Below are 144179 nucleotides of genomic sequence, written 5' to 3'. Positions count from 1 at the left end.
AGCCTAAACTTTTCTGTACAGAATTTCAAATGTCAACACATTATATTGTGATTCCTCTTAATTTCTCACAAAGAAAATGCAAAATGAATTCATTATGCTGGAGTAAGTGGAAAAATGATGAGTTTCTCCAGAGAGTATGCAACAGGGAGAGATTGGGCACGATGATTATATTGAGATATTTGAATAGCTGGCCATTAGCGAGAGCTTCTCCATTACTCTGCTGATAATTATGTCTCTTCTGCTATGACTTCCCAGTGGACTAATAGAATGTTCCCAGTGCAAGAGATAATGAAAAATACCATTCAGGTGGTACGTTCTTGCTAGCAGTAGAATGCAGTATTTCTTTCTTTCCTGGCTTTTGCTTCACCTCAGCCCCATCAGCTCAGACTACCTGTACTGTGCCACTGTGAGCACCTACAGCTACCTAGTACATGTTAAACTGTTTTTGTCTGCTCTGCACTGTGTACAGGGAGAAAAAAACACGCATCTTGAAAATGGAGAAGTCAATGGAATATTGTTCTTCCAAGACAATTATCTTCTGTGTTTAAAAAGCCTGGTGTTTCACCAACCACATTTTTGTTAGCTATTGTGGAAATGATTTTCAAAACCCACTTTAGCTCACCGTGAAGGCAGTGGATGGGATCTTGTAAAAATAAAAATCTTGTTTTTTTTTATTGCAAAAAAGAAAAAAAAGGAATGTATTATTTTCTAATCTTTCAATTCACAGATACATTTCACAGTAGAAATTAAGTGAAATTACGTAAACAATAAGGGAGAGAAAAGGGGTCCCATTTATCCTAATGTATCTCTCCACTTCCCATCAAATATCTCTCTCTCTCTCTGTCCCTCTTTCTCTCTGGTTTAGACCATTTATGAAATCTCTTTTATGCTACTGCCACCTAATCATACTGTGACATTTTTACTTAGGTTTGATTTTCAGTTTGGGGAAATCTTACCAAATTCTATTTGTGTTTGAAAATATATTAAATTTACAGAAAACTCACTTTAAACCTCCATCCTTGACTGTATCAAGGTGTTTCAAGTCCTTTATCCATGTTCGTGATGTGCATTTAAAATTGTAATCAAAAAGGAAAATCCCCCCAAAGAGCTCACATCTGCATCCTTTGGAGGGTGTTGGTATGCTGTCATGGCATACCCTCTGTTAGGTGTTAAACTGGAGTCTGATCACTGGAGATAAAAACAAAATAACAGCTAGCTCCATGACCTAGGACACCAAGTATTCTTATTAAAATTGTAGTTACAGCTAGAGTCAGAGATATATGCATCACAATATCAATATGTTCAGATTAACATACTTCCTAAGAATGTGTGAAGTTACAACATGTATTTACAAGTGTCTATGACTTAGACTGTGGAGAGTGGGTGTGAATGTTGACTGAGACAGTGAGTCTCCCTTACATTCAGTTAATGACTCCACAGTCAAAGGCCTGGCTCATACAGTCAGTGGCAATGCTAACCACTAAGAAAATTAACCACTGCCACTGTGGAAGTTTTAATTGATAATTACCTTCTTTAAAAGGTATTCACATGCAAAGACTAAGATCAATTTTACTTAGTAAGTAGCCTGTTTAACCAATAAAGAACAATAGTCTAATGTAATGTAAACATTGTCTTTTTTAAATTATTGATTGCTTATAAGGACATATTACTCTTAAACATAATTTAATACATATTAATTTGTAATTTAAAGGTCATTAAAGTAACTAACCTACATTACAATTTAGCATAAGAAAAGGCCACACAGTGTATATTTTAAGTGGTTTGTAAAGACTCCTTACTTTATGGTACAAATAAAATATTTTTATACTCAGTTCATGCTAAAATGGCTTGTTCTGTCTGACTGTTCTCTAAGTCTATGACCATCTACTTGCCATGATGTTTATTTGGACACAATTCTGGTGCTAATAATGCCTTGTTACTCAGCTTTATCTAGAACTGACTCCTCTACTGCCCACCATTCTATATTCTTCTTTTTCCTAATCTCTTTTCATTAAATTTCAAAGCATATTTCATTATTTATTGATGGAGATTCTTTAGGACATTTCTTTATGCATTTTTACTTTCCTTATCTATTTTGCATTCTATTCTATTTCATTTTATCTGTATTATTTTAGTAGATATCATTCCATTTTTCACACTATGTCTCTCTAGAATCTTATGAGCATAGTCTCCTGATTCTTTTCCACAGTGTTCCTGGTTCTGGCTGGTTTCCCTGTTGGCCCAGGTGAAGACTCCACTTCTGCAGTTCTCACTTCTGCCCAAAGAGAGGGCTTACATCATCATTCTAACCTCAATTGTTATACAGATCCTAAATTTATTAGTCTGTCAATAATAGCTTTTACTCCCATACACATTTATGCATTTACATATGCATATACACATACACACATATATGTGCACATACATACACATGGGTATTTATTTGCACAGATACTTTTCCAATAATTGGGGTAAAATTTTCATGTTAATTTCAACATTAACTGCCTTATTAGAGTTCTGGATTGATTTCTGATATCAGCCCTAATTGGACCAGTTCAGGCTTTTCTATTGTGGTTTTAGAATCAGGGTCTTACAGACAGATGACCTTGCACTGCCAATGTTCCTCACTCTGCCTCCCATTTGCAGTGTGACTCCATGCCCTGTTTGTGTAGTATTAGAGATTGAATTCAAGCTTTTTAAGTGCTGGGCAACACTCTAGCAAATGAGTCCCACTTCCAGAATTGGATCTGTTCTAAATATTGAGGTTCAGATTGCTGTTCCACATTGGTTTCTCTGTGGTATTGACACCCACGTAGTTTGTGCACTGACTAAAAACAAAAATATAAAGGTGCATTGAAAGAATAGCTCTGTCCATACTGTATCCAAAAGCTCTAAGTTACAATATATAACTTGGAGGAGTCAGTGGGGTGGTGCATTATGCATAAGAGACCTGGGTCCTCTTTTTTTCTGCTCCACATCACCAAAAGAAAACACTTGAAGGAGCTTGCCCCATTCCCCTGCCATCCTCCCTTCTTCTTACTCCCCAAGTCACCTTATAAATGGCCCTTTGACACAGCATCTTCAATTCAAATTCTTTTTACTAGGGAGAATAACCTATGACATTCTCCATACAGTGAATATGGAACAGCACTTGGTAGCAATATGTAACAGGGGAGTGTATATACACAACTCTAAGAGATAGCTGAATTTCAGTGAAGTCTCTCTTTCTAGGTAGGTTGTTAGAAATGGCATAGCATCGGAAATGATTCTCTTGTCAACTCTTCCCACCTACTAGTAGATTCAATAGTTGTTATAAAATATTCTAAAATTATGGGTTATAGCAATACTCCTTTTACATAGACATTCAGTTGAAAATATAAAAGTAACTTTTAGAATAACAAAGCCTTTAAAAAGAGTAATGCATGCTTCAAACTTAAAGGAAACAGCTGCCCAATGTCAACAAAGACAATTTAGTCTTTTGTTCTGCCTTAAAACACAGTTCAGTACTTGTCTAATAAGTCCTTCCATAAACACATTATTTATTAGCATAATTTCAGTGACATAAAAGTATTAGTGGAATTATTCAACACTATGTTTAGTATAGAAATATTCAGGACAAATAGTCTCTTTTGGAGAGGTATTATTCATAGAGAGAGCCATTTAAGTGGTATACCTATTAAAAAATAAATAAATAAGAGAGGAACAGTTGTATCTTTAGTTATGGTATCTGTGACATCAATTCAGGCCAATTTTTCTACAATCTTGATATTAATGTTTGAAAGTCATAAATAAAATAGAGAAAACTTGAATGTTCCTTAAGTCATAAAAAAAAGAACTCCTAACCGATTGCATTCATAAATACACACACACACCAAAACAAAGCAAACAAACACAAAAATCAGTGTATTTTATGACTTGTCTGTTGAATTTTAAGCTATATATGTGGAGGAAATATTATTTTTAAACAAGTTATTTCAGGAAAAAAGGAGGAAATAGTCACCCCATGCTTTTTTCTGATGCTAATTCACTCTTGTGTCTACCACCAGACAATTACATTACAAGAAAAACACAGAGCCTATATCAAAATGTTTTTTCATAAATATGACAGTATTTAGCAACATATGTGAATAATCAGCACTATTTAGTTATTGTCATAGGGATGCAGAGTTGGTTTAACAACTCGAACACTGAAGAATGTAGTAAAACATGTACACCAAATAACTATAAGAGCTTCACCATGCCAATATATGCAGAAGTGTTTTGTGGCCAAGTTTACCACACTTTTTTTGTTGAGAAGTTTCTGAACAAAGTAGGAATAGAAAGTCGCTCAAGAATCTGACAAAGACTTTCAAACAACTCATATTTCACATCATAATTAATGTTCAAAACACATTTTTCTTCAAATTTGGAAAGCAAAATGTTAGCCCTTATCGTACCTCTATTTATAATTGTAGCAGGGGCCAAAAGGAATAAGATGAGGAAGGCCTAAGTACATGTATGACGGATAAAATAGTCTTTTAACTAAAGCAAAATGTTATTTACATTGAACAGTGTAAGGGTTTTAGCACTCTAGTGTCGTATCATAAGGGAGTATTGAAGATCAATTACTTTGCTATACATTAACAGAAAATACTTAGAAATAGTTTTAAATCTACCTAATCAAGAGGACAGTTGTTTTAATAGATCTGACTGATATAATCAGAACTCCCAAATCCCTGGCATAACTTTAGTGAAAATGAACTAAGGAAACCTAAAGCAATGTAGGGAAATGTAAATAAACTGCAAGGGATGAGAATTAGCAGAAGAAAGACCAAACAGGAGGGAATTACATAACCAATGTAAAGATTTCTTACAAAATGACATTACAAACAACAAAAATGTTCTTAAACCATAGGATGGAGACACAAATCTTTGTGAAATTACATGATGGAAACCTACTTTTGTACACAGTCTAAAACGGAGGAATAGCATGTACCTAAAATAGTAGAGGAATCTCATTATTAGTCAGAAGAGGGGCAAGAAAAATGTTACAGCAGAGAGACCAGGCCAACTGCATCAGACAACAATGGGAACTCAGCTAGCATGCACTCCTTAATACAATGATGGTTTAGAGCATGTTCTAAGTCTATAATTTAGACTAATAGTGGGAAACTCATAAAAGTTATGTCTCAATTGAAACATGCTTTAAAAGATATCTATATAGTAATCTTCACAACCAGCAAGGTCATCAAAAGGAAGAAAATACAATCACAAGTAAGTGCAAACTAAGCAGGCTAGAGACATCATGACTCCATGTAGCATGGTATCTTGGATGTAGACACAGCACATCTAAAGGATGTTCAATGCGTACTAAGGCATCTAAATTCACCCTTATCGTTTCTACCTGAACATGTTTCATGCTGATGGAGGTATTGGTGATAAGGGAATATGTAAGGTATACATTTTCTATAAATTAAGGATAAATAGAAACCATAGTGATTAAAAAACCCATAAACATAACTATACATTATAAAAAGTAGCTTTATATTAAGTTCCAAAGCAGCTAACACTAATTTATTTTTATTGAAAGTATATTTTTTTATAATATATTCTGATTATGGTTTTCCGTTCCATAACCCAAATGCACACCTTTTATTATTAATTTATAATGAAAGTAAAAATCCAGTTAGCAATTGCCTCTTGAGAAGAGTTTAGCTTGACCCCAAGCAGGAGATTCCTGGAATGAGAACAATGTTCTCTGTCCTGATAGTGAAAGGGTACGGGAATGAGATCATTTTAACAAAGCTCATTGAACTGTGCACCTCGGTTCTTTGAATTTAAATAGTATGTAAAGAAAAGTTACAGAGATGAAATAATGAAGTATTCAGAAGCCTACCTCTATTCTGCCTCCGTTTTTTTCTGATTTAGTTGTCCTCCCTCCACAATGAGAACAGGCATTCTTTGCAGCTCTTTGCCTTGCAAGATCTTTGAACAAAAGCCATTCGGGAAGTACAAAGGCTCATTGTGCCTGTGCCAGTGACTCACACCAATTGAACTTTTAAATAGGGAACTGCTCTACAAAATCTCACCTGCCTTTGTTTCTTGATCTGAATACATGCAGACATTCTTCCTCTTCTATTTTAAATTGCAGAGAAAGGACATAGCTCTTGTAGTCAAGATGAAAAGTTCCCCTTTTCTCTCATTCCAAAACTTGTGTCATCCCCCAAGTTGTAATCTTTGTCCATCCTTCCATCATTGTTTATGTTTTGATATGCTCTACTTGCTACTGAAATATTCTCAGAGTTCACATTTTTGTTCATAAAAGACTCCTTTTGTCCTCTACTCCCAGCCTCTTTCTATTTCATGTGATGAATGAATAGCTATATTGTTTTTATTTCTTTCTTATGTACAGCTAAACCTCTGTGTGCTTATTTAGATATATTTAAAAGATAAGGAACTAGAGAAGAAAGAAATGTGGGAACTCTGAGGGAAAACAAGGAATGAAGAGTTAGCAAGACATTTTTGGAAGATCAAGAGAGCAGGATGTGGATCACAGGAAAAGTAGATTAGATCATTAGTTCTGTAGGTATATCACTGTCATTATTAACCATCCTTTTACTTTTGCTGAACTGCACTATATTTGGAGACATTAATGACATATCCATATGGGTTTGGTGTAGGAGAATAGAGAGGGGCATCCTGGTAGAATTTTAGTGAACCCCACTGTTCCTTTCATCCATCTGTCTTTTTACCTTCCTTGTTTTCTAAATACATTTTTTTAAGGCAGGTTAAAGAATTCTGACACACACAACACCCTGTAGCATCTTTACTTGTAAGCTTCAGATGTATGCTATGAGTACAGGAATATGGGGAGTTTGTTCACAGTGCACGCCAGTTTTATCCTGTTCATATTAAGAATGTCTTTTCATGTAATACCTAAGTGGTGCATCTTCTCACTGAGGATCAGTATATAATAACAGTAAAATCAAGTATCCTAAAAATATTGCTTCCCTTTACTGATTTCAAATACATACATAAAATCTCAATAACAAGGCATCACCAAGGCCTTTATACATAATTTCCTGGACAGAGCAAAAGGCCATTTAATAAATATGTTTAGTTAATGCAATGCCAAGCAAGTGAGAAACTGCTCTATTCGTATTCTCACAAAGACCTAATGATTATACAAAGTATTTACTGTTCTGTGCTAAATGATATTGGTTCCAAGAAAGTACCAGAATCTTTAACACTCTGGTGATGACCACTCAGAGGCAAGAATGGTGGAAAAGACAAAGAACATAAAGAATCTGGAGCAGGTGTCAGGAGCCAGAAGAACCTTGATAAGAGAGAAGTCACTCAACACTGAAAAAGGGAAATGAATAAGCCAGAAATACATATAAGGTTGTATTAAATAAATCAAAGTAGAAAAAACTCTCAGTGATAGTGAGTTTGGGAGCTCCAAGCAGCATTTTTTGTACCAGTTATATTGTGGATTGCTCACCAAGTGTCTCCAATCCATGATGTGAAAGTAATGGAGACATTAGGCCAACATACAGATGGGGTTAGAACAGAAAGGGTCCAAGTGTTGAAGAAACACAGGAGAATGGTGTAAGTCAAAAGCAATGCCCAAGATATTCAGGGCAAAGAAAGGTGGGCTTCTGATACTTTAACTAAATGCAGATACAAACAAGAACATCACATTCTAAGCATATTTCTGTGATCACTGAAAACTTCATATAGCCCAGTGGAGCAAATATAGCCAAAGATAAATAAATACAAATTAGAAGTGTGGAGTGGAGGCAGCTCAAAAATTACAGCACATATTGCTCTTGTCTAGGGTGGCTTTTGATCCCAGCCCCCATGTGATAGCAGTCATCTCTAACTACATTTCAAGAGGACCCCAAGCCCTCCTCTGGACTCCACAAGCATGAGCAATGCACAAGGAATACGTATACACATGTAAACAGACACAAATATACAGAAAGTAAAAAATAAAAGAATCTTAAAAATATTAGGCATTTTGTTTTAGATAAATATCTACAAATATGCACTGTAGCACATAAACAAAATATTGGATATTTAGTTAAAAGAAGATATAGTTATAGGATAAGGAGGAAACAGGGTAAGAGACAGACTCAGAGTCAGAGAGAGTAAAAAAGACAGAGAAAGATTAAAATATATGAATATGAGGAAATGTTAAAAGGAACAATACAAAAGGGAACAGAGGCTTAATTTCAGACCTGAGCCTGGAAGACAAGAAAATGTCTCACTAATCTTTAGTAAATGAATTTTTATTTAACAGGAAAGGTAATGAAGTAAACAACAATATCCCAACCCATTTTACAACTAGAGAGACTAAGTCAAAAAAGTAACAGCACTGTGGTGATTTAGAAAGTCAATATTCAAGTTCTGAAGTGACCCAAACTTTTGTTGTGGGTTTAGAGAATCAGAGGTTAAGAGCACTACTGCACTTTCATTAAACCTAAATTATCAATTCTCAACACCCATGTTGGAAAATTCACAACTGTCTGTAACTCCAGCTTCAAGAGTATACAATGTCTCTGGCTCCCTTGTAAACTGTACTCATGTACCCACACACAGAATGTGAATACACATAATTAAAAACAATGTTAAGTTCTTTATCTCATTTTAGAGTTTATAATTTAGTTATATAATTTCTTAATTTCTTTCTTCTCTTTCTTCTCACAACCGCTCCCTCCACCCCCATGGCCCTCCTTGTTTTTATTTGTTTGGTTTTGCTGTTTTTTGTTTTTTTTCAAGTGCATGGTCTCTTTCTTCCATTAATACTACATGCACATATGCGTACTTGTTAGTTTTATGTTAACTTGCCACAGCCCATTATCATCTAAAAAGTGTGAACTTGAATAAATGCTCCCAAGATAATCAGTCTCTAAGCAGAGAAGCCTGTAGGGCATGTTCTTAATTAGTGAATGATAGCAAGGGCCTAGACCAGTATGCTTGGGTCCATCACTGGGCTGGTGGTCCTGGGTGCTATCAGAAAGCAGACTGAGTAAGCCATGGGGGGCAAGCTAGTAGGGGCACCCCTTTACAGCCTCTGAATCATCTCCTTCCTCCAGTTCCTGCCCTGATTGAGTTCCTACCCTGATTTCCTTCAACAATAGACTACAATGTGGAAATGTAAGCCAAATAAACCCTTGCTTTCCAAACTTGCCATGAACATGATGCTTACTAATGATGTTGACACCCTGGTTAAGAATGAAACATATATATGTTTTAAATGTTTAAATGTTTAAATATCTAAAACATAGATATTCTTAAATATAACCTTCTTGGTCTGTATAATCTTACCCATACATATGCTATATAGGTTTTCAGGACTTTCCATTTTGTATTGGATAGTTTGTGTGCTTGTTGTTGAGGAAGACTACTGCTCCCACCATCAGTATTCCTTAGCTGTTTATTATTCTTTTTTATAAGGCTGAACCCCACCCCCACTACTTTCCACTTTGATATATATTTCTTTTTTGAGACAGGGTTTATTTGTGTGTAGCCTTTTCTGTCCCGGAACTAGCTCTGTAGACCAGGCTGGCCTGGAACTCACAGTGATCCACCTCCTTCTGCATCCTGAATACCAGAATTAAAGATGTGTGCCACCACTGCCACCACCACCACCCTGCCTATTAGTATCACTTTTGTCCAGTTCATCTTAAAGTTTTTAAATTAATTATAAAATTTTATTTTATTTTTAATATTGCATATCCATTTACATGTATGGGGACCCTCCATGGAGGCTAGATGTAAAGGATTCCTCCTGGAATTGGAATCATCATTAGACTGGGAGCTAAACCTGGGTGCTATGTAAGAATAGTACATGCTCTTAACTGCTGAGCCATATCTCCAGGCCTCCTCCTCAAAATATTTATTTTTATTGTTTGTAGTAGTTGTTGTTGTTTTTGACACAGGCTTTCTCTGTAGCCCTGGATGTTCTGCAGTTTACTTTGTAGACCAGATTGGCCTTGAACAAAATCATTTCTTATCCACTGGAACTACATCAGAGCTTTATTTTAGTATTTGGAGTGTCAAGTGCACAGTCTAACCCTAAATAATCTTATATAGTGATAAGGAAATATGGCATAAATTACTTTTGAGCAAAAGCATGCATATTCTTTCTGCAAAGAGCTTCTCTTACAGTTAGCAGTCTGTATATTGTGACATGATGCTCTGACAAGAATGGACCCAGCCATTTAAGATGAACCACATTTAGCCTATCTCTTAGCCATTATCAAGTCATGCTCCTGGGGACAAGAATAGCTAATAGATAATAATACCAAATGTTCAGCCCTGAAAGCATATGCACATACATACATACATACATACATACATATATATATATATTCAGAATGAGCAAAGTGTATTTATGATCAAAACAAATGCAAACATACATATACATATAATATACATACACACATAAATGCACATATATATGTATATAGATACATACGTATATATATAGACACGCTCACTCACATATATGTGCATATATATACACACATACATGTATATATACATACATATATATGTATATATATATATATATATATATATATCACTGAAGAGAAAAAGATAATTAATTTGAAAAACAGTCAAATGTACATGGCAAGGTTTTGTTGGAGTAAAAGGAAAGAGGCGATGATGTAGTTGTACAGCAATCTCAAGGTGATCTCTCTCTCTCTCTCTCTCTCTCTCTATATATATATATATATATATATATATATATATATATATATACCGTTAATCCTAGCATTCAATACTCAAGAGGCAGAAAGTAGTAAACCACTGAGTTCAAAGTCATCATGTCCACACAGAGAGCTCCAGTCAAGCCAGGGTCACATAGTGAGACTCTGTCTCAAGAAATATAACAAGAACAAACAAATTAACTAAAAAAACAAAAGAATGACCAGTGTGGATCTGTCTTTCAAATAATCTCACTTTACAGATTAGCGGGGAAGTTCAAAATGAAGAAAGAAATAAAATTACATTACTATAGTCACATAGACTTCCCTGCAATAACTGTGGCATAAATACCCATAAAAACCTCTCATTCTCCCCAAAGATTATATCATATGATTTGTCAACCAGGGAAGTCACACACAGGAGGAGTTGTCAGATCAACTCCAGCTGCCAGAGAGCATTTAAGTGTGATTTTTCCTTAGCCTCTACTGGGGTATTTAACTTGTTTTGGGAAAATGTCACTCTTGCTTATTTCTTCAGTCTTTCTTGCCAAAGAGCATTCAGATAATGCCCCAGTAGGGACTGTGCCATGAGCCCCATTTTTCAAGGGCTTTCTAACTCAGTCATAGAAATTGGATCTGGGCACAAGCTTGTCCCAATTGTGGTGCACTTTTTAGCTTGTTTGTTATAACCAGATGTATTTAAATTTTGTTCGGCTGCTTTTGAAGGTGGAAGGAAAATGACATTTCCTGCTTCTCAGATGAATTTTGGCAATAGTAGGAATCTAAAGGGAATTTGATTTTAAAATTAAACATGAACTTTTAGATTCTGTTAGGTCATACTTTTGATCTCAGGCCACTGCCAATGGGCATTCCTATTAACAAGCAAACAGAAAATAAAGCCCAGTGGAAATCAATCTGTTAGAAAAGAAATGATAATTCACTTCCATCCAGAGCCTTATGCTAATAGCCAGCCCAGTGTATAAACCTTGGAGAGAGGCACAGTCTCACTCTGTGAAATGTTGGGCTGGGAATTTGGGCCCTGACACAATTTTGGTAAGAAATTGAGAGACAGGTACACTAAACACGTACTCTTATTGACCACAAAATATAAGTTTATACATGGGAAAATGCATCAAGTTACATCTAACCAACCTATATTTAAGAACTTCCAGATAAAATGCATCTGCAGAGAGTGGGCATGAATAATATAAAAATCACACAGCTGTGTAAACACCAAAGGTGTGCCAAGAATGCATTGGCCTAAAACAGATTAGCATAAACAATCAAAATTAAAATAAAAACAAAACAAAACAAAAAAGCATTAGGCATTCCATACTGAAAGAACCTGTAGATAGGCAAAAGAGCAATAACAAAATGAAACAATGCAATACAAAACACATCTAATCCCATTGATCTCTCCCACTTGATGAATTTCCTGTGTAATTTCCAAGCTTTTGGCCATGTGTACTCTGCCTTTTATCTCTTCAGATAATTTATAGGAAAGAAAAACACATGCTTGTAAATAGTTGCTTTAACACATTGATACATTGATATCATAGCCACAGGAGGTTAAATTTACTGATATTTAGATATTATATAATCTACCTAAGTATCATATATATATGCCACATGTATACCTAAATGGCTTGCTGAACCCTTACAAATTCATGAAAGGAATGTTTTATAACAGAGACAAAAAAAAAATTAGAAAGTTATGCTAAAGAACATGGCATTAAATAGCTGGCAATTCTGGTACACACCTTTCATTCTAGCTTTTGGGAGGCAAAAGCAGGTGGATGTTTGGCTTCCAGGCCAGCCTGTCTACAGAGCAAGTTCCAGGGCACCCAGGGATACAAAGAGAAATCCTGTCTTGTAAAACAAACAAACAAAAACAAAAGACATTATAGATTTGGGAATGGCTTGTGATTCTGGCACTCTTAAATACTAACAAAAAAGAAAAATAAATCTTTCATCTGCTGATCAGAGCTTCAAGGGTCACAAAGGTTATCTGTGGTGGACACTTCTGAACATTTCCACTTCCATTGGTGGGAGCACAATGTACCATCTCTTGACTGTAAAATCTGGAGATTCTTTCAGGACAAAACAAAAATATGTGCACGCTGACTTAGCAATTCACACACAAATTAGTCGCAGAGCTGAGATTGTAGAGATGTCCAAGGATGTATATTTAATGTTTGCTTTCATTGGTTAAGAATATGACTGTAAATATTTCTACTGAGTTTGCTACATTCATGAGCCATATATAAATGCAAGTGCTTCATTTAAGTTATTAAATGCTATGTGTGAGTTTCCACATTGGATAGCAAAATCCATAATACATATTAAGTATTGTGAATATGTGCAGTGTTAATAGGAATATCTCATTTCATATATATGCTTTTTAATATACAAAAAGTTACATTGGTGTGTGTTCTCAGTTTTCTTAAAGAGAAAGGCCATTTCAGAAGAAGAACATTAATATTATCTTTGATGCTAGCGTATTCTACCAACTTTTTATTAGGTCATTTGCAAAGTAATACTTAGTACACAAGCTAGGGTTGTGGCCTGAAGATATGTCCTGGTAATAGAAGATGACCCATGGAGAAGATTAACCATGGTTACACTGAAGAATCCTCATCTAGTTCATGAGAGAGTTGGACACTGCTAGCTCTTGTTTGAGCTGATCAACTCGGGCTGTTTGACACTGTGCATCTTCTACAGTCCAAGCATTAGCTTGATTATTTTTCATTAAATCCATCCCTCTATTTTGTAAAATTAGTATTTGATTTAAAGGGATTCTATAGTAGTGATTCTAAAAGACCTATTAGCTATATTAATTTGATTCAGATTTGCTTGTGCCCAGATGTAGCCTCTTGCTCTTAACTGATGTACCAAAGTAAATGAGGAGGAGCAGAGATATATTTCCTTTTTTCCTTCAGTGGCATTGTGCCTCTGTTACTATATTGCTAATGTTTTGATATTTCACTACATTGCCTTGTCTCTTCTTGCCATGCCCTAGATTCCTTTATCTTAGTTCAAGATATCTATCTTTGAAGATAACTTTATATTTCAGTATTGGAATCTTCTCCAGGTTAAAGAGTTCAAGACAATGTCAAATATCTACAGTGAAGAATAACCTTGAAAATGACTGACATTTTAATTTTGCTCAGATGAAGTCTAAAATGCCAAAAGGCACAAATATGGTCTAGAAGTTTCGCAGAACTATGATAATAATTTTGCTGTTTTTTCCATCTAGATATATAATCCATGAAATTACAGAACATATGTAGTAGGCCTTAATAGATTATAAAAGAAGAAACTTTTAGAGAAAGACAGGCTTGGTTGGAGAGTTAAATACTTTTATTAACTACTTTTACCATCTTCAACAATTTGCATGGATTTAGTGAACATTAGTTCACCTATAAAAGGGATAGAATAGTACATACTCATGAAAAGTTTACATAGAATTTGGTTAATCTTATTGATGAATTTTTAAGCACTTATTTTGTTGTAAATGCTTGTGTCTACATGTGCTTATTTTTAAGTCAATTAATGTTATTTTAGGTTTAATCACTTCTTATCTGATAATCAGAATTCTCATGTCTTCTTCTGGAGTCTAGCCTGGTGAATACCCCTGACTGTACTATCATCATTTTCCTGAAATCTGCCAGATTTAGCCTGAGCCCCACATCTGGTATTCATTTTGTCTGACCCTTCCCTACTCTTCATGTGGGAGTAAAGATCTAGGTCTTTACTATCTGCTGTGGGTAATTACACACAGGTACCCTTTAGACCACCTTCACCACTCTAATAGTACCCAGTGTCCTCCACTAAGGTCTAGCCTCATGAGGATCCTTGATCTCCTCATCATTCCTTTTCTACACACCAAATTTAGTGTGAATCTCCCAATCAGTGTATTAGCCTAGGTTGGTCCTCCCTACTTTCAATGCAAATGAACTCTAAGCCTAGGGCCCTACCTATCACACATACCACAGGACTCTTCCATCTCATATCTGATCCACACACCTAGACATATCTACCTACAGACTCCAGGCTTAGAACAGAAAATACATCCTATATATCAACTCAGTCCCCTAATTCTACTCAAGCTATTTCCAACATTTAAACCAGAGGAACCCCAAAATCTTCTCTTCATCCCCAGCCTTTTCTGTCCACAGCAAATCCAGAAGTAACAGGGGAATTCCACATGCCCATATATCATGGCAATAATAAAAAACATATTAAAGATCAAGCTATTACCTCTCTCCAATCTATACAAAAAGAAATAGTTCAATGGCATACAGGAGAAAGAACTTGAGAGTAGTTATCTGAATGATGCCCAAGAAAACACAAGCAAAAACTCATATAAATGACCAAGACAATCCAAGGCTTTAATACAGAATTCAGTCTATAGATAGAAAAAAAAAATGAAGAGGGCTCAAGCTGAAAAACCCAGTAGCCTAACAAATATCGGAAAGGAAGGCCTTACAAGAGGAATGAATCAAGAAGACATAATAACAAGACTAGAAAGTAAAGGGTTGGCTCTAGAGCAGAGAAATAGTTAGGGGGATGTTTGGGGGGAGATAAATACAGATGAAAGTAGGAGATTATCATGAATCAAACTATTCAATAGGGGAAAAGGAAAAATAGGTGATGTATTTCAGATGATGGTGTAAACAAAGAAAGAATAGGATGAGATATAAACAATACGAATGCCTGAAAAAGCCACAATTAATCACATTACTATTTGCATAAAATTTTCCACAATACACTTTATTTTGTGTATATACATAAAAATAAAATCTGAATGACTTGTACCATGTAGGGAGATAGTAGTCTGCAATGGAAGAGTCATTGTACACTGTAAACATGGGTTGCTCTTATTGTTAATAAGAAGCTGATTTGCCAATAACTAGAGAGGATTTTGGGGGCAGAAATAATGCTGGGAAAAAGAAGAGTAGAGTCTAAGAGTCTTGAGCCAGATGCAGAGGAAGCAGGATATGTAGAAAATGATGTAGCCACCCATGCCCCAGGTGGTAGAACTGAGATAAGAAATATGGGTTAATTTAAGTTGTAAGAGCTGTCTAATATTCTAATAGCCTAGGTTACCAGCAGAGCATTTATAATTAATAAAAGTCTCTGTGTGGTTAATTGGGGAAGAATGAGTGAGTCAGAAGTATGCCTATAGTACTCCCTCTGAAAGTCAAAGACCACTTTGAAAATACCCCAAAATGAGACATGAGAAGCTCTCATGAAATTCTGGGCAGGGTTTTCCAAAAGAATATAAAAATGTAAGTCTATTGCTTTCATGTTTGGTTACCTCTCAGACATGGAACATAAGTTCCTATTGCTGAAGGCATCATGTATTTTAGGCACATGGTCCAGATGCCCCTGGGCTGTAATAGACATCAATGTCCCTCCCCAACGATTCCTTTTATAATACAGGAAGGCACTATGCTACCTTCCAAAGGAGGGACATAAAAGACAGCTGTACATGGTTATGTTAATGAACCGCATCATAGACCAGAATGACACAATAACCCTATGTGTGTAGTAGTGGCACTCATACCTGAGTTGTAAACAACAGCCTTCTAATTGGAGACAAGATCCCCTTAACAAGAGGAAAAACTATGCTTGGTACTATAAACCAGACAAAAACTCAATGTTAGTAAAGCCATGGTTATTGAATTATAACCTAAAACCACTAATTTACTAAAAGAGCATAATCCATAACAACAATCTAAACCTATTTATCATTATACCCACAGATAATTGTAGTTTTTGCCACTTATCAAGAAAACTATTCTTTGCAAGAAATAGAAACCATTATACAAAGGAACAACCAATCAAACTAGAGACATGTGTAGCCCAATTCCAATGGATGTTATGAGTAAGGTTTTTCCCTTCAGCTTGTCCCTCTGCCATGCTAGCCCCAAATAACACACAGAGATGCTGTATTAGATATAATTCTGTTGGCCTGCTACCAGTTTCTTATCAGCTAGCTTTGTCTTAAATATTAACCCATTTCTATTAATATAAGTACTTCCACGTGGTCTTATCTTACCAAGAAAGGGGCTGGCGTTCTCCCCATCCTCCATCTTGGATCTCCCTACTACTTCCTCTCTCTTCCTAGTTTCCTAGTCCCGCCTGACTTGCTTATTCATTGGCCAACATTAACCAATAAGAGAAACATATTTACAGAATGACATCTCCCATCATCTCCTCTTTTCTGTCTAAAATAAAAAGGAGGGCTTTATCATTAGCAGAGCAAAATATATCACACAACAGTTATCAAATAAGAACCACAGTCAACAATGTTTATCCATTAACATTTAGCAAGATTTAAAGAAAATATTCCATCATCTGTTATATCTTTGTAAGTCTAAAGTATTATATGTATATGTATATATCTTTAATCTTTACTAAAAAAAAACTATAACCATAACTATCTGTCTTCAACTCCATCAAAGACCAAAGAAGGATAATATATAAACTCTAGAAATGACAGAGACATTTTGCTACCTGATCAGTCAACTGAAATTCTTCTGTAATGTTCCATCTTCAGCCCATAGGCCATAGTGTGTCTGGCAGACTCCTCAGCAAAGCAGGAAACTTTAAACTGTCCACCTGTATTGGCAGTCTGTCAGTCACTTTTCTCTGTGTCCTGCAGACTGTCTGGCAGACTCTTTCATGAAGGGGGAATCCTGTAGCAATGTCCACCTTGCATCGCAGTTATTTTCCTGTGGGTCCTGCATGTTCAGTTTATATCACATAAAGTCAAACAGTCCAGACAAGAGTAGTATCTTTCCCAAATGGCTAGTCTTGCCATATTGAAAGCAAACTCCATAATGCATTTCTTCAAGGTCCATCTTCCTTTCTGACGCATGTGGTGTTACCAGGTACAGTTATGTCTCAATGCTAAGAAAAACCCTAAACCACTTTAAATGCCATATTCTGTAGGTCTTTGAAAGGTTTGAAGAATATTTATCCATCTCAAATATATCTCTGTATATCTTGAAAACATAACAACTCTAAGATTTGACTATCATAGGTAACTATAATTTATACATATATATAAATTATATATTACATTTTAATGAGTTATATAAACACAATAACTAAATAAGAGTAGAAATATAGTTATCACAAAATTGACCTTAAATTGTATCAATAAATGAAAATCCATTTCAAAGCAAAGGATTCCTATCTTTACCCTAATCCCTTTTTACCTTTAAAGAGATTGGTTGTGGTCATTAGTTATGGTCATAGTTTTCCTTAGTTATAATTAAAGATAAATTACATATAATACTTTAGACTTACAAAGATATAACAGATGTTAATGGACTAAAACATTGTTGACTGTGGTTTTTATTTGATAAGTGTTGTGTGATATATTTTGCTATGCTAAAGTTAAAACCCTCCTTTTTATTTTAGACAGAAAAGAGGAGATGATGGGAGATGTCATTCTGTAAATATGTTTCTCTTATTGGTTAATGAATAAAGCACTGTTGGCCAATACGAAAGCAAGATAGTCAAGACTAGGAACTACGAGGAATGAAGAATTAGTAGGGAGATCCAAGATGGAGGATAGGGAGAAGAACACCAGCCCCTTTCTCTGGTAAGATAAGACCAGGAGGACATACTTAGATTAATAGAAATGGATTAATAATTAAGACAGAGCTAGCTGATAAGAAACTGGTAGCAGGCCAACAGAATTATATCTAATATAGCATCTCTGTGTGTTATTTGCTGCTGGCGCAGTGGTGGCTCCAGGCTGCCAAAAAAACCTACTCATAACAAAAGATGGATACATCTCAAAACACTCTAAAACCTAATTATCAGAGGATATTGCAATAGAAAGAACAGAGGATTTGAAGAACAAAAGGATCAGGGAGTTTGCTGGGAGACTGTGTCTCTTAGTAATGGCAGAAGCTACACTCCCAATGTCTAACTAACATGAATGTCTAAAAGTAAGCTGAGCAAGGATGATTCCATTAGATGCTTCAAAGTGGATAGGGAAAAGCACATGAGGTTCCAGCCCTATACAAAGAACTACTCACTACTGAGAAATGCTCAGAGAGAAAAGATTGTCCTGCCCAGGGAATAACATACCATTTTGTTGTCCCTGGAAACATACATGGAGGTAACATCATACAGGTTATATTTAGGAATGTATATTTATATCATATATGTATGCAGTAAGAGTTCATGTAGAAAAAGCCATGAATTTGAAAGAAACCATGAATGGGTATATGGGTACATATGGAGGGAGTAAATAGAAGCCAGAATGTTGTATATATTTTAATCTAAAAAATTAAACCTGCCAAAATAAAATGTGGTACAATAAAAAATTCTAAACTCTACACTTTAATTAATTAATTACAAACCTAAAAGGCAGAGTTAGGCAAGAGTTCTACATCAATAAAATAGAAACAGTTATAAGAAACTCTCAAAAGAACTGAAGGAAATTTTGATTATTTTTAAGCCTCTATAAATTTGTCAGAAAAATGCTGATAATTAGTACCGTGGCCAAGATGATAAGTTCTGAGTGATAAATTATTTATTAGATATATCTGATTCTGAGGACCTTGCCTCACTTGTTATGAAAACCTTGCTCAGGTACAGATGGGCATTTGGAAGAGCAAACAGAGTCCATAAAACATTCAAGCTCTTCGTGTCAGATCTAAAGGCAAGAATAAAATTAACATATAATTTGCATGTCAGTAGTAAAACAGTGTTGATCTGAAGTAAATCAAAGGAATAATACCAGTATTATCATAAAAGTTGGTCTGGGCAAACATGTAAGTAGGTGCATTCTTGGTTTGATAAAATTGATAATACATTAAAGTTGTCTCATAAATGAAACTTAGGCATATGCCAGTGATTGGGCACTTTCTAAGGGGAAAAAAAAGAACTTGCATGGGTGTAGCAGGTGTAGAGGCACAGAGGCACGGAGAATGATATTCCCTGTATTAACAGTCAGGTGTGTGAGACAGTGGCAAATCAGTCAGAAGTTTATAAGTGTTGCATAGGCAGCTAATAAATATAATTCTCAGTTTATGCAAATAAGAGCAATAGTGTATTGTCCAAAGGCAAAGTTTAGCTACTTTTAAAAATAATCACAATTCTTTGTCTATTTCTGAATTTGAATTGCTTCTCAGTCCTAAATTAAAACTGGTGGAGAGGCCTCATTTTAAGAACCCTGGGTATGTGTCAATGATTTTATCTCTTTCTATAATAGTTGGTCTATGGAAGTTTATGCCAGCATACATTTGCTGAAGTGAATATCCCAAACACTTTCAAGATCAGTGATCTGAAGATAGATTTCATCTTTAATAGTCCCATACACAAAGCCTTATCATAGCATATTGTTAATAAGTAGTGACAAAATACTAGATGCTTTTATTCCTTGTAGGTTTCCAAGTTCCAAGACCTGCTCAGATGCTATTACTTGTCCTCAGATGCATGTTTGAAATGCACATGATTTCTGGAAGATTGCCCTTAGTGACCCCTTAGCTTGTTGTGTAAAGGGTGTTATAACAGTTAACATCTCCAATGTTGTACCTCCCTAGGTAAGTAAAATATGTCAAATATCAATGGAAAGGGTTGGTGTCACTCTTAAGGATTTAAGAAAGCAAGGCTACAGTCCCTACTTGTCAATTAACTATACAGATGGCCTCCTGTATAGACCAGAGAGATCTCATAAGACAATGGTTGACAACACTACACTGAGTAAATTCCAATTCTACTGTGATACTGTGATGGAGTGGTAACCCCCACCCCACACAAACACACATTGACATTAACTACTGTGTTCCTGTCAAGGAGGCACATACACATCCCACACTCTTATCCTTCAGAGAATAAAATGGCTCATTTCTGCCTCCAAATTCTGTTAATAGTTCTATAAAAACCAAAAAAAAAAAAAAGTGTGTGATGCTAGACAATTCCATAGCCTAATTTGTGTTTCACTGAGTGAAGATGGGGTGGACAGCCGATGTCTGAATCACTATGATCTTGTTTTAACCAATTAAGATCTTAGAAAATTCTAAAAATGGTAAAAAGAAATTAGACCACTCTTGGTTGGTGAATAGTGCTTAGGAAGAAATCTTCTGGCATGAAAATTTGCATGTAGAACTTATTTTTCATGAACTTTTATTTTCTAACAAACATATGTGAGATAGAAAGTCAGGATAGAAACTGGATAATACTTACAAATGCTTTTCAGTTTGAGGAGTTCCCATTTATTAATTGTCGATCTCAGTGTTTGTGCTACTAGTGTTATGTTCACAAAGCAATGTCCTACACCAATTTGTTCAAGGGTATCTCCCACTTTCTCTTTTAAAAGTTCAGTATGGCTGGATATATGTTGAGGTCTTTGATCCATTTGGACTAAAGTTTTGTGCATGGCAATAGACTTGGATCTGTCTGCAGTCTTCTACACACCAGCATCCAGTTATGACAGCACCATTTGTTGAAGATGATTTTCACTTTCCATTGTAAAATTTTAGCTGTTTTTTGTCAAAAATGAGGTGTTTATTGGTGTGTGGTTTACTATCACTTTTTAAAATTCAATTCTATTGGTCTTCCTGTCTACTTTTGTGCCAATACCAACCTGTTTTCAGGACTAAAGTTCTATACTAGAGCTTGAAATAAGGGATAGTGATGCCTCCTGAAGTTCCTTTATTGTACAGGGTTCTTTTGGCTATCCTTAGTCTTTTGTTTTTCCATGTAAAGTTGAGGATTCCATATAAAGTTGTCTTTTCAAGGTCAGTGAAGAATTGTGCTGGGATTTTGATGGGGATTGTATTAAATCTGTAGATTGCTTTTGGGAAGACTGCCATTTTTTTTTGTATGTTGACCCTACCTATCCAAGATCTTGGGAGAGCTTTCCATTTTCTGGTTTCTTCTTTAATTTCTTTCTTTAAAGATGTGAAGTTCTTGCTATACAGATCTTTTCATTCTTTGGTTGGTGTTACCCTAAGATATTTTATGTTATCTATAGCTATTAGAAAGGGTGATGTTTCTCTGATTTCTTTCTCAGCCCCTTTATCATCTGTATATAGTAGGGCTACTGAATTTTTTGAGTTAATCTTGTATCCTGCCACTTTGTACCACTTTGTACCACATCCGATAGAGGGATGATCTCGAAAATATACAAAGAACTCAAGAAACTAGTCACCAAACTACCAAATAATCCAATTCAAACATGGGGAAAAGAACTGAATAGAGAATGTTCAATACAGAAATCCAAAATGGCCGAAAGACACTTAAGAAAATGCTCAACATCCTTATTCATCAGGGAAATGCAAATCAAGGTAACTCTGAGATACCATCTTACTCCTGTCAGAGTGGCTAAAATAAAAAACACAATGACAGTTTATGCTGGAGAGGCTGTGGAGAGAGAGGAACACTCCTCCACTGCTAGTGGGAGTGCAAACTTATACAGCCATTTTGGAGATCAGTATGGCAGTTCCTCATGAAAATAGGAATCAGTCTATTACATGACCCAGCAATTCCACTCCTAGGCATATACCCAAAAGTTGCACATCCATGCAACAAATACATCTGTTCAACTATGTTCATAGCAGCATTATTTGTAATAGCTAGAAACTGGAAACAATCCAAATGCCCCACAACTGAAGAATGGGATACTACTCAGTGGGAAAAAAAAAAAAAAAAAAAAAAAAAAACAATGGAATCATGAAATTCACAGACAAAAGGAAAGGATGGAACTAGTAGCCATCTTGAGTGAGGTAACTCAGTAACAAAAAGATGAACATGGTATGTACTCACTCATATATGGGTTTTAGATATGGAGCAAATATATGGGTTTTAGATATGGAGCAAAGGATCACTAGCCTATAGCTCACACTGCCAAATATGCTAGGATACAAGGAGAACCCTGAGAGAAACATACAAGGGCCCTCACAGAATGGGAAATGGACAAGATCTCCTGAACATATTGGGAGGGGGAAAGAGAGTCAGGAAAAAGAGAAGGAGAGAAGAGGAGGGGAGAGGAGAACATGAGGGACCAGGCATATTTGGTCGGGGGAGGAATGGAGAAGATCTAGAAAAAAGATACTATAATAGAGGAAGCAATTATAGGTTTGAAGAGTAAACTGGCACTAGGGAAATGTCCAGACACCTACAAGAATGGCCCCAACTAACAGCCTGAATAGTAGTAGAGAGGATACCTAAATGCCCTTCCCTAATAATGAGATTGATATCTATCTTATATGCCATCCTAGTTGAGTACAGAAATGACAGACTTTTATATCAATTAAAGATGAACCCTTCATATAAAAAGTTTTAAAGTAAACAAACAAACAAACAAAAGAATCGTCCAAATGTTCTTCTCACAGACACATACATAGACATGTATATACACAGAGAAGAGGGGACATAAACATTAATCTGTGAAAATATCCCTAGTGATAGAATAGTGATTTTTTTTCAATAACTAGACTTCAGTTATTAACAATTCAGGATTACTCCATCCAGTTGTGAGTAGGGAAAGGTGGCATGCCAATTTAATTCCAGCAGTCAGGGAGACAGGGGAAATTGGATATCTGGGAGTTCAAGGCCAGCCGAGTCCATGGAGTGAATTCCATGACATCCAGAGCTACAGAGAGAAGCCTGTCTCAAAACACACACACACACACACACACACACATACACACACACACACACAAAAAAAAAAAAAAAAAAAGAGTACACATAAATTAAACAGGAAACCTGATCTTAACTTCAGCCAATTAATCAAATGTGTTTTCTGTCCCAGAAACTAGGTAGTAACAGTAACTTATAAACCTTAGAGTAAATTTTCAATCAAGTATGCATAAGAGGAGTGAAAGATCTAAATAATTGTTTATAGATTGAGTAGGGTTACTCATTGGAAATCTTCCAAACCACTGCAATATACTTAATGGCTTATTGGTAAATTTAAAGGTATATTCCCCAGTGCTAATTTGATTTTAATACAAAGGACACTGCAAAAGGTTAAATCAACAGGAAAGATAAGGGTAAAATGAAAATCATACAGCAATCACCTAAGACTTTCGTTAGTTAACTTTATGTTGCCTACAAGGATATACCTCATGGCAAGAGGCAGTTTCAAAGTGTCAGGCACACATGGGCTCTGGCCTCTGTTGTATGTGCCCTGCTATGGAGAAATTCTGACTTCCACTACATTTAAACTTCTCCAGTCTTGTGAGTCCGCATGCATTTCAATGACTCTCGGTCCATGAATCAGAAGAATAACCAGAGGCCAGCTTCCTGGGGCTTTCAATTTTCAGCCTAAAAATTTGAGAATGTGAACTGAGAAGTAATTTAAACATTTTTTAGATTACAACAAATATCAACATATTATGGAATAAAATGCAAGATATGCATGAATTTCTGGGATAAAATAGAAGACTTCAAAGAAATTTCACACTTGCTATGGGCAAATTCAGCCTGGACCACAGAGCCCTGGGCACACACTGATTTTTTCCTCTGAACTGTTGGGTGCGTTGAGGGGAGTCACTAAAAACATTGAAATTTGTTTGGTATATTTTCTTGGACCATTTACATTTGGATGGAAGAAAACTAAACCCCACCATTGAGAGGAATGATTTAATTATATGAGTAATAAAGTCCGGCTGAGGTGGTACTGAAGACCAGTAACAGGTGTCACGTTGCAGTATCTTATTTATGGTGCAATGTCCTCACATTGCTGGGAGCTAAAATAACACAAGAAATCAATTGTCCAAACCTATACACACCCTGCTCTAACAGCTCCTGCTGTAGGGTGAGAGAAATCCCAGCTTTGGGGTGACCAATTCAGGGCAACATTCGCAAAATACTGCCTGGAGATGGCTTGTGATTTTATTAGTTTCCAAGTCAGACTATATATCCACTCAATCTCTCTGCTTATATCAATTTCTGTTTCTCCTCTCTCCCTTCCTCCACTTTGCCTCTGTCTCTGTCTCCCCCCTCCCCCACTGCAACACAAAAATATGTCATATATCCTTTCAACTAGTAACACTTCTGCCTGAATCTAATATCGACACAATCAACATTCAGACTATATGTAGCCCAATGTTCATTTTGGCAGGACCCACCCACAGCTTCAGAACATTTAACATCATTAAATAGCTGAAAACTATAACAACGATGTTACATATTAATGTCTAAAATTAATGAAATTCCAAGTGAATGTTTAGTTTCTATTAAACACAGGCATGTGTGTTTGTTTACCTATTGTGAATGCCATTATACCTCAGAAGAGGTGATTCATCAGTTTTAGACTACTCTTTTGTTCTTCACAGAAAGATTTGTCACTTTTGGCTCATGGAAATTGTGGACTTTGCAGAATCCCAGCCACAATCCATTTCCTTTTGAGGTAGAACTTATTCTTAGTGCCCCATACGACAATGTCTGTGGTCAAAGAAAATGATTAAAAATTGAGGGTTTTCTATATTTTTCTGTGACTACACCAGTAGAAATGAACATTCTTGGAATAGAAGAGCTAAAGGAAAGGGTTTTTATGTTCTTGTTTGTTTTACTCATTTGGCTTTTTGAGGAGCCCACCACCTAGCTCTCAAATAAATTAGTTATAAACACCTGGTCTTAGTTTGGCTTGCTCCTTGCCCAGTTTTCTTAATTTAAATTATCCAGGCTACCTTTTGCCTCTGGACCTTTTCCTTTCCTTACTTCTGTATGTCATAATTTCACTCTTACTCCATGGTTAGCTGGTGGCTGGATGGCTGGCACCTGACATCCTCCACCCCTTGTTTTCTTCTTGTTCCTTCTCCTTTTCTCCCAGATTTCTCCTCACATTTATCCTCTATGCCTTCCAGCCCTGTCTATTCTTCTCTCCTGCCTCTCTGTGGTCTTTTAGCTCTTTATTAGACCATCAGATGTTTCAGACAGGCACAGTAACACAGCTTCACAGAGTTAATCAAATGCAACATAAACAATAGTAACACACCTTAAAATAATATTCCCCAACATTTATATACACTGAGATTATGTTCCTGAGGCAGAGATCCATATATGCTTCTGGATATGCACTCTCATGGCTTTGTGGGTGAAGGTGAACAAATGTATTGGTGGAGTGTTTGTGAAGTGTTGAAGTAGTGGAACCCAAATAGGACCACAATTCCCTGAGGAGTCTTCAGATTCACAGTAAAGCCTCCTGCTAGTTAGGATTCTTATATTTTCCCCAATTTCACCGGGATTTTTAGATGAATGTGGTACCATATGGTGTAGGTGTTTTAGATGCACACCTATTCATATTCACTCTTAAGTTGGGTACTGTGACCAACATTATAGGAATTGGTTTGTTTAATTCTTATAATGCAGTGCCAGGCAAACTGGGAATTTTACTGTTGGAGAAAATAAGAGCGTCTCAGTAAGAAAAAAAATTTTTTTTATCATGACCACATCATGTGAAAAATGACACTTTCTCCCTTTGCTATTGTTCAGTTTATTGCCAACCTTTTTGTCTTTACCCACACACATCACTTCAAAACCAAGACATCTGATATACATACATGTTTTTCACCTTTCATTCAACTTGCTCAAAGTCTTGAACCTTAATATTTCTCTAGGATCAAATATATTTTTGTCTCCCAGTATAAGATCAAATCACCAGTGGAAAATTCTTGTCTGCTTTAATGTGTGTGCTTCAATTAAATGTATAGGATTTTGTTCATCTTCTAGGTTATAAGCAGGGAACATGTCTTATAAATTGATATGCACATAAACACACATAGTGATCTCTATATAAAGCATTTCCATATGTGTTTACATACAAATCCATAAAATGTGATAATTTGTGTGCACAGACCACAAAATGGAAAGTTTTTATATAAAGAAACTAAGCAACAGAGATTTGCAGATCATTGGTGAATTACAAACAAGATATTCATGAAATATGTATATGTTTTCAAACATGAGTTTCTTTTGTTTATAATGACAACCTACAAGGAGATAAAATAAGAAACAAAATTAATGAATGGTTTTTCATTATGACACACTATATGATTTATATATTTTTTATGGTTTTTCTATGATACCTATTAAGCATGTGGCCTTTTCTCACCAGTTCACCACTTACCCAGAATCAAAAACATTAATAAACTTGTGACTGGGAAGCCTTTCTTTCTTCATCCTTAGACTAAAAGCCGAGAAGGCCTTATTGTCCACTGAACACTTATATTTCTGTTTAGGGAGAGTGAGCCAGTTTTCATCAGTGTTCTGATCCCCTAGAGGACACAGCTCTTTTGGCACATGGTCCCACACAAGGAGTACACAGATAATGCTCGGTGGACTCAGTGGGTTTAAGAGAAAGCAAGATCATATGAAGTTGGGAGGAAAAAGTGGGGTAGGGTGGGGTGAGGTGGGAAGGCATTGGGGAAGAGAAAACAGGATGGGTAGATTTTATCAAAACTATTTATTCATGTCTGAGATAACATAATTTATGAGCTTTTAGACTTATTTAAAATTATCTTTAAAAAGAGATATGTGATGCCTTTCATACCTGAAGAAAGAGCCTTGTGCTGTTGAACATGTGGTTGCTCTTTGCCATGTAGGAACCTTCAGGGAATGTACCAGTGAGTGTTTACTCACTATGAAGAAAGCTCTAGACCAATTGTTTCTGAACTCCATGGACTTCATAAAAAATTATGATATTATGAAATGTTGGGGGAACTACTAGTAAGAAGGAGAATTAAATTGAATTATTAATTATACTAGTTATAAATATTCTTCTAGATAAGACATACACACAACATACAACCATGAAATAGATGCACTATATTTTGGTTTCCTAATGAAGCGATTGCGAAGATTGATTAAATAACACAAATATATAAGTGTCTAGTATTCTGAAGTCTTCAGTAAATATTAGGAAAGGTATAACAATTATTAGCTATATTGAAATATTCACTACATTTTGGCCAATAGCTTTTCATCAAATATTAATGACCTTCAACATAAAACAATGGCATTAAAATGTTAATTGGTCCACTGTGTGCTGATGAACATAGAAATAATACCAATACTCAGATGTCAAAGTCATGCCACCCCTTGGAGCCTTCATGGGACACCTACCCTGAGGGCACATGGTTGATTTGAATGTCCTTCTTTACCAGTGGGAGTCCCTTTTATAGGACAAAGTGGCCTGTCACCACTTTTAGAGCAGATACAACAGGAAGCCTGACTGGGGCTCAACAAGTTGAGTATAGGGATTTTCACAGGAGAAGTCACTAATGCTATGAGTGCATGCTGAGACCAGACATTCTTCCAAGGATCTTCACCATGATGGTCTTGTTTATTTATCTTTTTGTGCAGTAGATGGAGAGGGAGCATAAGTGTGGACAGCAACATCAAAAAGCACTGAATAGATGTGCAGATGGGGTTGAAGAGAGGGCTCCCCTTTATGTATAGTAGGTATGATTAATACAAATTTACATATTTATTTCATAAAGCATGCTAAAACATTAAAAGGTCACATTGATCCCATGATACATATTCATGGTAGTTAATACCATCTCTCTTATCTTTTATATTACTTTAATTGTCGGTAATTGCATTGTTCCAGACCATCACTTTACCAGACCATCACTTTATGACAAAGTATTTATGATACACACATATTTAAATGTAAATGTATTTATTATAAAAGCATTTTTTTTCTGATCAAGCCTTACTTGTATGTTTTGATTTCTTTTTGTTTCTTGATTAAATTAACAAACTTCTTTCTATTTAATATTTATTTCTAAATGGCTGTAGGATTTTGATTTAGCCTCAGCTCCATTTCTATTTCTCTATTGTCTCATTTCTATTCTAATGTGTATATGTGTGATGTGGTTTGTGTCTTTGTATTTGCAATGTAGTTTATACATAGATGTGTGTGTGTTTGTGTTGTAGTGCTATGTGTGTTGAATAGTTTTAGTTTATGTCTGTGGATTTGTGATGTGGTTGTGTGGTATATGAATGTATGTGTGGTGTATGGTTAGTGTTGTATGTGTGTACAGTAAGTATGGTGTCTGTGTTTTGTGGGGGATGTGTTTGTATATGTGTCTGTTGTGTGTATGTGTGAAGTAGTTTGTGTTTATGATTTTTGAGTTGTGTATGTGGTGTGTGTGTTTTGTGTGTGCATGTGTGTATTTGCATGTGAGTGTGTATGTGTGATGTAGTATATGTATTACATGTTCATTATGTATATGGTATGTATTAGTGTGTGTATGTGTGCATTCCATTTGTTCTGCTAGTTTTCTGAGCTGGGAAAATTTAATATACCCTTCATTCTGAAGCTTACTAATAAAGTACTCAATGCTGGGTACTTTCTCATGATTTTAGTATGTGTCACAACATACAGCCTCTGCTACTCTCATTGGTATTTTCAGGAAAATTTGCTGTTTGATATTATACCCCTCCCTTGGTTACAAGATTAATAGAAAACTCTAATTTACACACCATGACTTGTTTTGCTTTGCTCTTCATGCTTGAAAGTTTTCGATTTTGTGAATTTTGATCACAGTGGCTTTTGTATTTCTGTTGGAAATCACCATTTATTTTTATAACCCAGATTATGGACAGTTTTGGGGATGATGGCATAGATAGAAGAAATACCTGTCTAATTATCGTTGCCAGTATATAAAGTTGAGTACCAATCTGTATACAAATTTCTTATTTTCATCTTTTGGTATGGTGTTGTGGTTTCAGGTAGTTTAGGCTGGCCTTCACTTCTCTGTGTAGTCATGACTGACTTTAAACTTCTGATCCTCCTGCATCTACCTCTAAGTGCTGGGATTAGAGACATCCACCATCATACCCGCTTTATGCTATGCTGGTGATCAAAGCCAAAGTCTAGTTCTCTACTAAGTGTACCACATCCATATTGGTATGTTTTAATCTTCTACTTTTAGGCACATATTTTTCGCTGCTGCCTCTTATTCTTTCTGTTTGCAGCATTCTGTGATGGGGATCTTCGTGAGTCCTGAGTTCCTTGGTTTCTGAAGGTGGCCATTGTGTTATTCATCAATGAGTTTTCTTATTTATTTTATTTTATTATTTTGTTTATTTATTTATTTTATATAACCAAGTCCATTTAAATGAAAACAAACATTTATAGACAATATTTGGGAATTTGGGCGTCGTTCTTTCCAAACTATTTCCTGCTGGTAAGGGGCTCTGTTATGGGGGATTCTAAGAAGATGCAAAAATCCTGGCTGTAGTCTGCAAGGCTGCTTTTTCCAGCTGTTTTGAATGTAGGATCAGCTGGTACTCTGTTTCAGGCAGTCTGGCTTGAACAAACCACATTAGTCTGGAAGGAATCCACAGCTTTTCATTTTCTTTGGAAACAAAATTAGAAATCCTTTCCCCCAGTAACTTGTCCTTGAACTTAAATTTTGGAGTCAAAGCAATTTTTTTAAATTTAATTTATTATTTTACATGTCAATCCCAGTTCCCTCTCCCTCCCTTCCTCCCTCCCTTTTACCATCTCTGCCCTCTCACATGCATTCTAACCATCCTCCCCTCCCATCCTCCCACCCCAATTCCATACTTGGGGAATGCCATCTAGTTGGGGTCATGTAGATCTGACAGGTCATGTGAAGTAGGGACTAGGGCTTCTCTCCTGTCTCTAGGTTAAGGCAGTTATCCCTCCATGGGGGATGTGTTCGCAAGGTCCTTTTGTGCACCAGGGATACATCCTGGTTCCACTGTCTGAGGTCCCTTAGACTGCTCAGTCCTTCTGGCTGAGACCCATATTCAGGGGAGGCTGAGTCAGTCCCATGCTGGCTTCCCAGCTATCAGTCTGGTGGCCCGTTAGCTCCTCCTTGTTCAGGTAAGCTGTCTGTATGTGTTTCTGCCTCCTGGTCTTGTCCTCTCCATCTGCATCTGGGTTCCACTTCGACTCAGTGTTTATATATGGGTGTTTGCTCCTGTTTCCAACAGGTATTAGATGAGGGCTCCATGGATAAGTTAGTTGTTGATCTCACTATCTGGGAAGGGCATTTATGGTAGCCTTTCCATGGATGCTCAAATTGTTAGTTGGTGTCAGTCTTGTAGTTCTCTAGACCTTTCTTTGTGTTCAATTTTATCTTCAAACCAATATTGGCTCCCTCTTTTATGTTCTCTCTCTCTCTCTCTCTCTCTCTCTCTCTTTCTCTTTCTCTCTCCTGTCTTCTATTCTTAACTGGGCTCAATCTTCCTGGTCGCACGTGTTTGCCTTTCCTCCCCCTCTTTTTCTCCTATTTCTCTCTCCATTCACTGCCCCCTACTTCCCCTGAGCTCTGGGGGTCTTGTCCCTTCCCAGTTCTGTGAGGGACTTTATATGAATCTCTTAGAATACACCCTGTGTCCTCGTTCCTCTGGTGGTGTGAATTATAGGTTGGTGATCCTTTGCTCTATGTCTAAAATCCTTATATGAGTGAGTACATACTATGCTCCTCATTTTGTGACTGGGTTACCTCATTCAAGATGGTTTCTTCAAGTGCTATCCACTTGCCTGTTAATTTCAAGATTCCCTTATTTTTTCTTGCAGAGTAGTATTCCATTGTGTACTTGTGCCACATCTTCATTATCCATTCTTCAATTGAGGGGCATCTAGGTTGCTTCCAGGTTCTTGCCATTACAAATAGTGCTACTATAAACATAGTTAAACAGATGTCTTTGTTGCATGGATGTGGATCATTTGGGTATATGCCTAAGAGGGGGATTGCTGGGTCCTGTGGTAAACTAATTCCCATTTTCCTGAGGAACCACAATACTGATCTCCAAAATGGCTGTACGAGACATCAATGAGTTTTCATGGGCAGCTTAATTATTGTGAATTGTTGTTTACAGTTTTATTCATTGAGTGTGTAATAGAACTGAGTTTGGATGCCTCCTTGTCAAGTACCAACATTGCTTGTTTTCCTACCCCACTGCACGTCTCTGTCTTACTATCTTTCTTAATTTCTTTCCATATCTTTTATTGTAACATAAACAGGTATGTGTTCTGTAAGGAAATTTGTGCTTTGATATTTTATTATAAGTTTAAATCTACTCAGATTTGCTGATAGAAACAACTGATCATTCATTAGATTAGATCAATTATGACATTATATCTCGTCATTATACTGTTTTCACATTGTATATGCTTCTTTTTTACAGATTATATTATCCTGAAGGCCAAGAAGTCATCTGTGCTTGTTCTTATTCATATATTGAGAAAGGGTTTCTCTATGTTTTTCTAGCTGTCCTGGAGCTCACTCAACAGACCAGACTAGTCTCAAATTCAGTGACCTACCTGCGTCTGCCTCTAAAGTGCTGGGATTCGAGGTGTGTACCACCAATATCTAGAATGTTTTGAGTTCATCATGTTGGTCAGAAAGCAATGGTTTTAAATTTAAGATCTTATATGGTATTTAGAAACAGTTACATTTTAAATTTTTATTCATGATATATATGGATATCAGAGGGCAACTTGCATAGGTCAGCTCTCTCTTTCTGGAATGTGGGGACTAAGGATCAAATTTAGGTTGTCAGACAAGTAGTTGCCAATCACTCTTTCCCACAGAGCCATCTCACCAGTCCTGTTTCTACTTTTGCTCTAGTGTTAACTATTTCTATTCATGTCTTTATCAAGAGTGCTTTTTACAACTTTTAAAGTCTGGCTTATCTATTTTTCCCTTACTATTCTCTTGTGTGTTTACCTATTGTTTGCACAGTAGTGAAGTGTATCTTTTTTTCCCTTCTTTTCCTATTATTTCAATTTTTTTTTCATTTGTGTTTTGGACAATATTCCACAGCATTTCATAATACATAACAAGTTCATTTTCAAGCATCATGTTTATGTGTTTGAATGTTTGTTCTACATTCCTTGCCCTTTACCTCTTTTTCTGTGGCAGGATGTCTCACTGGCACCAGGGGCTTGCTGACTTCACAATGCAGGCCTGTGAACCCTGCCCTAGGATTTCAGAGCATCACTATCTGGCCCAGTTTTTTTAAAAATTGAGTGTCTGTGATCTAATGCACATCTTCAATCTTTCTCAGGAAGCATGCTACTGGCTAGGCTAGCTCCTTGGTCTTTACTTCTCATTATCATTTTAAGTCCTGGAATGCATTTGGGTATTGTAAATAGTCCCTTGTCTTTCTTTTGGAGTTTTTCTATCCTTTTTTTTGTTGATGACTTTTTTTCATCAGAAAACTGTATGCAGGGCTCACAGGTGCAGTTCCTTGGTTCTTAGTTAGTTAAACCTGCTTTGCTGTTCTAATTTTTCTTACACAGGGAATGTAATAGTTATAAATATTAGTCTATAGTTTACTTTTTAATGCAATATTCTCTTCGTTGGATGTTCTAATTTTTTACTAGACTTTATTATATTTTTATTTGATTAAGTTTTTAATATATATACCTTATTCCTTATTTCCATTTTGTTTTATTTATCTAGTGAGTTTAAATATTCTTTCATTTCTACATGTTGTTTGTTCATTTTTACTTAATGTCTTGATTTTTTTTTTTTTTAACACAAATGGGTTTTCCGTCTCCTGTGGTCTTTTTCGAGAGACATCATTTTCCTTTCCATGACTTCTTATCTCCTCCTCTTCTCTGGATGTTTTGTTGGATAAGAACCATATTAAATTTACATATATCCCTTGAATTTCTGTGGTTTGTATGTTTCAAATTTGGGATGGTTCACAACAAAGTGACAAAGCATACTGTTAATGAGTTGTTGATTTTTCTTTGATCTTGCTTCCTCTTTAGGTTTTGTGCATTTATATGTTTGGATGCTCTACCCTGCTCCCTTGTTTCATCCAATTACTCTTGACCAAGGAGGTCTCAAAGACATAAGGCAGAGAGGGATGACAAGACACTCAAAGTCAACCTCTGGCCTCCATATTAATGTGAACACATCAGTATATCCTCACTTACATGTGTATCCACACCCAAACAAAAAAACATTCAGAAAATTTTTGGGAGTCTAGAATTGTCATTGCTCCTCATTGACAAATGTGTCTTATTTACATTTTTATTAATGCCTATTTATATACTTTAAATTAGATGATATTTCAAATGATTAGAATTTTGTCTTTCAATCACATTTTCTTTCCCATTTTAAACTTCTTGTAAAGTTCTATATTTGCAGACTTACTCTTCCTGCCTTGACCTGTGACTTGGGGTCATATCTGCTCTTGCCACAGTTTAATCTATATATAGCACCTGCCAATGTCTCTGCTGGAGAGTCCTGACTCTTTGGTTAATTCTGATTAGAAGTCACATTTTCACAAGTTCAAATAAGAAATTTTTTCTTGAGTTCTTGCATGCTGAAAACTGCTTGTCAGTTGATATAATAATTGATTGACTCCTGATCTAGAGATAAAGCACATAGGTCATTTTCTATCCTCAAGTAATTTGTAGGTGTTGCCCAGCTGTTCTTGCTTTTGAATGTTGCCATGGTGATGATGCAGTTGGCCTTGTGTTTTGCTTATTTCTCCCTCCTTTTTTGTAAGTGAACTTCCTTATGGTTATCTCAGGAATAATTTTTTTAAAAAAAAATTTAAGTACAGTACCTTTATAATGAATCATTTTAGGCTTTTTCATCCTGTGTCTTATAGGGTATAGGTTAATGGTGAAAACTAATTTCTTCTAGAAAGCTTAAATGAGTGTTTTTGAATTACCTTTTTAAATGCTTGATTTCTATGATTTACTTTTTCTTTTATAGAATTTAATTTCATACAGAATAAACATTAGTTTCCATACACTTTAATCCTTTTAAAGATTTTCCTTTATTTCAATTTTATATTGTATTTTCATTTTATATCCTATTTACTTGACTGAATATTATTCATAATCCCTATGTCCCCTTCGTTTCTGTGGTTATTTTTTACTCTGTTTGATTCCTGAATGAATTTTTTCACATAATGATCATCCTGTCATTTTTATTATGCCATAAGGATCTTTTATGAGTTTATGCTTGCAGCATAGCCTCATAGCATAGTTGGGCATAGTATTTTTTTTTCAATGATCACAAAGTATTTGTCCTCCATGTTCATTTTTTTTTTTTTTTTTTTTTTTTTTTTTTTGTCTTCTTCTGAATCTTGTCTTTCCTCTTTATAGTACTTTTGTGGAAAGGGGAAGAGGTGAGGCAATCCTGTGTTTCATTTGACTTTCATGCTAAGGAGTACACAGCCTTTTACACACACACACACACACACACACACACACACACACACACACAAAACCTGAGGGTTTTCTGCATGAATTCCTATAGAGACAATTGTCCCAGCAGTGAGTGCAGACCTGGTAAATAGTGTGTATATTATCCTAAAGCCAAACTCACATATGACTGAAGTCAGACAATACCAGTAAATATGTAACAGAATAGCTCACTAAGGAGTCATTATTCTTTTTTATTCTTTGTTTTTATTTTTTGTACTTTTTCTTTGTTCTTGATACACAAAAGATTTCATTTTTCTCTACTATGTCTTATACTAATTTCCTCCTAGAAGATTAACTAATTTTACATCCTGGTATACATGTCCTACTAATTCCTTCAGACATACAGACAAAATATCCACAACCAACATAGAAAAAACACACACTTTTATTTCCCTTCAACACTAACAGTATTTTTCAGTGCAGTTTCTTCAAGGAGCATGAGGGAGGAGGGTTCCCTACACACAGTCTTGCTGAGGCAGGCTCCACACCAGTGCTGTAAGGATGTATAAATTCCTTTACAACATCTGATGCCCCATGGACACTTCCTAGAACATTCTTCTCAGCTTTGGAATTTCAAATTCCCATATGATGCTTCTCTGTATACTCTTTAATCCCTTAAAATTACCATATAATGGGATATTGTCTTTCAAAAGTTATAATTTTCTCAGTCCTGGTAGATTCTGAAATTTCATATGTGAATAGGCCACTTTGGCTTCTATATGCTAATGACCACATTATATACATCATTATTCTGTATCTACCTAAAATGCTTGATAAGATATTTTATGTGTTTTTCTTTTATATTCTAAGGAGGGTACAATCGACTCAACCCCACTGTCATTTTAAGTTCAATTTTTCTTCTTTAAGCATGTGAAAACTCTGCTATATAATGTTTCCATTGTCAGTTGGAGAAATTATGAGTATGAAATTAAATCTTTTTAAATGATCAGGATGTCCTCTGTCACTCTCAGGGGAAGTGTGTAATATTGACTTAAATACTTCACTGCTTTATTTTCTGTGTCTGTGAGTTCAGTGTTCTATTTGCCAAGCTTCCCACCTCCCCTTCATGGTGTGACTCTCTCGAGATATTTGGATATGCTTGGCTGTGTGTTTGTCTTTGTATTTGAGAGCCTCTGTTACCTTTCTGGCAATGTTATATCTGTTTGCACAGACTCTATGGGCTATGGGCCAGGTCATACCACAACAGTTTGTACTGATGTCTGGGTAGAGCTACCATGAAGTCGAGGAGGAATTTCAGCTTCCCAAATTGTTATTATCTATTGAATCCCTCCTTACTTTTAACAACTGTTTATGTCATTCCTTTGCTTTTCCCTGAAAATGCTTGCATCACTTATGCTTGCACTCTGGGCAGGTGGTCTGTATTTCGGGTGCCATCTGCCTTCTTGATTTTGCATAGTAGAAAATGAGCACTCTGCAGGCTGCTGTTGAGTGATTTTTGATACTTTATTTTCAATATCACTTTTAAATGTAATGATTCCATATATTTACTAGTTGAGCAAGCCTGTCAGCCCATGCAATCCTGTTGCTGCTTGCCTCTATCATGACAACTGTTGGCCTTCCCACATTACTGTTGTTACTGTTGGAAGCACTTGGAGCCTTGTTCAGCTCTCACCATCAGCAGCATGCTTCCCTCTCATTTTAACTCCTCAGTGACTGATCCACATCTTCTTTAGAGTCTCATCCTATGGGGAACATTTCTCTCTTACTGATTCTTGTTTCCCCTTGAACAAAATAACTCATCCATTGCCCATACTGGTTCTCATGACTCAGTGAAAATGTCTCCTGAAGAAGGCAACCCATTAAACTTGATGTTTGCTGCATATTAGATTGCAATATAATTGTGGGTTTTGCTGCTTACAGGATTTTATTGTGAATATTTTCCCAGTTGCATTTAGTATGGTGAACACAGGACATACCTTCAAACCTAGCAACAGGAGTACTGGGCATATTCATTGTCCATTCTCCTTCCTCATATCTGAGCTACTCATATTTTACCTAAGCTGTTCCTTGAGCCTTGAGAACAAATTATCTTCAGTGTAGTTCTTATAACTATAACCCTTGCTTATTGTGTGACCCATATTTCTTCCTTAATTCCAGGCCATTATTCCCAGTCTTGCCATCCTATAGTACTGTATAATTTCCACTATTCATTGATAGTTCTGTCATCATGATATTTATAATTCCTTATCATATTCTGCTCAGCTTTCAATTCTACATCATCATTTCCCACAAATTCCCCTCTTCTGTGGATATTTGGTTACATTATAGATGGGTAGGTGGGTGAATAGATGATAGACAGATGGATAGATAGCTAGATGTTAGATAGATATTTCTCACTTCTGAATAAAACCAGATAGCCCAAGAGCTGTGCAGGCAGAGGGGGTGCATATGACTACTATCCCTCCTCACTGCATGAGGCCTCCTTATAGTACAGCCTCAGAACTTACAATGGTTCCACACATTAAAATAAGCATAATCCCACTCAACTAGCCCTGTTCATAAATCAAAGCAGCCCGCCATTCACCGGCTGCTTCCACTGCTCCCAGGGTGTCTGCAGTATAATAGGGCATAATTCACTCCTCACAAACACTTAATACCACATTTCCACCATTTACAATCTGATAATATTCAAATACTATTGCCGTATTATGCAGCTCTCAATCGCAGATGCGATTCCATAACAGCCTCACACTTTGGCATGCATTATGTAAGTTGCTATAAAATTGCCCGTCTTAAAACTCTTCTTCAATTGCAACCAATATCATCGCTTCACACACAGAGCTTCCGGAACATTAAAAATTTAGCTTCTTTGCTATTTAGCAGGTTTAGCAAAAGGGAGCAAAACAGACACACAGATGTTCCCCCTTCAGAGGCCCCAGGAGGTCTGAGGAAAGAGAAAGAAACCCCCAATGGAGAGAGCAATGACAATGAAGACACATTTTTTTTTTTCAGATATGAAAGGAAAAAGAAATAATAGACCCATTCTTGTCCTTTCTGGGAACTGAGGACTGCTCTGCCATTAGGGCTTGTGTGTGTTTTTGCTGGAGAGGCTGTGTAGGAAATGAGTGCGCTTGTCTCAGGCACTCACTTCTCCCTCATGTAGTTTCCTGAGATAGGGTGGTATGTGTATTTTATATGGCTAATATCAGCTCAGCAACTGGAATCAAACTCTAACTACTTCTACCCTCAGCCTACTCAAGTACCAAGTACATAGACATAGATTGCTGATCTTGCCTGTCCCCAGATAGGATCTGATGAACTGTGAGCCACACCTCTGTGCAGGTCTGTGTGGTCTTTTCTGGAAGGGGTTAACTGTGGGGAGAAGCCTGTCTATTCCCCAAAGCATGTGCTACTATTCAGCAGCAGCTGAGGAGCAAACAGGCCTAAAGAAAGAGAAGGGCTGGCTTTCACCTTCACTCCCTGCGGGTGACTGGGTGAATCTCAGCCGACACTGCCACTCTCTCTTCACTGCCATCAGACTCCAGTTTCTTCAGGTTACACCTGCTCTGAGGAGATGTTAATTCTGCAGGACTCCAACTACAGATTGGGACTGCTGAGGAATCCAGCCCTTGTGGACAGATTAGCTACCAAGCTCTTAGCTTGTGCACGGTACAGATGGCTGTTGTCAAACTAGTCAGCCTCCACCCATTGCTTTCTAGTAAATCCAAGACATATGCCTCCTGTCAGCTCCATCCTCTAGAGACTGCTAACACAGAAATCTTCCGTTCCAAAATGCAGAAAATTAGGCCAAACAGGAACACTCCCTCAGACTGGGCAGAGCATGGATTCTCATTCATATTCAGTGATAAAAGACAGATATGAGATATATTCTGATAGTAAGTTTTGATGGAAGGGAATAAAATCCAGGATTCTGGTTTCAAGAAAGGAAAACAAGGAAGGTGCTTATAAAAAAACTTAAAGCAGCATGCTGTAAAATGAAGACAGTTCTTTTAGTGTGATAGTATTCTAACAAGATGTGGAATGGGGTAAGTTAGTGTATGGAGTTTGTAATGTTAGCCACGTCTGAGCAGCAGGACAGTCCAGGCCAACTTGTCTGAACCTTGGGTCTCTGCTTCTTAACTGATAAAATAATGATAAAAATCTACAAGTCAGCCATCCCTGATCCATCAGGGCATCTTTGCTGAGGAGCAGATAGGAATATATTATACTCTTTAAAGTCTTCGGGCTGGTCTCAGATCAATGAGAACTTAAAAAGGAAAACTGTGAAGGTAACATAGGGAGATAACACACATAGACAGATGGGTTGCCAATTAGTCATTAAGTCTTTTTTCCCCCTCTGCTTTGGTGTCCTCTCCTTTGAAGATGGCTGTGCAGTTGCTGCACTCTCCACAATTGGGTGTGGCTGGGAAGATGAAAGGAGGCTGGCTTATATGTCCATCCCTGTCTAGTCTGCTTCTATATGACTTGCCTTCCTGGTTATCCAAAGGCTTGTTAGTCCCTGGTAGAAGTGGCTGTCCACTCCCACAAATTTTAGAGGAATGCACCTAGCCACCAGTTTTAAGAGAAGGGATTTATCTAGTAGTTTTGGGATAACTGACCTGGGAAGAATGGAAGCTGCTTTGAGAGATTTCTCTGAAGACCAGGGAGAGATAGAACTTTGAACAGAATACAAACAAGCTAACCAGCATCAAAACCATAAGTAAACTAAGGAATAGAGGACATATAAGTGGAAAGGACATGTGCTTTCTACAATTATTTTCTCAGATTTTACCTGAAATTATCTGAATGTATTGTCTACAAGGATATTTTTTTAAACAAGTTTTAATATTTTTTATTTGGGGTCTTCAATTTCCTTATATATTTTGTGAATTTTACTACTTTTTTTACTTTGAGCAATCATTTAAAAATAATGCAAAGCATTTCATTTTAATATGAAATTTGTTATTCTAATAAACATAGTGGACCATTTCTAGAATACAAGGCTCATAAAGACAGAATACCAGGACTAGATATGAAGGGTTCCATTCTAGTCTCCTTCATCCCCAACTGTGGCTGAACTCATTGAATTTGCTGCCTTCTCAGTTCTGGATAATAACTCAGCTGAAGAATTTGGCTTTTAAGACTGTTATTTATCACCCTCACAAAGATTTGCTAAAGTGTTCAAGGTGGTAGATGGGATGGGGGTTTGTGAGATGGTGGAAAGCAGAAAGAACCAAGTCCTGAAGACTCAGAGCCAATGCAAGCCTCCCTTGATAAGAACCAGTGGAGGGTGATGCCCCACTGCCCAGGCTGCCTTAGCATAAATATTAGGGCTAGCAGCATTTGCTTATATCTATTAGAAAATTAACAATTAGAAAATTAACTATTTCTTATATTTTTGTTTTAATGGCTGATCCATCTCTCCAGTTAGAAACAAAAGAATAAAAATATTTATGCTTAAAAAACAATGTAAAGGTCAGTTTTTGTTGATTTGTTACACACACACACACACACACACACACACACACACACACTTACACACTTTTACAAACTTCTCTAGTGTTAAATAGAACTGAGGATTCAAAGGTTTTCTTAAACCAACTCTGACATGGTTAGGAGTGAAGACCATGTAGACAAATCAATAATGGTGGAGAGGGACAGTCAGTGTAGTTCTTTGATAGTCCCAAGGGCAGATTCAAATGAAAGGTTGAACAATCATTTGCTAAATCTAATAAAAAGTAATGACAGTATTTTCATTCTCTGTCCATTTATCAATCCACTTAATAAATAAGTGGCTGTTAGGGAAATGCGTTAGGTACTAAAGATGTATCAGTAGACTAGATAGATCATAAGGTTGACCCCTATCCTCAAGAACCATATAATTGAACAGAGAACACAGCCAGTGAGCAACTAATTTCAGTTATAATGATAGTTATAGAAGGGCAAAGGGGCAAAAAACTTAATCAAAAAGATAGAGAAATGCCTTAATACATGTCCTTTATTAAATGTCCTTTAACCCAAGAGCTTCCAAGTGGGTAGAAACATGCAGTATTAGCCAGAAATTCCTGCTGTCATAAGCACCACATCGTGCCTGTAGCTGAGGTTACTGTGTAGTTGTGATCATGGTGGATATTTTCTGGGAGCAGTGGATGTTAGCACAGAGAACATAGGCTAAGAAACCACAATGGAAGACATAATCATATTGTAAGAGCCGTGCCTATCTGAGCATAAAGATGGTTGAATGAATCATGTGGCATTCTCTGGAATTCTCCAGGATTACGAATTTATGGGGTAAACATTATTGAAAATTTCTTGGTTTTGTGGAACTTGCAATAGTGAGGGGAAAAGGGATGCAGGACCCAAAGAATTTATATCATTTGTATTGTGCAGATATTATGACAAAAATATTTGAGGAACTGAAAAATTAAACAAAATCATAGGATATGGAAGTTTCTTCCTGTCTAAGATTTACTAAACCTTAACACAAAGGAGTTAAATTCAGTGAATGTCTGTCACATTGTTGCATCCCACATTGACTGTTAAGTGAGCTCTGTAATGTGAGAGGACTCCTCAGAAATGAAAACATACCATTTTGTTCAAATGTAAATTCGGGTCTCCAAGAAGATATCTACAGAAGAGAAGAGCTAATAAGGAGATAGTGTGTTTTTTTCCAGGTTTGATATTTGCTACGAGCAGTTTTTCTGCTGGCCTGGTTCTTCTGCTGCACCAGCCCTGGAAAGAGGGCCCGGACCTGTGTTCTCTCAAGTTTCTACATGCTGACTCCTCCCTACTACTTCCTCGAATCCTCCTTGTCTTCTAGTCCTGCCTATCTTACTTTCCTATTGGCCTACAGTGCATTAATCATTGACCAATAAGAGAAACATATTTACAGAATGACATCTCCCATCACCTCCTCTCTTCTGTCTAAAATAAAAAGAAAGGTTTTAAACTTAGCATAGCAAAATATATAACAAAACAGTTATCTAATAATAATTTTAGTTAACAATATTTAGTCCATTAACATTTAGCAAGGTTTAAAGAAAATATTCCATCATCTATCCTATTTTTGTGAGTCTGAAGTCCTATATGTAACATATCTTTAATCCTAACTAAGGAAAACTATAACCTAACTATCTGTCTTCAACTCCTTCAAAGACCACAGAAGGATATATATAAACTCTATAAATGACAGAGACAACTTACTGCCTGGTCAGTCATCTGAAGATCTTCTGTAATGTTCCATCTTCAGCCCATCAGATATCTGTCTCAAGAGTCAAGAAGAATGTGTAGTCTCCCCGGAAAGTTGTTTTGGAAAAAGAGGAGGCCATGATTTAGCAAAGAACATCATGAAGCACTCAAACTGTTTCATTGTACATCCCAAGAAAGTGAGATTCTTTGACAAACCTTCTAGATTTAACTGGCTTTTGCTTCTCCATGGGTAGCCTGGCCAGATCCTTTTTGCCTCTTGCTGGAGCTCTGAAGACAATTTCTTTTCTCAAGATAGGTGATGTTTGAGTTCATCTTCCCTGCACATCTTCCCAGAACCTGAGACAACACAATAAACAATCTTCTTAAGGTCAGAAAACAAATGTTCAGCCATACGACTCAGCCAAAAATGAAGTTTATAAACAGAACATATCAGGCTCCTTTCTTCATTTGAGAATAGGATATCTCTTTCAGACAGGATCCATCATTAGCCTGGAGCTGAACACATAGTCCAGTGAGCCAGGACCCATCTCTTTCAAGTTGCCCAGGACCAGGATCACAAGTATGGGCTACCAGATCTGTATTAAAAAAAAAAACCTACAAAAAACACAAAAAGAAAATAACAACAACAAACCTGGGCTCTGGAGCTGGAGCAAAGCAAAAACATTATTAACTTGGTCATTTACACAGTTTATCACTTTTTTAAAAATGAAAATCAGAGCTTCCAGAGCAATCAGAACTTACTGAGGGCAGCAGCCAAGGCATAGGGCTCACCCCAAAGTCTCTGTATCTCACTTCACCTAATGAATTAGATGATCTTTCCAGGTGATATCAAACCTTTCTTTCTATACCACAATAAATGAAAACAAAGTAGAGTGAATGAATAAAAGCAAAACCAACTCCCTACTTAGTATTTTTTTGCTGATATCTCTCCATCCCTTTACCAAAAGCAAACACTCCAACCCCAGAAGTTCTGTGGTGTACATTTAAATGAAGATGAAATCTGGAAAGGTGGCTAGTGTCTATGCCAATCTCTCTTAGAAGACACCTCAGAGAGTCATGGTATTTGGTGCTCCTGAACCCATAGCAGCATGGGCAGCACTTGGGAAAGGAAGAGAAAGCCTAGGGTTGTATGAAGTAAGCCTCATGCTGAACCTGGCCTCTGTGCTTGTTCTCAAACTTCTACTTTTACCTTTATCCTGCCTTAGCCTCCTTTGGAATGGTTGTGTTCCATCTGTACAAATATTCTGCCTGTGGAAGAAAGATTGTGCTCTGTTCAGCCCCTTTGCTCTTAAAGCACACTTTATATCCTTCCTAGCTCTTGTTTGTGTGTGTGTGTGTGTGTGTGTTTTTTTTTTTAGCACAAAATCAGGAACCTGATTATGAAAGAACTTGCAGGAAATAAAGATAAGTAGGAACTGGCATACTTGCAGGAAGCTTTAAAGGAAGAAAAGCATTAAGAAGGCAATGCATATTATGAGATGGTATACTTAGATATCAATTCAGTGTATACACACATGTACACATGTACTCACTCCCTCACCACCCCCATACATACACACACTCCTACCTATGTTTAGTAAGTCTTTGAACACTTTTTTTTTAATTTCTTCACTACCTTACTGCACAAATTTTATTAGATATTCTATTACCAAAGTCAACTTTCCGGAAGACAGAAACTTATAAATTTTCCCTCAGAGTTTTACAGTTAAGAGACTCACATAACCTTTTTTGACCTTTAGAAAAGGCTGTCAGCCTGGTTGTTTGTAGCACTCTCTATAAGGCAATGTGTCTCTAAAGGCAGTCCCTGCGTCCTGTGTATCCCTGCAACATAGATTCTGCTTATAATGAGAGTTCCTTGAAATCACTCGCCTGTGCCATTGTTGTATCTGGTCCATTAAATCCTCAGCTCATGAAAGAAAGGAGTCCCATCTAGTCTCTACTAGGTCAGGGGATATACATTCCTAAGAAAAGTGCTGGCTTGAAAGATGTGATTGATTGGGTGTTTTGAAGTGTTTATACAAACATAGGAACTGGTTAGATAGATATATTGTGCCTGTGGCTTGAAGAGACAGTAATGTAAGGGACCATCTGGCAGCTGCACCTCGTCTCAGATTTTGCTCTTTCTGAGAAATGATGATGGAGATGATAGAGGTAGAGGTGACTTTCTTACTAAGGTCCAGATGCTCAAGGTCATTGGTGCCCAAGGCAGAAGAACAAAGGGGTTAATTAGCAAGTAGTCTACTGTGCTTATTGATTTGGCTTTCTCTCTGTTCATATCCCCATTGATTCTGAACTATGGCTTCCAAGTAAGAAAAGTATGAGTTGATCACACGGTGGTGTCATTATGGCTTAATGTGGAACGTAATGGCATGTTGGGAGAGGGTCTTACTAGGGGCAAAATTAAGTGATGGTTCTTTCCAACAAATGCAATTCTCCCCATGATTATACTGCAACAGAGACCATCAGATAGGACAAAAAGTGTTCACACAAGGACTCAGAGGTTACAGGAATTTGCTGTAGGTAGGTAAACAAATTAAGAAGACATCTCAAGGTGTCTAGTACTGTCTTACAAACTAGGAGTTAGAACTATTGGCAGAGGTGGTAATGTACTTGAAGCAAATGATTTCCCAAGAATGGGTCTTACACAGTATTGAGATAAAGACACAGGACAAATTATAAAATACAGAAGATAAGATACTGAGGTGTTCTGGAGTCCAACTCTCTGATATTCGTTAAGAGCAAGTCTTCAGGGACCTAATGAACAAAACCACAACAAATGCATCATGTATATCATGTGCCGTGTATATATGTGTCAGTACAAGTCAAATCTGAAGTAAAATATAAATTCTGTGAGGAAATAATGTTGGGAATGTTTGTGATTTTAGATTTATAACCAAAATCTCTCTGGATGAGAAAGATGATTGAAAATTCCAATTTTAAACATCTTTATATGATTTATTATCTTTATCTTATTCCTATGAGTGTTTTGCTCACATGTATTGAAGAGCACCATGAGTATGTCTGGTACCAGTGGAGGACAGAAGAGAGCATTAGATTGCCAGGAGCTGGAGTTATGGACAATTCTGAGCTGACATGTGGGTACTGGAAACTGAACTCAGGTCCTCTGTATGCAAAAAGAGAAAATGATCTTAGCTACCCAGCCATTTCTTTAGACCTAATTTTGAAGGTTTTGTGATAAAATTGTCTCAGACTAGTCTCTGATAAAACAAAATGAAAACAAAGAGGCTGATAATTCACTTCTTCAGGTATGGTGATGAACTTCCGACAATGTTGAGAACAGAAATTCTTACTTTAATGCCACTGGGCCAATCTTTGTCTCTAAAGAAAATGGTAATTTATTCTCTAAGGCATATTAAATATACAACTTTATTTAACAAAATAGAAACTCAATATTATTTGTTTCTGATTGTTTTTATTTTGCTGGTTAAGTTATAGCTTATCTCTTATTCATGAACTCTATGCTCTCACTATGTATTCATCAAGTGCGAGTTAAAATGTGTGGATCTAGGACTGATTCTCATCTAGTTCCACTCTATACATTGGATGCACCTGGATGTCAAATGGCACACACAACCCCCCCACACACACACACACACCTGAGAACATTCACACTCTGTGTGAGGGAATGAACATCGGTATTTAAAATTAGCTCCCAGTGGAATTCTAATTCGCAGCTGGGGTTGCGACCCACTGGTGTATGGCATGTAGTAATCTGCAGTTTTGCTGAGGCACAAAATTGAATCACTTGTGCTTAGAGTGAGTTATTCATCTGGTGAAGGAGGCCAGCCTGCCACTCAACTCTGTACTTCTGGGCTGTCGGGTTTCACTCAATTTCATCTCCCCCACATAGAAGCTCTTATGAAGCAAACAACAGATTCAATGAAAATAATCAATCAAATGAGTTAAGAAAACACTTTGTTCACGTTCCTTGTGAAAATTGGATGAAGAAAAAGAAACAGTTACTTACATTCAGTTCCAAGTGAAAAGATTGTGAGGCCCAATAGAGGTTTGTTTAAGCAGACTCTAATTAAGCAATCACATATTACCTGTATCTTCCCCACTCAGAATGCCAAGGCTTTTAAGGTTTCAAAATGCCGGTTATACAAAGGAATGATGTTTCTTCCCAGGTATGCTTTAGATTTTATTGGTTCTGTGGTCTCTAGAGTACATTATCTCAGAAGATAAGGCCTGTTTTAGAACTGCACAATAATGAACTCTCTTAATAATAATAGAAGCCCCTTATGCATAATTATGCATGCATGCATGTATGTACACCCAGGAAAATGGGAGACACAATCTGTTTTTGTTGAGAGAGCTTCTATCGATTGTGAAGGCTCTCCAATGCAACAGTCTGTGATGAGACATTTGTCTTACTTTATTAATTATTTTAACTCGTGCTACTTTGAGAAGATTACTTATACAAGGAGTCTGAAAGTTCAAAATTATAGTACCTGTTTCAACAGAGATTAGAAAGATATTATTTTCAAGGTGTTAAAGCATTTATTCTAGGTAGTAGTGATTTCTTAGAACTAGGAAGAAGACTCTAAACTGTTTCCATAACTTCAAGTTTCCTCCTATTGTTTTGGCTCCTCTGAAGGATTAAAGTCCTAGTTCTATACATAGAAGGTTTTCCATGGGCATATACATATTCCATTCATCCATATATGCTTGCATTCCTATTCAGCTTGTGGCACCTTCTCTCCTATTTTCCTGAATTCTTTTAATGTCTTTCTACATGATTTTGATCTTATAGAATGAACAACTCTAGACATGAGGAAAAGCAGACTCAATGTTCAGTGCTCTGTACTCTTTCTCATATGCTAAGCAATATTTTATGCCATAAATCCTTGTAGCTCAAAGGACCAAGGAACTAGACATCTGATCTGACAACAAAAGCTTCCAGGGGAAACAGTATGTTCTTGCTGCTGCTGTTATTCAAGTCCACTAGTCATGATCACGACTTTAAGGTCTCTGCTGTCACTAAGACACTGTATTTAGCATAGTGGGAAATGACCCTGGAGAATGACATTTTTTTTAGACCTTTACTTGGGTAATGGACACACAATGTTTTCTTCATTGGCCTTTTCAATTGCCATACCTCCTTTTCAAAATACCATTCATACATGGATTCTTCCTGACCAGGAAGCAGAAAGCCAACAGACTGCAAATTTGTTCCCTGGCACTCAGAGATAAGGCCTTAGAAACACTCCACTGAAGAAGCCATAGCAGGCAACAACTTTTACCTCCTCAAAGTCCACATGCACTTTCCATCAATGGGTTTCCTAGTGCCCCAGGGGAAGCTGCACAAAATCTCTCTTCAAAACAGGTTGATGGCTGTTTCCTTTGCTACTACCGACACCCCCTCATGTCATATTTTAGATCTTCATCATGAATATCAGTGACACCTTAACAGCTAATGTGTTCTGAGGTAGGAAAGTAGAGGAACAAAGTTATGTTTGCTTATTTAAATGAGAAAGTCAGCATTTGTGTAAGCTGCTATATAGGTATAGGGATTTTTTTTCCAGTTGGCTTTTACATTTTGAAGCCTTTCACATTTTACATTATGGCATCACTTCTTTTGATGTTTTCTCATTCTCTTTACTCTTTTTCACTCTCCTGATCTGCCTTTTCTCCTTTGTTCTCCTCAGCTTTGTCTTGCTTCAATTAGGCATCTCTGATTTGTTATGGAATATTTTATTGTAATATAAGCGTATAGGGAAAATGTGGTCATAAAACACAATAGGAAATATTGTACCTTCACCAACCTAAAACTGAGCAAAATCAGGCTGAAAAATGTATGCTGCTGGAAGCATACATACCAACATCTCTATCCCCTGTAAGTGCAACAAAGGAAAGAAGGGAGGAAAGGATAGAGGGAGACAGAGATAGGGAGGGAGGGGAAGAAATAGGGAGAAAAGGAAGGATGAGGGAGGAAAGAGTGACACACAGGAATTACAGAGAAATGTAAGCTTTTATGTATTTAAGTATATAAACAGATGTTTTCAAGACAAAGGAGGAAAACATTGTTTTACTGATTTCCCTTTTCATCTCTGGTCCTTGTACTGTCATATACGACCCAGCGGAAAGGATAAGTTATCCTGTGATGATACTTAGTTAAGTTATTTTTTAATAGTTTCATTATTTCCAGCCTTTGTGAGAAGAAGAAACTGAATTCCAGGTACCCACAAAGGCTGGACAAAGGCCATTGTTGCCACAAAAGACTAAACGTTGGAACCCAGGGAGAACTTCGGCCCTGCACCTCAGCACAGTACCATTCACTTTTGCTGACACTGACACAAAGGATTATGTGATTTTGATGACAAAACAACAGTGTACTTCTTAACTCATTGTTTAAGAACATTCTACTTTTATACAAAGGGAGAGACAAGAAATGTGCTAGGACCTCAGAGCTTCAGATAACAAACCATTCCTTTAGAAGTGCACTCAGTGGCATAAAAATTTATGCCATAAGTTTGTCTTTTAAAACCTGATATCTTGATTCTGTGTTCCTACTAAAGATTCCTGGTCCAAACAGGTTGATTATAAAAAAACAGGTACAGCAGGAAGGAAAGAAGGGATGGGGAAAAAGAGAGATAAGGAAAGCAAGGCAAAAAAGAGAGGGAAAAATGATGCAGTGAAGAAATGAAACTTCTTTAGAGTAATTCTAATCCCTATGTAAATTACAGTGTACAAATTATTCTTTATTAACCAATCTGATTGCTGACCTGGCAGGAACTATGAACATCACAAGCATATTTCACCTATATAACAATTTGATTATGCTATGCGGTGCTTAGGCCATGTTCAGTAAGGGAAATGAAAGTCCAAGAAGCCAGCTAGATACAAGAGAGATGACTGTCCAGTAGCATGACCTGAAGGGAGAGTCTACAGAAACCTGATGAGTCCTTGCCTATAGTTTTCATGCTCTACTTTTATTCTTTGAGGTCTTACAGGAAATCCCTGGTCAATTAAAACTCAAAACTTAACATGAGCCCTGGTCACATTGTATTCAACTCATAATCACTTCAGGGGTTAAAATGAGGAGGGGCCACAGTGGATGCACAAGAGATGATGAAGAAACCTACACAAGGTAGGACAATGAGGAGGTAGAAGAGCCATTTAAAGATACTGCTATAATAGTGCCAACAGGAAAACATACACAACGGCAACAGTAAAGAGAATTAAAACAAAAGACATCAGAATTCATGATCCTCAGTTAAACTCTGCTAACAGGCAGCCATGGAGCTGAACAGATAACCTCAGAACCCTTAAGTTTTGACAAGAGAATGCAATTTAATTTTCTCATGTGCATCTATACTAATATTATTTCTGTTTTTAGAAACACATCTAATTTTCTCATATTTTCTGAATTTCCAAATGTGAGATAATAAATGCAGAGAATGGAAAAGTGCTAGCTTATGCCATTTCATATCACGTTTCTTTATGATACCCTGAATTCTTGTTGATATTTCTCATAATAGCACTATATTACCCAGTATAATTCATCTTGAGGGCAGCTAGAATCAGAAGACAAATGAACAATAAAACACTGTCTCATCTAGAGATTTAAAATACGCTTTGTGATTAGTCTGTTTGACAAATACAATCCATCAATCCATCAACCAATAGAATTTATTGAGTAACCAGTGTGCTAAAGCATGAGGATGTAAAACAGTAGAAAAGTATCTCAGCCTTCCCAGGTCCTGCACTAAGGCCTGTGGCTGTTCCCCGTATTATTTTCCATCTCCCCATGGATTTGTAGTATAGTTTCTCTTGTTGGCCTCTTGTTGGTGGGCTAGAATAATGTAGGTCCTTGCAAAAGGCTATCATTGAAAGCAGTGTGTCTGACTGACTATTCTGGACTCAGGAGATACTGCCCACCATCATGACAATGACTGTTACTTAAAAAATAACACATTTTGGGCAAGTTTCCAGGGTGAGGATGCAGAGTTGAGAACACTCCTATTCTCAAAGTAGAAATAGATTGTTCCTGCATATACTAAGATGTTTCTAAAGACAACATAAATTTACCTGGAGACATTGGTGCTTAGCATCTAGTACCTCTCTCGAATGCACAACTAAATTCAGAGCAAATACATAACATATATCACTACATGTAAATCTATTATGCTAACCACAAGTTTATCCTATACTAAAACAGAATCTCACATCTCTAGGCTGTTACTTATTTGAAAAGATGAAATATTTGAAGGCAAATTTCAGGTATATTAAGTTTCTATAGTGACCCTTATAAATCATAACAGAATATGTACCTTCAGAGGCCAGACCTGTGTTTTCACTTTATTCTGAGTGTAAGGTGTACAAAACTGTCCAAAAGGAAAATGTTCTGGAGGTGCTGAGCAAAATCTACCTCCATCCTCACCCTGTATCCTCACTGTTATTGTCCCCAAGTGCTTTAGTGTGCCCTGGCTTGTAGCTGAGTCATAACAGGCTTCATCCCCTTTGCCAACACATTATGTTCATGTCTCTGTTTAGTTTTTGCCCAAGGTCAGGTATTAGATTTAGGCAGAAGCACATCAGAGGTTCTAAGCACTTGTGGATTAGGAGAGATAGTATCCACACTACTGTACAAATACTGCTCTAAAGGAGGTTTTGAATTTCCAAGACCCTACCCATATTGATGGAGTCAGTGCCTCTCACATAAGGCTACTACTTTTATACTAGTGTCTACTCAGTTTCACTGTTGATGTTTTCTGAATCTCAGCAAACAATAACTGTCAAAAAGATAGATCATTCCCATCTTTGGTTTTTGTGGTTTGCCACAATTAGTTATGAAATAAATGTTAGCCCATATAAAACACCATTCTTTGAAAATAATGACTTATTTGTAAGAGTAAATCCACAGAATGATTGTTCCTATGTTACCAGGACTAATGTTATTGTAATTGAAACACATAGCTGCTCCATTTAGTCTTATTTACTTTGTAAAGTTTTCTTCCCCACTACATGTATGTATGTTTGTTTGTTTGTTTTGAAGGAAGCAAGAAGGGTGTCACTTGGAACTTTTTTGAATAATTGTCCATTTTTACTATGTCCTCATTGGTATTAAATGGGAATGGTGTAGTGTGTCTACTTACCCTTGACAGTGATACATCTGAAAGCAAGCAATTGAATACACTTTGAGAAAATTAACAACTAGGTTGCTATAGGTCATTAACACAAGGCACAGTTTTGAAAGTGATTAATACAGAGGCTGCAACCCTTCTAAGATATCATTTGCCTGAAATTAATTTGAAGGATTAAGGTTACCAAACAAGCTTTATTATAGATAGCTTTAAGTAGACCTTGGTTAACGTGTTGTGTTGTCTGAGTAAGATAAGTCTTATGGAATTAATGATGTAGCTAATATAGCTTATGTGTGCAAGCTGGCTATTAGAACATCGAGCAATGAGACATAATAGGGAATGAACTCAGGAAAGAAGGAAGCTGAGAACACCATCCACTTTTCAGACATCAGAAGTGTACAATTTAGAACTTTCAGTATTTATCAGTAATAGTTTAGAGACAAAGATCTTTGTCATGGCACCTAGAAGGGACAGCTGTACATCCCTATAAAAACTTGCAGTTTCATTACAATTGTGTGAAGGCTTTCTTTAAAAGCTCTCTATAAGTCTTGGGCTCCTTGGGCCTTAGTTATTGCCTAGAATAGTACCATATTTTGCTCATATTTAGCATGGCACATCAGAGTATATGATGACATTTTTATCTCACTTAAATTCCTGCAGAGCACAGTGATAGAGATGTAATGCCTGCATATATATACAAGATAGTTTGAATTTAATGCATTTCAGATCATTAAAGTCAAAATTTCATGTATTATGCTTCGTTGTTGAATATGCTTGCATACATCCACATCCATAAAGATATATGCATGCACACACACAAACCCATTATGTAGATCAATTTACATGATCACAATACGCATATCCATGAAGCAGTGAACTCCCCAAATCAGATGCATGCATAAAGGCATTGATGCATAAAATTTCCATCTTGCAAGTACAGTGAAAGTTCTAGTAGCATTTAGTGCCATAACAGGTCACTTAGGTTACAAGTAGCTATATAGGACTTGCTGATAAGATTTAACCTTCTCTATCTATCACTGAGAGGGAGAAAAGGGGAGGGCTGAGACTTTCTTATCTTTGAAGATATCAAAGACAATTAAATACAATTACTTTCCTTCTGATCTCCATGACTAGATGTTTCTGAGCTGCATTAATGAGGTACATACACACACACACACACACACACACACACACACACACACACAAACACACACACACAAAGAGAGAGAAAAAGGCAGAGAGAAACAGAATGAGAGAGATATGTGTATTCAGGAAGGCGTTGTGAGGTATTAATCCATCCCTTACTGACCATTGCATTAGTAAATTTAGCAAAAAACATTTTGATGAAGTATGTACATGGATTTCCATCTCTGCATTTTTAGGCCCCCTTGTCTTAAAAAAATTCCACTGGGTTTAAAATTTAAAATGGATAGCTAAAATTTCACACTGAATCATGACAATGCTGAAGTGAGAATTTATTAGACTTGTCATTTCTGTTAATTATTGCCATTTCAGCTAATTAGTAGCCATTCCTAGTGGTTATTAAATGTGTCATCTTTCCTTTCAAGATGCCATCCCACATTGTCTCTGAATCTGGCATCATTGTACTCCCTTAGACAGTAGGTCAGTGATGACCCTATGGTCTCTGCATAACAGAAAGAAAATTCCTCTTTTGGATGAAGGTCAGGTGATCAGCAACTGAGTCATAAGTAGATAAGGTGTTATAAACAAACAAACAAAAGCAAAAGAGCTTTACTGCAGATTAAAGGTAACCTATGAAGTGTTTGTCTACACCTAACCAAAATCCTGAGACTCCATCATTTTGGGAGTATTCATTTCCCAAATGAATTTAGTGTATTGGACAATCAACAGGGAGAATTTGTCAAAGATAGACTACATGAGCTGATTTTTGGTATAGAATTCTTTCAAACAGCAATTCTGTCTGTGGGTGTCAGAGCAACATGTGAAAGACAGAATTTTCATGTTGACTTTCTCTGAACACATTATCAGAAAATGGCAATACGAATTTATTAATCATGGAAAAACATCAATTAGATATATTCAGATATTACATAAAACAAAACAAGAAGATTCAGACACTTCATTAAAAAAAGTCTGTGTGAAGTTTCCTAATGTATCCATTGGCAGGTAACATGGACACTTGGTTTTGTGATCTGTAAGATTTGACTGGATTTAGAGGATGGGTTGCATAAATAAAGCAGGCTGTGCTAATTAAGAAAAATAGTTGTGGCAACTGTGGTGGATAGCTGAATAAATGCCCTCTCATTATGTTTTGATTTTATACAAAACCAAACTGAAATGGAAAATTGAAAGATTATTTTGGAATTCACTCAGTAGAAGTAGCCAGATTCATCAAATAAATTATGTTTGCTGTGGTGTTTTTGTTTTCCAAATTATCTAAATACCCTATTATCTGCTTGCTCCTGTTCTCAAACCCACTCTCCACCCAAAGTCTTTGTCTATGCTTAGCTCAGTAATTTCTAAATAAGTCCATTCCTATTAATACATTGTTCTTGCTGTCCCCTTCTAAGGTTGTCTGACACTCCTTCCTCACCCTTTATCAGGACTATTCCTGTAGTTCTTCATACAGGTCATGAATAGTATGAATCTTTTCTCTTCAAAATTGTCTGCTGTGATGCACAGAGATAGGGGAAAAACAGAAAGAGCGAGAGAGAAAATAAGAATACATAAAATCTCTACTGTCTAAGTGCTCTTAACTTGTACATGAATTTCTATGCTTTATTTTAGTGTGCAGTAGTATTGCAAAGATCCCTCAGATTCAAGTCATGTCTATCTTCCAGTGGATGAAAATGAGATTAAAATATAAACCAGAACTTTTTAATCTCTGGGTCATGACCCCTTTGGTGTTCGTGTTCACATATCAGATATTTATATTATGATTCAAAATAGTACAAAATTATAATTATGAAATAGCAACAAATAATTTTATGGGTGGAAGGGGTCATCACAACATGAGGAACTGTATTAATGAGTCACAGCATTAAGAACAGTGAGAAACACTAATATAAACAGAATGGGCAAAAAGCAAAAGAGTGTCCATTATATCTGGCACAAATTTGGTGATGAAATACTCGTGCATTAGAAATTAGTGAACTTGCAATAATAAGCAACAAAAAATAGAGAGTAACACAGGAACTCCCAAGCAAACACACAAACAAACAAACAAACAATCAAACCTGATTCTCAGGGATAGATAGCTTTCCTCTTCAGCTCCTCTCAAAAACAAACAAAAAACAAAAACAAAACAAAGCAAAACAACCTAGACACCTTCGGGGAACTTCCAGGAAGGGCTCTGAACACACGAGACCCTGCCTATCCACGAGAGACCACCCGTAAAATCCACCTGCCTGGTCTCTGACCCCCACCTCTCAGTGTGAGAAGGTGCTAGTTTCATCTTAATGTGGTCATGCGAAGCCATTCTGGTTCTTAGGAAACCAAGAATTTTTAGCAAGGGTTCAAACTCTTAGGGCATCAAAGATCAAAACAGAAGAGCTCCCTTGAAGGGAGGAAAGGGTATTTTGGAAATTGCTAGTGTGAAATTCTAAAGGAATACCTTCCAGCATGAGGTCTCTGCAGCTTTGGTTGACTTCAGGTTTAAGAATTGTTTTGATATGCGTATCACTTCCACATGCACAAGTTAATTTGTTTAAACATTCATGAAGGGGAAGGCTTTTAATAGAAATGTGGCAATATTTTTTTCAATTACAGACCAACCGGGGTGTTTGCTGATCCATGAACAAAGTGAAGATTCAGTTGTGGAGAGTTTTACTGCCTAGTAACAAAGTTTATATTTTTACCCTCAACTAAATGCTAAAACGTGTATGGAAAATGACGGGAAATGCTTTAGCAATGTCTCTCTTGCATATGGTTTGTTGTGAAACAGGTAGAGGTTCGCTGTGGTTTTGTTATGAGCCAAGCAGAAACAAATAATGTAAAGCAGTGGGAGAAGTGACTCTAACTGCTACAGAATCAGCAAGTGTGGTAGGGGAAGCTGAGAATTAGAGTGGGTGGGGTGATGGAATGTCAGTGATACTATGGTCCAGAAATTAAGACCAAGGCAGTGCTTTGGAAAACTGGGTGAGGTTGTCATTAGACTTACATGGAGAGATGCTATAACAAAGTGGAATACAGGTGTCAGGGTGAAGATCAAGAGAGGGTCAAAAGGTAAGTGAGTGCTATCAATGAAAACTTTTCATTTGCGTTTTGCCCATATCTTTTCCCTAGCCTCAAAAGTGTGTGGGCATAGTACGATGAATGCAGGCTTATTGGATAGCACTGAGTGAACACATGTGGGCAAAGGATGATAGAAAGACATTTCAGGAGCTGACATTTACAAATAGGAAAGGTCATGTAAATGCCCTGTTCCCAATTAAGAGGGCTATGGTTCATAAGCAGAATCCCTCTTATGGAGGAAGCTGGGATTTTCTATGAAGCTACGATGTAATGTCACAGTTTAGTTATGATTTTACCGTAAGAATTTTGTTCTTATGAGTAGAAAAGATCGTTAAAGCTCATTTTGCACTTAGTTGTAAGGGGTGAAACTTGTAAGCTACAGACTTTAAGCTTTGTAGATTCCCCTGGCCTTAGAACTGGATCAATTTTAGAGCCTGGGAGGAAACAGAAGTAGAGAATTGACCTCGATGCAAAAGTACAGAAGATCCAAAAGTCAGAGAATAATAACGCAATTGGTTTCAGTCCCCTTTTATGGAACTTTGGGATATAAAGGAAAGCCACTTGAGAGGCATTTCTTCCAAATTACAACCAGAGAAAGGCTGCACTCTCAAAATCTCTTCCATCATGCCATCTCCATGGATTTCATTAAATAGAAAACTATTGTCCAGGTGAGCCTGACAGCCATGGTGCACATCCTCACTTAAATAACTCACCAGCCATGTCCCTCTCTGGATATGGCTGTCTTTGAGACTAGTAACACTGAACTCAAGACCACTAAAATCTTCTGCCACCCAAGGCAGCCATCTGTCACAAGGTTATAGAGCCTGACTGTTTCTGCTGATGTACTACATTACCATTGTTTCTCTTATATTGAGCTGATAGCATAATTTGTAAGAGATTCCTTTCCTATTCTTAGAACATCTTTCTTTACTGTCTCCTCTGTTCAGGGTTCCAGGCTAGAGCTCTCCATCTCTATTTCTCTTTTTGTCTTCAGGACTTTCAGGAAGAAGCAGCAACATTAGATCTCATCTTTCTCTGAGTCTGTGTTCGAAGAAGGCATTTTAGCCACTGTATTTACTGATGAATACTCTACATGAAGACGATGGTCAAGATACAAGCAGCCATGTAAGTCAGCTCAAGGTCTTTAAGAGGCTGAGAACAGATGAAAGCAGGAGTGCAGTTATTGGCTTACACTCAGATACCTGTTAGCAGTTTTAAGACTTGCAATTGAAATGAAAAAATGGGGTGAGGCATTAGTAGTGAATCTAAAGTTGGTCCAGAGTTAACCTATCAGGCTTGGCGAGAATCAAGGCTGAATTACAGAATAGCATGTGCAGTTGTTAAGAGTGACTCAAAATGAGTAAGTGATCATCAATTGCATTTATAAGCCTGAACTCATTATATGTTATCTTATTAAGATGATAGCCTAACTAAGAAAATGATATTTTATTTCATAATTTCATTTGAAACAGTTTTCATTGAAACACTAATATTTAATTGACTGCCTGGGGACAATGCGAAGGTAATAAACAGAAATGTAAATACTTGCAGAAGGCTGGGACTGATTCTTGTGCTCCATCTTTTGTTTTGGATAATTACATATTTTATAATAACTTTTCTTGCCTTAAAATGTTCTTTTCCTGTGGATTTGTGTGTGTGTGTGTGTGTGTGTGTGTGTGTGTGTGTGTGTGTGTGTGAACATGACGCAAGCTAGAGTCATTTGAGAAGTGGGATTCTCAATTTAAAAATGTCTGCTTTGGATTGCCCTGTGGCAAATCTCTGTGTCATTTTCTAGACACACTATTTTTGTTGGAAGGTCCAGCTGACAGCAAACAGTGCCATACTTGGATAGAAGGTCCTCATTTGTATGAAATATCAGGCTGTGTAAGCCATGACAAACAAGTCAGCATGCAGTATCTATTCTGTGGCTTCTACTGCAATTGCTTCTTTAGAATCCTTCAATGATCAACTGTAATTAGGAGGAATAAGTCAAGCAAACCACCCTCGTGAAATTTTAGGCCATAATGTTTTATCACAGCAACAGAAACCTATCCAGGATACTTCCCTAATGAAGGACTCAGAGAAAGAAATGCAGAAGATTATACAGGGGAGACTCATTAATCTATTTTACAATGAGATAGATGAACTTGGTGATTTCTAAAGTTCTTGGGTTACTTTCTCAGCCCTGCATCAGGTTCTGTGATAGTTAAGCATGGTAGGCAACCTATCTTCTTGGGCTTGTGACCTCTCTAATGCAAAGAACACCAGGAGGCAGATTAGAGTGTTACCACTCACTACCAAAATCAACAGTGTCCTCCAAATTAAATAGCTCATAGTGTCCATCTTCTCAGCTCCTCTATTCTAACAAATATGTTGCTGTTGAGGAGTCTCAGAAGTGAGCTCTGGATGTGTTACTACCAAAGAACTTCAATTTCTGATCATCATGTTGTCATTACTTTTGACCAGCTCCCTCTTTTTTCTCTCTATAAGAGCTCTAAAATGTTTCACCAATAACAGAATTTTTGGAGATTCACAGGATCCCCCATATCAGAATATGGACCCACAAAATCTTACTTTTGTCTTTTATAACAAACTACTTTTTCTTTCAACAAGAAAATTCAATGAGAAACAATGCACTCTTCAGCAGCGTCATTGCTGATATAGATCAATAGAAAATTTTAACCTTCAGTTATTCCATTTCAAAAAGTAAAATAGCCCTCCTCTTCCTAAATTCCAGTTCCTCTATGCCTTTTAAAAATCTCATTTCTAGAGACCACTCCAAAGACTTAACTAAGAATTAGCTTGTCTGGCTCTCAGATTTTTCATACCTGTGTATCTGTTCAAGACTATCTGGTATCTTCTCCTCTCTTTTTCATCCCCTCTACCCCTGACTTTCTCTCCTCTTTTCCTCCCTTCCATTGTGTGTGTGTGTGTGGGGGGGTGTACTTATGTGTAATATTCTACCAGTAGATTAGAAAGTAAGTATATGGATTCAAATAGCCTCACCTGAATTAACAGAAACTAAATTAGGAACAGAAGAAAGCCATCAATGTATTTCAAAATACTTTATTGAAGTATTCTGAAAGATTTAAGGCTGGAGTTCTTAAAAATCAGGTTTTAATGACCTTTCTTACATTTTAGGGTGTCAATGTTCATTCTTGTTTTTGCACTACATTTTCCTTTACTAAGCACATTAAAAAGCTGTAAGTAAAGAGAAGTACCTGGTACTCTATCTTTTAATAAAAACATTTCCCAGGAGCTGAAGAGGTTGTACTACTATGACTTTGCACTATTCTTCCACAGGATCCAAATTCAGCTCCTAGTATTAAAAATGGACAACCTTCAGCTGCTTGAAACCCCAGCTCCATAGTATCCAATGACCTCTTTTGGCCTCCATATTCACCTTCACATGACAGCAGACACACAGCAATAACTGAATCTAAAATAATCTAACAACAAACTGTCATGCTTGACCTTGATTCTGTTCCTCTGGAAAACTTATGTCCTGAGACTAAAAGAGGGAAGTTTCCTAAAACGTTTGAAACATGACACCAAATGACACCAAATGCTAACTGTAGCTCTTTAATCTAGGAAGGAGTCACAGGGAAAGAGATAGAAAACTAGAACTTCACTTTAATGAACCTTCTTCTCTATGCACCTCTGTTTTTGGTGCTTTGCTGTCCATCTTATTGAAGGTGGTGATACTTTTTGTTTATTGACCATAGGATTAAAGAGGGTGTAGGTCAGGTCCATATTGGTATGGATAAGCATGAAGTTGTTTAAGGAAGGAGGGAGAAGGGTAAACACACACACACACACACACACACACACACACAATAGGAGTTATAAATTTATGACTAGGTTAGTGGAATGGAGTCTTAATATTTACCAAACAATATTTGATTGATCATACACATGTTGAGAAATATACTATTTAAATAGCTGTAGGTTTTCTTGTTTGTTTGTTTTGCCTATAGGAGAGAAACACAAATAAACAGAACAACTGATCAGGCTACAATCAGGCTAGAATTCAGTAGAGAATAGCACTCTACATTCTTCAAGGTCTAGTCCATTGTGCTACAGCCTTTGCTAACTGGTTTGGAAAGATTTACACAAGGCACGGCTTCAGATCTCCATACTCACACTGTTCCCAAGGATGAGAACTCCATAGTGTTTCCGTGGTAATCTGGTCTGTTGGAAAATTGAAGAGGTATTTCAGTGATCCAGTTTCTGTGACAGTAGAACTTGAACACAGTTCTTTGGAACAGCAGAGTGGACTGTTTTCTTCTAGTCTTTCTTCAGTTTATTTTTATGCCAGAATGATGACATGCTCCTTCGCTCTTTAAATGGATTTCCTTTCCTCATATTACCTCTTCATCCTTACACCTGTGAATTATTTTTCTCTGTCATCCCCTAGTCTGAACACGCTCTCTTTTCCGTCCATTACCCCACAGTTCATTAGTCTGAGTTTGCTAGAAGTGGACAGTATTTGGGTTTACACCAGCTTTGTTCCTATTTTAGCTTAGACATTAGGATCTTCTCCAACACCAGAGTCCTTGTTTGAACAGATTCAATTATGTAGTCAAAGAGTCTAGATACATAATTCCTAATCTCCATTCATAAAGCACCTCCTTTTTTTCTTTGTAATATGTTTTCAAGCCTCACATTTTTTGTTCCTGATTTGACACTTCATTTCACAATAACTCTATTAAAAAGTAATTTCTTTTCTCTTTGGTTAAAAGAAAAGTATGTCCCAAGAAGCTGTCTCAAACTGCATTAGGAAGAGAGAGGGGGTGAGGGAGAGAGAGAGGGGGGGTGCGGGAGAGAGAGAGAGAGAGAGAGAGAGAGAGAGAGAGAGAGAGAGAGAGGTTGATTTACATTAAAAACAATCTTGACTATGTTTTAGAGCTAACCTTGTTAGGTAACCACCACATCATGTGAAATGGTTAGGGAAGGAATACTGCTGCAGGGTGTTTTGTAATGATATTAGGAACTAATTATAAAAGACTCTAATCTCTTCTTCATACTGCCATCACCTGTGAGTTTGCATTAGACTGATTTTATGTAAGGAACACAGAGACAAAGGTGGTGAAAATATAATAAATAAGCATAAATGCTTTCCTTGCCTCTTGTTTTCAAAGGGAAAAGTGTGATGAACTCACACAATTGAAATGGGAACTGTTGCTGATACACACAGTCGTCTTTCCATAGATAGGCAAGCATCTTTCCTTCTTCCATTTTACTTGGGTTTGTGGAGATTGACCAGCACTCATTGGGAATCAGATATTAGTCTCTCACATTTTCTTTATAACACCCTTATTCCTCTGCTGCATTCTTTTCCCAACATCTCTATCCCCTGCCTCTGTCTTCAACTGCTTTATTTCTTCATTTTCTCTGGACATCAGCAGGACTTAATTTCTTGCATTCATATTCTCTTTGCTTTCATCCTCTCCCCTAGTCCTATAATGTAATGACAATTATTGGAAAATATAATTCACTCTGTCTCACACTATTATTTATAATCTACTCAAGAATATTCTTCACATTCTTAATATACAGCCGTCGAAGAGAATTATAACTAGGAGGCTGACTGCAGGCCTCTGTAACAAGAGAGTTTTTTTTTTCATTGTAAGGTTGCATGATTTTTCCAGAATGATTTAATATGTTATTATGTACTTTCAAGCATTTTTAGAAAGAAAGATATCACACTTTTAATGATTACGTTTATTTTCCTTACTTTATATGAATAAGGAGATAGATTTTTTTCACCAGACCAGTTTAAAGGAGATGACTGTCATCTATGTAATAAAGATTTCTAGTAGGAGGGTTCTGGGCACTTAAGAACCAGATTTCTGCTCCTGGCAAGAAGCATCATTCTATTTTTCTTCCTCCATCTTCAACTGCCTACCTTCTCTCGTCTCTCCATGCCCTCTATTCTCTTTTTCACACACACAGACATACCCAAACACACAAAAAACACACTCTCATTAACCCCTTCTTATCAACTGTTCATCTTAGCACAGACAGTAAAGTTTCACCATCTTCTGCTTACCAGAAAGGAAAGAGGAAGCAAATGGCATCCTTTAATGTTCTATTTCCTGTCTACTGAGTATTTTGTTTATCTACATAAAAATACCATCTTTATACACTGGCAGTGTATGTCACAATATGCCTGAAGGTCAGAAAAAAAGTCCAAAGAATCTGAGCAAGAAAACAGGTAGCTAGATAGCAGTTCTAAAGCAACTAGCTCCACTCATGTCCTGTGCCATATTATTTTGAGGACATGCATACAACTGACTATATTTAGTAAATTTCAGTGTTGAGTATAACAGTAGATATGTATTAGCAATAATAATCTGGAAGGTGTTGTAGACACTTTAGAATTCTATGTATCATAAAGTTCTCTGGTGTGTGTTGTATAAACTCTGAAATCCATCCACCCATGCTGCAAACTGATTGTCTTGCATACAATTTATATAAAGTAGGTCATGTTCCTAATCGAATAACTGGACTTTCTCATAGACATTTTCAGTATTTTTGATTCCTCAGATCAATGACTGAATCAATTAGCCTACCTAATAGAATCATCTTTTGTACTTTTCATTTGTCTTTAACATTCTAAGAATAAACACAATATTTCCTTATATAGAGAGATGAAAGGCTACAAAAATATTGATTGACTTTGTGAAACATACTTCATGTAAAAAAAACTTCATTAAATTTGACAGTCAGCATCACCAGTACTCAATGTTGTCACCAACAAAGAGACACTGTAGTAATACCAGAACTGATAAAGAAATCAGCACAACTTGAGTCACTTATTAAAAAAATGGGCATGTTCTCTTTATGATAAGGAAGATTGAACTAAAAATATCATCAAACATCATTCATTGTCAGTGGTTAAGGGAACTATCCGATCCATTCATGCTCTTGGATAGGTAGGATCAACATAGTAAAAGTGGAAGTCTTACAAAAAGCAATCTACAGATTCAGTGACATCCTCATCAAAATCACAACACAATTCTGCATAGAACTTGAAAGAACAAAACTCAACTTCATATGGTGTAAAAACAGAAACCCAGGATAGGAAAAGCAATCCTGTATGATAAAGAAACTTCGGGAGGGTCAACATCCCTGATTACAAGCTCCATAATAGAGCAATAAAAACATTTTGGTATTCACACACACACACACACACACACACATGCACGCATGCACACACACACACACACGCACACCACACAGGTGGACCAATGAAATGGAATTGAAGATCCTTATATTAATCATCAAACACATGAATAGCAGATATTTCACAGATTTTTGACAAAGAAGCTAAAAATATACAATGAAAAAAGGAAAACATCTTCAACAAATGGTGCCGGCACAATTGGACTCTGACATATAGAAGAATGTAAATAGATCCATATATATCTCCGTGTACCAAACTTAAATCCAAATGTATCAAAGACCTCAACATAAAGCCAACCACAATGAATTTCTTAGAAGAGTAAGTGGGACCTACCCTTGAATGGATTGCCACAGGAGACCACTTCCTGAATATAACACCAGTAGCACAGACACTGAGATGGACAATTAATAAATGGGACTTCTTAAAACTGAGAAATTTCTGTAGGGCAAAGGACACTGTCAACAAAGGACAAAATGGCAACAGAGAAAATGGGAAAATTTCCTCACTAATCTGACATCTGACAGAGGGCTGAACTTCCAAATATTCATAGAACTCAAGAAATTTGACACCATAATACCAAATAATCCATTTTAAACAATAGGTTACATTCTTTCCCTTTTTTAATTTAAATTAGAAACTATTGTATTTTATATATCAATGCCAGTTCCCTCCCAATCTCTCATGCCCCCCACTGATCCCCATCCTATCCCTCTTCTGCTCCATAGAAAGGGTCAGGCCTTATATAGGGGATTATCAATGTCTGTCACATCATTTGGGGTGGGCTTACACCTGTCCTCATGTATCTAGGCTGAGAGAGTATCCCTCTATGGGGATACCCAATGTCCATTCATACATTAGGTATAAATGCTATTCTATTACCAGGGGCCCCATAGACTGACTGCCCAGGCCTCCTAACTGACACACATATGAAGGAGGCCTGATTCTGCCCTATGGTATTTTCCAAGCTGTCAGTCTGGGGTCCATGAGCTCCCCCTTGATAAGGCCAGCTGATTCTGTGGCTATGCCCAGTATGGTCTTTACCCCTTTACTCATCACTCCTCCCTCTCTACAACTGGATTCCAGGAGTCCAGTACAGTGCTTAGCTGTGGGTCTCTGTTTCTGTTTCCATCAGCTACTGGATGAAGTCTCTATGATGGCATATGAGGTAGCCATCAATCTCATTGTAGGGGAAGGACATTTCAGATAGCCTCTCCATTATTGCTTAGATTCATAGTTGGGATCAGCCTAGTATATCTCTGGACATTTCCCTAGTGAGAAATTTATCTTTAAGCCTATAATGGCTCCCTCTATTAATGTATCTCTTTTCTTGTTCTACTCTATTCTTCCCCTGACTCAATCTTCCTGGTCCCTCATGTCTTCTTTCCCCCTCCTCTTCTCCGCTTCTCATTCTCCTAACTCCCTGTCCCCTCCTCCCATGCTCCCAATTTTTCTCCTTTCCCCTTCTTGGGGGACCATGTATGTGTCTCTTAGGGTCCTCCTTGTTTGCTACTTTCTCTGGAAGTGTGGATTATAGTCTAGCAATACTTTGTTCTGTGTCTAATATTCATATATGAGTAAGTATATACCATATTTGTCTTTTTGTGACTGGGTTATCTCGTGCAGGATGCTTTCTCCTAATTCTATACACTTACCTGTGAACTTCAAGATTCCATTGTTTTTTCCTTCTGAGTAATACTCCATTGTGTAAGTGTACCACAATTTCTTTATCCATTCTTCAGTTGAGGCACATCTAGGTTGCTTCCCGGTTGTGGCTATTAAAAATAATGCTGCTATGAACATAGTTGAACAGATGTCCTGTTTGTATGAATGTTCATCCTTTGGTTATATGCCTAAGAGTGGAATTTCTGGATCTTGAGGTAGACTGATTCCCAATTTCCTGAGGAACCACCATCCTGATTTCCAAAGTGGCTGTACAAATTTGTACTCCCACTGAATGAGTGTTCCCAATTTTCCACATCCTCTCCAGCATGAACTGTCTTTGGTGTTTTTCATTTTAGCCACTCTGACAGGATTAAAATGGCATCTCAGAGTTATTTTGAATTGCATTTCCCTGATGGATAAGGAGGTTGAGCATTTTCTCAAGTGTCCTTTAGCCATTTTACATTTCTCTACAGAGAATTCTCTAGTTCCCACTTTTAAATTGGATTATTTTGTGTTTTGGTGACTAGCTTCTTGAGTTCTTCATATATTTTAGAAATCTGGCTTGTGTCAGATGTGGGGTTGGGGAAGATATTTTCCCATGCTATGGGCAGCTGTTTTGTCATGTTGACTATGCCCTTTGCCTTTCAGAAGCTTCTCAGTCAACAGAGGAAACTCAATTTGCCAAAGAGCACGTAAAGAGCACTTAAGGAATTGTTCAAAATTCTTAGTCATGAGGGAAAGCAAATCAAAACAGGATTGATTTTCCTATCCTGGGTTTTTTTTTGTTTGTTTGTTTTTGTTTTTGATTTTACACCATATGAAGTTGAGTATTGTTCTTTCAAAGTCTATGCAGAATTGTGTTGTGATTTTGATGAGAATGTCATTGAATCTGTAGATTGCTTTTGGTAAGACTGCTACTTTTACTATGTTGATCCTACCTATCCAAGAGCATGGGAGCTCTTTCTATTTTCTGATATCTTCTTTAATTTCTTTATTTAGAGACTTATAGTTCTTGTCTTATAGATCTCTTGCTGGTTTGATTATAGTTACCTCAAGATATTTTATGTTGTTTGTAGCTACTGTGAAGGGTAATATTTCTCTGATTTCTTTCTCAACCAATTTATCATCTGTGTATTAGAGGGCTGTTTTGAATTAATCTTATATCCTGTCACATTAAAGAAGATGTTTATCGGTCGTAGGAGTTCTCTGGTAGAATTTTGGGCTCTCTTATGTAAACATATCATCAGCAAATAGAGTTTCAATTCTTCCTTTCTAATTTATACCCTGTTTATCTCCTTTTATTGTATTTTTGTTTTAGCTAGTACTTCGAATACTAGGTTGAATAGATACAGAGAGAGTGGACAGCCTTTTCTTGTTCCTGATTTCAGTGAGATTCCTTTGTGTTTCTCTCCACTTCGTTTGATATTGGCTGTTGGGTTAGTGTATATTGTCTTAGTTATGTTGAGGTATGTTCTTTGTATCCCTGATCTCTCCAAGACCTTTGATATGAAGGGCTATTGGATTTACTCAAAGGCTTTTTCAGTATCTAATGAGAGATCATATGCTTTGTTTATTTGTTTACATGGTGGATTACATGGACAGATTTCTGTATGTTGAACCATTCCTGAATCTCTGGGATGAAGCCTGCCTCATCATAGTGAATAATTTTTCTGATGTGTTCTTGGATTTGATTTGGAAGTATTTCATTTAGTATTTTTACTTTCATGTTCATGAGAGAAATTTGTCTGTAATTCTCATTCTTAGGTGAGTCTTTGTGTGGTTTGGATATTAGGGTTGCTGTAGCCTAGTAAATAGTTTGGCAATGCCCCTTTTGTTTCTATTGTGTGGAACTATTTGAGGAGTATTGGTATTAGCTCTTCTTTAAATTTCTGTTAGAAATCTATACTGAAAACATCTGGGACTGTGCTTGTTTTGGTAGGGAGACATTTATGTTTGGTTCTATTCCTTTAGCTGTTATAGGTCTATTTGTATTGTGTATCTATTCTTGATTTAATTTTGGCATGCAATGCCTATCTAGAAAATTGTCCATTTCCTTTATATTTTTCAATTTTGTGGAGTACAGGCTTTTGAAGTATGATCTGATACATTCTCTGGTTTTCCTCAGTGTCTGCTTTATTTCCATCTTTCATTTCTGATTTTGTTAATTCACACATTATCTCTATCTTGTTTAGTTGGGCTAAAGGTTTGCTATGTTGTTGTTTTCTGGCAGAACCAACTTTTTATTTCATTGATTCTTTCTATTGTTTCCTTTGTATATACTTTTATTGACTTCAGTCCCAATGTGATAATTTTCTAGTGTCTCCTGCTCCTGGGTGAATTTGCTTCTTTTTGTTCTAGAGCTTTCAGGTGTACTGTTAAAGTCTCTAGTATGATAGTTCTCCAGATTCTTTATGTAGGCAGATTCTTTATGTTGGGTTTGTTATGCATGTATTGTCATTGGATTCTAGGAAGTCTTTAGTTTCTTTATTTCTTCCTTAGCCCATGAGTAATTCAGTTGAGCATTGTCCAATTTCCATGACATTGTAGGCTTTCTGCAACTTGTGTTGTTTAATTCTAACTGTAAACCATTGCAATCCAATATGATAAGATACAGGGTGTATCCCAATTCTTTTGTATCTGCTGAGGTTTTCTTTGTTGCTGAGTATGTGGTCATTCCTAGAGAGGGTTCCATGAGGTGTTGAGAAGAATGTATATTCTTCTGTGTTTGGATGGAATGTTGTATAGATATCTGTTAAACCCAATTCTGTTATTTCCTTGATTTAACTGTTCAATTTCTGTCTGGTAGTCCTGTTATGTGGTGTGAGTAAGGTGCTGAAATCTCCTGCAGGTTAACCAAATGGATATGAAGACAAAATCCTGCTGCACACAGGAATAATCCACATAGATGAAGTGTGAATTCTGAACATCTCTATTTCCACATTTGTAAAAGAAATATTACTAAAGCTTAAATTACACATCAAAAACCACACTCTTGTACATTCTGTGGGGCTGAATTTGTGGATACATATTGTTTATATCTGCTTTTCTCATGTAATATCTTGTTTTCTCCATGTATGGTGATTGAAAGCTTTGCTGGATTAAGTAGTCTGGGCTGGCATCCATGGTCTGTTGGTGTCTATAGAATGAATGTTTATCAAGAACCTTCTGGATTTCAGAGTTTCCATTGAATAGTGAGGTATAATTCTGATTGGTAAGAATTTTATATTTGTTACTGAGCATGTAGACTGGTCCAACCATCAGTACTATAGTCATAATAACACTTTTCAGACAAAGCTTAATAGTTTTGAATTACCATTGAATCTAGAAGTAAATGGGCAAATTTATAATTTAGATCAGGACTCTACCTTCTGTATTGCACACTATTCCCACTTTGTCAGATGATTACTAATACTAAGAATATGTTTTTGCTTTATTTGTTGACTGTATGTGTGTGGTGCATGAGCACAAGTACACACCAGGCAATTGTGAGAGCCAGATGAGGATGTTCTGTGTTTTCCTATATTATTCTCTGCCTTCTTCTTTTTAGAAATGTGAACCTAGAGCTCACATTTTTTAAAGTTAAGCTGGCAGCCAGCATATCCCAACAATTCTTAGATTCCCAACTACCCTCTTTGCTTGGTTCACACAAGTGCTCAGGACCACATGTAGTTTTAACAAAGATCCATACTCCAATATCATATTTACACAGTAAGCCTGACCACTGAACCATCTCTCTAGCACCAAGAAAGTGTTTTATATAGCACAGTTATTAGTTTCTACACTATATTACTTAATTTGTACTTTGTTAATTTTTCCAATCTAGGAAGAAAATAACATCACAATGTGTCCCATCACCTCAGTGTCCCATGTGATATAATTTCATCTTTACTTACACAGTGATTTTGCAAGGTATCTCAATTCCCCAGTCATGCTTAGAATTAGTGGGCATCCTCTGAGGACACAACACCCCAAATAATGTAGGGAAAGAGCAAGTAGCCTAAGGAATTGAGTAGACTGTGGGTCTCATGTAAGGATTACTATGATAAAGGGATTGAATTCTGAAGTCTTACCTCAAATCCAGCTCTGGTTGCCTACTTGGCTTTACAGGAGATAAACAGCCATGTGTCTGTTATCATACAGCTCTGTCTTCATCTTACCAGAATGGGGCTGTTTGACAGCACTATTGCATTTTATTATCATGAAATAAATGATAGTTCTTATAATTGAAAGTAAGCACAAAGACACAAAACACAATTTCTAAAGGTAAGAAGAGCCTGAATCTGATTCAGTTCCTTCCTTAATCAGACATCTTTAAATCCTGTCTCATTCATGTAGCCCTATCCTGAGCAGGGAAGACTTTCTACCCATAGATTGCACTGCACAATTGACTTGCTGCCTTGTGGGTATGTGAGGAACTCACTCTCCTCTGGTGCTTCATGTGGTCATGTAGTGCCAGAGGCAGTAAGAATACAACATTGATGGACCAATGGACTGATCCAATATGGCAAATCCTATATTCCTGTTTGAGTGCAAATGAATAACCTCTTATAGTTCTGCACACATTCAAGAAAATGATGAAAGGGAGAGGGAAAAAAAAAAAACAAATGGAATTTCCTGATCATTGCATTCCATTTTATTTTTCTGTTTTAACTTTGTAAGTGAATTCAATGTCTGTACAAGGCAATTGATGGCTCTAAAGAAAAATGAAAGAAAAATGTTAAAGTCCCAAACCAGTCTGAACACTGCAAAGCAGAATTCTTCTCCCTTACTGAAATCCACAGCTGGGATTCTCACCTCTAAGCATTAAGGACCAAGGGATGTTGGTTTTTGTAGACCAGGGCTGTAGCAGATGTCAGTGCTGACAACTTATATTTATAAGTAGCCTTGAAGATGGGTGAGCACAAAAGCTGAAGAACTGCAAGCTATCAAGTGTTCAAGGTATCATCTACAAAGGAGGATTCATTTCACTTGTACTTATATTTTTCCCCAATTTAATTCTTGCACATTTGTTTGTTTGTTTGTTTGCTTTTTTGTCTATCCTGCTTCATAACACCTTCCATAAGGAACACAAGCCTGTTAATGAGTTTCCATCATATGTATTATATATTGCTGACTTGATAAATTACTTTTTCTACTGACTGTATTTAATTAAGGTAAGAAAAGAAATTTATCACCTTTAATTTTTTGAAGTGTGTTTATTCTAGTTCAGAGTGGTTTTTACTCCTAAAGTAAGTTTTATGAGTCAACTATTTAAAAATGTGTATTGGTCTGTATAGGCTCAAGCAAATTATTTCAGAATTTGTATTTTACATATTCAATATTAGGGTAACAAAAGTCAGTTGATCTATGCTGGCACTTCTAGACTACATTAAAGACAGTTGATGTTCCAAGTGACAAGATCTATCAAGAAATACCTTGTTTAATAGGTGATAATTTTCTTTTTCTCCATTGAATGTCAAAGACAACTACATTTGATTCCAACTTGATTATTTTAAGGTAGCGCCAGTAGAAAGGCTCATGATCTTGGTCATTGCAACCCTATTAGTCAAGTTAAAAGATCAGACCATATGAGCTGCAGAAGGAAGGAACAGGACAAACAGACAGTAGGGTAGGTGGGTCTGAACCATGTTTGACACCTGGGAGACAGTGGTGTAAAAGAAAAAAAAAAACATAAATAACTGAATGTGAGCTGCCCATAGTCCAGATGGGATTAAATATTAACCTTGAGGTGAAAAGTCCCACTCTGTTACATCCAGGGATTTCTAGTTTGAATGTATTAGTTCTTTGACAACTATTTTCTTGCTTTACATTCATGTTCCACTCTTTGTAGTTCTTACATTGAAAGTAATTATACCTGCAGTTAGGAGTTTAATTTCTGGTGTTTCTTTCCTTCTCAAATAGCTGGTATTGATTTTAGGGAAGATCAGAGTGGGTAGGGCCCTTTTCGACTTTTGATTGTGGCCTGTAATCATCAACTTGAGGTTAGCAAACTTTTTGGTAAAAATTTCTTGTGCATGGAAGAATCAGAAAGCAATCTGCTCCAGTGAGAACTGACTAAGCTCTGGGGCCCAAATCATTTTGTGTAGGGCTTACAATAATTATGGAAAAATTAATACATTTTGAATATACTAGAGACAAAATGAACCTTCATCCTATTATTGAGATATCTTTGAAAACTAGATAGTACCAACATTGTACAGCAACACTGGCTGGAATAATCCTAGTTCTGATTGCTTCTCTGTGGTCTCAGAGCTAAATTTGAACCTGACTTCTAGATAGGACAGCATTCTTTATCTTCATTCTTCTTACAATCCATGCACACTAATCACACAGCCCATAACTTACTTAAGTGAGACCTTGCTCAACATTCAGAGGATTTCTTAGCACAGAGCTCAAAAGGATCAAAACTGGATTACAAGAAGGAAGCTGCCTCCCAACATGCCATCTTTATCTCAAAGAGGAGGGAGGCTTAGCTCTCTACCCTCTCTACAGGAATAACAAGGAAGAAAAGTGAGTTTGAGCCCTGATTCTCAAAAGTGGCAGGATGTGGGCATGATCCAAGAAATACACCTTTCTAATTCCCTGGAAATTTATGGGTATATGCCTAAGTATCCAATTAGCAGGCACAGATGCCATTTTGCATTAAAAAGTACAGGGTTTTACAACTGCAAACCAGCTGTGTCCATAAATTTCACCAATTAGTTTCAGAGGTCTACCAAGACTTGGATCTGGATATTATGAAATCTGTTATTCTCAGAGTTAAAACAGTCAAAGACTGATTGGCATATTTTGTTGAGGAGGAAATTGTTTTTCTTTTCCAAGAAGGTTAGAAAATTAAAGCAAACATACAGCTGAGGAATTCTGAAAACTCAAGAGAAATGTAAACTAACATTCCTGTGAGTTGCCGGGCCCTACCTAGTGGGACATTTTTCATGGCAGTGCTCTGTGCTCTCTTTTCCCCTTGGTAGTAGCTTGCCAAATGCAATGAAAGAACACTTAAAACATGAGTAGTGCAACTAGGGTACCATACCCTTGATTCATTTAATTTTCACTAGTTTCTACTTAATGAGCTCTGATGACCATTTTGAGTAGCACAATGGGTCACCATGACACTAATGTATAATAAGTCAGCAATGACAGTCTCAAGGCATCTTGCCAGTCATGAAGCTTTACACACATCCACTTTTCTAGTCCACAGTCTTGATATACAAATGCTAATGATTGTTTTTATTTTTAAGTAGTGTTGAATTGTGAAAGGGGCCATGTGTTTAAATTATTGAATCTCTTCTCTAAAGCAATATATAACTTTAAATATCACTTCTGCACTTTCTTACTTTCCCCTTTACTCTCCTCTTTCTAGTGTCTTTTTCTTCTTCCTCTTTGCATTTCATTTTTTGGATAGAGATTAAAAACAAAAAAGGATTATGTCATTAGCAGTGTGTTCTCTGCAGGATTTTGTCATACCAGTCTCTTCCACACATGTGGCATTCTACATTAGAATGTTACACAATGTAGTAAAGGGTACATGCAACAGAGAGGAAATAATGCACAGCACAACCTATGGAACCCTGGGAATTCATCATGTTGTTCTTATATTTGCTTAGTTAGGCTAAAAATATTTATTTTATAAATCATACTGAAAGAAAATGATTGTTACTAGGACTGGAAGGACAAACAATAGTGAAATGGCAGTATTAAAGACAGAGAGAGGAGAAAGGGGTTGCAAATAGAGGGGTAAGGAAAACAGAAGTAGAAGAAGAAGAGAGAAGAAAATGGAAGAAGTAAGGAATGGGAAAGAAATATGCGGTGAATAAAGGGGTAAAATTGGAAAATTATGATGTCTATTTTAAAAATTCATTCTCTAACATTAGAAAACATTAATGGGTAATGATTAGAAATTTGTTAATTCAAATGAAGGAAATGCAATCTCTAGCACACTGTTATTTAAAATTTAAAAATAGGTATGGGTATGCCTGAGCAGGCAGAGGGCTTGCCTAGCCTGCATAAGGCTTTGAGTTCCATCCCAAACACCAAATAAACCATGTGGTTTGGCACATGCCTATAATCGCTGCCCTTGGAAGATGCAGGCAACAGCGTTAAAAGTTCAAGGCTGTCCTAGCTACATATTGAATTTGAGACCAATTTGGGATATATAAGATTGTCAGGAGCTAAACATAGGAAGAATAAATAATAATAAAATCTCTATTGCCTGGTGCAAAAAGGGACACCTGTGGCCTTTTTCTATTTGTTTTTTTTGTTGTTGTTGTTGTTGTTTGTTTTGTTTTTTAATGTATTCTATAACAACAACTGTCATAATTATTAAGTGCACAGTGCAAGAGGACTAGAGGAGTCATTACATTTTCAGGTGTCTTTCTTGTACTCACATCTTCCCTTCCATGATCGATGCTCCTCTATTGCTGTTGTTGTTTTTCAAGACATCTTTGTGTGTGTGTATGTGCACGAGTGCACGTATACAAACAGGTCCATGTGAGGAGTAATATTGACTTAGTTGCCCTGGAACTTGCTCATTAGACCAGACTGGCCTCAAAATCACAAATGTTTGCTTGTGTCTATCTCCTACATGCCACCACCATCAGGCCAATGTTATCTTGATCTCTGTCAAAAATCACCTTTCATTTTCATTCTTTTTTGTTGATTTTAATTTTGATGGCTCTGCCTTCTCCAGCATTCTCCCTAGGTTTAATCAACATAAATTAGCTCTTCTTTAGTTTTTGGCCTGTGTTAGAGAGCCAATAAGCATTCAGCCTACACATGAAGTTGACATTTTCAATATGAATCTAGACCTGAACAAACGGGAGCTCATGCACTCCAGTCTGATAGCTGGGAAACCAGCAAAGGACAAATCTAGACCCCTGAATGTAGATGTTAGTTAGGAGGACTGGTCAGTCTATTGTCTCTAGTAATGGATCAGTGTTTATCCCTAGTACACAAATGAATGTGGGAAGTCCATCCTATGTAGAAGGATATTTTCTCAGCCTAAAAATGTGGGGAAAGGCCTAGGCCCTTCTCCAAATGATATGATACTTTGAAGACTCCCCATAGATAGCCTCACTCTTCCTGGGGAGCAGAAAGGGGATGGGTTGGAGTTGATGGAGGTGATAGGGAAAGATGGAAGGGTGAGGGAACTGGGGTTGACATGTAAAACAACTTTGTTTCAAATTTAAATGAAACAGAGGGGGGGAAAGAAAGAAATTGGTGAAGCAACTAAAAATGACTAGAAGGTGGGACACAGTGACACACATCACTCTGGAGGAATAGATGGGCATATCTCTGGGAAATTGACGCTAGCCTGGCTTGAACAGTAAGTTACCTAGGGATATATAATAGAGAGAACCTGTCTCAAAATAGAATTAACAAAACCACTAGAAAAGTTTTGGTCTGTGTAATTGCAAGGGACTAAACAAAACAAAACAAAACAAAAAAAAAAAAGTTTGTGCTAGCTTTGAGAGCTGAAGCAATTTCATGGATTCAGTTTTTCCAACTGTACAGAGGGAAGAAAAGAATGATAGTATAAAAGTTAAACAAAACCCATTCCCTATGGTGGGATACTTTGCTCAGCCTAGATACAGAGGTGGGGGGAGCAGATTGGTCCTGCCTAAATTTGTTATGCCAGACTTTTTTGACTCCCCAAAGGGAAACCTTAGCCACTCTGAGTAGTGGATAGGGGGTGGGGGGTGGGGTCTGGAGAAAAGGAGGGAGGAGCAACCATCTTTGGCATGTAAAATGAAAAAAATAATTTATAAAGAGATTATATAAGAATCCATTATGAGTGAGTTGGTAACACTCATATATGGATATGAGACATCCAATCAACTGGGTCTTCTCTTAATGGTAAATGCTCACACGGACATTAATGTTAGGAAATATAAGTACTTGTTCCTTTCAGCTCTCTTCTACCCACCCAGCTGTAGAACTTCCCTGAAAACAAGGTTGTTTTCAGAACTTTCCCATCCAGTGCCTTGACTCCAGGTGTGGGTGGCGCATGACTTCATCCTATGCTAAGTCCATCCCCTGTCTTGGGTATATAAGCCCATTACTCTCTGTAATAAATCACAGCAGCTTCTTCTTAACATCTTGTGGTGTTAAGTGTTTCAATCCCAACATCCTCAGCCCAGCTCGGTACTCTGGTCGTGCAGGCGAGGCACATTAATAAATATACTGAGAGAATGAGTTCACTGTGCAGAATGACTTGAGATGAAAGCAATGTACAACACAGGTAAGCATCAGAAGTTCAATGACAAGAAGGGTTGGGTTGCAACACAGACAATACAATGGTCTTTCTCACATCATCTGAATTCAGGCTTCTCCAAGACCACCAGAAAAACATTGTGGATACATTTGACACTGCTCTGTAGACCTTTGGAGCATGGAGCCTAAGCTCATGCTCTGTGGTTTAATTAAAGTCTCAGATACTGGGTTCATTGGCTCTTTACCGATACTATTCCATCTTTATAGATCCTATTTGAGAGTGATTTATGGGGAATGAGAAGAAGCACTATGTCTTTGAGATCCATGCGGTTAAACATAGCATGGGTGTTAACCAGAACCTGACTGCTGACAGGCAATAACTTTTCTGTCTTTCCTTATCATTCCTTTAAACATGGCCTTTAGTCATTAAATGGACAAACTCATGGCAGAATTAAGGTTCAAGCAAACATCAAAAAGCAAGCAAAAACCATGCAAAAGGTGAAAATAAAATGCATTTATTTGTGTCCCCTGATATTTGTAAAACAATGTTGACCTATTCATAGAAATGTTGTGCTGTGTATACAGTTGAGTTCTCTCCAAAGTTGTGTTCTTTCACTCTTATTTGGGAAGTGAGTATATAGGCATTAGGCATTATTCTCTCCACTTGAGCAATGCATAAACTCATGTCCTGCAAAGTATGCTTGATGTTGAAGCTTTCCAAGTATAGCAATAATAGAGAGGAAGACAAAGCTCCACCCAGTACCCTTTGCTTAGTAGAGTTCCACACCAGGTGTTCTGGTATTTAATGAGTGACTGATGTCATGTCTGATATCCAAGAAGCTCAGATGACTTCCTGCCTAAAGGACAGAAAGCAACTCTTTGTTTAAATATTTGCCATATCCTTCTATTTTCCTTTTGTATAAGTTATTAAAATATGATAACCTCTATGCTGTCAGAAAATTTCTGAGAAAGGCATTGTTATTTGTTGTGCTCAGGAGGGTTTGTGGAGGGATAAATTGCATGCCATCCTGTGATGGCAGCTGGCAGTCAGCTGTGACTCCTGGTATGCACTCTACAATACATTTCATGGCTGGTAACATTTACAGTAAGGTCAATTAGTTTGCCAAAATAGAGACTCACAGCTGAGAGATGCTTAGTGCAGTGCATTGGTGTTTGGCAGGAGAAACAGAGCTGATAAATCTATATGAGCTTGGTTTGCCAGCTGGTGGGTGGTCCTATCCATGCTGCTGTAAAACCATTCAATTCAATTCAACAAATATTTATTAAGTAGATGTGCAGAACACTCTGCAAAGTGCTGAGGGGCTGGCAAGGCAGCACATCCCATGACTACATCCTTAGAAAATGTTCTAATAACAATAGATGTAGTACTAAGAGACTGTTTCAACATCTATGAAGACAATGTTCACTTCTCGATCTGCATTCACCATTGTTTTGAGCATGATAACACCACTGTGTCAATGAAAAGACTCTGTTGAGAAGGAAAGGAATACTGCCATGCACTGAATAGTTTTGCCTTTCTAAGCATTTCACTCCCAACATGAAATAGAATTGGCCCATGATTTTTATTGTACTCAAGAAACTTAACAGCAGCAAAATGTGCTGCTTCTTGTGGAGGGCTTAATATCTGGCACATCATCTCTTGACTTCATGGTACCCATGTGTGATTAAATTCTGGGACTTCCATAAATCAGGGTATTAGTGGCAGCAAGCAATACTTTGAAGGGATTTGATGTGTCAGGGACGCTATTCATTTGGAAAGACACTTGCCTTGCAATGTAAACACCTGACTTCAGACACCCAGAAAAAAAAATGTAAAAGACTAGCAGGGAGAGCCTGTCCACCATCCCAGAGATAAAGGAGCAGGGGCAGGCACATCCATGGGAGCTTGTTAGTCTGATAGCCTAGCTCACTTCACACAGTTGGTCTCAATTAATACATGGAAGGAAGCATAACAGTGTCTACAGTTGTCTCTGACTTTTACAAGTGGGAATATATGAATGTGCACAGGTTATCCACATCTCACACATGCATCCCTGATATGAACAAAGGAAGAAAAAGCACCTGTGGTAGATCATCATTTAAGTACTTGAGATCTATACTTTAGTAATAAAACACAACATAAAACAGAAACTGCATATAAATACATGAGTAAGAATAATAGGCACCAAGTTAATATAAAAACCAAAAGATAAGAGTAAGTTTCAGTGAAAAACAACACTAATAAATGTGACTACCATTTGCTAAGGACTTAGAGGACAAATGTGGCAGACTCAATGCAAACATTTTATCCAATACTGAAAACAAATCAACAAAACTTCCCTGCACATTTTAACACACAGCTAAGTTCAACCAACTACTTGATAAAGTGATAGAAAACTTCAAGTACAATCAGGTCCTTTTCTCCAAAGCTCATATTGATCGCCTCATAGGCTAGTAAGAAAAAAATATCCCAGAAAACACTCTATTTCTAAGATGTTTCCTCTACCCACTCAACAGACTTCTTCCAAAAATATCAAGAGCTTTTCACCATGGCGAACACCCCCTGGAAGTATGTTGTTCTTTGACTCTGAATGTACAGCCTAGTGTAGAGCACTTCTTTTAGTGCAGAATACTGAGGAGCACACACACACAGTCCCTGTGCTATCTCAACTTAGTCTATACCAGGCACCTGGATTCACCCATCTACATCTACCAGACAAGGAGGTACTTATTCTAATTTTCTTGTCACTAGAGAGTGAAACTAGATCCTTCTACACAATAGGTAAATTCCTTACCAGTGAGATATACATTTCTCTATCTCTATATATCTGTCTGTCTCTCTGTATGTATGTATGTGTGTGTGTGTATACATACATATATAAATATATGTATATAGTCAGCCAGCCTCCACTGAGATTATGACTGTAGGATCTTGCTTTTTAAAACATCATTTCATTAGGTCATCTATTTGTGTTGTATCAATGTAGTTTAATAATTTAAGAATATTCAAAGTGTATATTAATGTAAATTAATTTGAAAGTTGGTTGTGCAGTCTATCCTAACCCAAGTCGTGGAGTCAGACTTAGGTTAAATCACAAGGAAATCATCGGTTAGATGTGCTTAAGTTGCTTTATCTGAATCTCTAGTCTCTCAGTTACAAAATGGTAATAATAAGCATAATTCATAGGCTCTTTATAATGATTATACACAATGATGCTTGACATCAAGAATGAGCTTAGGAAACAGAATCCTTGCTGTTACAGTGCTGTTCCTTAGCCACTGAACAATTTAAAGACAACACAATAACATACAGTATCCAAACTCTCTGTGTATACCCCATTTTTAGGTGGCTGTTACTCTATTCCTTTTACTTCTACTTTTTCATTTTTTGAGACAGGGTTTCTCTGTGTAACTTTGGCTACCCTGGAATTCACTCTGTTCACCAGGTTCACTTTGAAATCACAGAGATCTGCTTGTCTCTGCCTCCCTAGTGCTGGGATTAAAGGTGTGTGCCACCACACCCAGCTACTCTTTTTCTTTCTATTTTTAAACAGCTTTATCCTTTTTCTTGCTCTCTCTCTCAAGCCTATGTATATTTAAACACATGTAAACCTTTAGAGATTTTTCTTTATCTTATTCTGTCTTTACTGTAAATCTTTATCTTTTTCTAGCCATGAGTCTTTTATATGCTAAACAACAACATTGCTTTCCAATATGGTAGGAGTATGTTTATTGCCAGCAGTGAGAGCTGTACTCACTGCCTTGGTCTATGCTGCTATCAAGCAGAATGTTGCTGGCTTGAAGTTGTGGTCACTATCACTGCCAGCTGCTTGTACACATCATTGAATTGTTAGCAGGGCCTCTTAAAAGAGCTATGAGGTTTTCTGCCACTTATTCCAAGTCATGAAACCTCCCTTAAGTCTCTGCTTGTCTCTGGCAAAGCATAGTCCACCCGAGAAAAATACTGTTACCAAGAAGCCTTGTTTGTCTCTGTTCTTTTGTTTCTAAAATCCCTTATTAAAGCTTTTGTTAAGTTTTAAATGGAAGTTCTTAGTACCCATGTTGTAGGCACCCTTTTCTTATGAACAGCTTTCTTCCAGCCTGATCCTCCAGTCATGTCAGTCCCAATAATACAGAGACACTGTACTGATCGGAGATGTGTGATATATTTTGCTAGGTTAAGGTTAAAACCCTTCTTTTTATTTAGACAGAAAAGAGAAAATGATGGGAGATGTCATTCTGTATATGTTTCTCATACTGGGTAATGAATAAAGCACTGTTGGCCAATAGGAAAGCAAGATAGGCGGAACTAGGAGACAAGGAGGAAAAAGGGGTAGAAAGGAGGAGTGAAGATGGAGAGACTGGGGAGATGAGATGCTGGCCAATTTCCCCGGTAAGAAGACCACGTAAGACCGCGTGGAATACATAGAAATGGGTTAATAATTAAGATAGAGCTAGCCAATAAGAAACTAGTAATGGGCCAACAGAATTATATCTAATACAGAGTCTCAGTGTGTTATTTGGGTCTGGCGTGGCAGCAGAACAAGACCAGGAGGAGGGCAGAAAAACCATACTACTCCACACTGTACTAATCATGAAAGTGTTGGCCAGTTACTAATGTGTCTTATTGGCTATTTCTGTCTTAAATGTTGATTCATTTCTATTCATCTAAGTGTTTTCAAGTAGTCTTATCTTACCGGAAAGACTGTCCTTGGCCCTAATAGTTTTCCTGATCATTTTTGTATACATTCTGACTTTGAATACTGGGAGATAACATTCAGGAGTGAAGATGCAAATCATCTACTCAATTCATTTTGAATTCTTCTATCCAGCTCATACAATATTAAAGTTAGAGAAGCCTGTTAGTGTATTGATTATCTACCTAATTCTATAATTTAGTCGCAGAAAACAATAACTGAAATACTAATTTATATGAAACTAATGAATTACAAATTATCTTGAATTTTAAAGATGATATGAGAGGAGGAAGTATATTATTATAGTGTAATGAGTTTTTGTATGCTGTTAGCTGCTGAGAATTCACTAATTGAGTATGATATATTAAACATATTTTTGTATTTTACTTTTTGAAAATTTGTATCACTCCTCTTTCCAGCTCTTGTGTCCTCTCACTTCTCAAATTGAGGCCCTTTTATCCTTTAGTTATTAGCGTTTTACACACACACACACACATACTCACTGACACATATATATTTAAATGCAACCTACTGAGATCATTTATAGTTGTTGCGTGTACAGATAAGGATTTCAGATTGGATATAGATCTTCATCTTGGGGTGGGACTTTGATATTTACCTATCCACACTGACAAGTTGATGTTTATTTCTAAAATATTTTCAGAGTTGTTTCTTTATAGAGACATCTTCTCTAGCCATCATATTCAAATTGTTTTTGTCCAACTTTGCACATAGAAATCAGATCCAAAGACAGAAAGGATTTATCCATAACTCATATGGGTAGCAAGAAACTGTCAATGAGGATTCTAACCTTAACTTACCATCCCTCTTCTTACATTTTATGTAACAATATAAAGTAATGACTCCATACCATTTTTGTATTAGTATTTCCATCCATTCAGTTATGTTTTTAAATTTAAACTTGCATACATTGATATAAACTTCATCTGTACATAGTCTGTCACATGCTGGTCTCTTGAGTAAATTTTTCTTGTGAAATACTGAGTTTTACATCTAGGGTTACAGATGTTTGTAAACAGATATAGGCTTGCTCAACATATCAGTAGTTTTTCACATTATTAACTGAGCAGGAATTATGTTTATGGAATTACCTAGTTTTATGAACCTACTATATTTTATATCCCTATAAGAATTCTTGAGGATTCTTTTATGATGGAATATACCTTTTCATTAAAATACTTCTGTTATCATAGTTTTTCCTATATTATGTTCAGGGTCATTAAACACAAGCTATTTATTGTCTTAGCTTGGATTTGTTGAAAGCAGAAGCTGAGATAAGAAATAAAAAAGGGGAAATGAGAGACAAGAAGAGAAAATGTGGGCAGGATATGGTGGCTGACTTTGATGTAGCCAGTTCTAATTTTCTACATTTACAAGTATATTTTGTTAATTGTTCAGTTTTCTAATATTTAAACCAGATTTTGAGACAGTCCACTTTTCTTTCCAATACCAAATATCAGATCTTCAAAAATTTTCTAACTGCGCACAAGCAGTTTGACCCTTATCAGAAATTCATTTATTAGATTTTATTTTATATTTTTAAATTGAGATTACAATATAATTCCACCATTTAAGCCCTTCCCTTTATTATGCCCCAAATATCCCACATATCATACCTTACTTTCTTTAATTCATGCCATCATTTCTAAAAATTGTGTGTTCCTAAATATATAAATAAAAATTAATCCATGTATATAATGTTATTGCATGTATATGTTTTCAGCATTGACCATATGGTATTGTATAAACAATTCATCTTCCATGATGAAAACTATTTCCTAGCAGTCATTATTCTTTAGTTGCCTGTCGTTCTTGGTCTGGGATTACCTATTCCATGTAATAATGTCTGTTGGCATTGTTCTTGTGTCTTGTTTAGGCAGCTATGTTGATGAGACTACTTGAGTGTAGCTTCTCTAATATTTCCTAGGAAATACAATCTTGCAGAAATTTCCATGTTCCTCTGGCTGTTACAAACTTTGTGTACCTTTTTCTGCAATGATTATCTGAGTAGTAAGTGCAGGGGGTTGTATTATAGTGGATGAGTTAGAACTGAGTTCCACAATTCACATTTTGATTGGATGTGTTTTCTGTAATTCTTTCTATCTGTTGCTACAAATATTCCTTTCAACTTGTCTTATATTATCATTAGTCTAAAGAAGTTCTATTTTTGGAAATATTTTACTTGAAAAAAATCTCTGTATCAAAATATGTAGAGGATGACAATCCTTAAGAACATCTGTCTTCAACATTGATGTGCTAAAAATATTGCTTTTTAAGCCAATGACCATACCACTGAACATTGTGATAAAATATCCAGAAGCCTAAAATAATGGCAGTTACATATTGAGGTCAACAACAGCTGTTTAGTTGTTGTGGTTGACTGAAAAAATATGGCCCCCATTTGGCTCATAAGAAAAGACCCATTAGAAGATATTTCCTTGTTAGAGAAGGGGTATCACTGGGTGCAAGCTTTGATGTCTCATATACTCCATCCAGGTCCAGTGACTCACTGTCTCTTCCTGCTGCCTTTGGATCCAGATGGAGAATTCTCAGATACTTCTCTAGCACCCTGTCTGTCAGAATGCTGCCATTGTCTAAACCTCTGAACTGTAAGTCAGCCCCCAATTAAATGTTTGTTTCTTTTACAGGAAATGCCATTACCATTGTCTCCTCACAGCAACAGAAACCCAGACTATCACAATTATACTTAAGACCAGATAAATAAGAGCTAGTTTATGCCTAGTAATGTAATATATACAACTATCTGTGACTAGTAAGTTAATTCATTCTGAAGGAAAACTGGCCGACTACTACTACTTTTCTAAATTAGCATAATTTCTAACTTCATTCTGCCTATAGATAAGTGGAGTTCTCACTTCTTAATAAGAAAGCTTTTTTTTTTTGTAGATGACAGAGATCATCACAGGAATCCATAACTGTCAAAATACAGTTAACAAGGAATCACATGATACCCAACATCAAAGGACACACCTATAACATAACATTTACAACTTAAAGCACAGAAAATTTGATAGAAGAGAGGGAAGAAAGGTCATAAGAGCCAGGGGACTAGGTGTCACCTGTGAGATATGTATGTCTTCTGTCTGTGCCAGGAAAGATATATTCCTTCTATGTATGCCAAGAAAGCTGTAGAGGTGGAACCTCACCAATATGATTACCTAAATAAATCTATCACAATGAAACAGCAGCTGACATGTCAAATGCAGATGTCATATTTATGTTAATTAGCTATTTGTCATATATGTATTTGATATCATATATATGTATAATGATAATTAAAAGAGGAGTCTGAAGGATATGAGAGACATTGGAGGAGATAAGGGTGCTTAAAATCATGTAAAAACTGTGCTCATATTTGAAATTCTATAAACAAAGTTTTAAATTATAAAAAATTGTTTTTATAAAACTCTCCTTATGTTTTCTATGTATGGCCACTGGTTTCTCTTATTACAACTCCGATTTTTATTTTTTTTTTAATAAACTCTCTTCTCTTTTGATATACAATGGCTGAAGAAAATTCACATAAAGAAATGCTTTGCTCATGTGGTATTATTTTTTCTCCACGGAATAAGGTGTTATCATTGCAAGCATAGCTGACTTGTGCTTCTAGTCTTTCTCTGATATTAATTAACTAAGCAACCTTGAGAAAGGCATTCTACCTTCCTAAGCCTTCATTTTCTTATCTTTAAAATGAGCTATAGTGCTTTCCATATAAGCTACCACACAGGTTTGTTTGAAAGAACAAACATTATCACACAAATACATTTTTGGAGGTGCACAGCACCATATAATTGGGACTGCTATCATGAATAGAAAATAATAGTGTCCCCGAGTATGCAGTGCTCAGAAAGCATTTAGTGATGACCTCTCATGTTAGTGATGAGGGTGCTATAATGCTAGAAGTTTTTAAAACGTAGTCAAAGTCATAAAATTGGCTGTGGCCACCACACAAGAAAAACACACTGAATCTTCTGGTTTTAGATTTATTAAAATCTCCCAATCTATGTGGTCTATTCAAATAATTAAATCATTTCTTTTCTTTCCCCAATTGTCTTTCTGTGACTCATGATGACTCTTCCATGAAAACTTGATCAGGTAAGAATCATGGTCTTTAGTCATTGCCTATGTAGTCTCCTAGCCCCATGGGACTATGAAGTTAAGTTCTGAGCAGCTATCTTAGAGTGTTTGTATACATGCCAGTGGAAATTTTCCTGTCGTGGTCTGGCTTTGCTAAAATACCTTGGAAATGACAAAGGCATTTTTTTTTCTTATTTGATCACCTAATGATCTACTCCACAGGCATTATCTCTAGACAAGATATCTCCAAGATATGTTTGTATATTTGAACAGCAGATGTGATGCTTGCTCAAGCAGTTGCCAAATTCTGCAGTGCCTTTAACTGTTTTCAAATTTCTAGATGTCCTCCTTCATGCCATGGATGAGCTAACCTTAGAGCTGGAAAGTGACTTCTCATTCATCTTAATTGTATACTCACAGTACATGGAATTTTAAGCACTGAAATTAAGTGACAACTTCACCAAAAAATTTTGGTCTCTGATTCCTTCTTTATCGCCTTTCCTTCTTTGAGGTGATAAGTAACAAAAGGCAACTATTGCCTTTTGTTACTTATCACCAAGTAATTATTACTTCTAAGCCTAAAGGAACACAAACTTGTTGCATTTAGTAATACATCTTAATTCCTTAATTCTTTTTTCTTCTTATGATTTTAAAACAATCTTATTTTACATACTAATACCAATTCCCTCTCCCTCCTGTAGTAAAGAGGATACCATATTCATTGCTTCTGAAGGTCATCAATCCATTATGTCTTTTGACAGTGAGAAAAATCTCAGAGAATTTAAACATTTTCTGCAGCAATAGCCAGATGAAAGTCATACAGAAAAGGGGCCGGAAAAACACTGTGATAAGTTGGACATGCAGACTGATGACAGTGTTGTATATCTCCTTGTTTTATTTGCTTTCCTGGTCTTCCAATAACTATTTCCAATTTTGATTTGCATCGTCTACTCCCCCAAAACATAGTCCTCGGGCTTTTATGTTTATAGGTCCCAGTTTCCTTTTCATTCCTTTTATGTCCCTTTGCACCTCTTTTTCTTCTCTCCCCAATTATTCTGTGAGGTTTTATTTACTTCAGCCTGTGCTAGCTGTGTATTTGAAAGAAGCCATTCACCAGCTTCTCTGGAGAAGTACCAATAAAGTAAAAAACCATTATCACAAAACAGTTCCTCAAAGTTTTGTCACATCCCCGACAGCTTCATGAAGATCTGCTGAAAGGATTTGTTTTGTTTGTATTTGCCATAGGGGTTGCTAAGGGCAACAGGCAGTCCTGAAAGGTATGGCAAAACTGGAGTTAATATGACATATCTTTTTCTTTCTTTCAGTTTTTTTTTTTTTTTGGATGGGGGATGGGAGTGTCATTTTTTTTCTCTCTACTACATTTTTTTTTCAGTTTGTCCATAACTATTTTCTGCTATTTCATATTTTTTCAGAAAAAATTAGAGATTTTTCTTTTTTCAAATATTAAATATTCTCTAAACTAGCAAAAATTATTTACAAGTAGAATTCTAAGAGGTAGTTCATTAAGAAACAAGTGACTTAGAATGGAAAGAAAGAAGGAAGGAAGGAATGAAGGAAGGGGGGAGAAGGAAGTGAGGCTGTTATTGTGTATTTTCAAGATGGCAACAAGGAACTAAAACTTATCTGTGTAAATTGTTATCTTCAGAGACTTTCAAATAAATGCCTAGTCTTCTCATAGCAAAATCTGGTTAATGAAGACAGAACATTGGATATTCTCTTAGAATAGTTTTGCTCTGAGGAGTTATGTCTATGGACATTATGTCTCAATATCTCCAACGCTAAGTTATGCTGATAGGAGATGTTTGGCCTTATTGAGGGGAAAGGGGCTTATGATAAATAGGTTTAGCTAAAACCTGGGCATTCTGGCTGAGGTTCCGAAAGATGCCCAGGCTGAATTTCAACACAATTTTGGAACTCAAGAGATAAATCCTGAGTAGAGACAAATTGTCTCTACTTTCAGCAACATTGTCTTGTCATACTCATATAACCTGCAGTGAAAAATATCTTTAAGATTACTTTATTTGGTTCATTACAGTCTATTGCCATTGTTCTTTGTTACCTACCAAATCTTCACTGTAAGACAATATTTGTGTAGACCTCACATACTTGATTGCTTCTCAGCCTATTGGCTATGATCAAGTGTAGACATCACACATTTGAATTGTAACACATGATAGTTAAAGCCATTGCTTACCTGGAAGCTACATCCCTACTGGTTAGCTCTTATAGTACTGGAAGGTACTGGAAGGGGATAAAACTCATCATCAATATTACACAGCTGTTAATCCTGCAAGTTACAGTAATGACTGGCTTGGCAGGACATGGCCATTAGTATAATTGTGTGATGAAATTCATGGGAATAACCAACCACTTTCTAGTTGGATTTAAGTCCTCTTTCACAAGATGATACCCATACCTAGTGAAACTATTGAGCCAAGAACATATTGCTTAGGCCATAAGCCGTAGGGGACAACTTATAATTTCTAAGAAGCTATGTGGACATAGTATTACACTGATTTGTAATAACTTGTCATTGTTCCCATAAAATTGCATTTATCATTCTTCATCTGAGAATCTTCTATTCACGGAAGATAGTGATTATCCCAGAGACCCACACTTGCTAAAGTGCAGAGAATGAGAAAATGAAAAAAAAAAGTCAACTCTAAAGGGAATACATATTTCCTACCTTCCTATGACCCAGGGATAAATGCAGAAGAGAAGACAAAAAGAATTTAAGATCCTGAGGTAGTGGATAAACAACAAAAAAAGATTATTTTGTGTATAAAAAAGAGAAGCTGTACATATATATGTTCAAAAAGACTTGGAGATCATGCATAGGACATGTGCAAATTTAACTCAGACCAAATCCCAACATGGAAATGGGAGTTGAATACACAATTATACCCAGAACTGTGAAGCTATTGTACTATTATTACCGGCTGTGCAAGGGGAGATGATAATTCTGAGTGTATTCCCTGGTGAATTAGTCATTGTCCATTGGAAGAGCATCCATCCAACCATATTTAAGCAGCACAAATTGATTTTGAAGTGTTTATTATAAATGGACAGAGATGTTTGGGAAAGGCAGGAGGATGTACGTGGTAGAGTTTGGGTGAACATGATCAGCATTCTCAAAGACCTAAAAAACATTATAAAAGTAATTTCTTGGTTTCCTACAGTTTCAATGTAATAGTACATAACAGATCATTTCTAGAGGAAGCAAAACTACAGAACAACTATGGAAAACTTCCACAAACTTGTAAGTCATTTACACTTTTTTTCTGGCTCTCAAATATGATTGCTCTAAATCCCTTCACTGTTTAAACATAATAAATTTATATTTCATTATACCTTGTACTTTTTTCACTCACTAAATATGAACTCTTGATGGGTGGAAGAGCACAAAATAACTACATATTTCTTCTCTAGGTTGGGCAGATATTGTATAAGAATATAAATTCAGAAAAGAGATGAAGAGCTGTTTCATCATATCCCACATAGTAAAAATTGAACAAACATGGAGGGGAAGGCACCAATACTATGCTACTTTTCCTTCCTTCCTTCTTTCCTTCCTCCTTCCATCCCTTCCTCCCTTCCTTCCTTTTCTACTTCTGTCTTCTGTGTTACTATAATTCAATCACATCATTCCTCAATTCCCTTTCCTAATAGTATGACAAAATACAATTAAGTTTTGGCTTGCTTTCACTCTGGGAATTTCTAGACATCATACCTGAGAAGGTATGGTGACAGTGGAGCTCAGTCTTTGTTGGCAGGGACATGAGACTGACTGAGGATGACAGGAAGGTAGCAGAGAAAATGAAATTTTAGCTCGAGTAAGCCTTCAGAGGCCCACCTCCACTTGATGGATGATGTCTTTCTGTGAATATATGTTTCTATTATTGGTTGATGCATAAAGCTGTTTTGGCCAATGGACCGGCAGAATGTACCCAGGCAGGAAGTACAGGTGGGGCTACCAGACCAGGAGAATTCTGGGAGAGGAAGTCGGAGAGTGAATTGTGGGGAGTGGCCATGTAGCTACCAGGAATGACATTCTCTGTCAAGCCAAGATGATGTGGAGATACATAGATTAATATAAATGGGTTAATAATTAAGAGAGAGCTAGTCAATAAAAAGCCTGAGCCATCAGCCAAACAGTTTATAATTCATTTTAACCTTTGTATATTTATTTGGGACTAAATGCCTGTAGGACCAGGTGTGACAGAAACATCTGTCTACATCCACTGATAGATTTCTGATATCCTAGATATTGTCCAAGAACAGTACCATATGCAGGGAAGCAAATGCTTGATCCATGAAGCAGTAGGGAGATACTGCAGACTGATAACATGAGTGATTGCTAATGGTTAGATACATGGAAAAGTGAACAAGTCAAGGGAACACTAGCTTGTATGCAGCTGTTAGAATTCTCATTAGACTCATTTTGCCTTTTTTACTTTTCCAGATTTTCAACCCACATGTATCATTTGTATTGAGTCCTAATCAACCAAATGTCAGAGTTCCATACATGGGTGACTGTTTATTCTCCCTCCTTTCTTGCCTTTTCACATTCATGTCAAGCAGCCCAAAATTACATCGGGAGAAATAATTTTCTTCATATTAATATATTGTTGACATGTCTTTAATACCAGCACTTTGGAGGCAAGTGGATATATGTAAATTCAAGGCTACTCTCATCTACATAGTGAGTTTGAGGTCAGCCAGAACTTTACAGTGTGCTATTGCATCATGTATAATTATCCCCTTTTCCTTAAATTACTCTGTTTGGTAATTTGTCATATCATTATATCATTATAAAAGAGAAGGCAGAAAAGATGTAATCATAAACACACACACACACACACACACACACACACACATATATATATATATATATATAGAGAGAGAGAGAGAGATTGGATTCTATATGCAGTTCAATTTCTCTCTTCTTGGGTGTATTCTTTGATTAATTCCTTGATTACAGAATTTCCTTTGTAGCCCAATTTATAGATGAAACCCTAGTTGTCATTAACTTTATTGATTATAGAGTCAATTTTGTTTTTAAATACTATTGTACATCATGGGATACATGGCCCAGAATATTTTAGTTACAAGGACACTTAATCCTGATTATGCTGGTGGCTTGTACATGCAGAATTTGTCACTGGTTTCTTCACAAGCACAAATGTGAGGTTGAGGCAAGTTCTTAAAATGATCAGATGTTTCAACTTGCTTGACCTTATTCTTTATTTGTCTGTGTAGCAGCTTGCATATTCTGGTTTGTCACCACTAAAGATTGGTAATATATAATCTTTCTTTTTTGTCATTGTCTGCCATCTTCCTTCAGTTATTGTTTCAAGGGTACATCTGTCTAAATGATCCATGAGAACAAACATAAACACAATTATTGCTTTCCAACAGGGAGAAATGCAAAGCCATCTCTGGCTGCTGGGCCCACAGAGAGTATCAGAGGCTCCTTTAAATGCAGTTTTTCTTTGTCTTCACAATCTCCATATGTTGTGTATCTCTCTGCTAATTCTATCATAATCCAATGCAGATGTTACCAGATCAGTTAAAAGCTGTGGACTACAAAGTAATTATAGCTACCAACACAATGGAACACCTTTAATTCAGTAAAGGGATGCTAATCAAAACATAGGCAGTCCAATAAAAGCATTTTTAACAACTGGACATAAATACCTGTTAACATAACTCATTTCCATAGTGCACCACATTTTATCTGGCATTTTCTTCAGGACATATTTTACAATCTTAGTTCTTCACAGTGTCAATACACTAGACTTATTTGAGTAATAGTGTGAGATACATTCTTAGCTTTCAGTAAGATGATTTTATGTTTTGTCTATACAAAGTGGTGGAAGAATATAAAACCTTAGTCAAGGATTATTGATGGTTATATGGAAGAAGTTGAATAGGCGATTCTGGAGTTGAAAATTTGCCTGCTACTAAAATTCTAGTTATTTCTGCATAGCTTTGTTCACTCTTACTTGGGCCTACGCAGTGAAAGCTTTGAGTTATGATGCCAGCTTCCCACTTAATGAAAAACAGGTGTGTTCTATGGGTTATCTTTCTTTTGCTTTCTCTCATGATATATTATCAGAAATAACACTTTCAGCAGTAATCGATTAAGAATAATCATGAATGACAAAATCTTTCAGTTCCAAAGATGTTCTCCAGATTCAATGGATAGAGAAAAGTTGGATGTGAGCCATCATTGTAGATGACTAGTTTGGGAAAGCATATTTGTATTAACACTCTGCATTAGACCATATGAGTTTCTGTACTTGTTACTTTTATATTGCTGTGACAAAACACTATGATCATGGCAACTTATAGAAGATAGATTTCCTTTTGGTTTATAGTTCTGGAGGTCTTCTTATAGACCACCCAGTTCCTGTACCCTCCTGTCCTCCCCTGTTACTCCCACCAACCTCCACCCCATCCCCTTTCTGCTCCCAAGGGAGGGTGATAGAAGCAGAAGCAGACACCCCTCAGCTAAACACTGGGCTGAACTCTTGGAATCCAGTTGCAGGCAGGGAGCAGTGATGAGCAAAGCAGTCAAGACCAGGCTGGAGAAACCCACAGAAACTGCTGAGCTTAACAAGGGGGAGGAGCTCACGGATTCCAGTCTGATAGCTGGGAAACCTGAATAGAACTGACCCAGTCTCCCTGAATGTGATGTTAATTGGGAACACTGGGCAGTCTATTGGGCCTTTGGTAGTGGATCAGTATTTATCCCCCGTATATGAATGGACTTTGGGAGCCCATTCCACATAGAGGGATACTCCCTCAGCCTAGAAACAGGTGTTACTCTTCTGAGATTCATCATTTAGTTCACAGGAGATGTACATAACTTTGGTAGTGGTCTGATGAAATTTCAAAGGACGTGGGGGTTTTATTTAAAAACAAATATTGTGGAACAACAAACCAGTGAAAAAAAAATCACCATGGTGATATTTCCAAAACACAGGAGAATCCAGATGAAATAAAACTGACTGTCCCTTGTAGGGTTATAAAATACCATGTGAAAGCAGTTTTGATAATGGAGTAGAAACTATCTAGCACAAGGCAAAAGGAACAGAGCATGCAGAAATGAAGACGTGCAAAAGAAAACACTGTATTCTGTGGGGAAATTAGTGATTTATTTGGGGAGTGACGATAGAAACACATCAAAGCTGAATCCAGAGAATCTTGGAATGCCCTGCCTTGAAGAGTATGGTACACAAGCATTCCTGTTACACAGTTGGGTCTCAAAATTACTCACTCAGGCCTGCTTCTATAAAGGTTTGTAAGAATCTGATCAAGAAAGTGTAGACATATGAAGCAAAGGCTGACAGCTCAGTAAAATAGGGGAAAATAATAAGAAGGTATCGATGGACATGTATCTTAGTTGATTTAATGGCTCTTCCTTTTCAGGATATTTGTGACTAGCAATAGAGTCAAATTGGAGTCAAAGTCTGCTTCATAACACTAACAAAAATATGTCCTGACTTTAAATTTGGACCACTAACAACTCTAAAATGTATGTCCTTTTCTATTAAATAATCACATAGGGGCTGGGGAGAAGGTTCAGTGTTTAAGAGTGTTTGCTGCTTTTTTACAGAAGGCCAGAGTTTGGTTCACAACATATATGTCTGCTATCCTGTAATCTATAACTTACAAGCACAAATACAAATAAAAAAATAATAAAATAAATCTTTATTTAAAAGAACAGGGATTGCCTTTATTCTTTTTTTTCAAATCCCCTAAATTGCATTAGAAACTTCTGTGAAAAACATAAAATCAACATGTACAAGACATTCAGTTGCCAGTCTGATTTTGATGTACCAACCTTTCTTGAAGGTTTTCCTATCTTTACAGAAGTCAATGTTGCCCCTCATTTCACCAGTAGAATCTTCAAGAGATTTTCAATTTCTTCCCCAACTTTTTCAGTGATAGTCTCTGAAAGCACAGACACAGTTCAGTTCTGGAGGCTAACACTGACTTCTCATTAGACCCAAGTGACTTGCACGTTGGTTGAAACTCGCTTTGTGTTGTGCAAACAGTAATTGTTTATAGGAGGTCTAGATGGAATTTGGGGTTCAGACGTTTCCAGACTGCAGAGACTCCATTTGTCCCATCAATACTTGTGATCTCTGTAGAGAAAAAGTACAGGAGAACACTGAACATAGGGGAGAAAATATGCAGAATTTGATTTCTCAGACAATGGGAAAGCATACCCTTGATGCATAAGGGGCCACTTTCCTTCACTTTTCAGGTAGGTTTATACTGTTTTCAAAGAAATCTCTAGAAAAAGTATCATTACCTGTAGGACTATGTCTCATCCAGGAGATTTTACAGACTGTTTCTAGGGGTTTGTGTAAGCATAACAATGACAATAGTATGTTTTGGCTATTTATCGGAAACGTTACCACTAGACCGCAATCGTGTCTGGTTTAGGGCCCCTGTTTCCTTGTTTACATAGTTTTCCAACATGGAGAGGATGATTGCAGAAATATCACACAGTGTAAGGTGTACAGTTTTTCTGCCCGCCGCCTGGTCTTGTCCTGCCGCCATGCCGCCAGCCCCAAATAATGCACAGAGACTCTGCATTTGATACAATGCTATTGGCCAGGTGCTAGTTTCTAATCGGCTAGCTCTGTCTTAATTATTAATCCATTTCTATGTATTTCCACAAGCGGAGGAATGGAGGTTCTATTCTCTCCAGGCTCTCCATCCTGACCCTCCTTACTACTTCCTCTTCCTCCTTGTCTCCTAGTCCCTCCTATCTTCCTTTCCTATTGACCAACAGTGCTTTATTTATTAACCAGTATGAGAAACATATACAGAATGACATCTCCCATCAACACAGAGCTACAAACCACAGTATGCTGAGCTACATCAAAATCAGGGGCACCCCATTGCCATTGTAGCCCTTTGGGTTCTGTGGCTATCCTGTCAGTGTGTGCTGTCAGCCTAACCCAGGAGAAGGGCTTTTCTCAGAGTCATATCAAAGCCACAGAGGTAAACCAGGAGTGCTGGATTTCCACATAGCTACCATGCTTAGACACCTGGACTTGGAAACCTCCTCCTGACTCTGACATATTCTAGGCAGAAATAAGAATTACTGAAATCTCCTTTCTTACAGTGCTGCTGGTTTATTTGACCTGTGATTTTGACTTCCTTTCTTTGCTTTTATTATCTGTTATTTTTCCTGGGAAATGCAAATAACATGAATGTAAAAGGACTCTGTAAAGTGAAGATGTCTTGTACATGATGAGGTTACTAACAGGGCATGGATGTGTATGTCTGAGTAAGATCTCCTTGGAATTCTGTGTTAGAGGTAGTGTACAGCAACAAGAAGCACTACAAACCAATGGGTAGAAGTAGCTATCATTTAAAGAAAGAAAGAAACATGTGCACCACCATCAGAAAAACTGAAGAGCTGTTGTGAATTCTGACCCCTCCATATGAAATTGTAATTATTGGAAAAAAACTCTGAGGCAAAGGCAGTTTCACCATGCTTCAAAGTACCTAAAGAGATATTTTTCTTTAGCTAAAATTTCTCCTTGTATAGTTGAGAAACAAATACAACTCCCATAAGAATTTTTAAGGCTATGCCTTATCAAACACAAATAATTTAAAATGAAGTATAATTTATTATAATTAATATGTATAGTAAATATCATAGTTCAATGTTTATTATATATATTACAAAATAAATATTGGAGGGTGACCACAAAACTGGCTTTTATGAAGGAAAATGTTATTTCATTTTAATACCACCATTCCCCAAAAAGTAAGTAAAATTGGTATATCCTATGTCAGTAAGGACAAGGTAGGAAGACAGTTTTCAAATGAAGCCTGAAGTGGAGAGAAGAAATACCTGAATGTAGAGTATGTAGTGGAGAGTTGAATGCAAGATGTCACTAAGCAAACTACCATGAAGAAAGTTCATTGTTTCAGTTCCAACCATGTGTCAAGGGAATATGAACACTAAAACTCTGAACATATAATACACCCATATTCTAATAGAATTATACATATGGCCCCATTGTGGAATAAATTCAATGCAAGCACCTAATGCTAGTACCTAGGCTGGTACCTAAATAAAAATCCCAATACTATATGATAAATGGACAATAGGTTCATATTCAATATCCACAGGAGGGACTGAGAAACTCAACCTGGAGATAAATTTCCGTTGTTTGCGGGATGGCCGAATCTCTTCATTGATTATGAATTAACATCCAAACACAAATAAATAGATATCAAACAAAATGAGTAAACATCCTATAAAACTCCACCAAAGCAAAAAATAAAACTTTACCTGAGAAAACGAGTCAACCCACAATACAAACCTTGTATATGACCTATAGTGTTGGAGCCCATTCCCTATCGTGCTTTAATGCATGGGAGAGGGGCTTGGCCCTGCCCCAACCTATTGTGGGGGGGCTTTGTTGTCTCCTCATGAAAGAGTTTATTTATGAGGAGGAGTGGATTGTGGTGGGCTGTGACAGGGAAGATGGCAGGGGGAGAGGAGAGCAGGAAGAGGAGTGGGAGTGAGAACTGTGGTTTAGAAGAATAAATAAATTATAAAAAGGACAGTGAATCTACAAAATTTATCTACAATGGGTATATCCCAGCACTTGGGAAGCAGAGGTAGGAGGATCTCTCTAAATTAGAGACCAGCCTCATCTACAAAGTGAGTTCAAAGATAGCTAGGGCTGTTAGGAAAATCCCTGTCTTGAAAAACCAAACTCTAAAACCAAAAGTTCTAATTGTTAACAAAATAGTTCTGTAATAAAATATTATTCTTGAATCTGTCAGCTAGAGTACTTCATGAGTCAGGCTTTAAACTTACAAATTAAAAAACAAATTCAGATCTATTTGTTTTCTTCAAGTACTCCTTTAATTCCTTTATTGGTCCAGAGAGATGGCTCATTGGTAAAGGTGTATGCTGCCCAAGAACACAAGCCTAATACTACCTGAGTTACAGAAACATAGGAAAAAATACACACACACACACACACACACACACACACACACACACACACACATACTTTCTTAATTAATTATTGACTGTATTGCCTAGTCTCCTCAAGTCAGGACATCCAGCAAGATTATCCAGGTTCCAGATAAATCTATGATTAAGACCCTGAGTAATGTTCAATATTTATATTTGTCCTTAGGTTTTAGGAGGAACAGTTGAGACCTATTGAGACCTGAACATTGGGAGAAGACATCTGCACTCCTGAAAGTTCAAGGTTAAAGTATCACATGAAAAGACTCAGGGGCCAAGGAATCACAGCTGTAAAATCTGAAAGTGCACTCAAGAAATCAGGCTAAATGAGCTTTGAAGTGATGTGTGGATGTGGACAGCCAGTGTGCTCTAGCCCAGCCCTCTGGAATCACTGTTAGAAAAGCACCCTTCTTTTCATTTCTAGTCTTCAAAAATTCAAACCATACAATATGAAAGGTAATGCTATTGCCACTCTTTCTTGCACTTTGCAAATCTGGCATCTCCACGGGCCTGAAACCTGCCTGTTTGGAGTTGCTGCACCTGTGACTGCCAACAGTGCTCTCAGAGGACAAATTGTGAATTTGATTACATGTTGGACCAACATATATGTGCTATGTCTTTTAGCAAGGTAGTAGACTCCAAAGACAGACATTATGAAGCATAATGTTTTACAGAAAGGATGCAATAATGATGGGGTGATTTTATTCCCTTATGTTCATTTTTTGCTTTTATTTCCCTTTAGGAAAATATGTAACAAGTGATCATGAGTTGGCAGAAACAGTAAAGAAATAGTGGTAGATTGGAACATTGCTATGAAGGAATTCTACAAATCCAACCAGCCATTCACCCTGCTGACATTTATTGCAGAGCCCCTTCCCATGCTATTGGAGAGTGTTGTGCAAACACCTACACAATCTGAGACTATCTGAGTTTCCTTTTATTGACTTTTATATCTCTTTCAATTTTCTACTTGCTATCCACAGGCACCATTATTCCTCTGTGTTTTAAACAATAAGGATTTGTATAAGCTTAGAGTAATTCCTCCCTATTTACAAGAAAGGGATGCTTACAAGGATTTTGGAATGAAGTGGGATACCACATCCCATAGTAGAGACAGACTATGAGGGCAAATTCACCAGCCATGGGGGAACAGTAGCATTATCTTTTATGAAGTTTCCTTAGTGAGCATATTCACAGGCCTTCATGGGATCTCAGCACTCTTAATTTAGCTGTCCCCAAGGTCAAGGTCCTACTGCTGTTGGTACACATAACCTATGATTATGATTAATTCTGGCTTATGCTGTAGTGACCAGCTTTCTGAAGGCCCTTAAAATGTTTTTCTAGATGGTTGTGACAATGTGGGTTAGTGCCATTTGCCCACTTTCTTTCCCTGTGTTTTTCTTATGCACCATAGTTTATTTCATATAACATTGAGAAGCTTAACCTAGTATCATTGTCAGCCATTCTTAAAAGTCAAGCATCCTTTTCTCTATAGCGTCAATAATTAACTTCTATATTGGCTAGGCTTTCTAATGCTGTGAAGGGACACCTTGACTATGGCAACTTTTCTTATAAAAGAAAAATATTTAATTAGTGTGGTTTACATTTGCAGAGGTTTAGTGCATTATCATCACTATCATTGCAGTACAACATGGTGACATGACAGACATGATACTAGAGAGGCAGCTGGGCATTGTACATCTAGACACACACGGAACAGGAAGTGGTCTGGGACAACATGACTGGGTGTGGCTTGAGGATATATGAGACTTCAAAGCCTTCTTTCACAGTGACACACTTCCTCTAACCAATTCATACTTACTGCAACAGAGCCACAACTCCTCATAGCATCATTCCCTATGAGTTTATAGGAGCAATTACATTCAAATTACCACAATTTCCTAACCATTTATAAGCCAGTATACCCTTCTGTTTAATGTGTCTCCATTTTAAATTGGTGGTAGTTTTGTTTGCCATGTTTTTTTTCAGGGGCATGCAACTGTGCAGGCCTAAAGATCTTGATGAGGATGGCCAATACATGATTTAAATATTTGACTTAAAATTATTATTATTTTACACTAGGAGTGTTTTACAATTGGCCTTGTAAACAATGTAATTGGCCTTGTATGGAATGGAAGAGATGATGAGGTGACACTGAACTATAAAAGATAAAAATTCATTATTTTTCTTAGGACTCATGAGTCTTTTTATATTCACCTTGGCTCATACCAGGGACAATTCTTCTTTAAGAACATGGATTGACAGCAGAATAAAGAGTGAAAATGCTTAAAGGATCAACTTCAGAGTGTTTTAATATTAATCCAAGCAACAGTAATTCTTTCTCTGAGGCCACTAGACACATGCATCTGTAGGTCAGGTTCTTAAAATCAATGGTCAAGATTGCCATCATCAGGGTGGGTTTCAATTATCGGTACTTGATCTGACAATTCTAATAAAGTTGTATTCTCATGTCACCAAGTTTAAAATAAATAATTATAAACTTTCAAACTCAAATTTGCAATTGAATCATTTTTCAAACAAAAAGGAAACTTTAAAATTTACTTTCCAAATTTCATCTCCTCTGTTTCCTTCACTTCCTGTTCTTATTGCTCCCCTCCTTGTACATCAACATCTTTTTTTCCGTCTTTTCCTCCTCTTCCTTCTTCTCAAAATGCCAATTATTCAAATGAACAAGCTAAACCATTATATCAATGGCAGGAGAAATTAAAAATGAAAACATCTAACAGGAAGTTATAGAATAAAGCTATTGGTCAATATATTTTTGTTTCAAAAATTTCTAATTTATTTACTACATGCTCTAAGATTAGAATATTGATACCTATGATACTATATGCTATAGATACAGACATATGATATATATAAAAGACAATAGGTCTTATTTCCTTGGGTGACATCTGGCTAACCTATGGCCCTTGGGAGTTGGAGACATGACTCAATGGTTGAGAGTACCAGCTGTTGTACCAGAGGACTTATATTTGGTTCTCAGCACCAGGATTCAGACACAACAGGATATGGAAAACCATTCTTTATACTTCTGGGGAATATAAAAGTTCCAGTAAGAAACAAAGATGGAATCCTCCTTCATGTCAGTAACTGTGAGAATGGGGAGAGGAAAGAGTAAATAGATTGTTCTGTTATCCACCTCTATAATATTCATTCCTCTCTGTCTGTCTGTCTATCTGTCTGTCTGTGTGTCTGTCTCTCTGTGGTGTTTCTGTATGTGTATACATATACATATATGTGCACATGCATGTGAATGCTAGAGTAGGTTGCAGGTCCTCTTGTTAATTGTCCTCTACCTTAGGTTTTAGAATAGGATTTCCCAATAATTCTGGAGGTGAAAATTTTTTCTTAGACTGGATGGCCAGTAAGTATCTATGATCCAGCATTGGTATTAGAGACATTTACTACCACACCTGATTTTTATATGGAGTCTGGAGATCTGAAATTGGGGCCTTTATGTTGTACATCAATCACTTTACCCACTGAGCAATCGTCTCTGCTTCTCCTTCTCCTTTTTACTATTTCAGTAATGAAACATACAATATTTCTTTGTTAATTTGGTATACTGGGTAATTTGTTATAGTAAATCCTTCATACCCATGTAATTAATTAGTTGTGTTTGTATATTTGTGTATACATTGCTTTGCTCTCTCTCTCTCTCTGTCTCTCTCTCTCTCTTTTTTCTCTGTTTTATCTATTTTTGAAACATAGCCAGAAGTAGGTATGGATGGGGTTGGCTATTTTAAATACAAAGAAATTTCCTTGACTTGATGTTACATCTTGTTGGATCAATGAAGATGTCTGCCATCCTTCATTAATAAAAATTAGTTATAAATCTCTCTGCTTCTCATGGGATGGCCTTTAAACCTTATGTCAAGGACCAGAGGAGGATGTCTGGTAGGGAGTCAGTCAAGAATCAGCAGGAACTGGCAGCAGAATCTGTGAGGTTTAAGCACACACAAGTGCACGCGCACATGTGCATGCGCACACACACACACACACACACACACACACACACACACACACCCCTCCAGGTCCCATGCAGCCCACATACACATATGAGTTTGTTTTTGTGGTCTCTTCACAGATGGCTGCCTCATCCTGCCTTCCCAACCTCTACACCCTAGTCTTCCTTACCACCCCCAGCCCTAGTTTACTATCCCTGCAGTGCTGGAGACCTGTGCAATATAATTTTCCACATAATGAAATCTGGAGTGACATTAATATAAGTGTAATTTTATAGACAGGAATGGGCCTGGCTGATAGTTTCTACCTGCTGTGTTTTGATGATAGACATCAGGATGTTACCATCTGTGTAATGAAATTTCACCTCTTTAATGGTTCAGATTATCAAATGTTCTTCCAAGCTGGCTTTGGGACTCTATTTATTTACTTACGTATTTATTTATCTGCAAAGGGTGCTGCATGCTGTTTATCAAGGTGTGCACAATTGAAGGGGTGAAAATGCCTTGGAGAGAATGTAAAGAACAGAGACTCCTCATTTCTCTTTGTCTCCTATACACAGTGATCCTAAGAGAAGGCAACACTTTCCAGCCTTGGACAATGGTGGAATATTATTTTAACTTGGCAAAGATGTGTTATATTTGTTTGTGCTGTGGAATATTATTTAACTTTGTGAAAGTGTGTTATGTTTGCTTCTCCTGTCTTTTTAATGATGTAAAGATGTGCTTGTTATGTTTATTTCTGCTGCACTTATTTAATTATGTAAAAGTGTGTTGCATTTGTTTTACTTTGCCTGCCTAAGGCACCTGATTGGTCCAATAAAAAGCAGAATGGCCAATAGCTAATCAGCAGAAGGATAGATGGGGCAGATGGGCATAGTCTAAGTAGGAGGAAAAATCTAGGATGGAGAGAGAAGGAGAAAATGAGAGAATAAGAGAGGGACACACCAGGAGCTATAAACCAGGAAGCCAACATTCAACACACAGCCACACACAAGAAAGAGCCAAAGTAAGACACACACACACACACACACACACACACACACACACACACACACACACACACACGGGGGGGATGGGAAGAGTTAGGTCAAGAAGGAAGGAAGGAAGGAAGGAAGAAGGAAGTTAAGAAGGAAGTTAGGAAGGAAGGAATGAAGGAAGGAAGGACAACAAAAGCCCTGAGGCAAAATGTACATAAAGAGTTATAGACTAAAATAAGAGCATCCATAACTAATAATAATTCTCCCTGTCATGACTTGGGAGCTGCTTGGTGACCCAAAATAAAAGGAGGCCTGGTATACTGGACAGTATGTAGTTCCTCCACATGAAGCCTATAAAGCTCAAATTATAGCATACAAATTATATAAGAGCATAATATCCAAGGTAAGTAATACAATATTGAAACGTGACTATTACATAGATATTTGTGCATTAATTGATTTGATTCCCAGACTACATTGTCTGGTTGCAGCAAGGCTAAAAAACCCCCATGACAAGACCATAGTGTGCTACTCACAAGGAAGGCTACTAAGAACTACTTAATCTCAAAATGATACCAAGATGGAAGAACTCTTTGCCTCAGATAATGCATGCTCATTGCACTAATCTAATTTGAGTCCTAGGCAACCAAGCCTAATTAGGAGAGGCAAGAGAGACTCCACCAAGAAAATCACAAAAACAGTCTATTTAAGTCTAGATTCCAAGTACCTGAGAATCCTGTTGTAACCAAGGACCACAAATGTGCTTGTTATCTGTTTTTCTAGTTTCCTTTCAAGCTAATGCCACTAACAAGAAAAAAAAAAAAAAAAAAGGATAGATGAGATTAGTGATTTCCAGTATCTTCCACTGTATTCCAAACTATGTATAGACAATCCATTCACAAATGAACACTCAGAATATGAAGAGTACATTATTGCTAGACAGCAAACAATACATTTTAAAAATCAATTTCTAAATATTATTGAAGATTTTCTTTTCTGTTTATTATTTGCTGATAATTCTAACTCCTTGTTACCTCCAAACTTTATCACTTTTATTTTTAAAATCATCAGACCTATTTTTCACCCAGGAAGATACTTTAAACTATAAAGCGGTTTACAAATGATAAATAATAACTAAAGTAAAAATTTATCCTTCTTGCATTATGCTCACACCAACTCAAGAGATTTTTCTTTTCTTCTTTTGTATTTTCTTACAAATCATCTTACTTTACATATCAATCCTAGTTCCCTATCGCTCCCATCCTTCCATATCCCTAAACAACCACCCCATCCCATCTGCCATCTATTTCCCAGGGAGGGTGAGGTCTTCCATGAGAGATCATCAAAATCTGTCATGTTATTTGGGATAGGGCCTAGGTCCTCCCCCATGTATTTAGAAAGAGTGCCACTCCATAGGAAATGGGCTCCCAAAGTCCATTCATGCACTAGAGACACATCCTGGTTCTACTGCCAGAGGCCCCATAAACTGCCCAGTTCACCTTGCTGGCACCCACATTCATGAGGTCTGGTTTGGTCCTATGTTGGTTCTCCAGCTGTCAGAATGGGGTCTGTGAGTTCCTGCTTGCTCAGGTCAGTTGTTTCTGTGGGTATTCCTGGCTTGGTCTTGACGCCCTTTGTTCATTACTCCTCCCTCTCTGAAACTGGCTTCCAGGAGTTTGGCTCAGTGCTTAGCTGTGAATCTCTTTTTCTGTTTTCATCAGCTACTGAATGAAGGCTCTAGGATGGCATTTATTGTAGTCATCATTCTCATTATAGAGGAAGAGCATCGAAGATAGCCTCTCCACTATTGCTTAGATTCCTGCTTGGAGGTCATCCTTGTGGGTCTTTGTAAAATTCGCTAGTGCTAGATTTCTCTTTAAAACTATAATGACTCCCTCTATTGATAAGTCTCTACTTACTCTCCTCCATTCATCTCCCACGCAATCTTCTTGATTCCTTATATCTTTATATCTTCTTTTCCCCTCCTCTTTCTCCTAACTCCCTTCCCCACCTCCCCATGCTTCCAATTTGTTCAGGGGTTCATGTCTCTTTCCGCTTCACCAGGGGACCACGTATCTCTCTGTTAGGGTCCTCCTTGTTTCCTAGCTTCTCTGGAGCGTGGATTGTAATCTGGTAAACCTTTACTCCATGTCTAATATCCATATATGCATGAGTAAATACCATGTTTGTAGTTCTGTGACTGGGTTACCTCACTTAGGATGGTTTCTTTTAGTTCTATCCGTTAGACTGTGAATTTCAAGATTTCATTATTTTTTCCCTCTGAGTAGTATTCCATTGTATAAAGGTACCACATTTTCTCTATCGTTTCGTCAGTTGAGGCACATCTAGGTTTCTTCCAGGTTCTGGCTGTTACAAATAAAGCTTCTATGAACATAGTTGAACAGACATCCATATTATTGTATGAATGTGTATCCTTTGAGTATATGCCTAAGAGTAGAACTGCAGCATCTTGATCATATTTTCCGGAGAAACCACCATGCTGATTTCCAAAGAGGCTGTATGAGTTTGCACTCCCATCAACAGTGAAGGAGTGTGCCCTTTTCTCCACATCCTTTCCAGCATAAACTGTCTTCAGTGTTTTTCATTTTAGCCATTCTGATGGTTGTAAGCTGGTATCTCAGAGTTGTTTTGATTTGCATTTCCCTGATGGCTAAGGATGTTGAGCAATTTCTTAAGTGTCTTTTAGCCATTTTAGATTCCCTCCTCTATTGAGAATTTTCTGTTTAATTCTTTCCCCTCTTTTTAATTGAATTGTATAGTGTTTTGGTGACAAGCTTCTTGAGTTCTTTGTATATTTTTGGAAATCAGCCCTCTGTCAGTTGTGGGGTTGCTAAAAATCATTTCCCATTGTGTGGGCTGCCATTTTGTCTTATTGACTGTGTCTTTTGCCTTTCAGAAGCTACTCAGTTTCAGGGAGTTCCATTTATTAATTGTCAATCTCAGTGTCTGTACTACTGGCCTTATATTCAGGAATAAGTTTCTTGTACCAATTCATTCAAGCATACCTCCCATTTTGTCTTCTCAGAGACTCAGTGTTGCTGGATTTATGTTGAGGTCTTTGATCCATTTGGACTTAAGCTGTAGGAGTTCCCTGGTAGAATTCTTTGGATCACTTAAGTAAACTATCACATCATCCGCAAATAGTGAAAGTTTTACTTCTTCCTTCCTAATCTGTATCCCCTTGATCTCCTTTTGTTTTCTTATTACTCCAGCAAGAACTTCAAGTACAACAATAATGAAGAGATATGAAGAGAGTGGACAACATTGTCTTGTTCCATATGTTAGAGGAATCACAGTGTGTTTCTCTCCATTTAGTTTGATGTTGGCTGTAGGTTTGTTGTATGTTACCTTTATTATGTTTAGGTATGTTCCTGTTATCTCTGATTTCTCCAAGACCGTTATCATGAAAGGGTTTTGAATTTTGTTGAAGGTTTTTTCAGCATCCAGTAAGATGATCATGTGGTTTTTCTTTTTCAGTTTGTTTATGTGGTTGATTACATTGATAAATTTTCATATGTTGAACCATTCCTGCATCTTTGGGATTAATCCTTCTTGATTCATGGCGGGTGATTTTTCTAATGTTTCCTTGGATTCAATTTTCCAGTATTTTATTGAGTATTTTTGCATCAATGTTCATGAGAGGGGTTCATTTGTAGTTCTCTGTTTTAGTTGTATCTTTGTGCGGTTTGGATGCCAAGGTAATTATAACCTAGTAAAAAGAGTTTGGTAATGATCCATCTCTTTCTATTGTGTGGAACATTTTGAGGAGTATTGGTATTAGTTCTACTTTGAATTTAAGAGATTATTTCTTAAAATATGATTTCCATAGGATGGAATTGTCATGTAACTTGTTTTTGTTTGCTTTGTTTTTTCAAGACAAGGTTTCTCTGTATTAGATAAAAATTTCATTTATATATATTCAACTGTCTTCTTTACTGATATTTAGGCTTGGAAAAAGCCCCCAACAGATGTATTTGGGGAGTAGATATGTGCCCACTAGATCCACTTACTTTTTAAAAATTTAAATTAGAAACAATCTTATATTATATATCAATCCCAGTTCCCTTTCCCTCCCATTCTCCCATGCCCCTCACCAACCCCCATCTCATCCCTCTTCTTCTCCATAAAAACGGTGAAGTCTTCTATGGGGAATCATCGAAATCTGTCACATCATTTGGGGCAAGGCCCAGGCCCTCCCTGTGTATCTAGACTGAGAAAGTATCACTCTATGGGAAATGTGCTTCCAATGTCCATTTGTACACTAGGCATAGCAAGTTTCCTCACTGATTCCCATCTTTTATGGTGTTTACTTTTGGTACTAGAGAATCTGAAGCCTTGTGCATCCTCTTAGGCAGAGGTTGAGAGGGGAGATTGTATGAGACCATCCTTAATCACAGTGTCATGCGTTCAGGAAGAATCAAAATGCATAATACCTGGACAGATGGCCCTGTGTCACTGGGGTGTAACACTGGCAGTGTTTGCTGCTAGAAAGCACATGCTCTCCCATTTCAGGATAAACAAACCCAGTAGTGCAGCTTTGTTTAGCAGCAGGGAGTAGTGAGGAGAGGTAGGTGACAAGTCTATTTTCCTGACATCTTCCATCTGGGTCTTGGGTAAAACCCCCTGCTAACTCAAGTTTAGAATATTTGCCTTTAACATATGTACTTCATAGCCCAGGAATCATTGCATGGCCCCAAGACTACAGGCTAGAGCATTTACTCTGAGTTAACAGCCTTTATGGGTACAATTAGACTGTTTAAATCCCAGCTGACCCTTTTCCTTACTGCATTTGATCTTCTCTTTAAATCAAACCCCAAGCTGCCCATTTGTGCTTACTGTTAAAAGGCAAAATTCCAGGTAAATGTTTGATTGTCATTTACTCTTAATACTGGCCTAAATCAACCAAGAGCATTGGTTGAAGCCTCAATATATCTTACCATCTCCTATTTAGTTCCAGTTTCCATACTTCCTTTGAGGAAAATGGCATTTCCAAGACTCAAGAGAAATTATTCACAAATGATTCACTATGAACACTACAGGGAGGTATACTTGGCTTCTAACCAATAATATACATGTTAAATACTCCAAAGTAAATACATGAGGAGCTCAGATGCAATACTTAAGCTTCATTACTTCTGATTATTTTTTTTGTTTGTTGTTTGTCTTGCTTTTGAATACCTCATCATAGTATTAAAAGTTCTTCCTTAATTTGCATTGTCACAATTCCCTTTAGAGACTAAATCAGGAAAGATAACTAGTTCAAAAACATCATGTTTCCCACATAGTAGGTCTATAGTTGTATCCACATGAGAAATTCAGGTAAGGTTTGAGATGTAGTGAGATATCCACCCTGCCCATACCTGTTGTACTGAACATGCCCATTGGGGTCTAGGTCTGGGTCCCGACCCAGATGCACTCACTTACTTTCCAGTTGGAGACAGAGAAGATTTGAGAACCTCCTTGGAGCAGTAACTGGCAGAACTCATCTGGTTTTTGTGAATTCTCCTCAAATAAAACTTAATCAGCCTGTATTGTGTCCCAGAAATTTATTACCCACATTATCTGTTATCAAAAGTGGGCTAGATAGTTATGGTTATGGTTTTCCTTAGTTATGATAAAAAAGGTTGCGTATAAGATGTTAGACTCACAGACATAAGATAGATGATAAAATATTTTCTTTAAATTTTGCCAAATGTTAATGCACTAAATATTGTTAACTATAGTTCTTACTTGATGACTGTTTTGTTATATATAATTTTACTATGTTGAAGTTAAACATTTCTTATTATTTAGACAGAAAAGAGGAGATGATGGGGCATGTCTTTCTGTATATATAGTTCTCTTATTGGTTGATGAATAAAACATTGTTTGGCCATTGAGGCAGGAAGACAATGCGGGTGAATGTGAATTGTTCCACTTGGGGTGATGCATTTGGATGTTTGATGTCCAGATGGTGCCACTGTATTAGAAGATTGTGAATCCTTTAGGAAAGGAAATATGGCTGACAGAGGGAGTCACACTAGGATGTGCTTCCTGTCCTAGCTCTACTTCCTGTTTTTTTCACAGGAAGTTCCTCCTATCCTAGGCTGGCCAACTCCACTGCCATACACCCCCAATTGGTGGGCCTTTCCCATTGACTGTGATCCAAAACACACATCTCCATTAATAAGCTCCTGTTGGGAATTTTGTTACAGAGACATGAAAATCAGCTAAAAGAAAGGAGAATCTTGGAGGAACAAAAGGAGCCAGTGGTCGAAAGTTGTGTGATTTGATGACTTCCAAGAAGTACGTGGTCTCATGTTTCAAAAAGAAGCATGAGAACAAAGGTCAGTTTTCAGTCCCTGTGATAATGATGCAAAGTTATTTGGGAGAGAAGCTTATGAGATTGCTGAGAAAGTCTGAGCAATGACCTGTTATTACAGCTCTCAAAACCCTGACATATCTGGGTTTAAGAAAAGTGGTGTAGCTATGGGAACTGACAGTGATCGAAGGATGTGATGTGGAAATGAGGGAAACAAAAACAAAAACAGAAATTTCCAGAAAGTAGTCTCGTCTCCAAGAAGAACATCAGAAGGGTTGCAGTCTCTCTGCAGAAATGAAATTGTGCACATAAGGCATGCAGGTGAGTGAATGTCTTAGAGCTTTACAGGATAGAAAAGTGGGAGTTTGAAGGATGGAAAAATCCAGCAGGTTAGCAGCAGTGCTGTATAGAAGTACTGGTACATGCTGGCAGGTTTGGTATGAATATTCCACAAGTGTTAGTTATCAGTTGAGTCAACTTTCCTATCCAGAGCTTCTCATTACACCTATGGCTTTTAGGTAACTATCCCCAAGGAACTAGCTAAGAGACTTTCTTGTTGTGTTGAATCTACACTTCAGGTACCAGAGCACAGCCTAGCATGGCATGACCTCCTACTCCTACCACTCCACTGTATATAAAGTCTTTGATATTTTGTCCTGGTTTTTCTTCTAGAATAAAACTGATAACTTCATATATTTTATACATATGCTTATAAAAAAATGAAATGAGAAAAATTGGACAACACAGATGCAACAGAAAAAGAGAGAAAAATGCAAAGATGCATGTTTAAAATTGCATTCTACATATGAGCAGATGATTAGTATAAACCTGAAGATTGTAAATTTCATATGTAACATTCTCTGTATTTTAGTACAGCTTATGAATAAGCAGAAGGCTTAGGCATATAAGCACTAGAATGGAGCTATGAAAAACTTCAAAGTCATCCTTCCAAGCTGTTAGAACTGCAGGGTGCCTCACTCCCAAATTACTTGGACATCCTGTCCATACAAAATACAAAAGTAGATCAGTTGCCAAATTTTACATACACCAAAGCTAGTCAGCAACCATTGTTTGCAAATGAAAAACTGAGGCAAAGTATAGCTGTTTCTAGAGTATGGGAAAGCTGAGCAGTGGTGACACACATCCGGCCAGGCCCATAGAGTTTGACATTTGGCCTTCCTTTTAAAAGTTTGTTTGACCTACAGTTAGAGAATATGACCATGAGAATGTTGTATGCATGAGTGTTTTCAGTACTAAGGAAACTAAGCTCAAATATTTATCAAAAGTCATGCAATCTGTCATTTATTTTTATAGTATATTAACTAAGAAAACATAATAATTTGGGAAAAATTCCACAATATTCCAGCAGATGACAGAATGCAAATCTACAGTCCTGAGTTTGAAGATACCTCTGGAGAAGACTTTGAGACCATCTCACTTGACATAAAAGAAAATAAAACTCAATGTTGAAAGAGGGCTGGGTGGTGGGGGGGGGGTGACTAACAATAAGTTACTTTAGAGGCACCAGAAAGTTGTCAGGAAAAAGACATGTCTTCAAAGTAAAGAAAATTTCATCCATGTGGCACACACAGGAAAGAAAAATCAAAGGAAGTAAGCACTCTTAACTAGAGACTTTTCACATACTTTTTCTCATTATTAGATCAGAAAATATTTTATAAACATCCACAAAGTCATTGTCTGAACCATTTACAAATAACAAATTTATTAACAAGAAATACATGAGGGGGTGAGGTCCTGTTGGGTTGAAGTGGTAACAGTTGAGTTGGTCAAAACCAGCAAACATCAGCTAAAGATACTGGTATGGTTTTCTCATTAGTGACGTAACTAAGTGCCTACAAACTCAAGAGATCCTTGTCCTGCCCTCCTTTTCTTTTAGCCTTTTCCTCTTCAGAGCAACAAACCTTCCCCCAAAAGTTTCCTGCCCCACTCAGCCATTTCCATTTTATTTGCCAGGTTTGTCACCTTCCTCATTCTTAAAAACACCCTGAGAAAGAAAGGGGGATATTGTTATTCAAGGATATTCAAATATCATATTTCATTATTTGGTCATTATATTACCAAAATTCAAAACTCATCCTGTGTTCCTAAAACTTAGGAGGTTTATCCATTCTGAAGAACAAGTTACAAAGTAACCTGATTTGCTACACAAGAAGGAAGTGTGCTATGTGGGTGGCAGTGCCTGCTGGTGTCCAGTATCTCCATCCATGTTGTGAAGTTCACAGACCTTGAAGCTCCATGCTATCTTTTACACATATGTAAGCAAACAAAATCATTAAATTTTGATCGCTCCACATGTATGTGGTTACAAGTTTACTTTCCACGTGATTGTCTTTTAACAGCCAATATTGTGAGTGGATAAGAAAGCAAGAATCTGAGCTACAGATCATATGTCTGAGTAAAACATTTATTATGAAATTTTTAAAAGATTGAATAACTCAGAATTTTTATAGGGATGTTATTTTTATCTATCCATCACTTGACAAACATACTTGGGACTTAGACTTGAATTCCAAAAATGGTATAAATTATGTCAGAAACTGGTTGGGACACTCTGTGGGGTTCACCTAGAAATGTCATGTTAATTCTATAGACTTACTACCCATCACTCCAATTTCACAGAAAGAGAAACTGAGGCCTGGAATAATTAATTTACACAGCCTTTCCAGCCTACCTCCAGTAGTCTCCTCTCCCCTAGTCATGTCTTCCTCATCATATCCTGGTTCACAACTCCAACAGAAGCCCTCTGCTTTACAAGAAGCATGATGCCACAGAGGACCCAGGTAGGTTCTCCACCTGCAGACCACCAACACTACTTCAGAGCCTACATAGCCTGTCCCCAACCACCCCTACTCCCTTTGTCACCATAATCTAGCCCACAATTCTGATGGAAGTTCTCTGGACCAACAGGGGTCATGCTTGCTCCCAGAACCCCAGGTAGGCTGGTTACCCATGGACTATCCTCACTTTCACAGTGCTTTCCCTGACAATGCCTAAGTGGCCCTCCACTCCTAGTCAATATTTCCAGAACTCCAAATCCAGCAGAGGCACTCTGCTGGACCAATAGAAACGCTGGCTACCAGAACTATAGGTAGTTGACCCTTCTTAGCACTGACTTTACTCAGTTGCCCACCCAGCTTATTCCCAATTTCCTCAATGCCCTCAATGCCTAAATATTACCATATTCTGTCCCCCAACACTCCTAGATGACCAGAGACCACAGAGTCTGCCCGAACTTTAGGCCCCACCTTGGGTAGAACCACTCTACTCAACTACCAGCCACTCTAGCCAGAAGACCAGGCAGAACACATAAACAACAACAACAACAAATACCCATTCAAAAAAGACAAAGTCAGAAATTGGCACAAATAACTTTAATTATTCCAAACCTAGATGCCTAGACACCAGAATAAAATCACATTCAATAATAGTCAGGTCAATATGATACCTCAAGCACCCCTACTACAGCAAGCCCTAAATAGTTCAACACAGCTGAAGCACAAGAAAATAACCATAAAACCAAATGAATGAAGATGATATTCATCTCCTTAAATAGGAAATGAATAAATACCCTAAAGAAATCTATAAAACAAAAGATAGAAGTAAATCAATATATTCCTTACAGAAAGCCAAGGAAGAAAGAAAGAAAGGAAAACAGAAAGGAAGAAAGAAAGAGTTGAAGGAAATGACTGAATCTGATAAAGACCTGAAAATAGAGATAGAAGCAACAAAGAAAATACAAACATAGAGAATATGAGAGATAGAAAATCTAGGTAACTAAATAGGAATTACAGACTTAAGTATTGCCAACTGAAAACAAATGCTGGAAGAAAGAATTTCAGGTGTTGAAGATATGATAGAAAAAAATGGACACATCAGCCAAACAAAATGTTAAATCTAAAATGTATCTGATATAAAACAACATCCAGGAAATCTGGGATTCTATGAAAAACCAAACCTACACATAATAAGAATAGAAGAAAAAGAAAAATCCCAGTTCAAAGGCCCAGAAAACATTTTTCCTAAAACACAATGATGTAAGAAAAAATTCCTAAAATAAAGAAGAACATTCCTATAAAGGTACAAGAAACTTACAGAATAGCAAATAGATTGGACCAGAAAAGAGTTCACTCACCACATAATAATCAAAACACTATAGTAGAGAACAAAGAAAGTATATTAAAATCTGCAAGGGAAAAGAATACATAAAGGAAGACCTATTAAACTTGTACCCAACTTCTCAACAGAGCTAGAAAGACCTAGACAGATGTGCTGCAGACTCTAAGAGACCACAAATGCTATCCTAGAATATTATACCCAGCAAAACTCTCAATTATTATAGAAAGAGAAGATACGATATTCTAGGATAAAGTCACATTTAAACAATATCTATCCATCAATCCAGGCCTACTGGATCCAGGCACCTTAAGAAAAATTCCAACCCAAGAAAGATAACTAGGTGCATGAAAACATAGGAAATAAATAATCTTATACCAATAAGACCAAACACACACACACACACACACACACACCAACAACTACTACTACTATTACTACTACTACTACGACTACTACCACTACCACCAGTACCAAAAATGGAGATATTAACACAGTTTTCATTGATATCTCTCAACACCAATGGACACAAGTACCCTAATAAAAAGATATAGACTAACAGAATGGATGCATCAACACCCCAAGATAATTGATAGGTACTACTTCAAAGTTAAGGTTTGGGCTGGGAAAAGATTTGCCAAAGAAATGGACCTAAGAAACAAGCTGGTATAACTATTTTGCTATCAATAAATACATAAACAAACAAACAAACAGACTTCAAACCAAAATTAATCAAAAAAGGGAATATTCATCAAAGGAAAGATCCACCAATAATATTTGTCACTTCTTAATATCTATGCCCCCAATACAATGGTGTCTGCTTTTGTAAAGGAAAGACTACTAAAACTTATATCACACATTGACCCTCACACACTGATAGTGAGAGTCTTAAATGTCTCACTATGATCAATGGACATGACATCCAGGAAAAAATTCAAATCAGAAATAATGGAGGTAACAGACTTTATGAACCAAATGGCCCTAACAGCCCTAACAGATATCTACAGAACATTTCACCCCTAAACAAAAGTATACACATTCTTTGCAAAATCTCACAAAGCATTCTCCAAAACTGATCCCATATTCAGTCACAAAGCAAGTCTCAACAGATATAATAAAAATGAAATATCCTCCTGCATTCTATCAGTCCACCACAGATGAAAAATGGATTTCAACAACAGAAAACATATAAGCTCATAGAACTGAACAACCCTATATTTAACAACTACTGAATCAAGGCAGAAATAAAGAAGTAAATTAAAGATTTCCTAGAATTCAGTAAAACTGAATGGACACCAATAAGCAAACTTATGTGACAAGAAAAGCAGTGCTTAGAGGAAAGTTCTTAAGACTAAGAGCCTATATGAAGAAACTGGAGAAACCTCACACTATCAATTTACTATCACACCTGAAAGCTCTAGAGAAGAAAAGAATCAAGGTCACCCAAGAGGAGTAACCAGCAGGAGGTAATCAAACTAGGGGCTGAATTCAATAAAAGAGAAACAAAGAGAAGAATACAAAGAATCAATTGAAGAGAGGATTCTTTGAAAAATATCAACAAGATACACAAACCCTTATCAAACTAGCTACATGGAAGAGAGAGGATTTCAAAATTAACAGAACCAGAAACAAAAAGAGGAACATAACAGCCGACACTGAGGAAATCCAAAAAGTCATATGGCCATACTTTAAAAACCTATGCTACACAAAACTGGAAAATTTAAAAGAAATGTATAATTTTCTTAATAGTTACCACTAAAAAACAGTTAAATCATGATCAGAAAAACAATTCAAAGAGAACTATAATCCCTATGGAAGTAGAAGCAGCCATTAAAATCCTCCCAACCAAAAAACAAAACAAAACAAAAACAATAACAATAACAACAACTGGGGCTATATGATTTTTGAGCAGAATTCTACCAGATTTTCAAGGAAAAGACAATGCCAATACTCCTCAAATTATTCCATAAAATAGAAACCAAATGAACACTGCCAAATTCATTTTATGAGGTCACAGTCTGAAACCCAGACCACACAAAGCTTCAATAAAAATATTGCTGACCAATTCTCATGAACAATGAACATAGATGCAAAAGCACTCACTAAAATACTTACAAACCAAATTGAAGAATATATCAAGAAGATCATCCAGTATGATCAAATATGCTTCAGCCCACAGATGTAGAGATGGTTAAATCTGTCAATGTAATCTATAATATAGACAAACTAAAAACCCAAACCACAACATATACTTACCTTTTAGATAATGAAAAAGCCTTTGACAAAATTCAATACCCCTTCATGATAAAAGTCTTGGAGAGATTAGAGACACAAAGGACAGACTTAAATATAATAAAGGCAACTTACAGCAAGCCTATAGCGAACATCACATTAAATGGAGGGGAATTCAAAACAGTATAAGACTCTCCATACCAACTGTGCCTATTTCATATAATAATTGAAGTTCTAGCTGGAACAATAAGACAACTAAAGGATTTCAATGGAATACAAATCGGAAAGGAAGCAGAGCTGGGACAAAAACCTCCACAACAAGGGATAACATTTCTGAAACTGCCTAGATGGCCAGAAATCAGTGGGAGGACAGCCCGGAGATGTAGGATCGAATCAGATATGATGACTGGCAGGGAAAAAAAAAGTTAAATGTTTCCTAATAGTAATGTAGTAATTTGATACACTTATAGATCAGTGCCTAGCTCAAGTGACATCTGAGGGGTGTCATCCAGCAATTGATGGGAGCAGATGCAAAGACCCACAGCCAAACAATAGGAACATTGCAAAAAGACAGAAAGTATTACAAGAACAAGAAGAGTACAGGACACCACAAGAATATGAACGAATAGAATCAACTAAGCAAGGCTCATAGTGGCTCCCACAGATTGTAGCATCAACTACGTACTCTAAATGGGTCTGATCTAGGTCACACGCATATACCTTATGGTTGTGTAGTTTGGTGTAGTTGTGGCACTTCCAGCAATGGGAGTGGGACTCTTTTTTTTTTTTTTTTTTTTTTTTTTTTTCACTTGGGACCCTTTCTTCTTACTGGATTGCCTAGTTCAGCCTTGCTATAAGGATTTCTGCCTACTTTTAATATAACTTGTTATGCCATGTTACATGTATAACCCTGGGAGGCCTGCCCCTTTTATTGAAAAGGAAGTGGAGGAGGAATAGATCTTGCAGAGAGGAGAGATGAGGGAGAGGGTTGGGAAGGGGAGAGGGAGAAAACTGCTGTCAGTATGTAATGTGTAAGAGAAGAATAAAGGGAAATGGACAGGAGGCAAGGGAAACTGAAGTCAGGATCTAACATTTGAGAGAATAAAAAGTAAATAATAGTAATTTGAAAAAGAAAGAATTCTAAATGAAAAGAATAGAGCAGTCTAAGAATTCTCAGTAAGCATGCTTAAATGGAGTGAGATGAGAGGTATAAACTAAGCTTAGTGTGAGCAGTCCTACTGGAAAAACAAATCTAAAATCTGGCATATACCTTCCATTCCTATATTTGCAAGGCAGATATATATCTTTGCAAGTTTGGAAACAGTTTGGTCTACATAGATATTCATGCAACAGACAGGGCTACAGGGCTACACAGTGAGAAGGATCTCAAAAACAACAACAACCAAAAAAAAAAAAAAAAAAAACAAAATCAACTATCCAATCACTTTCTCAGCCTAGACACATGGGGGAGGGCCTAGGCCCTACCCCAAATAATATGACAGATTTTGAAGACTCCCAGTGGAAGGCCTTACCCTCCCTGGGGAGAAGAAAGGGGATGGGCTGGGAGTTTGGTGGGGGTAATAGGGGAGGATGTGAGGGCCAGGGAACTGGGATTGACATGTAAAACAATCTTGTTTCAAATTTAAATTAAAAGAGAAAAAAAAGAAAGAAAGGGAAAGAACATGTAGAACTGGTTCATCTAATGATAGATGTATTATCCATATTAATAAGTACTTCTAAAAGTAAGAAAAAAGAGTGATTAAGTATTCCATGTAAAAAATTCATACCTGGCAAACAGGGTTTGAGTTAAAAAAAAAAAAAAAGTATCAATTTTGCTTTATCCCTACTTTAACTAAACCAGATGTAGATGGTCAACAAATATATTTCAGTAAATGAATATTTTTCAGTTCTGGTCATATGACCTTAAAGGCTCTTGTTATTTCAGACTGTCTGAAATCCTGATAGGTTTTTTTTATACAATAGTTGCTGACTTAAGTGTCTACTTTTATTCCATGCTAAAAATGTAGCTCATTATTTTCTAACACATTCCTTCCCCTTTCCCGTGTTCTATGGTTCATGGAAAAAATACTACTGCTCACACAAGTGTTTAAGTACCTAAAAATCCACCCCCATTTCACTTCTAGTCACAAGTTATCTTAATGTCAAAAATTCCTGTGTGGTTCTTCATCCAAACTTCTCCCTAGCACTGATGACAGCACTGATCCCTGTAGCAGATTCTCAAACATCTGATAACTCACACCACGCTTCACACTGCACCCACACAATTTTTCTTCTATGTACCAACTAGACAATGTCATATTACTACATAAAATCATTAAAAGCCTTTGTGTTGCCCCAGGGACCAAGTTCCTGCTGCTCAATTGAATCTGTGAGGACCTTTATGAATGTGTTTATACTGATGGATCAAGGTGTGGTGAGATCTTCACTTTGTCCACATCTGTGGCACTGACTATGCCCATTGGGGGATAGAGACAGGGATGGAAGTGTCCTGGGGAACTAGGTCTGAGGAGGAGCCCAGGGGCGCTTTCTTGCTGGCAGGACTTGGACAGGAGAGGATCCGGAGGTATCCTTGGGACCAGGAACCTGCTGATGTTCACCTGTCTATTTTGGAAGTTATTTCTCCCTGAATAAACATCTCCTTGGCCTATTTGTTTATCCAGATCCTTATTAAACCACTATATCAAGGTGCTGGGACTTTGTTACTGTCTCCTTTTACCATATCAGGACTGAGCTTCATAGAAATTCTTTATCAGAAGAAACAATCTCAACTATCCCCTTGAATTCCCAAATCCATCCTGATTATAATGCCATCACATTCTGTTAATTGTCTCTGCCCCCTGAAAGTAGAATCAGTCTGGGCATATCAGTCATGACTTCATTATTTTTCTGTCACTAGAGAATTCAGCATGCCTGACACAATTTGATGCCCAATAAACTGCTTCAAGTAGCATGATAAACGAATAGGATGAAAGAAATGAGTGAAAGAAGTAAAGAAGAAAAACCAACATGTAATAATGAAAAATGCAAAATGCATGCCCTATTGACAAAAGTGGAAAAGAAAAGGATTTAGAAACAATAGTGCAACAGTGTTGGATTTCAGGAATTAGTGATGAGACCAGAAGTATGTATTTTAGAGATGATAAATTATAATGTGTTCATGTATATAAAACTGTAAACCCATCACTTTCTATTGTAAATCTGACCCTCCTTGAACGAAATATGTCCTGTAATCTCAGTGTTTTTCTTACACTGATTTTACTAGTCTTTAAAAGAAAAAAAAATCTAGTCTGCACTCCCCTAATTGCACAATTCTCAAAAAAAAGAAGAATTATTAAAATGTATTGATTTGGCAATGGCCAAATGGCACATACATATTTTGGAATTAAAATGAAATTACACACACACACACACACACACACACACACACACACACACACAAGCTTGTTGCGTTTGCTTTCATGACAAATCGACACTGACAAACACACGCCACATTACCATCCTTGATTGCTCTGATGGAACTCATTTTCATCTTGTGTTTCTCTAATTACATGAAAATTGCATACTTTTTATGCATGACACATTTTGCACAGCTTTAGCAAAAGGTTGTGAAAAAGAAAAAAAAAAAACATTTATCAGTTTTCCTCCTTTTGCTGCAGCCATTGATCATCCTCCCAGCAATCAATCTTACTTTATGAGCCCACTCTCTCCTCTGCTGTTGTAACCAAGTGTCAGCAGAGGGGCACCATACACAGAAAAGCAATGGTGGGGGCTTTGATGGTTTCCTCTGCCTTTGGTAGATAAGATTTAAGATGCTCTTGATTTTCAGGGTTTGGTCTTGTGCTCTTCTTACTCTCTGCTCTTTTTTTCTGCCCAGACTTCAGGCTTTTTACTGTAGAAGGAGTGACAGTATCATAGTTCTCATTTAAACCATGCAACTTCACACTTAACAGAAATATTTAAAATTGTCAAATAATTTCCTTTCTTTTTTGCCTATAATGATATAAAAAAAATTAACAAAATACAACCATCACATTAAGGACAAGGTTGAGTAATGATGCTGTGACACGTGGCTTGCCTGCACTGGTATGATTATTGTTTTTGTTATTGCTGTAAATCTTAAATCTGATTGCTGAGTCCTAGCCTCCAGTCTCAGATATTCTCATCAAGTTTGGATTCTTTTTTGTGGACATTTGGGAAAATAATTTTCTTCCTACCCAACCTTAAGAATACATACAAAGAATATCCCAGGAACAAACCCTAGATTCCTCAGTTACAAGCAATCAATGGAGTGTTTCCTTTGCCGTTCTTTATTTCTGCTCTTTCAGAGAAAGAAGGCATTGGCATTCACTGGTAGCTTGGCTCCATTGTATTTAACTCGAAAGGGATTGTAGAAGGCACGTCTTATTCCGTGGAAATAATGACAAATTATGCAATTTTTGTTTTACTCAACTAGATTGAAAATGCCTGGGGAATAGCCAAGCTGCCTGGCAGAGGGAGGTATTTCATGTTCCGGGCTTTGGAGTAGAAGGAACAGCATTGCTTTTTAAAACAAGAGTGGGCTTTTAAAGCTGAGCTGTCCCCCACCCTTTCTTTCTTTTTTTTTTTTGGACGGGCACAGCACCTGACCAACTTCAGTAGAACAAAGCCTCCATGTGCACAGAGGGGAGAGAGCTAAATGCCTGGAAAGCAGGTGAAACAAGGCCTTGCTTCCCATTGAGGGCTGGCATTCCTCCTAATGACCTGGTAAAATCTTAATTTAATGATGAACTCAGAAAAGTGAGTGGATCTCAAGAACATTTGACATTCTTATGCAATTTGCTTAATTTCACCAATTTCAATAAAAGCAGACAATGTCCTATGATTTAATCACAAACCCTGCCATCTGGGAATGTAAAGTATGCTCTTTAGTGTGTCCCTCTTTGGTCCATGGATGTTTCCATGTTATTGCCCTGACCATGGAATAATTATGTTGGTGATACATTTTGTACTCTGTGTAGTAAACAAAGGATAACATTATATGTTTATAATGTTTGAGTATATACTATCAATGTCTATGTGAAATGGTAAAAAAAAAAAACATAATCCTAGAAAATAGGATGTGTCTTACCACTTTGACATATATGTTCCTTAATGGAATTCATTTATATTAATCTATAAAGTTATTTTCTTAAAAGCTAAGGTTTGCTGCGAGAACATATTTCCATGCTATTAAATACTAGAGATTGTAAAATCGAATACATACATATATATACATACAAAATATGAGGAGTTGAAAAGTCCATTGGCTTCTATCTGACATTGGATGAACTGCAATAAAGGTAAGATAGTTCTGATCGTGAAAGTATAGATACTATTTGTGAAAAATAAAGTCATGTGGAACACACCTGAATATTTCAACAAACTCAATGGGAACTGGAGTGATATGATTTTAGTCAAATGTTCTTCTTCAAAAGGAGACCATGCTTGGGTTAGCATTTGCAAGGTTCTGGATTTATTTCCCAACAATGGCAATAATAATAGTCAAACATACATGTGCAAACACACAAACACCCCCCCACAACACACACACACATACACAGAGGGAGAAAGAGACTCGTACAGGGGGTTTTAAGTTGGGATAGACTGAGTGTGGTTAGTATTAAGGAGTTATAAACAAATTATGTAGAGTAGTGAACCAGCAGGCTTCTGAGTGGACTTTACTAGGTCACAAATTTTTGAAATAATTTCATTAAATCCCTTGCTCCTTGAGGCAGCACAATTAAATACTATCCATTTTTTCATAATCTGTACTCCAAAATACCCCTAATTTCTCCTTTGGAACTTCTTTCTAGTTGGCGAATTACCAACACAGACAACCTTTGTCCATGTGACCTCAGTAACTCTCTGTGTAAGCTCTGCCAAGATTACTTAGATCTTGAAAGTACATACACCATCCAAAATGTTCTTTTGTAGCACACTCATCTAGTGTTAGCTTCATGGCAGTTTTGAGCATAGAAGGACAACATCCATCTCAATGTGCTTCTGGTTCCTTCACATGTGAGTGTTCACCAAATTGCACTCTGGAGCAAAATGAAACCTGTTCAGACCTTCAGGCATGTACAGGACTGTATAGGGAGATTATCAAAATGGGGGCTGGGAGTAAAAAGATTGGTAGTAGTGAGCACAGAAGCCATTTAGGGAATTATTTATTATTCTAGTTTCTAGTTTCTGCTTATAGCATCTGTAATAAATAAACAGGCTCCAAGAGAAGCACGCCTTAACAAGGAGTAGATGAGATTGAGTGCAGTGACTCTAGCCCTGTACAAGAGGCACTGGCCCATTAAATGAATGTGTGCAGCAACTTCTTAATACTTTGACGAAGTAATCAATTTCCGAAAATACCAAATATTTTTAAAACAGCCCTGTCTGACCTTACTCTCTAGACATGCTGGATAAGATCTTGCTGATTTGCTTCCCTTGTTTTTAATCAATCTGATTTGACATTTTGGGTTTCTGAATCTTTCCTCAGCTACCCCATACCATTCTCTTCTCTTGGTGACATTAACTGGTAGACATCTTAATGTTAGAAATGAAGCTTGATAGTTATCTGTTCATGCTCCTTTTGCAATAGGAAATCTGAACGCTACCATGAGTGGCTAGAACACTCTCATGCTCCAGTAGGACAGGGACTTTTTCCAGATAAAACATCCTGGAGGCACAAGAGAGCATAAATAGAGAGGACATCAACCTGAAATATTCCCTGTTCAACTTTCAGAAAGGATAGAAGTCAGAGGAAAGGGCTAAAAATATTCCATTACTCTCTCTCAGTCCTTATTACTTACTGATTTAATATTCCAGCATTTCCCCTTTGCTGACATGAGAGGACACAGGGAAAATGATTCTGTAAATCTATATGGGTTTTGTTATATACAATTGTATAGCCACTTGTTTGCTTATTACTTTCCTTGTATCATAACTGTTTCTTCCCGGTTTCTCCTCTTTGTTTTCTCTACCCTCGTTTCTACCTGCTTGTCATCAATTTATTTCAAACACAATTATATTCTGAGATGTCTTAGTCATTAGTAAATACTGAGAATGTGAGGCCTCCAATGAACTTTATGGGCACTTACAATAGGGGAAGAGAAAAGAAATTTTATTAAGATTAATTTAGGTTTTGAGAAATTTGAAGTGACGACACATTAAAAATTTTATAAACTTTAGATAAGGACAGAAATGGCTTTGACACGAGAAGATGAAAATTTAGGGAAAACACTTGAGCCTCAAGAAACAAGATGGTTGCTGAAAAATCTCAGTGATGACTCTGGAGGTGCCAGGTAAAGGGTTTTCAGAGAGTAGACTGTGCTGGAAACATCAGTTCTATTTATATGTAACAACTGAATTTATATATATATATATATATATATATATATATATATATATATATAATCACAAACACACATGTCTTGGGGATTTTCAGTTGGTTTAATAATACCAATGAAAATAATCATTTTAACTAATAAATACAGCAGCCAAATTCTCTACAGTATTCCAAACACAGCCCACATAAGGAATTGGACAAAGGAGGCACTGAAGCAGGTGGAAATTTCTACTGCCATGGTCCAGAAACTCACTGGGGACACTGAGATGCCACACTGGAAACAAACACTTGCCACCAAGCCAAATGTCCTGAAAGTTTCATTCCTGGATCCTAGAAAGTAAAAAGTAAAACATTAATTCTCACATGATTTCCTTAATCATATTGATGCCATGACATATTTAGAAACACACGCACAGACACACACACTCATATACACATAAACACACAAAAAAATAAATGTAATTAAAATATCAAACTCAGGTAATTTGCAAAGTCTAGCTCCTGAGTGTATGGTTTTAAATATGATTTTAATTGGAGTAGAATTACATCACTTTTCTCATTCCAGCCCTTCTTCACTGTCCTTCCTCAAAACCCTTTCATTCCCCCTCTCTAATTTATAGCCTCTTTTTCTTATCCTTGTCCTTTACATATATATCTACAGGTATATATGTGTATAAAATAAACTATATGCAAATACAACCAGAGAAAATAAACATTTTTAATGTCCGAAAATAATTAAATGAATATATTTTTGATAACTAAAACCATATATAATCCAAATTTCAGTATATAAATGTAAGTTTGTTAGGATACCTCCTAACAACTCATTCCTTTTTCCATATGATTGCTTTCATGGCTCACTGGATGTCTAAAATATTTGCCTGCAAAGTCATACAGAAACCTCCTTCAGCTCTTGATCTATCAGTTCTAAATTTGGGGAAGCTTCATCCTTGTTTATGTATTTAATCCTGTTGAGCCTGAACAGATATGAACAGATATTGGCTGAACTGTTACCAGGTCCAGTGTTGCTTCTTACTACATCTTAAAATTCATTTTAAATATCATCCACTTGTTCCCCCAATAAGCAAACATTACACAAAGGAAATATGACAAACCCTTGAGACATTTCTTTGTTCATAAAGACTGAACCCTCAAATGGAGTATACAACACAAATTTCCCAAAGGGGCCTCAGGCAGCCTGAGAAGATGGGTGAAAGTTGGCCATAGGTTGGATAGGAGAATGTTGGAAGGCAAAAGAGACCAAGTGCAAAGTAGGGGGATTGTAGGGTGATTAAAAGAACAAGGCCCTCTTAAAAATCCAGCAAAGGGATACATCCTAAGCCTCTTTAAGTGTTAAACACCTTGCAAAGCTCAAGACTAGACCACACTTCCAAAAAGAAAGAAACAATGCTTGTGAAGACCTCTATTGCTAAAGTGACCTTCTTAGTGACCTTTTCTTTACTCTATGACTAATTTTATATATACCACCTATAACAACCATCTACGAAGTAGGATGGTGTCAATTTGCGGACTGCTCAGAAAGCAGCAATCTCCATTCCATCTCTAATTAGTTACATTGTCATTTCTTGACACTTCCTCCGTTCCTAGGCTGATCATATTTTGTTTTTATTCATTTCGCTTTATTCCTTTCTTCACCCGTTGCTAAGCACTCCCTTGTTGCTAAGTGGGATATGAGCACTTAATTTACTCCATTCTTTTTTTCTCGTACCAGATTTTAGAAATCGCAGATCCTGTTTAATCAATGTGTAAATGCAAGTCTTTTGATGTATTTTTCCTAAGAGCAATATTTTGATCATTCTTAATGATACTTAATGAAGTCACTGCATGATTTCTGATTGTACCTAATTGAAGCTTGTGACTTGCATTTCAATATTATCATCTTACAGCTTGAGGTCTCTGAGATGATTTTTTTTTCAGGGACCAAAATATTAGATGACTTGAAGAACTGATTTTTTATTTTAAATAAAAAATGATTCCAAAATAAATGAATGTGCAGATGAATATATGTGTATATATGAAATTAACTGAAGATTTCACAAAATGTTTCATATGCTTATCATAAGTCAGAGATATATATGAGAAATAAAATTAACACTACTTTATTCTCTTGACAAAATCTTAATTAAGGGCTTTAATGTATTTTAGTTGTTATTTTATTATTGTGTGTGTATGCATACATAACCATGTGTGTGGTGTGCACCTTCCACTCTGAGTTCCAGGGACTTAATCAGGTTTTCAGGCTTGCATGTCAAGTGCTTCTCCACACAGAACTATTGCACTGGCCTAAACAGCTTTAATATTAATAATGTTTTGAAAGCCCCATGCTGAATCTAATGTGGAATACAGCATGCAAAGAGAGGCTGTCCCTCACAAAAGGTATAAAGGATATATTTTTCTGGAAGCATCTTCTAGAGCATCAATCTTAATGCTTAATGGCTGGAAGCCATGGAATCAAAATTGTAACCAGAGAAAAACTTATTCCCATTCTCTTTATTTTGTTTCTCTTTCATTCAGACATGTCAATCATGTGCTGCCTCCTCAGGGGTCTTGGCTCTGCTACAACACAGTGAGTAGTAATGGCTTAATCAGATACAATAACCCCTGCTAATATGTTAACTAGTTAATATATGAACCCTCCTAGGATAACACATTAGCCTTGACCCAGATCAGAGAAAAAAAGTAGAATGATAGCTTCAGTAGAAGCCCTAAAGGAACAAGACCATTACAGCAACTTAACCTCATAGGAGGCCAATGGGGGAGTTACTTAAGGCTGGCTGCTAACATCCATGTTGTCATGTGGCATTCTCCATGGAAAGCCAGTAGTGGTAATAAATAATAATTGTAATGGTGATAGAAATCAGTCTCACTAGTTACTTCTAGTACCCCTCCAGGGATTTTCATAAAAATATCATATAGCAATTCCAAGCATAAATGTCATTAAATATCTTCACAAGAATAAAGAAGACACCAAAGTCAAAGTGAAGAAAACACTTTCATTATCTACATTTTCTCATGCCTTGGTACTTTACCCATAGAATAAGCTTACAAACACATTTCAAGTTTTTTCTTTTTTTTTGTGTGTTTTTAAAATACCTTGCAAGAGTGTTAACATTTACTCTTGTTTTATAAATAAATCAAGTAACTAAACAAAAGCCAAGAGGATTTAAATTAAATGATTCCAAACTTATCATCTATGAAAGCTGAGATTCATATATGAGTCCTTTAAATTTATTTATTTATTTTTGCAATAACCAACTATATTCACAGCCTCAAACAATTTATATTCTGAGGGTTTAGTAAAGTCATATTCATAAAGAGTCCAATCACAAGGAGAAGCCGCACCTGTGGCCTAGCCATGTATGGTGGACAAGGAACATGTGACAAAACATATTTTTCCAAAGAGGTATATAAACAAATAAAAATAGCCATCTGTAATTAATGATCAAAAGTAAACTCATTCCTATCCTCTCTACACCTGGGAGAAATACCAAAACACATTCCAAGAACAATTCTGTTTTACAGTGACAGAGATAACAAGACTTTGTCTTTTTTCTTAGAGTTCTTCTCACAAGTACTCACAACTTTTCTCACATGACTCCATTCTTGGACTGTATTCTGACAATAAGGATCTTTGGAGCTAAACTAAATGCATTTTCCATTATTGTGTGGCTATAAGACTATATGGATCAGGGAGTGGAATGTAGTGGTTTGATTGAGAAATGTGTCACTAAGGGTGGGCTTTGAGGTTTCAGATAGCCATCCTAAGGCAAGAGTCTCTCACAGTGTAGGCATTATAGTGACAATATAAAGATATTTACATGAGAGAAACGTTGTTTTAAAGTTTCTCAGAAATGTGTCATGGAGTTATTAAGTAAACTATTGGCATTCAACATGGAGAAGATTCCTAGTAACGGGTGCCATTTAGTGGAAGGTAGAGAACAGGAACTGGAAACATTCTGCATATGGCATGAAAGTATCATCAAAATTAGTGGTTGGAAGCTGTGCCAAAGCAATTTGGCCATGTAAATACAAGTCACCACCATTGTTATTATCAACTGGAATCCATTTGACTATATCCTGCTACATGTTTAATTGAAATCCCAGTGTAGTATCACAGATAGGGGTGGATGACCTGTGATGGAGCCACCTCTAGGTATCTGACTTAGTTCCTTTATATGTTGTGATAAAACACCTTACAAAATACTTATCAACTAAGGGGTTCATTTTAGCTCATAGTTCAAGGTTCATTCTATCACCACAGCAATTCCAAGGTAGCTAGAGTTTGGAATAGCTGCTTGCATCATATTTGAATTCGGATGAAGCACAATGAGGTTCATGCATCTCAGTGCTCTGCTGGCTTCCCCTAGTTTGAACAGTCTAAGATCTCCTGTTGAAGGAATAATGCCACTCAAAGTGGACCTCTATTTCCTACCTCCTTATGATAATTAAGATAATGTTTCATAGACATGATCAGAGGACCATATGATTCTAAACTTTGTCAGGTTAATAATATTATAATAGCATCATATAGATAAGTAGCCTAGACTCAAAGAAATAATGTAAATAAGTCTGTACTTAGTCATTAATCATGAGTGAGGTGTTGAGAATTATGACCCATTAATTTTTTTCATTTAAATTAGAAACAACCATATTTAAATAATCCCACTTTCCTCTCTCTTTGTCCTCCCATTCCCCACTTTCTCCCCATCCCAAGCCCATCCTCTCCTCAGGGAGGGTGAGGCCTCCTATGGGGAAATCATAAATGCCATCACAGAGCGTCCATCCAGTAGCTGATGGAAGCAGTAGCAGAGATTCACAGATCAGCACTGAGCTTAACTCCTAAAATGTAGTCATAGAGAGTCATGATAAGCAAAGAGGTCAAGACCATTCTGGGAAAACCCACAGAAAAAGCTGACCTGAACAAGTGGAAGCTCACAAACTCCAGACTGACACCTGAGGAACTTGCAGAAGACCAAACCAAGTTCAGTGAATGTGCATGTCAGACGGGGGACTTGGGCAGTCTATGGGGTCACTGGCAGTGGAACTAGTACTTATCCTTAGTGCATAAATGGGCTTTGGAGCCCTTTCCCTATGGAGGGATACTCTCTAAGCTTAGATACAGGGGTTGGGGTTTGATCCTGGAGGGGAGGTTTGATCCTGGCCCAAATGATGTGAAAAGCTTTTTTTTTTTTTAAGCCCCTATCTTCAGAATCTTTGTATCCACAGATGTTTATATATTTAATTTTTAATAGGAACTTTCACATCAGATCAGCTACCCAAATTTCACTTTCTTTCCTTTTCCCCTCTTCGAGCAAGGAGGAGGAATAGCAGGCTGGGAAAATGTGTTCCAGCAAGTAGATTGGAGGGAAAGCTGATTTCAGATTTATCATGCAGTAGCACAAGTTGGCAGCCCCATAAAACCTTTAGTTTGGTTCATTCATACTGATAGGAATTCAGCCTGAACCCTGGTGTGTATCTGCCCCAGTGGAGGAAGTGATGCTGTGACTGACACACACACATGGGAAGGGAAGCTGGCTTATTTCCTCCAAATGTATGAGGCAGAAAGTTATCACTAGGGAAATGGAATGCCACCCCCTTCAACTCTATCTAGCCCCTTATTTACTGCCAGAGAGAGAAGAAAAAAAGTACAAAACAGCCATCTAAACTCCTATAACTGTCAAATTGCCTTTCTTTCTTTCTTTCTTTCTTCCTTCCTTCCTCCCTTCCTTCCTTCCTTCCTTCTTTCCTTCCTTTCTTTCTTTCTGCATCTAAGTCACTTCCTTGAAGAAATTGATCCTTGTTTGATAACCATAGAATTCCTCCCTAGTGATAAAACAGAATCTGCAGAAAAGTTTAAGAAAAAATAAAACTTCACTCAATTTGCTTAGCAATGACTGTGTGCCCAGTCATTTTGGTGGCACTCTGTAAGAATAGAAGAGACAAAAGATTTGGCCTTTTCAGGGCTAAATCTTGAGTCCAGACTAGCTACTTGTTTGGAAATGTTCCTAATGCTTTAAAATTTATCATCCCTTGCATATATCTTATATATTGCATATATCGAAATATATATATTAGTTACATGTTTGTGCTGGTGAAAATGTCAATTTAATGAAGGAGCCACTACAGGCTTCTTTTTTATTAAATATTTGGTCCATGACATCAGTTTATGGATTTGTGTGAGTGTCACCAATGGCTCTGGAAATCTATTCATCTCCTTGGCAGGAAGTTTTTACCATTATCTGTGAACAGTGTACATCTCAATCAATGAGTTGTTAATGTGCCAACATTGTGTGTCTCAGTAGTTGTGAGATGTGACTTTTGTAATGGTCTATTGAATATGGATGACATGCTATCACCAATACATGACCTGGCCTATGATGAATATTGACTACTGTATATTGAAGGAAAATTGTTCATGAGAACCCTAGATGTCCTTTTTGCCCTTTTTTCTTTTCTTTTCCTCCACATGTGTGTTGCTCACAGTGTTATTCTATGTAAATATCAGCTTTGGAGTATGTGACAGATGAGTGAGTAAATGGATAGATGGTCCTGTCATTTTTGTTGACAGTTCTAGGGACAATTCCCTTGAACAATGAAAAGTAGAAGTTTAAATGGTCCAATGAACAAAAATTGTGTGCCAAATTTAAAAGAAAAATGATGACAATATGAAACATAACATTCCTGAAGCTAGTTTGTTAGGGTCTGTGGGATAGCTCATGACAAGACAGAGCTTGTGGAACTTAAAGGTAGGTCTCCAGAAGCATTGTCCCATGAGTCCACCACATGGTAATATGGCCTTGAACAATTGCTGCACTTATGTGAATTTTATAAATGTGTGTATATGTGTGGCCTGTGTGTTAAAGCATGTTTGTCTCTTTGTGTTCTTGCTTGTGTGGGTGTTTTTTTTGTTTGTTTGTTTATTTTGTGTATGTGTGTTGGGGTGATGGATTTTGTTAATTTTCAGATCTGCTTCTGGGTCTTTATCATTCCTTTTGCTTTGTTGATTCTACGCGAAAGTTATTCATCACAGCTTCATCGGCATTTAAGAAAGCCCCATAGGGTATGAAGGATACAAAAAAGAGAGGGAACAGTTACACCACTTACTTATTCCTTAGTTAAAAAAATAAACAACAATGGTATATCTAGGAATAATGTGGTTAAATAAGGATCAGGATAAACAAATAGGCCGAATAGATGTTTATTCAGGGAGAAATCACTTACAACCTAGACAGATGAACACCAGCAAGTTCCACCAGATGCTCTCCTGTCCAAGTCCCGCCAGCAAGAGAGCATTCCCCATTCCTCCTCAGACCTCCATCCACAGGTCACTTCCGCCCATGGCTCCACCCCCAATGGGCGTGGTCAGTGCCACAGAAGGGGAGGACAAAGTAACTATCTCACTACATAGGAATCATAAATTCCTTATTCAAAGGTGTATTTGTAAGTCCAGAAGAAAATAAGGACTTGTGAAGAAACCAAGAATCATTATCATAGTGTGATTACTGATCAAACATCCATGGCTATAGCTGAGATGTGCAGCCTCTCCTCTATTTTCACCCCATATCCTCTATTATATTCCATAAATTTCACTCCTGGAACTAACCACTTAGGCTTTGTCACTAAAATTTTTAATAATACTTTAAACCTAATGATACAGTAGGAACAATTAGACTTCAACAAAAAATCTACATGACAGATCACAATGACTCACGGGCACTCTGGTGAAGTCATGTAGTGACATAAACAGGTAATTAAGTTTACTATTTCAACCCTTCCTAAAACAAGAATTGCTTTCTTAAAAGCTTAATAAATAAAATCAAGTTCTCCCTGAATTGCAGTATCTCCTAGTCTGCTGAAATTCTAATAAACAGAAGCTTCCATCTTTAAGAACTCAATCTCTTATCATGAGGTGAGATTCCAAAGGTCCAATCCTGTTGTCCCAGTTGTTGAGCAAGGACACTAGTACAACCACAGAACATGTATTAGTGTGCCTTCCAGGGAGAATTCATATTGGCTAAAGGCTAATGATAGCTATCTCTCATTACCATTTGGCATTTTTAGAAAATGTCAAAGTGTCAATCATGCTCTTGATAATTTTTACAAATCTCACCTCTTTCTGGATAGGAGGTTCACCCAAATCCTTTCTCTTATAGCATCTTATACAAAGCCAAATCAAAGAAGAGTGGTGACAAACAGCAGAATGTCTAATGTGAATTTGCTTCCTTGTGTATATGGCTTGATCATGAGACTCCCATAAGCAAAAGAAACAGCTGAAGTTGACAAACCCTGGTTACTTTAGCACTTGGCTCCTGCACTGCCAAGATGTGTGATTTTCCAGAAGTTACATTTGTTATGTTTCAATCTATTGATTGTAAAATGTTATCACATTTATCCATGAGGTTGCTCTAAGAAGCTAGGAGATTATTTCAAAAGCTCAGCGATGTACTTGAAACCCTTATGAAAGTTTATTGGTGGTTGCAGTTATGATTGAAACTCAAGATTCTTTGTATATAGTGAAAACCAACATTATATATTTTTTTCTGGTGACTGTACTTAAGCCCTCCTTGTGGATGTCACAGGAAAATGGCCCTCTTGAGATGGACAAATTGTCTTTAGAGTAGGAAACTGGAAGTTCACTACTGAGCTTGCTGTACAACAAATTCTTCATTGAAAAACAGAGGCCAGTTAAATAGACAATAGAGAAGTTGATGATTTAGTAGTTACTGTACTGCATTGTAGTATATAACAGTAAACTTTGATTACTAAAGGATGAATTTATATTTTTAATTGATGAATTTTGCTATAAGCATTAGAGGCTAAGGATTCAGTAACAACAAGAACAACAATACCTCTACAACGAATGTTCTAGAAACTTTAGCATAACTGAATAATCCATGGACTTTTGAGAAAATCTTTCCCTGAGCTGTTCCCATCCCTTCAGGGAACATCCTCCTGGGGAAAAAATAGTGGATCTTCATTGAGATAAACATGTCATGAAGTTGGCTCTAATAATCTATTATAGCCACCCCCCCAAAAGCTACCTCTGCCTTTATTTGCCAGGGAATTTAAAATGAAAAACAAGGAAGCCCTTGGTTATTTTGATTGTTTGTTTGTTTGTTTGTTAATGGAGTTGGCAAGTTTTAATAGTTATTTTACTCTGAGGACTTACAAAGACAAAAAAAAAAAAAAAAAAATCAAGGGGACAGGATAATTTGCCATCTTCTTATTCTATCATGCACAAGTAGATTCTTAAAGAGTAGGGATGGAGTAACAAAGAACATTATTATTTCCTCTTAGCTATGATCAAAAATTCTACTAATAAAATTTCTGAGACAAGAGAGTAGAGAGTTGAGCTGATAATAAAAAACAGAACTCCCAAAGATTAAGTTGTCATCACCAGTGTTTCTGAGATTGCTCTGAATTAAGTAGTCAGGTTTCTAGTTTGAAGGAATTCAAGCTAAAACACTAAGATATTAGCACCAAGTAAACTGATCTAAGGGAACAAGTGTTAGTCAATTTTTTTTTAGGTTAGTGAAAAGGGTTGAGAAAGGTTCCTTGCTATTTTTCTGATCACTATAGACTGATTCCAGTGGGATAAAGTATGCTTACTCAGTACATATAACACAAACCTGAAACAAGTAATTCATACACTTTAATCCAAAATAAAATACTATGCCTAACAAAATCCAGTCTAGATGTTGGTTTTTTGGGGGATAGCAGGAGGGGCAGCTTATACTAGTTGATCAAACTTAAATTTACCAAGTAAGGAATTGAGAATGCCCTGTGATACAATGCAGACTTTTATCACATCAGGTAAACATAGGAAATAAACCTGGAAAGCTGAGGTAACAGCAGCATTTGTAGTAATGGAAGTTGTCTCTGCTGTGTTGAATTCATTTGCCATTCTTGTTCTTCAAACTCTGAAGTCCAAAGTGTGGTCACATGTTTTGATGACATCAATATGACTTAGCATGGCATGCTGTACTTCTGTTGTACCTCACGTCACAAAGTCATGGCTGTCACCAATGGCAATTTAGCTACCTGGAGTTATTTTGGAAATGTGGTTGGATGGAACATTTTCTTTGTGTTGTCATAAAAAAGAATGCTGGGGTATTATTTTATCAGGGTTTAGAACCAGCGTGTTTCCTCTTACATGCAAATACTGAGTTTAGGCTCTATACAGATTTTCAGTACTTTGCAATTTTTCATGTATCTAAGATGCTGTGGTTTGGATGCATCCTACAAGCTAAAGTGTTCCCCTGACCCAAGTGAAACATAGTCAGACATGAGGCCTTTAAAAGGTGACCTATTGCGTAGGAATGAGGTCTCATGAAACATAAGGGATGCTGAGAGTAGGAGAAATAGTCTTCCACAGGGAAGAGCATACCAGTGGGTTATCTAATGGTTGTCCCTGAAAACATAGCTACAAGCAACATTGTACAGACCGAGCAGGATACATTTGGAAATATATATATATATATATATATATATATATATATATATATATATATTAATATGTATCTGTGTATATGCATATAATAATAATTAATGGAAAAAAGAGGCCAGGATTTTGAAACAGAGCAAGGAGAGATGTATGAGAGAATTTGGAGGAAGGGAAGGAGAAAATGATAAAATTGTTATAATCTCAAAAAATAAAAGAAGTAATTAAAACAATTACAAGTGATTGGTATGGTTATCATGGGAACAGGATAAATACTGCAGGAATCCCTGATAGAAGAAAATCAGTTTGTTGTCTCTTTGTCTTCTTTCTTTTCTCCTTTCCTCTATGACATGCAAACAGCTGGGCCTCAGAGTGCTTTATCTAGAGGAACATGAGAGATTCATGGCTTTTCTCTGTAAATGTCTGTGTCTAGAGTCTTTTCACACAGCAACACAAAGCAGACTAAGAGACCAAGACTTACTTATGTGTTTACAGAAAGTCCATTCTATGATTTTCCATAATGCAATTCTCATTCACCAAAAGGTGGCTGGTTTTATTCAGAACTTTGTTTTTCATTAGAAATAAATCAGTCTAATGAAAATGTCTGTTAATTGATACAATAACCCACAATGTTTAGTCTGATATGTAGTAATTGGTTTGTGGAGATTCCATGTATAGAAGATATTCTACTTCTTTGTAGAATCCTATGTATACCTTTCAACACTAAAATGCAGTCTCTCATTTTTATTTTATATTCTTTTCATTTTTTGTAGCATTATAGAAGTTAGGATGTTACATTGCTTTTGGAAACAAACTATATCATCAAGTTATATTTATGAATTCTCCTACATGATACTTCATTGTAAGCTATATAACCCTCCAATAAAAGATGTTAACCTATAAATAGAAGAGTATTTTGATTCAGAATATTGAGCACAAATGAAGTAAAGAGTTCCTTGTTTTTTTTTCTTTTCTTTTTTTAAATATATATTTATTTTATATAACCAAGTCCATTTAAATGAAAACAAACATTTATAGACAATATTTAGGAATTTGGGCGTCTTTCTTTCCAAACTACTTCCTGCTGGTAAGGGGCACTGTCATGGGGGATTCTAAGAAGATGCAGAAATCCTGGCTATAATCTGTAAGGCTGCTTGGTCCAGCTGTTTTGAATGTAGAATCACCTGGTACTCTGTTTCATGTGGTCTGGCTTGATCAAACCACATTAGTCTGGAAGGAATCCACAGCTTTTCATTTTCTGTGGAAACAAAAATAGAAATTCTTTTCCCCAGTAACTTGTCCTTGAACTTAAATTTTGGAGTCAAAGTATTCTTTTCCTTGTTTTATGTTCAACACTTTCTGCACATTAGCAATTCTAACTTTTCAGTTTGGCTTTAGAAATATTTGATAAAGCGATTGCACTGTTTGTCCCCAGGAAAAGAGTTTGATTCCTCTTTGTAGACACAGCTTCTTTGAGAAATTCTCATAAACAACTTCTAACTTGACTCATATGTTACTTACAAATGAGATGTATTGCATTCATGACCAAGGGTCCTACCATACCAATTTTGTTGTCTGCATTTCACTACTTCACACTGTGAGTTGGTATTGGCTCACCTTTCCCTCTACAGGGCTGGCTTCTTCAGAGTATCTGGAGTTGCTGGAAAAAGGATAGGAATGAATACACTGAGGCTGGAGACATGACTCAGTAGTTAAGAGCACTAGCTGCCCTTTCAGAGGTTCTGAGTTCAATTCTTAGTGACCACATGGTAGCTCACAACCATATGTAATGAGATCTAGTGCACTCTTCTGACCTATAGGCAGAACACTTTATACATAATAATTCTGTCTGTCTGTGTGTCTTTCTATCTTTAAAAAACATACATAAAAAATAGAATGAATACACTGATATTCTAACTTTGATTAGAGCAGAAGGTTGGAAGAGAAGAAACTTGAGGTCAGTTCATTCAAAGACCTTAAACTTGTCAAAGGCCAAGCCTTAAGTTCCACTTCCTACAACTTCTAGTTGCCTGTCAAGGAAACAGACCCTGCAGGATTCTGAAGGATGAAGAAAAAGAATAAAAAAAAATCCATTGCTCATGATGAAAATACTACAGATAGAAGCTTCACCTTAGTATTGATTTGGCCATATTCTCAACGGAGTTCTATGTTTCAATCGAAGTCAGGATGGAAATGGGAGAAGTTTCGAATTCTAGGAGACTGATAGAAATCACAGACTATATCCTAATAGTTGGTCCAATTTTCATAAACATCCCTTCCACAAGCTTTCATGGATGTTTCTCTTTACAGTCCTCTATATACACTTACTTAAAATAAAGATGAATATTGGCCAAGCCCAGCTGAGTAACTATGTTTGGGGCATACCGCAGGTACTCAGTCCAGCAAAAGGTCCCACCTTCATTATTACAGTACAAGCCCCTTTAAAGCAGATACCGCTACCAAGCCATGGATGCACATTATATAATGAAGACAAATGTTGCCTTGAAGCAAGTTTAAAGGGTGGAATTCATTTTGCATTGGAATGTTACTGCTTTCTAATTAGAGTGACATTTGGTCAGCCTTTTTCTATCTGGACTCGGCCCCAGATGTGGAATGAAAAATCCCTCTATATCCAGCCTCTTTCCTCTAAAACATATGGGTTCCTTGTGTGGGGTGGATAATGGGTCTTTTTGTTAAGTCTGATCATCAAATCAACTGATTTTTTTTTAGTTGTATCTAGACAAATGTGCCAGAAGAGGAGACATTTTTACCATTAAGATCAGCCATTTAGAATGTTTTTTTTTTTTTTTTTTTTTTTTTTTTTTTTTGCTGCTCTGTCCATTTCCTGAGAACACTTAGCAGTAAGGAGCAGGTGATCGTAGGTTTTGCTCTCTCAGTTTTTCAGAAATGTAGCTCTGAAATCACAGGTGTATCAACTGGTGCTACCCTTCCCCTTGAGAGATCATTGGGGATGGGGGTGGCTACAATGAGCCACTCTGTCAACTCGGGAACTCAAACCACATCATATAATTAGCTGTTAATAAATATTTAGGGCCTCCACATGAATGCAGAACTGCAGTCTTACACTAAATCTGAGTCACAATAAACTCATTATAACTTGAAAACATAGCAAATTGAAAATACATTTAAATCTATTATTTGCTGAGAATCACAGTGCCCTGCAGATTGTCTATGAAAGCATTGATTATTGGAGCCCCTGCCTGGTACCAGGAGAAGGGATGCAACTGCCGATCACTGGCTGGGACACACCAAAATTCAGAACTTTGGGAGCAGTTTCCACTGAGGGCACACAACTTTCGCAGCACAATGATATCAGAAAATCCTAAACTGAAGGATACTAAGCGGAGAAAGGCTGTAGTCTGTGATTGTTCAATAGCACCTGGTTCTGCATGGAAGGTAATACACAGATCTAGAAAGCATAACATCAATCAAAGGAAGCGAAACCCTGAGGGAAAGCATGAGTGTGTTGTTACAAGTAGCTTTTTCCCCAGCCGGTCTTGTCATGTAGGGCCCCATTATATTATGAGTATGTTTTTCCTGCCAGTCTGGTCGCATCACCACACCAGCCCCAAATAACACACTGAGACATCGTATTTGATGTATTTGATATGATTCTGTGGGCAGTTACTAGTTTCTTACTGGTTAGTTCTGTCTTAAGTATTAACCCATTTCTATTAATCTAAGTACTTCCATGTGGTTTTATGTTACCGGAGAGAGGGGCTGGCGTTCTTCTTTCTCCATCCTCCATCTTACATCTCCTCCCTAGTACTTCCTCGAATCCTCCTTGTCTCCTAGTCCTGCCTATCCTGCTTTTCTATTGGCCAGCAGTGCTTTATTCATTAACCAGTATGAGAAACATATTTACAGAATGATATCTCCCATCAGTGTGTCTCATGATTCTTCTGGATTCAGCCTTGACTCCCATGCTCCCAGGTTTCCTCATCATAGCTTTCGGATGCCAGGTGTCACCACTTCCCGGCACATCCCTTATTCATAGGGTGATTTTGTCAGCAGATCTCTGCTTTATGAAGGCATGTGCTACCTTATGTACCTCACATTCAGGCATGGAGCTGATCCTTGTCCATCCTTAAACACCACTTCTTCATCCCCCTCATGCCTTCTTTTCTCTCCCTAGTCCCTAGTAAGATGTTTTATCATGTAAAATCAAACAAGAATGCAGAGTGTTTAAGACAATGGGATGCAAATTGCTTATTGAATTAAATTTCCAAATTCTTAAGCAATAGTTTCTTCATTAGAGCTATTAGCATATTCATTATAGTTATTTAAATATGTGATGTGATCATGCCAACATCTCTGTCACATCTGCCTGGTTATGATGTATGGTCTCTCTTGAAACTCTGTTTTTTTTTTTTTTTTTTCTTTCTGAGACAGGGTTTCTCTGTGGTTTTTAGCTCTTATAGACCGTGCTTGTCTCAAACTCACAGAGATCCACCTGCCTCCCAAGTGCTAGGATTGAATGCATCGGCCACTACTACCCATGCTGTTTTTTAATATTCCCATAATTTGTTCTTAAAATGAAAATAAATGTGTGGGCTGGATAACACACTCTGAGAGGAAAGGACTTTTAGTGATGTGATGGTCAGGGGATCAATCCGCATTCCTATGTCAAAGACACAATCCTTCACCTCTCTCTCTCTCTCTCTTTAATTTCTTTATTTTGTGGTCTGTCCCCCAACCTGATTTGTGAGATGGAAGGTTGTCATTCCTGTTGCTGTGATAAAAATGAACTGATGAAAAATTACTTAGAGGAGAAAGGGGTTTATTCCAGTCTACCAACTCAAGGTCATAGTTCATCATTTTGGGGAAGTCAGAGCAAGGACTTCAGACAGCTGTTCACATCACAGTCACAGCTGGGAGATAAAAAAGAAATGTATGTATACATGCTCACTTGGTTGCTGATGCTCAGGTTAGTTTCTCTACTCAAACAGTTCAGGACCACCTGCCTAATGAAAGGCCCTGCCAATTAAGAAAATCATCCAGGACTCCTAACAGTTGGAGCAGGGGCTGTTTCTGGCTCTGTTACCTGTTTTGGGGAACCTTTCATCCTACAGGGTTGCCTCCTCTTGCCTTAACAGAATAGGAGGTGCCGATGCTTACTGAAACTTGATATGTCATGCTGGCTGATAGTCATGGGATGCCTGCCCTTTTCTGAAGAGAAAGGAGAATGAATAGATGTAGGGTGGGGTAGGGGAATTTGCTGGGGAGGGACTTGGAGGAGGGAAGGTAGGGGAAACCAGCATTGGGATGAAAAAGATTAAGTAAATAAATACAAGAAAATCCCCAGGAACATGTCCATAATTCAATTCTTCACTTAGACTCTTTCCAAGTTAGTGCAAGTTATGCCAGGTTTATAGTTAAAACTAAAGAAGGCTAGAAGGCTGGAATTGTACATTTCCCCTTCTTTGTCAGTTAATTTTTAATAAAACCTTGATTTCCTTGATGCTAGAGAAAAGAATTTCTCATGAAGACCCGCCATTATGAAAAGAAGTACCGTCCAGCTCATCTTTCAACACATCCTTTCTCTTTCTCATGAAGAGAACAGGAAAAGCTGTCCCTTCTCAGCCAGCACTGTGGCAGCTCCTACTTGCATCACTCTCTGAAGTGAGTCCTCCCACCAACTCAAGGCACTCACACTGAGGATCCTTCCTCATGTGCCCTCCTGAATCATCCACAGATTTGTCTATTGGATTAGATTTCCTATCCTGTCTCTGGCTCCAGTGAAAGTGTTTATGTGTCTGAATCAGGACTCCATGTTTGTTCTTTCTGTTGTGTGGTGGTGTTCAGTTTCCCCCTCATAGAAGTTCTCTATAAGATGTAAGAGGATTTGAGTGTTTATGTTATTCAAGTGTGAAAATATTTGAACTCCTTGTATATAACTTTTTTTGTCAAGTCATCATATTGGTTTAATCCTATGATGTGCCCAGTGATTCTAAATGTTTCATAAACTACAGTTAAATATCCCAGTATGCAAAAATGTGTACAGAATCCCAGTAAGGAATTTGGATTTTCTCCCCACTAGAATGCTTCAGCTATTACCTCTGAGTTATGCAAAACATAATTGTAACTGCCTGTTTTGAAGGAGAGGTGACCAGTGTGAACATTTATGAGGTATGAGAGATGCATCTTCATCACAGTTCTTATCTTCATTGGCTCAATGATTCTACTTGATATGGATGAGGATTTTTGAACCTTGTCTACATATGTCAAAGTTCAGGACCTCAGCACTGCCGAATGCTAGCTTGGATGGGGATCCTATCACGGAGGCTACTGTGAGAGTATCTCAAAGACACTAGGTCCTAGTTAAATCCTGTGAAAAAAGGAAGCTTGTGAGATTGTCAGACTGTCAGGGTTTTTCTCTTCTTTTCCTTCTTTCTTTCTTTCTTTTTTTGTTGTTGTTATTGTTTTTGTTTCTGTTTTTAACAGAAGTTGCACACAATGATTGTTGATTCTTTCGGTGTTAAATTTTTAAATCAGTTGATGATTTCTGTGGCTTCCAAAATATTTTAGGTAATTACAATTAAATGTGCCTACATTTCACAATAAATTTTATAATCGATCTCAGGTGGTGACACATTACACTTGACACATTACATTGCTTAATCATTCATACCCCAAACCTTATTAACAGGATTACTTCCTCTAATTTAAAATTATCATTATCATTTATTATTGTTTTTACATTTTATGTGTATGGGTATTTTGCCTGTTTGAATGTGCATGCCCAGGGAGGCCAAAACAGGGAATCTGATTTCCTAAAACTGAAGTTACACAGGACTGTCAGCCACACTGTGGATTTTGGGAATTAAACCTGTGTGCTCTGGAAAAGCAGCCATTGCTCTTACCATAGGACAGGTTTCTTGGTATTGCTTTTCCATGACTCAATGCAGGGCTTAATAGCATTTCATATGTGTTTGATTATTACCTCCTATTGATGAAGAACCATGTTGTTAGATCATTAAATCTAAACCATTTGCCTGCTCTATGTAAATTGACAATTATCAAAAATGTGGGATGAACCAGTTATTTTATTTTGTACAGATAATTAATGATAGATTATTGCCAAGTAATTCAGGTAGTAGATTATTTAAGGCCCCAAACTCATACTAAAAGATATTTTTATAGGCAAATCTATACACTAAATATTAAACAGCAAAAATAACAATAAGTTGCAGGATCATTTGTATACCCACATTCTTCTTTAAAAGTATGAAGTTTTAAGTTTTGTTATTATTTGTTATTACTATAAAATATATATTATTGTTGTTGCTGTATTTTATGTGTGTTAGGGTTTTGCCTGAATTCCTGTTACTTAAGGAGGCCAGAAAGAGAACCCAATTCCCTGAAACTGAAGGAACATAAGTTGTAAGCCACCGACATGGGTTCTGGGAATGGAAGCTGGGGGCTCTGGAAGATCAGCCTTTGTTCTTGTCACTCTTTCTAGCCCATATTTATTTTTAATATAGACATTAAAATACTGGTTAACCATGGCACTGAACATATTACATATAATTAGGAACAAACAGAATAGAAGGAAGACATTCTTAATTCCTAATTTGTATTTTTAGTATGTTGATTATGTGACAAAAGAAGGACACACTTTAAAAATAATACACCTACTATGGGCATAAACTGAGTCGCATGACATGGAAACAGAACCTAGAATACATGATGTAACCATGCATGCACAAAACAAGTTCCTACATTTCCCAAAATCAGTGAATAAGTACAATATTAGCACTATGCAAATATGTGTCTGAAGCAGGCTCTCCCTGGATCAGGCTGTCTTTGTTTGCAAGCAGCCAGCATTGTACACTGTGAAGTAAATCCCAAATTGAATTTTCTTGGTCCCTTAAAACATATTCTAGATGCCCTGCTGGTGAGAGACCAGGGAAGCCACAGCAGAAATCTCTTAGTTATTCATAAATTCTTTCTCTTAGAAAAAAAAAGTTGTTTTAAACACAAGGGTAGAGATGAACCCCAGAGCCCAGAAACCATTTTCATGCAAAAACAGACAGCTCCTATACCAATAAAGACCTAGCAGGGTACTCAGCTTAGCAACATAAATACTCACATCTGTTATAAATAAACAACAAGAAACATTGTTTTACGATTAATGCCCAGCTCATGAATAAGCACACACAATGGAGACAGAAATATTTAATTTTGTGTTGTAGAACATAATTAGAAATTTATTAAACAAAGTCAGAACACAGTAGAGATTTCTGCACATGCAGAGGCCATGGGTCCAGGCTGGGTGTGCTTGGGACTACTTTTGTCCAACATAAAACTTATTTTTCTTTTGTAAATGATAATCAAGAGAAGCTTCATCCTCCAACTTTCATTACATAGCTCACGAGTCTCTTGTGACTCTCTTGTTTCTTACTTCCTTCTGGGAGTTTAATGCAGTGTGATGAGATAAATGTCTGGCTTTTAATGACAATTACAAGCTATTAAAAGTCTCACCCTGTCACTGAGAATGCATGAGTTTATGAAAGATGTAGCCATGCAAAGTCCCATTTCTCTTTCCTGTTTGTGCAGTTTGCTTACTGTTAGTGTTCCCCTGGCTCGGACACCTAAACAATGGCTAATTTTATGAGATTTCTTTGCAATTTGCTTTGATTATTTGCACCCACAAGATTTCTTTTGATTTTGTTATTTTCCTACATTTAAAGTTGTAGTTGTTCTATTAAAGTTCACTGGAACTATTACTGAAACCTGGAACTTTAGTAGAGAGTGAGAAAAGCATTGTCAGTGTTATGCAAGCTATAGCAGCCTAGTACAGTCAATCTGAAGAACTGAGAAGGCTCCACCTAGATCCATGTGAGTATACAAGGTCACAGGCACAGGAAGATAGGGCCATTCAAGGAATTATGGGCTGATTTTCTCCTGAGTCTCATTTCTAGGGATTTCCTTGAATCTAAATCAGAAAAAGTTGTAAAATTCATGAGAGCTTTATTGTTAAGTTTTAAGAGTAAGCTAAGAAGAACTAAGAGAGAACAATGAACTCACAGAAATGATCCTAGGCTGAGCTAAAGCAGATCATAACTGTAGGATTCTTGGTTTTGCTTTATCATATTACATAAAGCAGAGTGAGACCTTTTTTCCTCAATGATAGGGAGAGCTGTCCTTGCTTTCTGTGGGAATGACCTCCTCCAGCTGACTTATCTCCTTCTTAGAGACCAAAATGATGCAGCTGCTGGATTTTTGAATTCTAACCTTTCTCTCTCATCCCGTGGCAGTCACTTAACTCTTCTTTGTTTTGAAAACTATCCACTTAGCAGAGCATCTTCTTTACTGGCTATTTATTCTACTGACCTGTGGGGGAAGCTGGAATTGATACAGCAAATACCCTCTTCTAACAGGCTTGTAATTGTGTTAGTCCTTTATGAGGCCATTGCTGTAATTACACTGAAGGTTGTTATCAATCCCACTGGAAGCCATCTTTTAGCAGATGCCTGGAGGACACTTTCCAGCTTGTATCTCCCTCATCTGCCATTTCATGTCCCTGTGTTCTTCCCTGTGTGTTAGAGGACACTCCAAAAAGTGTACCAGAACTACATGATCCAAATGGAGAGTGAAGAATTTGACAAGAAGCCAACTAGCACGTAGAGCAAAGCTAACTAGCAACCAAACACTTCCTGCACAACAAAGGTTATATTGAAACCTCATTGCCCTAGCATAGGAATTAGAGGAACAATCGTCTGATTATGATTTTAAAAAGAGCATTACATTCTATGTTCAGCCATAATTGGTATTTATGACAATTTATGTAAACAGTAATGAAGCCCGCGTGATTTTTGTGGGGAAATTGCATTATGACACCAATGATCATTACTGTTAATTTTCCTGAAGATGACGGCAATCAGAAGCAGAGTTTCATTGTAAATAGGTTAATTTAAAATTCAAACACTGCTGGTGGTTCAAAACGAGTTCACATTTGATTTCAGATAGCTTTGGTTCAGGCTCTTTCCATGTCAAGTTAAATATATTGTGACGACTGACATATGTCAATATCTATGACATTACCCTACAGTATTACTTGGGAATACATGCATTGAACTTGCATGAAAAAGTATGATCTTATAATTCTTTTTTCTGAGATTTATTTTCATTTTTAATTGTATGTGTTAGTGTTTCTATGTGTATAGATGTTCAGTTTATAAATAGAATGTAACCTGAGTCCAATGTCTTACTGAGGTTGGAAGAGGGAATTTGATCTGAAGTCAGGGGTGATTATGAGTTGAATAAGTGCGTTCTGGGAACTGAACCCCAGTGATCTTAACTCCTGAGCTACCCTTCAAAACACCAAAATTCTTGTCCTGTTGTGCTACAAAAAAGTGCAAAACTTATTTCAAATAAAATTACAATAAATAGTCATCAGAAACTGATTTCTCAGCTTTGCCATGTAAGTGAAGAGTGACATATCAATGTAGTCTATTATTTCTAATGCATGTTTTAAAATTGTCTAATCAAAATTTCAACAAGAAATTAAAACACAAATGCATCTCTTTCTATTGACCTTGAATTTCTGGCTAGTTATTGAATTAAATTGACATTCTGCCAGCATGTATTTTGGGCACAGCCCAATCAGCTAACAATTTCTTTCTTTCATTTTTCTTTTAGGATATATGTTTCCTAGGATGTAGATCGATTCCTGTCAACTTGTCCAAGCAAAGTGAAAGTGTCTAATTTTCACCCTTTGACACTTTAAAATGTGGCAACGAGTTTAATATTCTTATATAGCTGTCTTAATAACAAATGTCATAAGAACAATATATTTAGACAAGAAAAAGGGAAGAATCATTCTAAATTTTTTCCTTTTAGCCCTCTTGTCTTAAGGAACATGTAAGCAATTATGTAATATATTTTCATATCTTTGGCAACTATGATAGAAAATCTAAACCATGTAATTTACTAATTCATCCTAAGTAAAAACCACAAATGAAGCATGGGGTAATATTACAAAACTTGTACAAGTCAGGTCTCATCACTTGTCCTCTATAAGCCAGTTAGAACAGCAAATTAAAAATGGAAAGCAAAAAGGGGAAATATTCAATGTGGCCTCTTTGACAAGAAGGAAAAGAAGATCCAGCAAGCCTTCAAGTCCACCTTCAGGGTCCTGCAGTGAGATAAAAGTTAAATAGTTAGCCAAGCATGAGAGCACCTAAGCAGTCCTGGTCAATGTGTGGCCTTTCCCAACACTGCTTGTCATTATTTCAGGCTCTGATACGATGTTACAATTGTTATAAATCTCCTTCCTGGAGACAATTTCCCTACTGGTTGCTCCCCCTTTTGTCATTCAGTATGATTCCAGGCTAACTCCCACTGTGTCTTTTTAGAATATCTTTATTTCTGCTAGGTCAATTATAATGATGGTGAACCATCAGTTACCCATGTCTGTAAGCAGCATCCCTTTCCTTCCTTCCTTCCTTTCTTCCACCTTCCTCCCTCGCTCCTACTTCCCTTCTATCTTTGTGGTTTCCTTTCATTCTTTTTTCCCTTCTCTTAAGCTGATTTCTAGAAGATATGGCAACTGCTCAGAGTTATTTACTCTGATGAAAGAAACATAAGTACATATCCAAAATGTATTTTAAGTCTGACAATAACTCATTTGTACTAGTTTGATCATGGAAGCATCATTATTTTAGAATTCCAGGACTATGCTTCTCTGGGTTTGTAGTTCATTTAATTAAAATGCTATTTCCTAAATATATACCCAGAGTGTCTCATTTTTCCCCAGGACCACTTATTTTAAAGAATAGGGATTGAAAAACATGTAATAGATAAGCAAACACCTGGGAGGCTATAAAAATTGCTTTCAACTTGGATGTTTATAAGCCTGAACTCATGCAACTTTGTATTGAAGTATTGAATATAATTTTAAACTTCGACAATTTCCTAAGATGTTACATTTACTTGAAGAAAACAAAGTATGTCTATATGTTCGGTGGTATACTTCATACTCTCCAGCAGGTTTTATATTTCCCTTGAGAGAAGGTGTACAACTACTGAAAAAGCTTTTCAGATGTTACAATTTTTCTTTCAATGTTCATCAGTAGCCCTTTTTAGCATGTTGGCAATCTCTGATTCTAGTGTTGTGAAGGAGAAAGCATGAGAAAAATCCTTAAAATAAAGAAACTTGTGTCTGAAGATGTGTTTCAGTGGCATAAATTGAGAGTTTGTGCCCCAGCACTACAAAAAAAAAAAAATACTCAGCAGAGCAAGGATGATTGTCGAATGTTCTGGGGATTCTAAGAGGACTCTTAGTTCAACTGCTTGCTTTCAGGCATCTCTCATCTCTAGAAGGAACTCCATGTGAAACAAATGGTTAAGCATTTCTACAGAGTAAACTTTCTTTCTTCCTGTTTCAGTGTATCAGCTAGCCTTGAGGTTCAACCCCAGGCTTCTGGACGATCGTATTTATTCCTCTTCCTTTTCCCACAACAGGTTAAGTCCTAAAATCACACAGGTTTCTTACTCAAGAGGCAGTTGATTTCTTAACAAAAAAACTTCCTTTTACTTTATAAAGAAATACAAAGCTCAGAGTTTCCCAAACCCAGCCTCTTATTGAGAATTTAGAAAAATGGTCCCTTTCTCATGAAAGTGTTCCAGTTGTGTAATGGGTTCTTTACAGACCCCCTACCCAAAATCTCTCATGATATGCTCAACTTTCAAAACCTAGACCACACCTTGCACAGCTGACTATGTGAAACAAGTCTAATGATGTGGAGATTCGTGGTTTCATTATCATCAATCAATAGCCCTTGATCCTAGGAGAAAAAAAAGTAATCTACAAAAATTGGCTTGATAAGTTAGTTGTTAATACATAAGTAAAGAGAAAAGTGGGCAGGAAACAACATGAAAAGACATTAGACAGGAAAAGAAAAGTCATGTACAAAATCAAACTGACCTTAGGAAGTGAACAATTGTTAGAAGGCAGGGCTTCCTGTGATGTCCTATAGTCAGTGGACTGGCTTGGTCACTGTGTAACATATATTGGCACTGACTCTCAGAATTAATGTCAGTGTAGCTTGTAGGAATTAATTTTACATACACCTTTATTCTAAGTGTACAGCAAGTTCACAAAACTGTCCTTTGATGAAGAGAGAAGTATCCCAGATAGTGTGAACAGTCAACAAGAAGAAAAAATGAAGCTTTATCACACCACAGCTAATTCAAATGGAAAGCATAAACAGGATAAAAGTGGGACGGACAAATGACGTCACTCAAATACTCTGTAAAATATGTGATTGTTGCCAGGAAGATTTCATCCTTAATTCACAATGCTCTTACTTTGTACGTTGTACATAGTACAATCTGAGAAGTGTCACAATGTTTTAATTCATATATTGTATCCTAAAATGATTAATCTCCATTATCATAATGAAGACTTGAATTATCATTTTAATGTGGCTGAGGAATTAAATAGTGTGTTAGGAGGTTGGAGAGAAAATGCAACATACAGGCAATTCCCTCATCCTTAGTTTCTTATTTTACTGCATCGACATTGTGTGCAAACAGGAGTCTTGGCATTTTCCAGTGACACACTTCTCAGCTGATTGGCTGGTGATTCGGAGTCTGAGAGTACTGGGGTGGGAGTTTGCTAACCAGCATGTAGTCCTGGGTGCTCTGTCTTGTGGGAGAAAATGGATGGCAAAAGTGGTTTAGCCCTCTAGCTTTTGATTTGAGAATAGGCAGGAGAGGCTAATTCTGCTTGTTAGTGTCCTTTTATCACTCATAGCTGATGAGAAAGAAAGGAAATCATACTCAAAACAATATTCTTCCAGGTCTGAGAGGAAAAGAAATTAGGACGCAAAGATGACAGAGTTTCAATTCTTTACTTTCAAGGGTCAGCCCAAGGGGGATGACTCTCTCTCTAGAAATGCAGGCATTGCCTTTTTTTTTTGGGGGGGGGGTTTGTTTTTTCTTTTGTAGCCTATTAAGAATTGTGCAGAAAACCACTCACAGAAGATTGGGATGATGGGTCAACAGAACAGCTAAAGAGGTGACCAACAGCATTTCATTTCACTGTATGTTTTCTTGATGATGGCTGCCTTTCTCCTGGTTTTCTCATGCTTCTGGGGTCCTACACAATGAGTTCTCTGTCCTTTTAAATGGGGGCAGAACCACCACAGTGGAAACTAATAAACAGCGCAATTGAAGTTTCCCAGGCCATGAAACACAGCAAATTGAGCTGTTACTCTCTTCACCCTACTACTTCCTTGTCCTACAGAAAACGGAAGTTATTTTTGCTTTATTCTGACATTTGTGAACTAATTTTTCAAACATGTTCTCCTTCTTTATGTCTCTCACGCTATACAAGTTTGGAATGAATTTGCAT

Source organism: Phodopus roborovskii, unplaced genomic scaffold (assembly GCF_943737965.1).
Source record: "Phodopus roborovskii unplaced genomic scaffold, PHOROB, whole genome shotgun sequence".
Lineage (NCBI taxonomy): Eukaryota > Metazoa > Chordata > Mammalia > Rodentia > Cricetidae > Phodopus > Phodopus roborovskii.
The sequence above is the reverse complement of the archived record's forward strand: the minus strand, read 5'-3'. Positions refer to the sequence as shown.